This window comes from Podarcis tiliguerta (genome assembly GCF_965153285.1).
Source record: "Podarcis tiliguerta genome assembly, chromosome: 5".
Classification (NCBI taxonomy): Eukaryota; Metazoa; Chordata; class Lepidosauria; order Squamata; family Lacertidae; genus Podarcis; species Podarcis tiliguerta.
The window spans coordinates 37,422,697-37,541,428 of record NC_139538.1 but is presented as its reverse complement, the minus strand read 5'-3'; the positions used below and the strand labels follow the sequence as shown (position 1 = coordinate 37,541,428).

Sequence of the window (118,732 nt, the reverse complement as noted above, 5' to 3'; positions counted from 1 at the left end):
AAAAGAGAGAGAGAGAGAGTGTGTGTGTGTGTGTGTGTGTGTGTGTGTGTGATAGGTGCCAACTCCCTGGGGCCCTGGGTGCCTGAGCACCCACAAAATTCCCCACGAAGGGGCTGGGCACCCACACATTTTGGTGCCAGGGCCATACACCCATGGTCCCGGGCACCCACGGTCGTGGGGCCAAGATGGCACTCCTGGTGTATATACACATATAAACACTGACAAACACATATTTGTGCATACAAATGTAATTAAATTTTATTTCCTTACTGTCAAGCAGAGCATGAACTGCACACTGGTGCTCCCCAGCAACTGGCATTCAGAGGCATGCTGCCTCTTGAGCCTGGAAATACTGCATAGCCACCCCCATTGAAGGCCTTCTCCTCCATTATGATTCCCACCCAGCAAAGCTGACAGAGATTGACTATAAGACAAATACTGTACAGTGGTACCTCAGGTTACGGACGCTTCAGGTTACAGACACTTCAGGTTATAGACTCCGCTAACCCAGAAATAGTACCTCAGGTTAAGAACTTTGCTTCAGGATGAAAACAGAAATTGCGTGGTGGCAGTGCAATGGTAGTGGGAGGCCCCATTAGCTAAAGTGGTACCTCAGGTTAAGAACAGTTTCAGGTTAAGAACGGACCTCCAGAATGAATTAAGTTCTTAACCCGAGGTACCACTGTATAGGTCAAACAGTTCTAAGGAATTGAAATATTCTTGTCACAGGAGGGGATGAATAAAACCTTCCAGAACAAGAGCTTTCAGGATGGCTATTGTTTAATGGGGGGGGGGTTGCGGGGACATTCATGGGGAAATAGTGGAGGTGTGCAAGTATTCAGAGGAAACAGTTCAAACTGGAATCAGCTGTGGAATGATGCCAAAAGTGAATTCGCCCCCTAAACCTGACTGTGTGCTATTTCCCCTGCATTTGTTAAACTAGCAATTAATACCTGGGAACACCCTGTGAGTGTTCTATATATGGGAGACATATGGCAGTAATCCTTGGTAAAAACCTGTAGAGAGCTAGAAGGTAAATGCCCATAATTGTTGCGCTGATGGATATGACATTGTAACAATCTGGAAGCAGAGAGACCTGGTGTTTAGACACGCATAATATGAAGTATCAACAAAGTTTTTTTACAGGCTATTTACCTGTCAAAACACAGTTTATTGCTGGTGACAGGAGCCTTTTCAGATTGTCTTATCGAAACAATGGCAGGTCCCAGCCAGCATTCCCCAGGGAGGGACAGCGTTAGTTTCTTCTGGGTGAAGCCTGTCCTCCTGCATTTGGACATGACAAGCCAGCGGGAATTGCCAAACTCCATGCCAATGTGCTTGATGGAAGAAGAAGCTCCAAAAGCAAGATTCTGGGAGATGAGCAATCCCTTATCTGATAAGGCTTTATCTTGAACCACAGGGAAAGATTGAGCTCAGAGGCAGACCACATGCTTTGCATGTCGACAGTTCCAGTTTCTGGACTCAGCATTTGGTAATGAAAACCCTGGAAAGTTGATTCTTCAACAATGATTCTTCAACATCAACTTCGTTGGACTGGTCATGTTGTGCGGATGCCTGATGATCATCTTCCAAAGCAACTACTCTATTCTGAAATTTAAAAATGGAAAGCGTAATGCTGGTGGCCAACAAACAAGCTTTAAAGACTGTCTCAAGGCAAATCTAAAAAAAATGTAGTATAAACACTGACAACTGGGAAACACTGGCCTGCGAGCGCTCTAGTTGGAGAACAGCCTTTACCAAAGGTGTCATGGGCTTTGAAGACACTCAAACTCAGGACGCAAGGGAGAAGCATGCTAAGAGGAAGGCACACTTGGCAAACCCTCACCGTGATCAACTCCCACCCAGAAATCAATGTCCCCACTGTGGAAGGACGTGTGGATCCAGAATTGGCCTCCACAGTCACTTATGGACTCATTGGTAAAACCGTGTTTATGGAAGACAATCTTACTCAGCTACGAGTGATCACCAAAGAAAGAGAAAAAGAAGAATGAAAACCCTGGAAAGTTGCTGTCTGTCAGTGTAGACAGCCCTGAGCTAGATGCACCAGTAGTCTGACTCAGTACTCCCTGTGTTCTTATACAAAACTCATAGACCTGTCTGTGGGCGCAGCCACCAATGGTGCTGCTTCTTCGAACGAGACCACATCATTGTCCCATCTTGCATTATCTCTCTCTTTCAAACACTGCCAGCATGGCTGAGGACCTGACCTGCACAGGTGACATCAAAACCAATATGCCAGTGAATACAGAGGAATGGTGGTGTGGAAAATGTCCAAATGATCCAGGTGAAACAAATGTTCCTATAGCAACAGTGCCACGAGGGAACCATAGATAAGGCAGCAGCTTTGCAGCGGCCACCACACTACAAAGAAATCCATGAAAATATGGAAGAATCCTAGCATAGCAAGACACCATAGTATGTGTGCCAAATACCAATTCACATGGCAAAATATATATATTATTTTACCAGAGTTAAAGTATTTTTTTGGATAAGTAGCTTAATTCATTTTTTAAATGGAACCCGAGCACTGGAAAATGTCAGGGACCACACACCGATGGCTCTCATAATTAGAATTTGGGTAATCAAAAGCATTTAACACCCCTCACCAGGCTCCTCCTGCTGTTTTCAATAAACTTGCTGTGTCATTAATTACATCTTAAAATACATTAAGAGTGTGTGTGTGTGTGTGTGTGTGTGTGTGTGTGTGTGTATGTGTGTGTCACAGATTCTGGGCACTGCAGACCAGTAAGGAACAGGCTATCCAGACACTGCATAATAGTAAGATAGAGTGTTTGGCTTTGGAAGAGACTTCCGAGGAAGTACCAATAAATTAATGAAAATGGCATTTTTGCAAATTATGCACACTTTGTCATTTGACACGATTGTAACAGAAATGAAAAACCTAGTTTGCCTGCTATGTGCATTCAACTGGCTTTCTCCCCATGAGATCTATATGGGTACCTTAATAAAATCTGCAAGGGCACGGCCCTGGTGATGAAGAAGGGCCATGTAGCTCAGTGGCATCTGGGTTGCATGCAGAGAGGTCGTCATTTCAAATCCCTGGCATCTCCAAGCAGGGCACTCCAGTTATTGTTGGACTCAAAGTCCTGTGAACCCCAAGCAGTATCAGACAGGGATGATAGGAGTTGTAGTCCAAGAACGTCTGGAGAGCCACAGGCTCCCCATCCCTGGTGTAGCCAAGATTGAGCTACACCATTGTTTCCCAAACTTGGGTCTCCAGCTGTTTTTGGACTACAACTCCCATCATCCCTGGCTAGCATGGCCAGTGGTCAGGGCTGATGGGAACTGTAGTCCAAAAAACGGCTGGAGGCCCAAGTTTGGGAAACACTGAAATGGACTGATGATGTCATTCAGTATAAGGTCCTATGTTCTTGTGATCCTTATACTGGAGTTTAGTGGGGCTTCTTAGTAGGCACATATACACTATACTAAAAGCACAATTTGGTGTGTGTTTATTTCCTAGTAAGTCCCTCTGTGTTCCTTCCATTGTGTTGCTGGGTCAATGTGCCTAGGTTTGCAGCCTTTGTTGGGAGTAGGCCTGAGTAAACACAGAGTATTAGGGTCCCTTTTGAAAAGATCCACACAATATTCTTTCCTGCCTTGCCCAGAACATTCAGTCAAAAACAAAAGACTCTTCTCTTGTCAGACCCCTCCCTTTCTCCCAGAGTCCAAGTAAACAGCTGGGTCATTTGCTGCCATACCCCTAAAGTCAATAAATAACGTTTGTGGTAAACTACTTTTAATTAAAAGAAATGAGGCTAGAGGATTGCTTTGGATGCAAGAAGGGAAAGAAGGCCAAGTCATTGGTTGAGTAACAGGGTGGGGGTGCCACTTCCCCTATTTGAACAGAACTTCAGGATCAACGTGTTTGGGAAGGAAAATGCCTAGTGGAGCCACATGACTGCATCTCATCTGGCAACAAATGTTTGTCAAAGGGAGAAGAGTAGTTCTCAATACACAGTCTGGCTTTCCCACATTAATACATAAAACAACAATCATGTGATGCAATCAAACACAAGCAAAAAAAAAAATCTAGTTCAGCACATTTTCACTATACCCTTTCCAGTCTCCACCATTTTGAAAAATAAATAATCTTTCAACTTGCACTTTTTTGTCAATTAAAAAAAATCTTAAACTACATTTGCAATTGCAGTTTAATGAAACTGTTTTAGTGTATTTTTTAAAAAAGTATTTTTAAATTAATGGTATATTTGAGGCCTTTTCAATTGATTCCATTTATAATCAGGCTTATTCCCTCCCCCGTTTAATGTTATATTTTACTTCTAATGTTAAACCTTTTTGAGTTAGTCATTCAATAGCTCCAATTTTTTTTAAAGCACTGTACTGAAGATTTAAAAAATATTTTTTAAAAAAAGATCCAAAAAGTTTTGTTTCAAACATCAGGCTCAGGTGACTCAACCTTTCCCCACCCACAGCAACAATACATCGCCTAGTCCAGGTGGAACATAGCAGAATGAACACACACAAAAAGCCCTAGAACATCCAAAGTGTGGGAAATGAATTGCAATTCCACATGAAGCTTACAGCGGAAAAGTGGTGGGAGCTGCCCATCTGGACATAATCCTGAGCATGTCTACTTAGAAGCAAGTCTCGCTGGGCTCAATGGTGTTTACCACCAGTTAAGCATGAATAGGATTGCAGCCTTAAGGGTCATTCCAGATGTCTGATCAGCAGTGGCAGGCTTGGCAGAGCAACCTTTGCTTCCACAGCCCCACTGTTCATATCAGCCAGAAAAAAGTTCCCTTTTGCTACAGCAGCTACTACCAACAGGCAATACTGTGCTGGAGGTGCAGCTCAGCCTCCTTACCTCCCTTGACACTAGGACTGGATGTATCTGCTAATTTCTATTTTTCATTTTTTCCAGTCTTAAGTTCAGTTCTCTACATTTCTGCATCAGTTTTTTAAGCCCTCATGAAAATTCAACAGGATTGTAGTGAAAATTTCTTATAAGTTAAAGGTAAAGGGACCCCTGACCATTAGGTCCAGTCATGGCCGACTCTGGGGTTGCGGTGCTCATCTCGCTTTATTGGCTGAGGGAGCTGGCATACAGCTTCCGGGTCATGTGCCCAGCATGACTAAGCTGCTTCTGGCGAGCCAGAGCAGCACACAGAAATGCCGTTTACCTTCCCACCGGAGTGGTACCTATTTATCTACTTCCACTTTGATGTTCTTTCAAAGTTGGCAGGAGCAGGGACCGAGCAACGGGAGCTCACCCCATCGCGGGGATTGGAACCGCCGACCTTCTAATCGGCAAGCCCTAGGCTCTGTGGTTTAACCCACAGCACCATCCCTTCTTATAAGGTATGCAATGATAAAAACTTTTTTTGAAAGCAGGTTCCCTAATATAATGCATTTTATATGCCATTTTCACTAACAGACATTTTAAGCACACTTTCCCCTTATATACACATTTTTGTATGCATTATTTTGTTTGTAGAACTGCATTGCAAAATTCAGAGAAATGCCGTTTCAAAAGATAGCTGTTCTCATCTCCACACCATACATTTAAAGGCCCCCACCCCAATGTTGGGAACTGTAGTTTTTTAAAAGGGTGCTGGGGCTTGATATGGCATGTGGGATAAAGCACAGTTCCCATGAAATTTTTGGAGGGAGCCACGTGTGACCTGTAATTTCAGTTTGCAGATATTTTTAGAAGGAGGGAATTAGGTAGACATGCATTAAAATGTGAAGCAAGCTGAGTTTCCCCAGGCCTATCTTACACACCATCTTTTGGGGATTTCTGCTTGCTACTGCTGGCAGGGATGCTACAGGCAGGAGCTCCCACCCACGATTTGGGTGGCTGCATTGGGGTGCTCCTTGCAGGTGGGACTTCCCCACTGGCAGAGGCAAGCAGAACTGGGCAAGGCAGGGCAGAAGGACTTCTCCACTCCCTCCAGCACAGCAGATTGAGGGACCAGACCTGCAACTAAGGTTAGCGCAACAAAACTCATTTCCTTAACATGCATCTTTAGGATGGTGCATGGTAACCGAATCCAAACAGAACAGTAGGCTTCAGTTCTGGAGTGGTGGTGCTGGGGGAAAACGAATTGTAATTATGGGAGGGAGCCCTGGATCGAGCCCCCACCTTCTCCCTTCTGCCAAACACACTGCAATTAAGAGTGCAAAATTCCTGAGCGTCCTCCACATAATTTCTGAAAGCACCGACTTCAAAGACTTGAAAAGTGGGAAAGAGGTACTGCGGCTCACTGACGAAGGGATATAATTATAGCTGAAAGAGGGGGAAAGGGAGAGAGAGAAACACACACCAGAGCTCAGAGTGCGATCAAGGGGTTGCTCATCATCGTCATCACACACAGCTTCCCTTTTCTATTTATCTTCTGCTTTTTGTAAGCAGAGGCCTCTATTTACAGACGCACAACCCTATTAGGAACAAAGGCGCATTCTGTTTGATGTGAATCAAATGTAGCCTATAAAAGGGAAGTCTGTGCCAGGTTCTTCTCTGATAACATGTTGTTTTCTTCTTAGCTCTTTGATACTTTGGCTGTGTTTAACTTCCCTCCCTGCTCCCCATTTCTGGTGACGAGGCAGGCAGAGATACATTACTGACCCCACCCCACCCCACCCCACCTGCCTCCATGTGCAACAAACCCAATCCAGCACCCCATGTAAATAAGCCTTCTGTGGCTTGTGCCACAAACCCAGTGGGTTAACTGAGGTCAGATGGGGTTCCATCCAAATGAAAGTCCGGGAAACCAATGTGACCATCATGGGCAACGAGTCCTCATGAATAAATGCATTGCCAAACAACTGTTGTGTGGGTCACCCAGCCTCCCTGTGTAGCACTTTTTGCCTATTTTTGAGACTTCTTTTCTCCCCAAATGAACATGCGAACAAATGAAGCTGTGTTATACAACATTGGACCACTCGTCCATCAAGCTTCCAGCAACAGTTTGTGGGCTGGGGTGGAGTGTGGTGGCGCTGCTTAACTGCCTTTCCAACATGGAGGTCACCACCACTAACCAAGGGGGGGGGGAGGCCAGCACAGTTAAGGTGCAGCACCAGGAGTGTCAGGTTGGCACTGTGCCAACTGCCCCATGCCCAGGTCACCCTCCCTCTCTTGGTTACCAGCAGCGACCTCCTCACTGGAAAAGCAGACAAGCAACCCCCCCTCCCCACCCACCACTACTGCTAGCTTGATATTGTCTATTCTGACTGGCAGTAACTTTCCCAGCTCTATAATATCCTTTGAGGTGAGGCAGTACTTCAAGTTTGGTTGCACCAGATAGATAGTTCTATAAATGCATTATTCCATTGGCAGTTTGATTTTCAGTTCCTTCCCTAGAGCATGGAATTCACCTTTCCAGAGCTGCCAGCCACAAACTGGGGTGACATCTTCATTGAGCTCTATCCCCTAAGGTCTCGTTCCTAGGCAGTCACCTCCGTTTCAGACCCCATGAGCATATATGTGAAATTAAGTAATGTTTATGCTTACACTCATTTACATTGAACTGCATTTGCCGTTTTCCTACCCATTCACTCAATTGGGAGAAATCTTTATGAAGCTCTTCACAATCTCTTTTTGTCTTAACCACCATGAACACTCGGGTTTCCTCAGGAAACCTGTCTGCCTCACTGCTCACCCCTAACTCTTTAATAATATCTCCTTTAGATTATTGATCTCCTCTCTCTCTTTCCCAGAAAAATAAGTTAGTTTATCCCAGGAGGCAATTGCAGAGTGGAGTTTTATTCTGTTTGGTGCGTTCTTTTATCTATTATTTTATATTTATTATTAGTCACTTCATAACAGAAGCCTCATGTACAGGTATACTGCTAAATGTGGATTCAAAGCTCCTTGTACCTCCATTAATTCTCTGCTATCCACAGGACATTCTCCTTGAGATCACTGCCTTCCTGCACTTTTCCTTTCCTCGGTTGGGATTTTCTTATACCCTCTCCTTCTCAGCGTATCCCTGGTTTGATAAAATCCAGACTGAGGGATGGGAGAAGGCAGTGATTTAGAGGAGAATGCCATATGGAAAATTAGAAAAGTGGAAAATTAATGGAAGAGCAGGAAGTTGACCATCCACATTGAACCAAAGTATGGATATGAGCCTGTAGTTCTCTGGGTGTCATACAGCTTTTATTTAATTCAAAATTTAAATTAACCAAACAAATTATGCAAATCAAAAATGCCAACACCAGGAATCAGCACGAGCAAGCAAATGCAGTAATGCAAATGTTTTTTTAAAAAAACCAACCAACTGCCATCTACAGCAGAGACTTAGAAAACCAATCCTTAAGAAATAAGAGCATTATCTTTACAAAGTAGTGAGGTTAAAACAGTATAAAAAGGCAATGTTTCTTCAGACTTCAAACAATCCATTTTCTACCACCATCAAAGCTAAAGTAAGAATACAGCACATACTTTATTAACCCAATCCATTTCAGATTAATATTGAACTTTCCAACCACAAAGTTAGCCCGAACTTTTCATCTTGCATTTGAGGATTAATTACGCTTCAGTTTCTGACTTGGGAGTTTGTAATACTTTCCACTCTCACAGAACGGATTACACCATATCCTTCATAAAACCTCTCTCTTTGTTTTCCTGTATAAATCATTATAAAGTCAGCTGTGATGGGGGGAAGGGTGCACTGGCAGTTGTGACTCCTCTGTGCAAACAAGAGCAAGACAGGAAAGCAAGCTTTTATAGTCTTGCGTTTGGCCTCAGGAGCTATTATTTGTTGCTCTTCAAGACTGGTTCCAAGTGAGGTCAAAGGGAAATATTACGCATTGCAATTGCTCCCAGAAAGCTGCCAAAATGACAGGAGGAACTACAAATTGTCAGCTACAAATTGTCAAGCAGCAGGAACAAGCCAGCCTGCCTGCTTGCCTGCCTATAACATCAGATGTAGGAAGTGACTGGCAGGTGTGAAGGGTGGACAATCTCTGTTTATTGCATTTATATTCCACCTTTTTCTCCATGGAGCTCAAGGTGGAGTACATGATTCTCCCCTTCCTCATTTAATCCCCATGACAACCTTGTGAGGTAGGCTAGCCGAGAGGCAGTGACTAGCCCAAGCACACCTAGGGAGAGCTTCATGGCCGAGTGAGAATTCAAACTCTGGTCTCCCAAGTCTTAGTGCAACAAGTGTAAATGGGGCCAAGTATTTCCCATCTGAATTCCTTCCCCCATATTTCACAAATGCTGATTTTCCTAGTGTGATTTGCATGAATGCACAGCTGAGCCTTGCATTTCTCATGTTAAGATTGCTGGATTCATATTAATGCCACATACACAAGATGACACCAGGGTATTCTTTGCCAATTGAGCAGAATTAGGCACCTCCAGTTCTATCTTTTTCACAATCAGACTAGAGTGGGTTAGAATCTTACTTCATCCTCAAACATTAATTGAAAAGGTAGAATAAATCTGACCATTATTTTCTACTCTTTAACCTTTCCGACTGTGTGTGCAACAGGATGACTAAAAGATGATAAGGAAACATTCTCTACTCTACCTTAAGAGATCTTAAGTATTCATCTGCCCCCAAGGCCTGAGGTTCACTGCTCTAGACCTTGGAATTTGCAAGATAGGGAAGTATGTGTCTCATCTGTGTCACAAATGCTCTCAACATCTATTAAGTCAAAGGGTTCTCTAGTTCCCTGGGGTATTTCCTATACACAAGCTGCAGAAACAAGCAGGGTGTGGCAACGACTGGTGTCAATGGGTGGGAGTAACACCACCATAAGGAGGATTCCAGGAGCAGCAGGCCCCAGTGCTCATGACAGAGTTCAGAGGCCCCAGAGCCTGTGTGAACAAAAGAGTTATACCTCCAGTGTCCAAAGTGTGGGATAGCCAGCCTCATATAACCAACATACTTAAATCTAATTAATGCATGAAGGGGTTAATACCATAGAGTAAGCTGTCCTGCCAGGTTTAGTGAGAGGTCACTTCCGCTTACCCTAGGAGGCAATGGGTAATCAAGCCTATTGTTCTATTGTCTACCTGATGTCCTGAACCCCTGGTCTACCTGGCAGCAAGTCGGTATGCCAAGTCCAAAGTCTGGGGGTCAAGCCACACAAGCAAAGTCCAAAGGTCAGGAAACACATTCTGTCGTCAATCCAAGTAGCCACACCTGAAGTCCCACAGTCAGGATACATACCAGAGTCAAACCTGAAGCACAGTCCCATAAAGGCCCAGGAACATCCAAGCCAAGGGCCATCAACATGGGCAGTTGAGCAGACCCAGCACCTCAGATCTGTTTCCTTTTTGTACTTTGCATGCTGATTTCAGCATCTGGGCTTGATGAGGCATATGACCCTCACCTGTTCTAAGCCTACTTCAGATGAGGAATCACACCCCTCCCCCCAGAGCTGGTGAGCTCCACCTGGCCAGCTAGGGAGCTGGACTGTGGGCCCTTGCCTGCCTCAGCTTCCTAGAGTGCCACTCCTGCTGCTCCCTATGCCACAGAGCCTGCCACATTTGTGGGGACAAGGACCCCTCTGGCTCTGGCTCCTGCTTCTCCTGTACATTGACCTCCATTCCCTCGTCATTGCCCATCACTCTGTGAGTACTTTTTTCTCCACCCCACCCCTCATTTGCCCCTGTGTATTCCAGTCCAGCTACAACACTTACTGGGATCCTCTTCCTCTTCTTCCTCCTCCTGTCATCCTGCCAATTCATGACACCTCTCACAAGCCACTCGAGTTCCTATACCAATAATTTAGGAAGTTTTACCGCTGTAACCAAGCCACATTTTATTTCCTGTGCAACATTTTCTGAATGCTGTATGGAAAAGCCCATGAACCAGACCCTTGAAGAGTTTGTAACTAACCCAGTTTTTAACTTGCCAAACATGTGGTCTTCTCCTATACTGGGGGAATAGGGAAGTTTTGGAACTCACCAGGACATATTTTAAAGGTCTAACAGACTATATTTCCACATTCAGGTAGGTAGCCTTGTTGGTCTGACGCAGTCGAAATAAAAAATTAAAGAATAGTCAAGTAGCAACTTAGAGACCAACTAAGTTTGTTCTAGGTATAAGTTTTCATGTGCATGCACACAAAAGCTTATACCTAGAACAAACTTAGTTGGTCTCTAAGGTGCTGCTGGACTATTTTTTAATTTTTAATTTTTCCACACTTTACTTTGCTGCATATTTTGTGATTTTACCAAAGAGTTCTTCCCCCAAATTTGTATCTTGGCACCCAGGAATTCTTCCCTTCTGTATCTATATATTTTTTTCCTTGAACCAACACAAAGGGCATAGCAAAGCTGAAATTAGATGAAAGGGACAGGAAACAGTGTCTAAAGGATAAAAATGCTCATTTGTGCGTTGTTCTGCATACCTGCCATACTATGATGTATGGCTGTAAATATTTATTAGGCATCCAGAAACAGGAGCTCAAACAAAAGGAACTAAATGAAACTACAGGACACCAATCTGTACTCCAATTTTCCAAGATACGCAAGGGGTTGTGCTTCAGGAGTTGGAAGTTGTACAGATAGAATGATGTTTGGGCACACTGCGATGGCAATCTTGTTGGCCATATTTCTTGTTGGCGTGAATGCTGGCAAAATGTTAATACTTTTATATCCTTTTTTAAAAAATTAGAAGTTCCTCAAACCCCACCCTCACAAACGCATTGAAAAATAATGAGGCGCTTAGTTCAGAAAGACAGGCTGTATTTTTACTTTATTGGGATTTTATGAGGAACAGTTCATTAAACCATGTGCTACTTGTAGCTAATGAGCTTGCATCTGAGGCTTCTTTGGGCAACAGGGACGAGAAAGGCTGAACTTGGCATTTTAATTAGTTCAAAATGTCTGCTATGCTCATACAGTCAGAAAAGTCAAGCAGAGTCTTGTTTAATATGGACAATTATTATGATGCCATGGGTGAACCTTGACAACATTTAAGTTTGGACGCCTCAACTTTCAGAAACATACATATGCCACATGAAAAAAAAAATACAAAGCAGAGAGCCCACTTTAAGTATGGCAGGAGACAAGACTTGACAGCTGAGTCAGCCGTTAAGTTACAGGTACACTTAAGGGCGATCTACTTTCACACCTATCCATCCTGAAGGAAATCAGCCCTGAGTGCTCACTGGAAGGACAGATAGTGAAGCTGAGTCTCCAATGCTTTGGCCACCTCATGAGAAGAGAAGACTCCCTGGAAAAGACCCTGATGTTGGGAAAGATGGAGGGCACAAGGACAAGGGGACGACAGAGGATGAGATGGTTAGAGTTTGACCAAACTGCGGGAGGCAGTGGAAGACTTTCACACAGCTGTGTATACGCACAGCACTGGGAAATAAATAGATTCAAACCAGGAAATGGCAGAGTCCTCATGACTCGCAAGGAGACCCTCCCTGGAGCCCAAAGAGGACTTCAGTGAGAGCAGAGGAAACTCCAGATAGACCTGAGTGGGGCTTTTTGTAGGCTGCTAACCTTCCCTGCTGCTTTCCCACATGTCCTCAAGCCTCCAGTTGGCCGCAGATCTTCAACTCTAATCAAAGAGAGAGTTGTGTGGTGAGAGATGGGGAGAGAGAGCTGGAGAGCTGAGGAAAATAGGTATTTAGAGGTTTTTTAGAGAGTGCTCCCTACTTATGCAATTTTCGCTTATGGGCACGGGGCCTCGGAATGTAACCCCTGTGCAAGTGGGGGGGAGATGCTTGTATTCGTGCCTGTTTATCATATGTTGGAGATCTGATCATGCTGCAGCGAAGAATTTGCTATCAATCTTCCCTTTATGTCAAGTGTGAAGTGTGTTTGATCCTTTGGATACAACTTCCACCAGCCCCAGCAAGCATGGCCAATGGCAAGGGATGATGGGAGTTGTAGTTCAGCATAATCTGGAGGGCAAAAGGTTCTCCATGCCTATTTTATGTCTTTCAACACACATAACAAACTTAAAGGAGGATAACTCATATATAGATGTATCTATATAGATGTTCCTCCTCGTTGTTTTGCCACAAAGCAGCTTACAAAAAATAAAGCGAAAAACAAGCAGATCAACACAGTAATGAAAATGGTAAAAGCAGCAGTAAAACCACCTGGACCACCAACAGGGCAAAATGCAATTTAAAAGTACTGAAAATGGATATACCCACTAAAAGCATGTGTGAAGAGGACAAATTTAAGTGATACCAAAAGGAAAATTAAAAAGGTTTTTTTTCCCTTCGTACGTTGGGGGAAGGGGTTATTCAGTTTGGGGGGACCACACTGCCTCATTTCCAATTGGTGCATATTCTATGGCTTCCTGCTAAAATCCCATAACTTTTCATAGCACAGATGTATTTGGGGGGGAGGTCCCACGCTTGCTGCACTAGGGCCCCTCCAGATGCATCCGCAGAATTTGTGACTCACAGGTTTCTGTGAGTGATCTATAGTTCCCAGCGCTGCCTTCATGCTGTGACTATATTCCTGCTGGCCCACCCTCTCCCTCGCCCTGGGGCAGTCCAGTGTGGGAAGGCCTCCATTCAATGGTAGGAAAGCCGCAGCGGCATCTGACGCCTTGAGGTCCAGACATACACCAATCTGTACCTAATTTGGAATTTGGATCATTGTTATTTTTTATGTCCAGAGGATGTCTGGGAAATCTGAATGAATAGCAGATCATACTCTTGGTGGTTGTCGTCTTTGCTCATCTCTGTTATTGGAACTGAGATTTCCAACGTTGCTGGAATTTTAACAAAAGAGCAGCATCTTCAAGGCTTATCCTCAGACAATTCAGTTGCTCTTGCAAAATTTCCAATGTTAGATGGGCAATGTGTTAACACTTGGGACCACCTATAGGTGAGCTGAGGGAGAGAAAAAAGCAAATTGGGCTAGTCACACTTCTCTGAAGTCTCTCAGCCCCACTCACCTCACAGAGTGTTTGTTGTGGGGGAGGAAGGGAAAGGAGAACGTTACCCGCTTTGAGACTCCTTAGGGTAGTGATAAAGCGGGATATCAAACCCAAACTCTTCTTCTTATTCTTCTTCAAATAAATCAGGCCCTCGAGGTCTTTTTTGGTGGCCCTTCACAACATTTCACATGCTCCCCCCCCACTGCCTTCCAAAACCAGGTAAGCATGGCGCGGGGCTTTGGGAAGGAGGAATGATGGCTCTGACAGGGTCCTAGAGCCCTCTTCCTCCTTCTCAAAGCCTGGTTAGTGTTTTCCCAGATTTTGGAAGGATATGAAAGGGCTCTAGGACCCTGTCAGAGCCTCATGGCTTCTCAAAGCCCAGCACCTCACTTAGCTGGCTTTGGGAAGGCTGCACGAGAACTTGGGGGGGGGGGGTACGCGTCGGTTTTTCACCTCACTCCCCACCACCACGTGAAAAAGTAGTGTGTGGCCTACAGGCTCTGTGTCAAAGTATTTTTGCAGCCCTTTGGTATGAAAAGTTGGGCTGCCTTGGTCTAAATCTATGCTTTCATATCCCGGCTTCTTGTTCCCCACACTTTTGCCCCCAGCTGAGCTCAACACACTCCTGCAAAGCCCTCCCATGGGCTTTGTTCTTCCCCAGCAAAGCCACCATCCGTCACAACTTGAAGACTGTACTGTAGCAATCCAAACCACAACTGAAAATTGAAATACATATTACAGCCACATCCAGAGATGACGACAATTTCTTCCAGATAGCTGCCTTGCGCTGTCGTGCTCTGAACACCCAAAGTATGGACGATTGCCATTTGCGGCTTCATTGCAAATCTTTAGCTGGAATTCATTTGCAACATTTGCCTGTGAATACTAACCCAGCTTGCTAGAAGATATTCATATGATCAGGATTCCGACATGCATTGCAGAGTAATGGGAGGATTTGGGGTTAGGAATAATTAACGGCACAGAGGAGGTCCACATCCTGAAATGGTCTGTTTTCTTTTCCCATTGTCTTGTTGTTGGTTTGCTCCTAAGTCTGCTCTCTTTTCCCACCAGGGTTCCTATAATTTTAAAAGCTGAGCAAAAGGCAAATATATTACCAGCTGCACCCTTTTCACAATGTGGAGCCTACCGTGGTTGGAAACTTTGTACCTGGTCCATTGTTCTGCTCATGCGGCATCTTAAGAGCTGAAAAGCCCAGTCAGAGTAGGGAGGGAGTAAGGCAACAACCATAAAATGAGTAAGAAAAAATGCTTCCCTTACTTTGGTGGATGCTTTTCTTTAACAATAAATAGAGCACCTCAGGGGGGAGGAATCCCAAGCCTCCCTCCCTCCTGGATCATCCTTCTTTGCAGTCAATTAGCCTACATCACTTCCCCTCACCTTGGGAGGAAATGGGCAGCCAAGCCTTTTGTTGTACTCAGTCTAAATGCGAATTCGATGTGTGAGGAGCCCCAAGCTGCTCCTTCCAGCCGCATGGCTTTAACCAGCCTCTTTTGTTTCAGACAATAATGGAGTTTGAATCCAATGTTTTCCTATACCGATTGTATAGGAATGTTTACCATTTTGTATCCAAGCAACATCTTACTGCCTGTGCAACGTTTTCTGACCGTTGTATGGGAAAGCACAAGAACCTGACCTTTAAATGGTTTGTAAGTAAACCATTTTATAACTGTGGTCTATCTGTGTGCTAGGGGAAGTGGGAAACTATGGAAGGAGCTCTTAAAAGGGACATTTTGGAATTCACTGAAAAGGGCACATTTTAAGGTTTTGCAGCCTATATTTCCATGCTGTATGTTTTGCCATATTAAATCTCTGCAAGGGTTCTCTCACTTGCCCCAAACTTGGATCTTGGCCGCCAGAATTTCCAACAGACTTTGCATTCAAAAAGTGCCTGGTTCAATTCCTGGCATCTCCAGGTAAGATTGGGAAGGACTCCCACCTGCCTATAAGGAGAGCCAGTCAGTGACAATTCTGAGCTAGATGGACCAATTGTACAAGGCAGCTTCCTATATTCAACACTGGCTCTGGCCTGGTGGAACGCTCTGTCTCATGAGACCAGGGCCCTGCAGGATCTGATGTCTTTCCTCAGGGCCTGTAAGACAGAGTTGTTCCGCCTGGCCTTCGACTTGGAATCTGTTTGATTCCCACCCCCCTCTTCTTTTTCCTTTCCCCTTCTGTGATGGAAATCCTATTTGGGGACTTCCCTGACTTTTTTCTGGCCCATGTAGGACCAGTCTGGAAAGTTAGCCTTGGTGAAGACTTGACGTTTTCATCCCCCAAAAAGTTTTTGATTTGCGTTTCCATTGAAATGAGGCTGTATTTTAATATTTTAATGTTGTATTTTAATCTTGTTTTTAAGTTTTATTTCAATCAATTTGTTTTTATATCTGCCCTGAGTCCGGTCTTGCCTGGGGAGGGTGGGGTATAAATAAAATTTATTATTATTATTAGTATATTGCTTTCCTGGAACAGGTAGTTGTGTCAGTCTTGTCATGGTCAGACTATGGTCAGACCATTGTCTTGTAGAAGCTCAGGTGTCTGTGGCACAAAGCCTTCCATTTCTTGGTCTGATTGGAATGTTCTGCTCTGGAGATTGAGGAATCCCCTATGGTTTCCAGGACAGCATGTATGCAGGTGGAGAGGGAAGGATCTAGTCATAGACTTTTTTGTCGAGACTCAAGAGGCTAATCAGGGCTGTTCCCTATCAAGAACAGCCTGGAAGAAGTATTTGAACTGGTCCAAATTCACCACGAGGGTGCAAAACGAATTGGCACAGAATGGCGCCCATGTTCTTCCTAGGCATTCCTTTATTATCTTCCAAGGAAACAGTCCCCATTGTTAAAGAACTGCATTCTCATTTTTGTGGCCACAGTAATTGGATGTTTGCTATTATCTAGAGACCTTGCAGCTCTGTCTCTAATTCTACTGTTTTAATTTTAATGAGCTTCTCAAGCTGTATGTTTTCTCGCACTTTTCTCATGCCACCCCATCCGTCTCACAGCCACTGCCTCATCTCAGGGAAATCCACAGCTTCACCAACCTCAAAGTGAATATCTCTGTGTGTACATATCACACATTTAAAATACATTTAAAGCACATGATTTATCCCAAATAATCATGTGAGCTGGAGCTTACCTTTCACAAAGCTGCAATTCAAAATATCCTTATACTACAGTTCCCATGACTCTTTGGAGGAAGCTATGTGCTCTACATGTGGTTTTTAATGCCTGGTTTGTACGCAGCTTAAACCCAGCAGCATCAGTTTCCTTTGTTTTCTGCGCATAGATTCCAAATTGAGTTTTGGCAGCATTTAGACAGGCAGCTAACCCCCTTCAATTGCAGTAATATTGGTGGTGTGAAGCACTGCCTAGTTATTTCAGAATCCCTTTTTTTCTGCAAAACTCTGGTGGGTGGGAATAATTACAGAGCCGGGAAGACAAGGCACATAACACACGCACATGGCTCTATCTTAATCTAGGCTTGCAGCATCACGGTAGATGAGATGATGATGATTTCAGGTGCACACAAAAGCTGAGCTCCTCCTCCTGCTCTTTATCTGCCATGCCCTCTGAACACTGGCTCTGCTGGAGAGGGAAATTCCTTTGCTTAAACATTAAAACCCAACCTCAAGAGGGCTGGGCAAAAGATGAAAAGCTCCCCAAGGCAGTACTTCTCCTCCTCTTTTTCAGGCTAGTTTCCATTTAAATGTCTGCAAAGGCAGCCTCCTGCTGTTGCTTATTTTGTGGCTGGTGGCTGGTCTCTTTCTCCCTGCTTCTTCAGGATGGAGCATTTCAGCAACTAGACACCAGAAAGCCACTTTCTGGCTTTCCTCTGCTGATTATATTTGTGCTTCCATTTGGGAAGAATGCCTCTTACCTTGCAGCCTAATAATAGCAGCTGGCTAAGCCTGGACGAGTGGTTTTAGGTGGCACTGGGAGGAAAGCCTGATGAGGAGAAGCAGAGAGAGGGAGAACTCAGACTGTGGTCACCAGCCTGATACAACCCCTTCTTCTAGGAGGGCCAGGAACCTTGGAGGGCTGGGTCACTCCTTGTAGGTGCCCCCCAACAAGATGTTCCTGTAAGGTCTCTGAATGACCCAAGAGCAGAGGTTTAGGATATGAGGAGATTAGATGATGACCAGGAGTGACAAAGTTCTCCGATGTCTGCTCTGCTAATGGTTTGGGCTGTGCTTCTGCACTGGGGGATTGAGCAGACCCTGGCCAGAGGAGGAAAGTCATGGGAGCACTGCACAGGTAAGAAGGGCTGGGGTGTCAGTATTGGGGTGGTTGGCTACACTTCATCCTCTGAGCTTCAGCTCCTCAAATGAACTTGCCTTCTAAATATGCAATCATGATTATATTTCAGAGCTCAAATACATGGGCTCCCAAGTCCTTACCCCCCCCCCCTGAAATAAACCATGATGTGTGGAATTAAAAGATGGGAGGGACAGCAAAGATATCATGTAGGGTTGAAGTAGATTTTTTTTAGGTTCCATTTCAGCTGTGCAGAACCCTTGTGTGGAGGAGCATCTCTTGGCAAGACAAGAACTGTGTTACTGTGTTAGTTAACCTGGAAGTTAGTTTTCTTTCAGTTCTGTCATGTTATCTAGTTGTGAGTGAAAGCAGTGGCGTAGCATGGGGGGTGCAGGGGGGGCTGGCCGCACCAGGCGCAACGTCTGGGGGTTAGGGTTAGGGGGCGCAAATCCACGGGTTAGGGGGCGCAAATTACTTGCCTTGCCCCGGGTGCTGACAACCCACGCTACGCCACTGAGTGAAAGTGAGTTATGTTGATGAGCCTTTTGAGAGCAATGCTTCGAGAAATCTCAGTTGATTAAAGCAAAAGTGCCACGCTGCCCGATCCTGAGCGTGTTTGATCAGAGGTCCTCCTGTGGTTGATGGGGTTTTCTCCCTAGTCTATGCGTTTGGGATGGTAGCCGTAGTAAATTTACTAAAATTTCATTTTATGGAAACTTTCACGGCATTCAGGAAGGAGAAGATTTTGACACCCACCCCCTAAGCTCCCTCTTCCAATTAGCCATGTATTCAAAGACGCATTCTTGGAAGTAGCAAATTCTTGGGGCTGTTAACCGTGATAGGGTTGCCATATTTCAAAAAGTAAAAACACCCCGAAAGTTGTTGACTTTTTTAAAGGAAAAGTTTTTGAGCTGTTTTTTTAGACAAATTCCAACATTGTCAAGCTTTTTTTTTTCCTTTTTTTCTTTTTTTCTTTTTTACAAATTGGCTTCAGTTTCATCCCTTTGATCCCTACAGTTATGGGAACCACAGCTGTGGAGACATATATGCTGGGTCTGCTGAAATAACTTTTAGAAGCACATTTTTCATACAGAAAACCTGTGCACAATTGTTGCCCCTAATGAAGGCACTTGCTGAAATGTTTAGTCGCATTAATAAACTCTCCTGGCACCTGTCTGAAGCTCACCTTATTCTGCATTTCTGGGCAGATTTGGTGCTGTTATTATTATTTTTTAAATCCCTTCCACTTTTCTTTCTTTTTCTGTTTCAGTCTCACATATTAACATATTTTTGTGTGGTAAGTGCGGCTCCACATGTTACAACACTGCTGCATTGAGGACACATCTGTCTAGCTATTGACGTGCAACCCACATCACAAATGACCATGCAAGGGACATATGCCAACAAGCTGTGGCATTTGGTGCTTCCCAAGTATGGGCACAGAGCAAAATAAACCCCACGTGTGCAACCATTGCACATTACTATCTTCATCTGAGATTTACATTCATTCCTAAAATGCATTTCTTCTGCATAGGAATTTTGTTCTACATCTAACAAAACAGCTCTAGCTTTGAGACTCGGTTCAAATGTTCATGCTGTGCTGGAGCTACTGATCCTTGTTAAAAGCACCAGAGAAATTGTTTCTCTCTTTGCAAGTGTCTACATGAATATAGAAAATGAATGAGTTTGCCATCTTGAGCTGATGACTAGTTATATGCATTGCCTTCGTTTGCTTCTACTAAACAGTTATTTTGTGGTGGGTGGAGAGAATCTACCCCAGTTAACTCACTAGGTTTTCAGGATTTGTCAATGTAATTTTAACTTTGCATAGAAATTAAACCATTTATATTTTGATTTGTTGTTAACAGCGTTTAATATACTACTTGTTTGCAAATAGAACTTCTAAGCACTTTACTAATGGCAGGGATGATGCAAATCATAAACCTGACAGAAAGAATAAAGCAAGTATAAACACAAAATGCTAAATTCCCCTTGGAATCACAAGAATTAAATCTAAAATATTCATATAACATGATAGTTTATGTGCCCATGGGCTTATCTGTAAGTGTAATTACATCTAGGCATGCCTGGTCAACATTTTTTTGATGCCTTCTCTTGGCAAGCGGGAATATTGTAACAGGCAGCGGTGTGCTTTCTGGATTGTCCCAAGACACATTGCAGTGAACGAGCTCAACAGGGTGGTCTGGAAATGTCCATTTGCAAGTCCAAATCTATTCTGACATGTTTTATTTTTTGCACACCGTTTGAATTTTGGTGAGTTCAGCATTTCCCTGCACATATCTGAGGGTGTCCAGTGTTTGGAACTGGCCCGTAAGATACGTAACTAACAAGGAACCAATTGAATACACTTTTTAAAATATATCTGCACATATTTTCTCCCCTCACCAATACAAAATCAAAGCAGTTTCAGTCATTAGTAATCTGTCTTGCTTTGAACCCGAGAATAAAAACTCAATTCCAGTAAGAAGGAGGACTAGTGTCAATATCAGCAGGGTCATTTCAAGGAAAAAATCCTCCCGAGTACAGAACATTTCTGAATTACCCCTCCATGGAAAAAGGAGAGCAAAATGTTCGAACAGACTGCATAAGTTCTTCAAAGCTCTTTATAGTTACATATTGCTAAGTGCTTTTAGTCTTTGAAACTAAGGGATGAGTGATGGGTGATTATTTCTATTCCACTTGTGGTTCTTTTCCATTCATATCAGCAGTGGGAAACATGTGGCCCTCCAGATGTTGTTGGAGTCCCTACTCCTAGTCTAGCAACATCTGGAGGGTTCCTCACCCAACTGACCAAGCATGGCGAATCTCTCTCTCTCTCTCTCTCTCTCTCTCTCTGTGTGTGTGTGTGTTGTGTGTGTGTGTGTGTGTAAGAGAGAGGGGGGGAAGTGTAAACTGAGTATATGTTACTTAAACTATTCTTCCATATGTGTCTGAAATAAGCAAGATTCTTCGATTCCTGAGGTTAGTAATCTAGGACAATGAACTGATTTCTGGACAGCACAGCAATACACAATTTTATGCTTGTGTATTGTACCTCTCTGGGTGCTTTCAGAAAGGGATTGAATGTGGTGGTGGTGGTGTTGCAAATGGGTCGTTGAGAACAGCTTTGGTTTTCCTCACCAAGGGTAAATTTGGGGGAGGGGAATACAGACTAGTGCTTTGATTTCGATGTTTTGTGGATGCTTCAAAAACCTTGTGCGTGCGAGGAGCACACCGATCCCAGAACCTGGCTTGCTCCTGGTGTCTCTCCACATAGTTGGGTTCTTCTTCTGGGGCTGCTGAGCAATCTCTAGGAATGCAAGTTTGATTTCAGCCCATTTCCTAGGTTTTCTTTATTTTAAATTACTGAAACAATTGCACAGTTATACTCTCCTGGAAGTGACATTGCTTTCCCACTGTTAAAAAAACCATATTGCCTTATGTCAACTGTTGGAAGTTATTTAAAATGTAGTCAAGGGAAATAACGGGGGAATCCCCATTCCATGGTAAATTTTACCTTTTGAACCCCGGATGAGATTTCTTTTGCCAGGTTCAGGAGATTTTTTTTGTCTGCGTTTATTTTTACGGTGCGCTGAAGCAGGGAAATCCCCTCTGAATCCTGAGCCTTAATGTTCGGTATTGTAATACTGTATTGCAAGACATTATTTTCCATATGTTATTCTTTCAGATGAAGGATTTGTGTATTGCATGGGGTATTTCAAATATCTAGAATTGCCGTAAGATCAGGATCTTCTATGGTTCTGTTACATAATCTAGACACAAGACAACAACAGCCCCCTCTTAGACTACTTATATTGAATTTATCGGTGGCAGAAAATGTTGTATTTGTCAGGCAGTGGAAACAGCTTTCTGCACCACCTGATAAATATTAACTCATTAAAATAACAGGGACCATGGAGATGGATAAATTAATGGATTGTATCTGAAGAAGAAACAATATTCAGTCTTAAGTTTTTTACTTGAAAAATGAGGAAAAGGCACAGAAACTATATCATGCTAGGCGGAGATTTCTTTTGTCTGTGAGTTTTTAAATCTGTTTCAACCTTAGTCTTTACCAAGGAAAAATAATTGTAACCCTTTGATGGTGGGTCTGGTGCACATTTCAGTACAAACTGAACATATTAGGTGTACCAACACCTTGACTGAGCAGTGGCTCAAGGCAACCAACTAGTACATATATTATTTATTATTATTTATTAAATTTGTGAAGGAATTCCAGTGCAATCTAACTGCACAACCTTTGATTCTTTTCTTAGGATCTATTTACACAGTAGTTGTTAACCAGTCTGGTGCTACAGCACACAACTGGGAGCGTGGGAAATGCCAGCGGCACAGGAAAGCACATCTCTCATGAGCTGCGCCAGTTCTCAAAGTGGAAAGTTTGCTTCGAGATTTTGCAGGAGCAGTGTGGGCTGTAAAGCAAATTCCATTTGCCCACATGAATGCATCAAATCTTCAGCGTGAAGATGGATCCAGAAGCATGAAAGAATGGACAAGTGGGGGGACGTTCCCAAGAACTCGGCCCTAGAGAAATATAAAAAGCAAGACAACAATTTGCATAGGAGTGTATAAAAGCAATGGAAATACAGGGTTGTAGTCAACTAAGCCCTACTCTGATCCACTGAAATAAATGAACCTACGTTAGTTATGTCCATTAACCTGAATGGGTCTACTCCGAGTAGGAATAGTATTGGACGTTGCGCACATACAACACTGTACTATTTCAGTTGTTCCATCTGCATAAGCATTGCAACTTGCCCAATGAAACACTCCCTAGTCCCCCCTGTGCTGCTCTTTTGGTTCTCTCAACCCCCTTGAGCCAATTTTTGGGGGGTGAAGGGGATGGGGGAAAGCCCTGCTGCACAAGAAACAATTAGTATCAATTGCATATGCATTTCAGCTGTAGACTAAAACATCTAAGGCAGTATTTGACTAAATAGTTCCCCTAGCGTGAGGAGTTTTCAGTTCACAGTGAAAATTCCCTGTGCAACTGCTAAATGTGTTCTAGTGGTGCCCCCAACCCTCCAGAACAAATTATGGGGTGCGAGCAGGGAGAAGAGAGGGTGGGGAGTTCCATTCTGCAGCTAAAATTCCTTGAGCTTGGACAGTGCTTTTCTTCTAGAAAAAAGGGTGCCAGTACTGCGTACTCTTGAGTGTCCCCAGGAAAAAACCCTGCACTTGGGGAACTCTTTAGTAACAAGGCACCCAGAAGGCTGATCTAGAAAGCCCTCAAACGCAGCCTTTGTTTTGAGACAGGAATTCTTAAATTGAGACATGATGGGCATGCAGAGGCCCTGGTCCACACCCCTTTCTAGAGTTCACCCACATAGGCCTCTGAGTTTCAATTTAAAATAATTAACTGGAACATATTCAACAGGAGATCTCAGCCAACTAGCCTTAAGTCTGAGAGCTGTGCTGAATTCCTGCTACAGGAATGGAGAATGCCCTCCATCTCTTAGGGCCTGGCACACATCTGCCATCCGACGAACAACCAGACTGATGGATAACTGGCAAATTTGGAGGCATTGCATGTACTGACAATACCAAAGGCTGATTCTCTCCAGTGTGGTTCAGAGACCTGAGGAACCACGCCCAGTACACCTGGCAGGTGCTTCCATCACAATCTTTTAGAGCTGCCAGATCAAACCCACTGAACTGATGGTTGCACGTGGCCGATATTAAGATGTCATGTAGTTTTTAGAACACTTGTATATTATGCAACCTGATGCTTTTTTGAGTGTTTTCACACAGAAGATATGAGGGGCATATTCCTCACTCCCAACCCCAGTTGTATAACTTCAAGTGAACATGTTAATATGAATGTTTGCTGTGGAGATTTTGCAGGAATAGCATTACGCTTGCAAGTTCAAACACCTTATACAAATGAAAAACTGACGTTTAAATCATATGCAGCATAAATATCTCAAGGAGGCTGCTGGGCTTGTGAGGTTCTGAGGGACTTTGTGCATCCAGAGTGCTATGCCAGTTTGGTTATTTTAGAAGCCGCGCTGCAGTCAGGCTGCTTTCCCTCCCTGCTCTCTGCTTTCGTCTCTTTCGGGCCCAGAGTGGAGCTCCATCTCTTTGCCAGCCAAGGGAGATTTAGGCTCCTGTGTAACTTAAGAGCTTTTGAAAAAGCTGCCCCAGGCATTCCCTTGATCTCTCGGATGATGTGGCCCTCCTCGAGTCTCTGTTAAAAGTGAAAGAAGGATCTAGTCAGAGTCTTCGCAACATAATTTGCCTCACTTCTCTCAAGTATCCGCAGCTGCTGTTCTGTAATCATTAATAAGATTCTGCATAATCCCTCGCTGCACTTTAATCATTAAGAGCGTCTGTATAATGTGGGAGGTGAACTGAAAATAACTGCTTTGGCTTTCATTTTACGTCAGTTTGAGACCGGGGTGCTCCACCATCTCTGAGGAATCTGTCTGCAAGCCACAGACAGCTGAGCTGCTCAAAGTGCCTGTGGTAACCTACCACAGTCAGTCTTCCCATTGAGAAAAGAAACGCGGAGCAGCTTTGTCTACTTGAGGAGGAGCATCACACCTAGGGATCTAGGAGAAGGGATCTGATTTTTTAAAATGGGTAGTTCATTTACATCAGGGGGTGTCAACATTTCTGGACTCACATGGGCCAGCGGTGGAGTGTGCTTTAATGGCGCCCAGGACGGGCGCACACATGTGCCGGCAGAGCTGCATAAAAGGAGCCTACTGCATGCCAGCCTAGCCCTTGCTGGAGCAACACCAGCCCTGAGCCTCTTTGCAAGGCTGGAATGATCCCAGCCTCATGAAGCGGCACAAAGCTGGCTTGGGGAGGGCAGTGTGAGTAGCACCCCCACCCAAGAAATGTGCCCCCCCATGCCCCTGCCATGGGCACATTTACAAACTAGAGAAACTGTTGTGGGCATCTGGCATGCAGCACACTCCCCCTCCCCCACATGCACACAGGGTTCCGGCAGACACCCCTTTTTTCACATCCATGATCCTTTGTGCTTATGACGCTATTGGGTGCTCAAACATGATCCCACTTTCAACACGGTTTGCATCTGCAAAAGTTTGGGGGCAGTCGCACTGCTTCATTTCCAATCAGTGCATATCCCATAACTTCCTGCTTCCTCTTTATTTTTGTCCCAGTCTTGTTGCTCCGTACCAGGGGTCAGCAAGGTTTATCTTGCCTGGGCTGGATTGGTCCCATGGAGATCCCTCCATGGGCCGGATCGCGTGCGCATGAGTGTGCACTCCCGCAATTTCCGGTGTCTGCGGATGTGCAGACGCAATTTCCAGCACCGCAGAAGTGAGTCCCTGTGCCGCACTGGTTTAGCGCAGCGCATGAGTGGGCAACTCAGTTCGAGGGTGGCTCATGGGCCAGTCAAACAACCTCCGCAAGCCACTTCTGGCCCCTGGGCCTTAGGTTGCTGACCCCTGCTCTGTAGCCTCCCTGGGCAGCAGTCATGTGGTAGCATTGAGGAAACGTCACACAACAAATGAAGGCAGAATAAATCCGCCACTAATATAGCACCTGTGTGGAGGGGCACTCACTTGTCCCTCTCCTGTAACCCCAGTCATTAGGCTTGGGAGAGACAAAAGGAAATAAGAAGCCAAACCTATTTTAGATGTTATATATGCATGCGTGGAGGTGCAGAAGTTTGTTGTATATGTCCTACCTCCATGCATCCATCTGAAGATACATCAAAACATGTAGGGTCTTTCAGATCTCAAAACTAATATATATAGATGTGCACATGCCTCTCACCATTCTTGCATTCATAAAACATCTGCAAGGGGGTAAACTTGAGGGGCAGGGAAAAGCCCAGTAGCTTTGATGTGACTAACGGCATGCTGACTGATACAGGAAATGAAAACAAAATTAATGACAGCATCCAACCAAATCTGGTGAATCAGTTGCAGGCACAGGATAATTTACTTTGCCAATCTTTAGTTGGGATAGATGAATGCAATTTTTTTGAGTTGCACAACTCTTCAAGGTAGCTTATTCAAGCTAGATCAAGGGAAAAGCTGGCTGCCTGTGTGCTGTGGCTGCCCAACTGGATTTATTGGCTCTTAATCCCAAACGAGGAAGGTTAGAACCGCAACTCAAGGCTGTCTACATTTACCATACTTTTAAAGCACATGACTCCCCCCAAATAATTCAAGGAACTGTGTTGGTTAACAACAGGCGCTGGAAATGGTACCTCTGTGAGGGGTAAACTGCAGTTCCCAGAATTTTTGGAGGGGAGTCGTGTGTGTATGGAGCCTTCCTTACTTCCAACTATTAATGACAGAAGTACAAAATAGCTATCACTTCCATACAATTATCAGGCAATATTCTTGCAGTGGCTCAAGACCACCATTTCCTTTTGCTCCTTAGGCAAAGAACAGCAGTTAATTTAAAATGAGGGTTTCTTTTTTTTTTCCTTTTTAAGGAAAGAAATTATATAGGTGCTGCATAAGCATGTGGAGCCTCCAGGTAAGGTTTAATCCCTTCCTATTTGCCCCCCCCCCCAGCACAATATTTGGGAAGACATCAAACGGTGGGTGTTTTCCCTGCTGCTAAATGGACCTAATTTGGTGTTGCTGGTGTTTGTTTGAAACACCGCAGACAATCTTCACGCGGCTCAGCTGGTCCTGCAAGGCTGGTGTCTGTGCTTACCAGATGTTTTCTGTCATAGAGGCTTATCCTCTTTCCCTCAGTCCATGTGATTCCCTAGGGCCACACATGTGTCTTGCTTTCTTCTGTGAATAATTTGAGTTATTTGGAAACTGCCTATCTTTTTGTGGAGACGTATGTAGATTTGAGTGAGTTTGTTGCGTAACAAAGATAGCTAGGCTTGAGGCCAAATCCCTGGAACCTCATATCTAGTAATGCTGCGGTTGTCGGATTCTGGGCTGCTGAAATCACCTGTTTGTTGAGCATTCATCCTGATTCGATTGCACAAAACTCACATGGAGGTTAGACGATGTCTGGTCTTTATTAAACGGCTCAGGACTACAATGCCTCAAGGACTTGCCTCTCCCCATATAAATTCATCCTGGCTGTGTTCATCATCTGAGGCCCTTCTTTGTGTGCCTCTCCAGTGGCTCTCAGTTTGTGAAATTCTCTCCCCAGTGAGGTTCACCTGGCACCTTCATTATATAGTCCATACCTTGTGTTACGTTTGCTTCACGTTGTGGCTTTGCAGGTTACAAACGTGGCAAACCTGGAAGTGTTTGCTTCTGGGTTCGCCGCGTGCGCATGCGCAGAAGCGGCACTCTACTTATGGACTTTTCGGGATGCAAACGGCACCCCAGAACAGATCGCGATCGTAAGAAGAGGTACCACTGTTTATGTATTTAGGTGACAGGTGAAAATGTTCCTCTTCAACCAGATCTTTGAATCATAGAATCATAGAGTCATAGAGTTGGAAGAGACCACAAGGGCCATCGAGTCCAACCCCCTGCCAAGCAGGAAACACCATCAGAGCACTCCTGACATATGGTTGTCAAGCCTCTGCTTAAAGACCTCCAAAGAAGGAGACTCCACCACACTCCTTGGCAGCAAATTCCACTGTCAAACAGCTCTTACTGTCAGGAAGTTCTTCCTAATGTTTAGGTGGAATCTTCTTTCTTGTAGTTTGGATCCATTGCTCCGTGTCCGCTTCTCCGGAGCAGCAGAAAACAACCTTCCTCCCTCCTCTATGTGACATCCTTTTATATATTTGAACATGGCTATCATATCACCCCTTTGGCTGATTTATATTTTACCACCTTTTAAATGTGTTTGTGGGAGGGTGGAGCTGTTGTTTTATTATTTTGGTTTTAACTACTTATTTGTGTTTTCATCTTGCATTTCTGTCTTGTGGACTGCCCTGAGATGGAATAAGTGTTTAGTTTCAAAAAATACAAGACGCCTGCTTAGAATAAGGGATATCTGGCAACCATAGGACTTGATGGTCCCCTTTCAATTCTATGTCAGCGTCCTTATCTCTGTTTGGTTAAAAGAACCCAGAGGGATTTAAAAAAAAAATCTTCTGCATGCAGCCAGCTAATCAGTTCTTCCCATTATTTTGATTAATCTGGAAGCCGTTTTCCTGGCATAGGAGCAGCCTTTGCAGCCCTTTGCTGTGTTTCCCCAGTTTTAGTAATGCGTTTTGGTGCTGTCTCTGGTTTAGATCTGCGTCCTTTGGATATTCTCTCCGAAGTGGTTCCTGTGAATGGGGTGAAGAGTGGGATACGGATGATCCAGATCCAAGGAGCACGTGGCTTCCAGTTCTCTGCAATGCGCCCTCGCTTTCTCAGTTTTCCAGCATCACGGATTTTCATATACTGTGACATCTTCCCAGAGGAATTCTCCATTGTGGTCACCCTAAAAGCTTTCCCCATGCAGTCCAAGGTAAGCAATGTGGTAGGCCTTTTTTTTTTTACACTAGAGCAGAATCACGTATCCAGAATCACGTATCCACCGATAAAATCGTGGTTGGTGAATTCAGTTTTCTAAACCTGAGTTTAATTAATACTGTAATCAATTTGGCAAACTTCGCAATATCACGTGATTCCATATAAACTGGAACTGGAACAGTTGTTGGCAAATTTACTTGGATGTAAATGCACTCGGATGCCTGATAGAATCACTATGCATAATTTATGCTGTAGGTGATGAAATAAAACTGTCACAGGTGACAAGAGATAATTCTTAATTGGTCATGGTGTACTTTATGAATTATATCCTTAAAAAAAGAACTTGGAAAAACATCCTGGGGTTTGCTTTTTTCTGGATTGTGATAGCACAGGAAACAAAATGAAACTGGAGCTTGATTCTATCTTTATTTGGAAGTTAGGCTGTGTACACTGCATCCAGTGCGTTCCCACCACAGGTTTGGGAATTGGTATACACACAATGTTTGCCTCTATCCTGTCATTTCTTATGAAATACAGTGGTACCTTGGTTCTCAAACTCAATCCGTTCTGGAAGTCCGTTCAGCTTCCAAAACGTTCGAAAACCAAGGCGCGGCTTCCGATTGGCTGATTGGCCCCGGAAACAATGCCGACAGCTGAAATGGATGTTCGGCTTCCGAAAAAGGTTCACAAACCAGAACACTTACTTCCGGGTTTGTGGCATTCGGGAGCCAATTTGTTTGTCAACTAAGCCGTTCTGGAACCAAGGTTCCACTATACTGTGTTTTGAAGTGTTCCCTGCCATACCAGTTTCAATCTGAAGTTAGCAAAAGAACCCCCTAGATGAGTTTTAAGGTGGTGTACACAGGGAACTGGGAATTGTAGTTCTCTGAGGTAAATAGGGTCGTCCTAATAACACTCAGCACTCTTAACAAACCACACTTCCCAGGATTCTTTGGAAGGAAGCCATGACAGTTAAAAGTGGTGTGATACTGCTTTAAATGTATTGTGAAGCTGGGGCCAGAGTGCTCAAAAAATTAAATTAGTGATTCATATGCTGGTAGAAGAAAATAATGTATTTCAGGCTGACAAGCTTAACTGTGTTTTCAAAAAAATGAGTTTTGGAGGACATTTATTCTATGAACCTTATTGTTCCTCCGATGCTTGGGATTAAAGGTTTTCTTTTCTTTTTTACAAAATATTTTGACAAGTCAGGTTGATAAATGGGAGGAGCCAGGGGAAGCTTTCCGACTAACAGCCTTTAACTGTCCTTTCAGAGAAACGAGTACATCTTTACGGTTTTGGAGGAAAACAGTGACACTCTGCTGCTTGGACTCCGATATTCGAGGAATAAAATTCACTTCATCTTCTGGAGCAGAGAGCTTTCCAATGGCTGGCAGACACGGGTCACCTTCCGGGACGTATTTTTGGCAGACAATCAGTGGCACACACTGGTACTGGCAGTAACTAAAGGCTCCTTCTCTCTCACTGTGGACTGCAGCATCCCCACAGATGTGTACGTGAAGCACGTACAATTCAGGGGTAATTTTGCCACCACCACCATCCCTGGGTTGGGGCTGCATGGAAAATGGCACTGCCCAGAACTGGGAAGTCTGAAGGCTTTGTGCAAAACGTGGGAGCTCTTTTCATCAGGTCTTGGCCAAAATCTGCCTCTGGTGTTCTACAGGCACACATGCACCTCCGTCCACCTTCCAGAAAAGCAAGAGAGAAGCATGATCACAGGAGGGAGCGGCCTATGCAGTGGCATAGCGTGGGGGGTGCAGGGGGGGGCCGGCCGCACTGGGCGCAACATCTGGGGGGTGCGCGCTCGCACTCGCAGCTCTCTGCCCCTACCTGGCTCACTCACTCTCTCACTGCAGTGCTGGCTGTGCGAATCCGATCCGAGCCGCCGGGTCGCCGCCCACTGTGGAGGGGAGGGTGCCAGGCGTGCGGTGTGGTGCGGAGAGAGAGCGAGGGACTATCTGGGGGAGGGACAGTGCAGCGGGGGGGGGCGCAAATTACTTGCCTTGCCCCGGGTTAGGGGGCGCAAATTACTTGCCTTGCCCCGGGTGCTGACAACCCACGCTATGCCACTGGGCCTATGGGAGGGTGTGTGTGAATGTAAGAAAAGCCTGCTGGATCAGGCCAATGGCCCATCTAGTCCAGCATCCTGCAGAGAACCCCAGGGGCTAAAGGGCTACATTTGGGGCCCCCACCCGCTGCCTAATGGTGCTCTGTACTCCAGTCTGGCCTCCAGACTATGAAAGTGGGATTGTAGATAGGGTGGGTAACCAACTAGGTCAACAAGATGCAATGTCATGTGAGCAATTAGCCTGTCATAGCCGCCCGGAAGGATTGAAGGCACAAATGGATTGTAGAAACAGCAGATTAACTGTGACCCTATTTTGCACAACGTTATAAACAAAAATATAGTACAGGCGACTCCCCATTTACATGCTCTCAATAGGTGCACATCTCTGCCTACACACAGGCTTTTCCAATGGTCTTTCAAATACAGTGGTACCTCGGGTTACATACGCTTCAGGTTACAGACTCCGCTAACCCAGAAATAGTACCTCAGGTTAAGAACTTTGCTTCAGGATGAAAACAGAAATCGTGCTCTGGCGGCGCGGCGGCAGCAGGAGGCCCCATTAGCTAAAGTGGTGCTTCAAGTTAAGAACAGTTTCAGGTTAAGAACGGACCTCCAGAACGAATTAAGTACTTAACCTGAGGTACCACTGTATATGCAATTTCACTTAAGGTGCCTTGGAACGAAACCCCTGTGTGAATTGGGAGTTGCTTGTAAAAGGTTTACTCCCTGACTCCCAGAGGAAGAAGAAGAGAAGAAGAGTTTGGATTTGATATCCCGCCTTTCACTCCCTTTAAGGAGTCTCAAAGCGGCTAACATTCTCCTTTCCCTTCCTCCCCCACAACAAACACTCTGTGAGGTGAGTGAGGCTGAGAGATTTCAAAGAAGTGTGACTAGCCCAAGGTCACCCAGCAGCTGCATGTGGAGGAGCGGAGACGCGAACCCGGTTCTCCAGATTACGAGACTACCGCTCTTAACCACTACACCACACCGGCTCACATAACCGTCTGAGCCAGACACCATGTATTGTCCAAGATTGATAAGCTAAGAACAAATCTTTGTGTCCCATCATGGCTTCTTTGAAGTGAAACAAACCACAACCCCTGACTTGGACATAATGCCAAGCTGGGGAACCATGGTTTGCTGCTCCTATTCAAACTAGGAAAGGTGGTGAAGCAGAAACTTCCTGTGTCTTCATGGTAAACCTTACTGCAAGGGTAGAGGGCATTTTCCAGCCTGCATTCCCTTCTAGGCAACATTTGGGGAGTGTGTGTGACACATTCCAGGGGTGGGCGGAGCCTAGAGTAAAAGTGGGCGGAGCAATGAATGTGCATTTTATAGTAATGTACACAAACACCTCTCTAGCCTTCATCCAGGGAAGCAAGAGGCAACAGCAGAGAGTTCAAAGACATTCCAGCCAGGCAAAAGAACTCAAGGAGATTGTGAAGTAGGGCCATTAGAAGGTGTGGCTGGGAAGGATTCTGGCCTGGGGAGAGTCTCAGGGGCCAGAGAGAAAGGCTTGAGGGGCCACAATAGGCCCATGGACTTCAGGTTCCCCAGCCCTTAATGTGTGAATGCACACATCAAGAGCCCAGATGAAAGGTGTAAGTCTATTTACCTCTGCTGTTACCAGTGATGATGACTTAACTATCTGGATACATATGTGCTTTCCTTTTTATTCACCTTAGGATTACAGATGCTGTTTTCCCCACATCTTTGACTGTGACAGGATCCCGATTTTATGTAGGGAGCAGAAGGAGAAGAAAAGGTTTCTTCACTGTGAGTACACTATTTGTGTTGAAGAGATTATCATAGCCATTCAGCATGCAATGGGCTGACTCTGCCATACATGGGGATGGAGATGTGCATTATCAATGCATGCCCGTTTAATATCACTTTAACTTTCATTGGTGCCCCCAAACGATTTTGAGAATTATAGCTTGGCAAGATACTGAGAATTCCTTGTTTGTGATTCCTGGCTCCCCCCTTGTGGAAATACATTCCCTGGATTCTCTGAGGAAACTGACCTTTCTTTTTTAAAAATAATATTTATTAAATGTTTAATAGTTACAAAAAGAAAAAGAATAAAAAAGAAAAGAAGAAACAATAAAAAATTTAACAAACAATACATCAAAAATAAAAAGAAAAAACAACGCCACAGAACAATAACAAAAACTAAAACATTTAAAAACACATCCAAATTTCATTTCTTTATCTTTCATATGCTTGTTTCCTCGACTTCCTCGCACCTCCCTTTTTTGTATTCTAGTTCAAATTAGCTGTTTCAACAAATCCTTTCCCTCTTTCTCAATTTTTGTTCTATTATTTACCCTAACACAGTTTAACTTTAAATTTTCCACTTTAATGCATTAACAATTAATTTTTGTATAATTCTTAATAACACTTCTGCTAAAACCATGTAACTTCATTCCAATATTCTTCTAACATTCATTAATTTTGCAATATTTCTGTAAATATACTTTAAATTTTTTCCAATCTTCTTCCATCTTCTCTTCTCCCTGGTCTCGGATTCTGCCAGTCATTTCTGCCATTTCCACATAGACCATCAGCTTCATCTGCCATTCTTCCCGGGTGGGTAGCTCTTGTGTCTTCTAATACTTTGCGATGAGTATTCTTGCTGCTGTTGTGGCGTACATAAAAAAAAGTTCTATCCTTCTTTAGCACCAATTGGTCGACCATGCCCAGGAGAAAGGCCTCTGGTTTCTTCAGGAAGGTATATTTAAATACCTTTTTCATTTCATTATATATCATTTCCCAGAAATGCTCTAGACTATTTGTAAGTAAGAAGGCAGACAGGTGGGGTGGCTGAAGGCAGACTGAGGTTGGTGGGTCAGTGCCCCATTTGCCCTAGAGGGTCAGCCTTCACTGCTTTTCAAGCCAGCACAGGTACCCTGAGGCAGGGGACGTGACAATTTTATGTAGGCTGTGAGGTGAGATATTGATAAAAAGTGGTCTGCGTTAAGAGTTTCTGTGACATTCATCAGCCATGTTCTGTGCAGGCCTCATAAAACTCTGGAGTATGCAAAGCTCTGCATAAAGATCAAACCAACTTCAGAACAGACCCTGAGGGAATCACACTGATGGAAACCGTGGTACTAATCTGCTAGGAATGCTTTGGCTTTCCCTCTCTCTTGTAGCATTTCCAGATAAACAGCAGATGCAAACACGGAACAGCTTCTGTTCATTTCTGGGTTGCTGGCGATAATTTTTAGCCATTTTCTCAGATAGATCAGCAGGCTTTCATGAGCAGACATTGCAACAGATACATAATACCGTGTGTGGCTGGGACAGGGAGACACGATTGAGTGAGAGATAAAATTCTATTTTCCCTTCCTTTAAAACTAACTTGTGAAAAGAAGCCGACCGGAGCAGAGAAGCATCTGGTTCAAGATAACTCAGCCTTTGGGGAGGAGGATCTGAGTGTTCCATGCCCACAAATTATGGACAAGATAAAAGCTGATAATAAGCCTACAAAGCCAAAGCCAATCTGATAGCCAGAGATTTCCATAGCAAAAATCACAGAGAGAAAGACACAGAAACTTCTAAGGCAAGAAAGATGAGTCAAGAGTAGGGATGGGGCAGAAATTGGATTCAGTTACCATTTCAAGGCAAACTTGCAGAAATTTCCCGAAACAAAATGTGAAAATTCACCTTTGAAATTCACACTTCACCAGTTTGTGCATTACAGTTCTCTAGCCAAGTAATGTGCACAAAATGCTTATACTAAGTTAAAGTGTGCATATAAATACATGTATTGGTGAGAAGGTTATATGAAAGTGCATTATATTACAGAAATTGCTTTGAAAAAAATGTGTATACGAGGAAAAATTGCATAAAACAATGTGCCTATTAGGAGAAATGTGCAGTAAAATGTTACCGAATTTTCATTAGGACTTTTTAAAAAAATTCAAATGTGTGCTATATGTGGAGAACTGAAAACTGGAAAAACAAGAAATGGAGAGAAGCCAGAACCAACACTTTCATTCATCTCTGGTCCATGTGATATCTGAAGAGAACACAGATATACCGAAACAATGAGAAACCCGGTGGAACACTAATAATCCAGCCATCTGTGGGGATTTCCCCCCCCCCCAAAAAAATGTCTATGCCACTTGCAGTTTAACAAAACTTCCAGGGTGGCTCATAATAGTCGTTAAAACAATTTCAGATAGCTATAGATATCACTTAACAAGGATGGAACTGTAAAAAACCTAAAGAGAGTAATAAAAACTAGCAGCAACCAATAAAATTTATTGGATTAAAACCAGCTGCCATGTTGGAAAGGCTGACTAAATAAAAATATCTGGTGTGGGAAGGACATCTAATTCAGTACTAGGCAAGGCTCTCTGGGGAGAACATACGATGTGTGGGCTGCCAGAAGGACCAGGGAAGGGGGTGGGACCCCTTTCTTCTGTCATCACTAATCTCATTTCAGAAGGCAGAGGGATTTTTAAGTAGGGATTTTTAAGTAGGGATGGGAGAGAAAATTGATTCAGCTTGCATTTAAATGTAGACTTACCTAATTCACACTTCTCCAGATTTTGCAGCGCAGTTCTCCAGCCAAGTAATGTGAACAAAATGCACATACTAGGGTAAATTGTGCATATAAATTCATATGAATCATAGAATCATAGAGTTGGAAGAGACCACAAGGGCCATCAAGTCCAACCCCCTGCCAAGCAGGAAACACCATCAGAGCACTCCTGACATATGGTTGTCAAGCCTCTGCTTAAAGACCCCCAAAGAAGGAGACTCCACCACACTCCTTGGCAGCAAATTCCAGTGTCGAACAGCTCTTACTGTCAGGAAGTTCTTCCTAATGTTTAGGTGGAATCTTCTTTCTTGTAGTTTGGATCCATAGCATACAAAGTAGCTTTGTATGAAAGTAGCATACAAAAATGCATAGGTGAAAATGCTTTGCAAAAATGTGTATATTAGGCAAAACTGCATACAAAATGTGTATTTAGGAGATATTTGGACTAAAATCCTGCTATGTTTTCAGGACGACTTTAGAAAGTAATAATCACAAGCTGATGTAGAAATATGGAGAACTGAACTTAAAATTGGACAGATGAGATAATGAAATTGATGTATTTGGCCAGCCCTAATTTTAAGCAGGGGCCTCCAATTATCACCTTAGCAATCACACAGGTTCATATAAAAGAAAACCACTCTCCAGATATCTGGGCCCCAGACTATTTAGGGGTTTAAAAGGGAAGCATCACCACTTTGAATTGTGCCTGAAAATGGCCTAGCAGCCAAATTAGTTTAAAAACTGGAGAGATACCTAGAGGGGTGGTGAACTATCCCTGAAAGTTTTCAAGCAGGGACTGTTGGGAATGTTCTGGTTTTCCTGCATTAAGGAGGGTTTTTTGGCTATGAGATGTGTTCCAGTTGGTTGGTTCAAGTTACAAAACCTACAGTATGGACACAGTATATCGAAACAAGGCTCAGAGCACTGTGAATCCACACACACAAATGTAACAAATCATGGTGAGTGTGCCTTCTCTAGGAATTTACAGCTCTGTGGTCCTTAACCCCTTCATTTACTAACTAGCATAGATACTAACATTGTTAGGTTTGACTGCCAAAACTCCCACACTTTAGCATCCCCGAAAACGTGATTTGTTTCTGAGTACATCTTTGTGACAAAACCACCTATCCCTTTCTTAATGTTTTGCGATGGTTAAAGGTCAACAATCGTTCATTTTTTTAAAAAAAAATAATGTTTTCTTGAAATGCTTTCCATTGTAGTAAAAAGAGTCTTTGCAAGATCAGGTAGAACAAACAGGAAATGAAGAAGACATTAGCTGAAGTGATTTATGCTGATCTTCATCTCGCGCTTACAAATGATTTATTAAATTCAGATTATGACAAAACAGCCTGAAGCGTACATCTCAAACTTAAAGAGAGTGAAAAGCCAAACTATTTGCACCGAGGGTGTGGGTGTGTGCTCAGGATGGGTGGCTGAAAGAGGTGTATTGGGGGAGTGCTAGAACTAGCTCTAAGGGGATAATTGGAAGATGGGGGGTCTGGCAAATTGTTTCTGAGATGCTGAGAGTAAATTTAGAGAGAGAAACTAGTGCAGGAAAGCCATAAAAAGGATCCAGTTACTGTCCCAAAAGACTTATAGATGAATGAGAGGCAATAGGGGAAGCAGTATATTATACTCCATGGACTGGTTGAATAGTCATTCCCTTAAGTGAAGCCTATTGGAAGTGAAGGAAAATACTCTCCACACTCTTACAACTACTGCACATGCGTGCTTTTTCCCTAATCTCCCTCCTCGGACAAGCAGCCAGCCCAGCAGGTTTTTGTTACATACCTATGTTAAATAATGTATAGCTAGATCCTTAGTTCAAGAAAATATGGAATACTAAGTTTTCTTAGATTACAGGGTGTGGGTTTTCCTCCACCAGTAGAAGTTTATTTCCACATTAGCTTCAGTAACAGTTTAATCCGTCTCAAAGTGGCAGGGTAACCATTGCAGAAGTGTTTTATAACAAACCAATGTTAACATGGGGTAGTATACTGTTGTTTGAAAGGCATATGCTCCTTAATATCCGGCATTCCATGAAGACCTAGTATGTTTGTGCATGAAATGTTGCTTTGATCTGCATCTACACTGTGGTGTATAATTCAGCCATACACTTTCAACAGGGTCAACATAACATGAAAGTGTCATACTTTCTCTCGTGTTCCCTATCACCCTCAATGTTAATGTGGATAGTAAAAGGACAGATTAGTCAAAGAATTATTGCTCATATACCATACTTGTTCACCCATCATGTACACATTGGTGAGAAGCTGCTCTTGTGAATAAAGAATAGAGGCCAGCAGCACAGAACTTATTTTGAGCAGAGACTCTTTGGAACCTCTGAGCTCAGCCCTGGAATCAATGTTCAACGGCAGATTCAATAGCCCACATAGAGCAATATGAAGAGGGTGCCCCTGAGCACCTGAAAGGTAGTTTTCCCCTGTCACTGATGAGTCACAGTTGCTCCCCACACATATGAAAATTGGGGCCCATGATTTTTCAAATGGGCTTAAGCCCCGTCATCAACTGAACAAAGAAAGAAAATCAATGTTGTAAACATACCAACCACGGTCTTCCAACAACCCTGATTGATTTCATTCCCTAGTCTGTCTTCCTCTCTTTTCAGGGCTTGCTAAGGCAGCTGGTCCTGTTGCCAGGATCTGATGCTACCTCAAGGATGTGCACTGGCATGAACTTTAATCTAGCAGTGCTCTCCATCCCTAAAATTCTGCAGGATCTCCCCGTGAAACCAGCGGGCAATGGGCTGCTGAAATACCCTTACGGTCAGTAAAACAAACAAAATAGGTTTTGAGGTGCTTCCAACAACTTGCATTAGGAAACTATAGAGGAGAACAAGCTGGTAACCCTTCCAAGTGCAGAGAGAGAGCCTGGAGTTAGAGCAGATCTGGGCTGATTGACTTGCAGCAGTAGAAGGGTATGTTTGAATTTTGTCATATAATACTATTCTGTTTCATTTCCCCCTTCGATAAAATAGTGAGATTGATTCCTTGTAGTTAATGAACCTTTCTTCCTTGCGGACCTTTTCACTGATATACATAATATATTGCTTAAGCTACCCAGAAAACTTCGTATCTTAGGACAAATGCCATTAATAAACAAAAACATTGTACAGTGTTTCTGTTATCAAATGCAAAACAATATTTCTTGCCTATACTTTGATGACAGCAACATATGTCTGCTTTGCCGTTTACTAGTGGAAAGGTGTCACCACAGAGAAGGCCCCGCTCCTTATCCCTACCTGCCTGACTTCAGAGGCTGGCAAGACTCAGAGCAGAGCCTCTCCTGCAAATCTTACCATCCAGTAGTGTGTTTATATGGGAGAAGAAATTGTATACATTGTAGAAGATTATGATTCCCATCTGCCTCAGCCACCATGGCCAGTGGTCAAGGTTGCCGAAGAGATATAATTGAGTGTTATCAGCCCACTGGTGACATTTAATTCTGAATCCTCAGATGAACTTTCCAAGTGGTTTTATGTAAAGATCTTAAAGAGCTACGAGGGACAAAATGGGACTGTGGGATTTCATAGGAAAATTCCCAAGGGGAATTTTCAACAACAGTTCCACAGTGCAAGCTCCTAATTAAGCCAACTGTCATTGCTTAGTTTATGGCGTAATAAAACATCATACCCAGAGTGCTTCTGGATGAACTGTTCCTTTGCAGAAGATTTGGTTGTTATCACACACCACCATGGCTTGTTTATTGCGAACAAAACCACAATCTGAAGTGATGGTTTGTTGTTTTGCTTATGAATCTTGGTTTGTTTTAACTATAGCTTGGTGTTATGTGTGAACCCAGCAGCCTGCCTTTACCATGACTTATTTGGTGACTTCATCTGCTAGACCAGTGGTTCCCAACCTTTTTTTGGCCATGCCCCACCTAAGCATCTCTAAAATCCTGACGCCACCCCACCCCCCATAACATATAATTTTTATTATTCAAAAAGTGAACTATTCACATGGAGGAAGCCTAAAAGGCCATTCACTGTTTATAACTCATTCTCGAATTGCCCCCCCCCCCCCAAATCAAAGACCATACTTGTCCAGTGGCAAATGAACACAGAGAAAAACATGTTTGTAGCCAAGCATTATCTCTCATAATCCAGTGCAGTTGCATATTGATATCTATAATTGCATTTCTCGTGGTGCCAGAGCAAGTATTTATTTGCTGCTAATTTGCTTGTGTTTTTTTTTTTAACTGTTATCATTCAGAAGCAGACATGAAGGTGACTTTGGGGTCTCGCCCTCCCTGTACCAAAAGTGAAAGTGGTCAGTTCTGGTTTAATGCTGCTCAGAAAGGGCTATTTATATGCAGCGGGGATAAATGGATTTCCTTGCTAGAAGGTAAGCCTTTCTGGGTACGGATTGATTGGTTGTATTTCTGTTCCGCTTTCCATTCAAATGAATCTCAAATCGGCTTACAAACAATAAACAACAAATTGGTTGGCCTCCGTCTGTCTTGGGAGACAATGCAGGAGTGTCTCTTTGGGGGTAAAGTCAAACCTTTGGGGAATTACAGCACCTGCTGTGGCAGTAGAGACCAAAATGGGAGAGACATGTTTTGTTGCAGCTGGGGCAGATGAGGGTGTTTGGTTGTGCTGGTGCAGGTAAAGCATGGCATTTCTTCTTTCTGCGCTCCTCCAAGCAGTCATTCCTCTTCTGGTCCCTTCTGTGGTTGCACAACCTGACTGCCTGTCTCCAGGTGCTGTGGTCATCTGTGAGGGATTCTTTCACGGCGGAGTTAATGTTGCCAGCCTTCATGTCATGTTTTCAGACATCTTTGTAATGCAGGGTTGGTCTGCCAGCAGAACTGGTGCCTGAAGCCAGCCCCTTGGGGAGCCTGCCATCTTCTATTGTGTGTATATGACAAGGCAGTATAGACGTCAATGAGACAGAAGTGCAAACATGCCGAGAGGGGCTCAGGCACCATGTTTAAACTGGCTTATAGGCATCTGAGCAGAGAAGCTAGATCTAAATGTGAAAGGTAAGTTTGAATAGGATCAGGGGTAGGGAAACCAGAAGGAATGAGAGGGAAATTCAGGGCAGATAGAAGGCCCAAGGAAGAGGGTCACAGAAGCGGAGGGGAGGAGAAGATAAATCATTTCAGGAATGCTAATTCTGCTGGATCATTCTGCCTACAGAATCCCCTTATTAATGCCATTTGATTTCATAGTTGAAGAAAGACTGGACTATCTGGAAGAATACCAGAGTTTAGCTACAAATTCTGAAACCATGGGCATAGAGGTCTTTGTCATCCCTGACGTGGGACTCTTTGCAGCTACTGCTAATCGGTACACTCCTCCAGGGTCAGCCATCTACAAATGGACGGATGAGAAATTTGTGGCATACCAAAATATCCCCACTTACCAAGCCCAGTCCTGGAAATTCTTTACTATCGGAAAAAAGGTAAATTGTAAGTTAATTTTCAGTATTACGGGATACTCCACTATTCCCATCAGCTTTTCTCTCTGGCCTTTTTCTCACACCTCCCTTACCAGTTCCTTAACTGGCAATTAACCCCCATCTGACAGTCAACTCCCAAGTGAATTGGAACCTTAAGCCAATAAGAATCTACTGTCATCCAGACCGATCGGATTAAATTTAGCTGATCCAGGCCCCATCTAATACATTTGTAAGGTGATAACTCTCTCTCTCTCTCTCTCTCTCTCTCTCTCCTCTGTCATAACCTGTCCCCAAGAACTACTACTATGTAGGCTTACAACACCATGACAAATCAAGGCACTTTGATAAAGGTCACAACACATTTCCCCCTTCAAACACAAATAAATATACAGATATAGATTGAAATGGATATAGATATAATTCCTCCACACCTCCATACTGGTATTCTTATTTATCTAGAACAGGGATGGGGGAAACTCCTTACCATTTGGCCAGCAAGGGTAGGAATTCCTTTGATTGAGAAAGGTGTATTCCTATCCACCCATCAATTTCAACTCCCCCTTGTGCTTTTCCTTCAGAACTCTGCAGTTTGAAGCATGGAGGGGGCTGTGTTTGAAAGTGCACTCCTACCCGCCCATCAGCTGATAAATGGTCAGCATGTGCCTTGATCAAGGCTTTCAAATGCCCCCCCCCCCCCGTGCTTCTTCAAACCTTCACGATACTCAAAGGGAAACATCACATGACATCAGTATGTGATGTCATGTGATGGGCTGCCCACCTGTCAACTTTGGCCTGCCAGGGTGGGGAAGAGATCCAGCCCTCTGGCCAGAAAAAGTTCCCCACATTTGCTCTAGAAGAAGAGATTTGGAGATTTGGAGCAGGCTGTGCTAGAAGACTTTAGCAGACCAAGAATCTCATACCAGAGATGTTTGGTGGCAAAGTGCAAGAGCTTTTCAAAGCTGGCTTTCATTGCACTGCTGTGTCTTGCTCTATTGCTATTTATGAAATATGGCTTCTGTAGCGGTTTCACTATTTTATTGTAGGAAATTCTGAGAGCATTTCATGGAGTGTGCCCAATAAATATTCCAAATAAAGTATGTGTGGTCTGGGGTGGGGTGGGGGGAAGGATAGCATATTTTCGCATTTTGAGAGTTTTTCCTCTCTGGAAAAGAACCTGTTGTGCTTACAGGCCTTCAAAGTAGGCCCCCTCTGATACAATGCACCATTGACAACGTTTGTAGAACTTCTGGAAAAGTCCTCTTTTCGTACTGCTTTCAGTTCCACCGTCACAGCAGCTTGGATGAGTGAAATGTTGGAAAATCTGTGCCCTTTCAGTGCAGATTTCAGTTTTGGAAAAAGAAAGACATCCGATGGGGCCAGACTGGGAAAATATGGAGGGTGGGACAACTCAGTAACCTCAGTAACGATTTCACGCAGAATATATGGATAGTTCTGTGTAAGAAGAGAGACTGAGCTGTTGTAGCTTCTTGTTTTTCAGATTTTCCTTGCAGTGGCAAATTTTGAAGCAAATGAAAGGGGTCAAGAGTTTTCTGTGATTTACAAGTGGAACTACAGAAAGGAGAAATTCACTGTGTACCAGAGGATCAACACATACAGTGCTCGAGACTGGGAGGCATTCGTCATTGATGGAGAGGCCTTCCTCGCAGTGGCTAATCATAGAAAAGGTCTCTGGTTGCCAATGTACAGTGACACCAATTGGCATGTGCAAAATCCCTTCCCTTTGCCATTGGACAGCCAGAACCACCTGGCTTGCACCTGCTTTCCTTACATATGTTCTGTTCCTCTTAACAGCTGTGTGGCATGCATCAAGTCAACAGGTGTCATTTTTGGCATGGAAATGCCGTGATGAGCTCCCCTTAATTAATTTAATCTTTCTATCTATCTATTTATCTAGTCTATGCCCTGCTTGCAAAACACAGAGGGCAAGTATCTTAGATGACTTTCAAAGGGGATTAAATGAATGTGTATAGGGATAGGTCTGCCAGTCTCCACTAAACCACTGTTGCTCGAGGGAGAGCTACTGCATGGAGGCATCTGGTTGGCCACTGTGGAAAGCAGGATATTGGATTAGGTGCATCCTTGGTCTCATCCATCTAGGTTTGTGTTCTTAGGAGACTCTTCCACCAGAAGTGACTCTTCAGCCAAGAGAGATACTGCAAGGGATCAATGAAGCTGCTGTCACTGTAGCTATTGCGATCAGCAGTCCAACTGACTGCAGCCTTCCCTTGTAGGGTCTATAACAGGGAAATAACGAATTGCACTCCTCTTTCGCCCCCACCTGCCAGGGTTCAGATGCTGCTCAGCAATTCACTTCCAAGAGCTCTGTGTCCTCTTTAAATTAATAATTTGTATTGGCTAAAACCATTTTTAAACCGTGGGTGTCTGCTTCATTTTCCACCAGCTTTTTCATATTTGCATCTGTACTGTGTTTAGTATGTGGTTATACATATTTAGACCCCAGCAACAAACGGATGCTTTCTTTGTGTCTCAGGGCCTATGCAGTGTTAAGAGAGACATTTTAAAAACCTGGATTTATGAAAGCAACCCTGGGGGTCCTCAATCCAGAGTGAGATTGCAACATGGCAGGATGTCGTTGTCGTCATTTATTTATTTTTAACCATTTGCCCCTATGTTGTTTTCCTGCTGAAAATCATCCCCTGGTGGTTTTTGTCCCCCCTGCCTAAAATTGCACAGTAACGAATAGCAACTTTGTGAGGTATTTTGAGCTGGGAAATGGGTCCCCTGCTAGAGTGTTTGTCCTCAGCCCAGCCCCTGAGGAAAAACAACTGATTCTTAGTTTCCCACAAACAGTATGCCAAACCTTGGTTGAAAACATGGCTGGTAGTTTAGATTTCAGGCATCTAGGTTAAAATTCTGCAACATTCCTCCAAACCATCAGAATGGTTTGTCACTTGGTATGGTTTGCACTTCACAAACTATGAGCCAAAAAGCCAAAGCCTGAACATAGCTAAAACCACAGGCTTGGGTTTTTTCAACGAATCAAGGCAACTAGAGCTTCATTTAGCTCAGTGCAGCAGCAGAACAATTGGGAAGGAGCACAGAAACCAAAACCACCTCTCTCAGAGGCTGCGCACTCACATGATTTCCCTGGGCTTAGCATGGCTTGCAAGCCTGGCCTCCCAACTAAAGTGGAACCTCCTGGAAGCTTTTGGGGATCCAAAATCATTTGGAGTGCCCATGAAATGGCCATATGCTGCCACCCAGTGGAGTCTGTTAACATAGTCCATTGAAAGAACTGTTTTACTAGAATGTGTTGTGTGGGAAGAAAAATTAACATGTATGGTAGTTTCAGCCTTAGTATGAAGTAAACAGGGACAATATGGAAGTAAATGCTATTAAATCAGTCCTATTTGTACTGGGCCCCTCAATTGCTTTTGCAAAAAGAAAAAGGGTGGTAGTGGTTATGATTAAAATCTAAAGCTTAGCTGATCAAATTCTTTATTTCTCATTCATGTAATGCCTTACTCTCTTCCAAGTCCAGCCTTGCCACTAGGCAGGCCTCAGGCAGCTTATTTGGGGTGTCATTACTATATTTTTTATTATGGAGGAGGGAGAAGCTCACATTTAATTTTAATTAATTTTTATAAAGAAATGTTTTTAGAATGTTGGATTATTTGATTGTTTGATTATTTGATTGTTGTTAGCCGCCCTGAGCCCGGCTTCGGCTGGGGAGGGCGGGATATAAATAAAATTTATTATTATTATTATTATTATTATCAGAGGGGATGTGGAGCATATGACCCCCAGCCCCATGTAGGCTTATTTATGGGATGCTATACATTCCATCCCATGCAAAAATGCCATTGTCTTTTGAAATCTTTTCAGGGGAATTGAATTATTAGCTCCCTTTTTGGTTCTTTATCTGGTCAAAAACTAGACAGTCATTTCCTTCAGCTTGTCAACAACAACCCTCTCACATGACTCTCCTTTTCAGATAAAAACCTTGAGGTCAGTCCTTCACGTCTGACATTTTTTTCTTCCTTAGGGAATAACCACAATATAGACAGTGTCATATACAGGTGGAATGCCAGGACAGGCCTTTTTGAAACCAACCAGACCATTCCTACCTCGGGAGCCTACGACTGGGAATTTTTCAGCATTGGGCCTTATTCCTTCCTCGTGGTGGCCAACACATTTAATGGAACATCCACCACAATCAACTCTCACATCTACATTTGGCTCAGTGGAGCCTTCCAGCTCTTCCAGTCAATATTGGTAAGATATTGAGTAGGGAAAACCAATATAATTCTTTGATTGCTTGGGCAATGTATTTTGCTCTGAACACCTCAGTGGATATACCCTATATAGGCAAAGGGAGGGTGGGTGTGCTGGTTTTTATACATAGTTCTGTATGCATGAAGCTGCATTGAATGCTGCCACTGCCACCAAAATGGCATAGCCAAAGATTTCCCTTCCATTCATATATGTCACTACTGAAGTCCGTTGCACACAGGTAATGAAAACCATAATGCAGATGTGACTGCAGATTAGGGGGATATAAGTATAGATGTGCATTGTGCAATCTATTGACTGTAGCCCCATCATAGTACAGGTTGTCTTGAGTCACCATATACCAACTTTTGTGTTATTTGTTTTAATGGGACTGCAAAATAAAAGTGTAGGTTCACCCTTCCTTGATTTATTTTTCCCTTAGTGCTGATCAGCAGCATCACTGAGTATGCTAACTGGTGATATAAAGTTATACAGCTGTTGTTGTTTTTTAAGTTCTGTTGGAATCTGTAACATTAGAGATCAGGTTCATTGGGGAACGGGTAAATGGCAAATAAAATCATGCTTGAATTCAGCTCCCCTCCCCCTCCCCCGCAACCTGATGCCCTCCAGATGTTTTGGACTGTAACTACCATAATGGCTGGAGCTGATAGGAATTGAAGTCTCCAACATTGAAAAGTTGGCATTTTTTACTTCTTCGAATGTAATGGGTTTTTCTCTGTCCCACCCTGAGCTTAGCTAGCCATCTGCTGGGACTTATGAGCCACTCCAGTCAGCAGCTGTTGCCTGAATGAGTTCGCTAAAGTGTTTGAAGGCAAAAAAGGGCAGGTTGTCTAAAGCAGCCAATAAAGTAGCGAGACAGGGCATGCTGCCCATCCTGATGTCAGGGTGAGCTCACCCTCTGGCCACTTCAGTTCAAATGAAGGGAGTTGCTGCTTCCCTGTTCCCCACCTGCTGCCCGGGGTCTCAGGAGTCACATGGCTCTCCTGCTCCCTTTGGGCCTCCATGCTTCGCCATGCGCAATTCCTTCCCACAAGTCCCCCTGCTCCTGTGTTACTACTGAGGCACATCTCAGTCACCGTGGCAACCAGGCCAGCTTCCCAGCTGGAGATGGCAGCTGTGGTGGAGAGCATTCCGGTTGCCATGGCGATGTCACAGCTGTTCTTGGTCTTGCCATTCTGCAGTGCTCATCCCGCTGGCCCAGAGAGAGACACTTTTGGCCTCACCTTCCTCTTCCCATGAGGCAATTGAGGTCACCACTGATGAGCCTCACAAAAATGGCGGCGCTTGGGCCAGAGGCTCAGGGAAGTGGGGAGCAGCAAGATACAGGAGGGGCTGGTACAGTTCCTTGCCTGGAGCTCCAAAAATCTGGAGCTGGCCCTTGTTTTCCTTCATGGAATAATGCTTTAGGAATGATTCCTTATGATGGAAAGCTATTGGAAAATGCTTCACTGGGATAAAAAATGCACATGGATTTTTCTGGCAAGCAAGCTGCCTATGGGACTCTTAAATCTGCATCCATACAGCAGTTTGTTCCATTTCCCCATTACCCTAATTGTTAATTTCTGCATTATATTTGAACTTCCACACAATGAAAAAACCACTTCCAGGAATATAGAGCAAGTTCATAGATTGTTTCCATGTTGTTTGCAAGCAGGTCCCCCCCCCCCCCCGGAAGCAAATTACATGGAGATGGGTGCTATACTTGCACTGTAGATTTCCAGAAGGGCTTGCTTTTAATGCCACGTGAAAGCTCAAATTAACAGTTAGGGAAATGGAATAAACTGCTGTGTGAATGCAGTCAAGTTCCAGTCTCAAGGAACTTTGAAGAACCTACATGGATTTTCAGCTTTGGCACAATATTTTCTGGCTACGTTCCTTCATAAATACCTAGAAAACTGCTCTATACTGAGCCAGACCTTTGGTCCATTTAGCTCAATGCTTTTAGCAGCAGCATTCCAGGATTTCAGAGAGGAAGTTTTTCCCATTCTTACCTGAATCTGCCAGGGGTTGAGCCAGACACTTTCTTCAGGCAGAGCAAATGCTCTACCACTGAGCTACAGCCTACTAAAGACCATTGCCTCATTGAGACCACCCATAGATCAGTGTAGCTGTTCAGCAAAGGCAACTCTATTTCGTGTGAGCTATGTTAGAAAATGGGTGGGTTTGCATGCATCATTTAACACAGCTCTGGAAATTGTGCTACTAGTTGAGAGCAGAGGACTGAGATACATTTGTCCCTAGTAGGGCTGCTACTAAGATAATGTCCCAGTGCAAGGGAATGTCATGCATGAAATAAGAGAGCAGGAAGAAGCATTGCCAGACATTCTGCTAGTAATATTTCCAATGGAACCCAGCTGTGCAGGAAGTAGAATGGAATGTGGTTTTGCATTCTTCATAATTGTGAGCACCAGGGGGTTTCCGAGTAAAAACCAAGTGAGTGAACAGGCTGACACATCTGGGCAGCTTTCTAAAATTGGGACCCACACCAGACCTTCCTTCTTATTGCTAACTAGCTGCTAGGTCTGCTTCTGCAAGAGTTACGTGGCTACTCAAACCCTCTTGTACACCAGGCTGCAGGGGAGAAACGAAATGGTTTTTGAATGAGAGTGGCAGGGGAGGAGGGTAGCCCATCTTAATTTTGGTAGAATTTTCCTTTTTAAAAGGCTATATGAGCACTAATATGGAAAAGAAGAAAAGCATTCCCCTTTAAAAAAAAAAACCCCAAAAATGAAAAAACAAGCAAAAAATGCTTCCAAAATGGCTTGGGCATTTGGTGGATGGATTGGCGGTTGGAGTTTTCTTTTATTTTCATGAGCAGAGGTCACAGGAACTGGGCAATGAGTGCCTGTGGCAGTATTGCAATCACCTTACACCAGGGATGAGTAGCCTTTGGCTCTTCATAGCTTCATGGCTGGGGCTGGTACAGTGGCGTAGCGTGGGGGGTGCAGGGGGGGCCGGCCGCACCGGGCGCAACATCGGGGGGGGAGGGGCGCTCGCACTCGCAGCTCTCTGCCCCTACCTGGCTCACTCACTCTCTCTCACTGCAGTGCTGGCTGTGCGAATCCGATCCGAGCCGCCGGGTCACTGCCCACTGTGGAGGGGAGGGTGCCAGGCGTGCGGTGCGGAGAGAGAGCGAGGGACTATCTGGGGGAGGGACAGTGCAGCAGGGGGGGGGGCGCAAATTACTTGCCTTGCCCCGGGTTAGGGGGCGCAAATTACTTGCCTTGCCCCGGGTGCTGACAACCCACGCTATGCCACTGGGCTGACAGGAGTCCAGTTGGAGTCCAGTTGGAAAGCAGCAAGTTCCCCATCCCAGGCTTACACACACTACCCTCAGCCTTTATTAAGAGAGAGAAGAATCAGGTATGCAAGCAATTGTGGTTTGTCATTCAGTTACTGGCAAAATCAGTGTTCAAAGTCCAGCCTGAAAGGATGATGTCTGCACTGCTTGCCCCTAAAAGAAGAAGAAGAAGAGTTTGGATTTGATATCCCGCCTTTCACTCCCTTTAAGGAGTCTCAAAGCGGCTAACATTCTCCTTTCCCTTCCTCCCCCACAACAAACACTCTGTGAGGTGAGTGGGGCTGAGAGACTTCAGAGAAGTGTGACTGGCCCAAGGTCACCCAGCAGCTGCATGTGGAGGAGCGGAGACACGAACCCGGTTCCCCAGATTACAAGACTACTGCTCTCAACCACTACACCACACTGGCTCTCTAAAAGGTTATGACAGTGGTGATAATAAAATTCTTACTGTATATAGAAGCCCTTAATGCAGGAATGGGGAACCTTTTTCAGCCTAAGGGCTACATTCACTCACGGGTCAGCTTTTGGGGGCCACATACCAGTGGTGGGTGTGGCCACAGGCAAAAAGTAGGTGGGACAACAGTGTGGTTCTTGCCTTTGTGCAGTAGGCTACATTCAATCCATGTACATGAGATGTTCTACATACATCTCTCCATCCAGACACAATTCAAGGACATATTCTAGCAAGGCAAAAACTCTCAAGGATGGGATGGAGCAAGGCCAGAGTGGGGCATGGCCTGGGGAGGATGAACAGCCTAGATAGCACCTTGAGGCCTAGACAGAGTGGCCTACAGGGCTGAATTTGGCCCCCAAGCCTGAGGTTCCCCACCCCTGCTTTAATGGCAACTGGTGTGCATATGCTGAATGGCTCCCCGGAGGGGAACTTGAGGTCTGGATTATTCTCCTCCATGTATTGTGTTGGATGCATTCTTCTGCAGTTGCTGCTCATTTTCTGCAAAGCTTTTCTTCACGCCTTCTCTTTTGGTCTAGACTTTTGGTGCTGCTGATTGGGAAGTCTTCCAGATCCAAGACAGGGTCTTCCTCGCTCTGGCGAACAGCTATGACAGTACAATTGTTGCCCCAAACAACAGCTTTGCCATCAATTCTTCCATCTACGAGCTTAACATCACTGCACAAATGTTTGTCAAGTTCCAAGACATTCTTACCTACAGGTGCCTCCTTTATGTATTACTGAAAACACCAGCTTTGTGTCAATTTGATAATAGAATGTGTTTCGGTCTGCCAGAATGTTTTGATTCTTTTTTTAAAAAAATTGTAAGACTGCAGTCCAAAATGTGTTCTTAAATTGATCTAGGTGGTCAAAATGTATAATAGAAAGATGAAAACGCTCACTTCTCTTAAAATAGTCTGATTTGGGGAAATGATTTAAAAAATGTATTCTAAATAGTAAATGGAAAGAGGATGTTTTCCCAAGCAGTTATCCCGTTGTTGTAATCTCTTCTTGTTTGGTTGGTTTCTGCTGCAGTGCTGTGGATTGGGAGTTCTTTTCAGTTGGAGAAGATAACTTTTTGGTGGTAGCAAATTCATTTGATGGTGTGACCTTTGCTGTAAACAGCATTATTTATAGGTAAGTAGGTGCACAACCCCCTCAGTGTCATAGCTTGAGTCATACTTGATTATTTTCATAGTGAATGAAAGCGGAACTAGTAAAAGCACTAGTAAAAAAGGTAGGTAAAGGACTCCTGTACGGTTAAGTCCAGTCAAAGGCGACTATGGAGTTGCAGCGCTCATCTTGCTTTCAGGCCGAGGGAGCCGGTGTTTGTCCACAGACAGTTTTCCAGGTCATGTGGCCAGCATGACTAAACTACTACTGGCGCACAGAGGACCTTGACAAGTGCCAGAGCACACGGAAAGGCCATTTACCTTCCTGCCGCAGCGGTACCTATTTATCTACTTGCACTGGTATGCTTTTGAACTGCTAGGTTGGCAGGAGCTGGGGCAGAGCAATGGGCGCTTACCATTGTTTTTTGTAATTAAACCTTGTTTAAGTTATTTTTGAGTCCCTTTTTAATGCATGGTCTCCCCAGCAAGCTCTCTGCAGCGCTACTACACTGCAAATAGCCAACAAAAACTGTCAAGCAATAGCAGCCATCCAGTATTGGATTGAGGGACGCGGGTGGCGCTGTGTGTAAAATCTCAGTGCCTAGGGCTTGCCGATTGCATGGTCGGCGGTTCAAATCCCCGCGGTGGGGTGAGCTCCCGTCTTTCGGTCCCAGCTCCTGCCCACCTAGCAGTTCGAAAGCACCCCTAAGTGCAAGTAGATAAATAGGGACCGCTTACTAGCGGGAAGGTAAACGGCGTTTCCGTGTGCTGTGCTGGCTCGCCAGATGCAGCTTGTCACGCTGGCCACGTGACCCGGAAGTGTCTGCGGACAGCGCTGGCCCCCAGCCTCTTAAGTGAGATGGGCGCACAACCCTAGAGTCGGACACGACTGGCCCGTACGGGCAGGGGTACCCTTACCTTACCTTAGTATTGGATTCTGGACTTGATTGTGCAGTCCTGGAGAGGAGGGATATACAGTCAGGAGTGGGTGTGCACAGAGGGTGCTGCACATGCAATTCATTCCCTAATACAACTGTTAGGACTGTTTTTCTTCCCTTCTGCCCCTTCCCCTTCCTCTCAGGAACCGGCAGTGAATCATGGTGCAGGAAAGTCAAAAGGCAATGCAGCCCCACCTGTGTAGCCCTGCTGGCTACCACGGCTCAGTCTATTACCCCCAATTTGTACCCACAGTACATTTCCCTTCCTAAGTCAATAGCACTACCATGTGAGTCTCTGAAAGCCACATAACTTTGTACAATAGGCTACATGCAGAAGTCACCTCTGAAAGCCAGAGGTGAGGAGCTTTAGGCTTAGGGGCCAAAAATGGCCCTCTGGGCCTCTTTGCTTAACTCTTGGGGCCAGCTCACCCCTTCATCCCAGCCTATGCCTCCTCTCACGAAGCCACACCAGCTCACTGACTGTGCTCCACACACTTCTCAAGTGCTTTTTCCTGGCCAGGACGTGTCATTGAATTGTGGCAATACCTCTTGCTTACCTGAATGGTGGCTGGGGAGATGTGCTTTCTTTGTAAATCTACATATGACCCACTGTACGAAGGAAGAGACACACATCTGCTAGACCACTCGCATGCGTCCCCCAGAAGGGACTGTGGCCCCTGGGCGGAAAATTGTTTCCCACACTTGCTTTCAAGTGCTGCCTTGCGGCACAATGCCAGTGGCCCCTTCAAGTATGATACAGTTATACTGGGTGTTAGGAGCGTGTCCGCTATCTATAAGGTAGGCTCTTTGAACTGGTGTTAAAGGAGCACATTTCCTCACAACCTCTTTCTGAATGGGAAAGCTGTTTGAAGGCAGTGGGGTAAAACAGGTCCTGTGAGGTTGGTGATCATGAGCCATTGAGTAACTCTTTTCTCTCTCTACTGTAGATGGCAAGGATATGAAGGCTTTGTAGCTGTTCACCATCTTCCAACGTTTGGCTGTAGGGACTGGGAAGCTTTCACCACTGCAGCTGGCTCTTACCTCATGTATTCAAGTGCAAAAGAACCACTATCCAGGGTGCTGAAGCTGAAAACCTTTTGATCTGGACAGGGGTGCTTTGATTTGCTGCAAACAAATGGGCAAGTCCGGACTTGTGAGGAACTACTTTGGCTACTCAGGGATCAGGAATGCTGTACCGAAGAGTCACTGCCATGAATGCCAGAGATGCCCAGGTTGCCTCTCTGGATTAGGCTGAGTATGAGGCTGCTCAAGATTAGATTTCTAACCTGTTTTCCAATACCTGGAATGAGCTGGGAATATACATAACTTGGAGCTGGCCAGTGATATTAGTGAGTACAGTAACCTTGATTTCTCTCTCTCTCAGACATACCACACTATCCATGCAAGACAAACACATGCCCACTTCCGAACACCTTCCAGACCTAAGGAGCTGCTAATATAATCCACAATCCTGTGGGCAACAGAAACTAGAAGATGCCTTCAGCACATTATGGGCTACTGACCCCCAGTTTAGCAATATGGAACAAATATAAGCATTTTGATTCACTCCTTCCAGATTTCAGATGAATGCTTCCACTGCCATGTCACTTTATGGGAAGAGCTTCAGTGTGTGCACCATTTTGGCATATTCCAACCCACTGTGAGCCCCTGTGGATATTGCTGGATCCCTGAGAAAGATCCCAGAAGAACGGAAAGAAGATTCCTTAGGATATGGATACGCTGTCTGTAGCTTGAGAGCTTTGTGCTACAGCAAAGACCCAGCTGTTGTTTTTTCAAAGCTATTAAACCAGTTCAGGCAATTATTTATGGCTCTGGATTTTAGGAGTTCAAGGGGAAATATCTGGGCCTTGCTGAGAAAATCTGAAGCCCAATTACTCCCTTAATACAAAGTACTGCATTCACACCAGAGAAGATGCACAACCCATATTGGCTTGGGACGTTGTCATGCCAACAGTTGCACAGACCAGTGGGCTATGGTGAAAGCCCTGGCCTTAAAAAGTGATCTGTACATTAGTCTTCCACATTTTCAGCATAACTACAAGGAACGGAAAGTCAGATGTATTCTTGTTATGTTTAGGCTTCATGAACAGCTGTTGTGGATTTCACAAAATGGTGCTTATTGACATTTGGAAAGCCATTAGTACCTTGTCATGTGGATCTGTGGCACTTCTCTAGTAAGCTCTACCCCATTTTCATTGGTGCTTTCTCAGTCTTTGCTTACATGTTAGCCTGTGAATAATCCCCCAAAATATAACTAATTCTTGTTACTGCAAAGGATTTCAAATCATTCTCTATAAATGATATGTTTATATTGTATGAATTGCTACTATTGACAATAGCAGTTCTTATAGGGAGGTGGAATTATTATTTATTATCCAAAGAATATTTGCAATTTTGAAAGTAGCACCCAATAAAATTGACAGAGTGACTTTGATAACCTCAGGGGTTCTGCTTCAGGGGTTATTTTTTGTTAGCACTGTAGACAAACACCCATCTTAGCTGAAATAAGTGAACAAATGCAGTTCCAGTTGCCATAACTCTCTAGGTCCACATTACCTGGCGACCAGACTTACCTAAGTTAGGTTCAGCTTTGTTTGCAAAAACACACTGAAGCAACGAAACATAAAAGATGACGGCTGATTTTTACTACTACTTTGCATAATGCACGATTAATTTATGGGATTCACTGCCTCAGATTGTGGCTTTGGCCACTAGCATAGGTAAGTCTCAAAGGGGATTAGAGAGGAGAACATTTTACAGGGTCTGGAATGTGCTTATAATGCAGCCTACAAGGTGCAGGAATGAGTGAAGGAATCCCATTCCCAAGCATCCTATGCAATCACAACTCCTAGTGAGACATTCTCGACCACTTATGTCAATGTGACATCACTCTCCTGTGCAAAGGTCCCCCTCCCCTCCATCACTTTCACCATCTATATATTCCCTTCTACTACATATTGCTTGCTTCTTGGAATTAATGCAGTTTTTAATTTGTTCATCCTAAATAAGAATATACCGGTGTGTGTGTGTGTGTGTGTGTGTGTGTGTGTGTGTGTGTGTGTGTTGATCTATGATTTTATAGATAGGTTTAACTAATCTGGTATGTTCAACCCAGGCTAAAACTAAAAAATAAAATGGTTGTGTTCCTTACCAAGCCCAGGAGGGGGCAATGAAGGAGAATGTTCCAAAGGATGCTGTTAACAGTATGAAGGGGACTAAGCCAGTTAGAGGTGGTTTTAGTAATAGCATTTCTAGGTAGGTCTTTTGGGCAATATAACCCTCATGTAGGAAATATGTGGTGTGTGTGAAGCAGTCTGAGGAAATGTTTGCCCTGCTCCTCCCATACCAGGCACAACAAACAGCAGCAAGCGTGACTTTACCGTACTAGTAAGCATACACTTAACCAGCAACAATGTAAGACCACCGGTATTTTATCTGTCTAAAACAGGGAGCCTACATGCTGCCCTCCAGATGTTGCTATGTTCCAGCTTCCCTAACCCTCAGCCGTCATGGCCAGGGATGATGGCAGCTGTAGTCCAACACATCTGGATGGCACACCACTGGCTACTCTGGACATACACCAATATTCCAGCTGGGAGTGGCTGTCCAGGGTCTCGTGGAAGTTTTTCTCACCATCAGCTGTTACCTGATTATTTTAACTGGAGGTGGCAGAGATTTAATCTTGGACCTTCTGCATTCAGAGCAGGGGCTGTTATCAGTGAGTTGTGATCTCTGAAGTCAACCAGAAAGCTGCTCCTGGTTCTCTGACCTAGATGATGTCACCTGTTTGTTACTTTCATATTCTGACAGTTCCTTTGAGGTGAGGGAATCTTAAGACAGTGCCAAGCTTTTTTGAAAAGGCAACGTGTGAAGAAGGCCAAACATTTCGGCTAAACAGTGCTGTGGGTAGCTGTTGCCTAGGTAACACACACACACACACACACACACACACACACCAGGCACAAATAAAGAGCAAAACCCTCCCAGCAAAACTTGCTAATTATTCCTTTTCGGTTATAACCAAGTCCTACATTCATCTGCTTGAAATAAGATGAATGGTATCTTTCTAGGCTGGCTTCCTGCCCCTGGACCCACAGAGTGGAATTGTTGCTGAAAGGATACTTGATTTAGGCTTGACAACACCTGATTTAAGCTTCAGCATAATGTGTACAACTGTTTTCCAGACAATAAAGACACACACAACATACCAGATTTTATCCATTGTGCTTGCATTAGCTCTGATCCAGCATCAACAGCATAATATGTCATCCTTAGGTATAATGGATGCAGGTAATCATCTTGTCAGGGAAAGGATATCACTTTTTTAAAGGATATACAACTTCTTTAAAAATGTGCAGTAGGAGTGCTCCAGCACTGTAACTGTGGGGTGGGGAGTGGGGGAAGGCTGGTCAAACTCAGCAAGAAAATTACCGTATTTTTTCGTGTATAAGACTAGGGTGTTTTTTTTTTACCACAAAATTAGGCTTAAAATTGGGGCTTATCTTTTACATGGGTAGTGCTGAGGGGTGTTTTCTTAATTTGGAGTCCCCCAAAATAGGGGGCGTCTTATACACAGAAAAATACAGTAAATACAGTCATACCTCGGATTGCGAACGCGATCTGTGCGGGAGGCACGTTCGCAACCCGCAGCGCCGTGTCTGTGCACACGCGTGACGCAATTCGGCACTTCTGTGCATGCGTGTGATGTCATTTTGTGCTTCTGTGCATGTGCGAGCGCTGAAACCTGGAAGTAACCCGTTTCAGTACTTCCGGGTTCGGCGCGGTCCATAACCCGAAAACACACAACCCACAGCGTTCGAAATCCGAGGTATAACTGTAGACAAATAAAATCCAGTAAAATATATCCACGCCATTCTTCAGCTTGGCTATGGCAAACTCTCAACTGGCTTCTCCATTTCCAGAACACTCTCTTAATAGCCACTCTACTTGGTCATGAAACATTAGTGTAAATTCTGAAAGAATTGGTGCCTCAAAGTGCTTAATTTGCTGTTTCATGCCCATCCCCTTTTTCAAATGTACCCTATAGGCAGGGACTGTATTGTTTTTTAATCTTTCTGAAGTGTCTAAAAATCTTTATAGGCAGCAGCAGTAGCAGTGCTCCTGAAACTGAAGAGCAAATGGTCAGGTGAGGGAATGCCAACCTTTTTTGAAAAAGCAATGTGTGAAGAAGTCCAAACATTCCTTTTTAAAGTAGCACAGGATGAGCACTCCACCATGGTGGCAACGCAACCTGAAGAGCACACAGCCACCCAATATAAAGTTCACAAAACAGGCATTTGTGTAATGCATCATGAGTGATGTCACAGGCACATGTTGTCTGTGATACACAACTGCATACTACAAGGACATCCCAGTAGCAATGTGTGTGCTAACAGAAGGATGATTTGTTTTCCGCCAGTAATGTAACATAGCAGTTCTGAGTGTTGGGCTGAGAGATATCCCTGCAACCCAACCTTGAGGAAGTTATGGGCACAATAGCTGAATAGCAAATGTGCATAAAGGGATCATCAGAAAAAGGCCCTAAGATCCTGTTCTTTTGGCACTGCGTTATCCCTCTTTTTTATTTTGGCTGTTAATTGCCAGAGTACTATTAAATTGGATCGTGTGTACTGTAGAAACAGAGTCTCAACAAACATGCATGTAGCTATACCCATTTTTCTAAAAAGGCTACTGGAGCTTTGAATACTGCAGCAGCTGAGATTATTTTAACAGTTTGAGGAACCACTTGAAATTTTATTTCCTTACTGTTTATTGTTTCAGCAAATGAGCTGCGTTGCCTAGGAATTTTTGTCAGCTGGAAAGACATGTTGAGTGTAGCAACTTGCCACTGCCATGTGCCCCCTAATTTTTGTTTAGTTTACATATAATCCATACCCTACTTTTCCGCCTTACTACACCAGCTACATCTTAGGACCATCCTTGAGGAAGGGGGGTGGGTTTGCGATATGAGAAAGAGGCATATTTAGAAATAAGCATTTTCGGTCACATGCTTCCTTCCTCCCTTTCTGTGGAAGAAGCCTGCTCCGGCTCGTTCGTTACATAATATATGCTTAAAATTGTCCTCTCTGATTATTTTCAATGCTCACCTTAATAGTGGTCACCATGAAAATAGGTTAGTAACCTAACAGAGAGCGAAGAGGTGCAGACTCCAAATGCCATGTAATACGTAAGCCCAAAGGAAGCACATACCCTCTTCAGCTTTGCAACACAAGCACACTTACATCAAACATAATTCCTGCTCACGTACATGAATCTATGCGTGTGCATGCTTGCACAATTTACCGATTTGAGAGAAAGGACTTTGTGTGGTTCCAAAAACTCCTGAGAGTGTGTGTTTGCAGTGTCCCAAAGAATCAAGTAAAGGTCAACCATGTACATACTTCCCATTGAAATCAAAAGCATTTTCGGAGCCACCAACTTCTAGACACTGCAGGGCTTTGGGGTCTCTCCCACAGAATCAAATCCTGATTGTAAACATCTCACATCAACCGTCCATTGTCCTAAAGTTCTCCTAGAAAGCAGAGCTCCTTATCTCTAGTTTCTGCTGGAATCCTTCTGCTGGTAATATGGCACAGAACATGGGAACCTTGGCTTGGACACTCTTCCTATATTTATATAACAACAAGTTTTCATTTTCTATTAAACTGTTGGTTTGTTTTTGTTAAAAAAAAAGTTGTTGCAGAACTAGTTGGACATAAATGTCCCAAGTCCCTCCCAACGTTCTTTCCTACATAGAAAACTGGAAGTCCAGCCAAGGATCAACATTCCTGGCTACAGGATAGTGCTGATGGTCTCTTTAGGGACCCTTGTGCTAGGCAGGGATTTCAGATATTCCAGGTGCTTCTTTGTGTCCTCTTGGTTGTGCCGAACATAGTACACCACATAGCTGATGACTAAAGTAAACCAGCTGAACATGGTAACAAACATGGCGACATCCGTGGTTTTCTGGTGCATGTTGCAAAAGTTGATGCCGGAATCGAGGATATGGAGCAGGGGTTTCCCAGCGTACTCCTCTTGCACAGATGTCTGGCAGGTGATCTCGTTGACTGAATCAGGGTCTAGTTTCACTTCCCACAAGACTTCCTGCAGAGTACATTCACAGTGCCAGGGGTTATTGGACAGGCGGATCATGGCATTTAAGTTGACCAGGGCTTCCTTTGGGATCCTCTGGATGTGGTTGCCAGAGAGGTCAAGCAGCCGCAGGCCATCGGCAACCCCTTTGAACGCTGCAGAATCAATCTTCTCAATGGCATTTTTGGAGAGGTCTATCTCCTGCAAGTGGGCGAGGTGCCTGAATGTGCTGTTAGGGACAGAGGTGATCTTATTGGCATCCAGTTTCAAAAACATGGTGTCCTTGGGAATATCTTTTGGAATTTCATCTAGGTTGCTAGCACTGCACAGAACAGCTGTGGCTCCCGAGTAGTTGGTGCACTGGCACTGGTCGGGGCAGGAGGTACAACAACCGGAAGGGGCGCAGAAGAGGAGGCAGAAGAGGGCTTGAGACCAGAACAACAGCGCAGGCCGAGATGCTTCAGCTGCTAGAAACATGCTGGTCATCCAATCAGGAGTGTGCAGTCCTGCATGGCTGCAAAGGCAAAGGCAAGGCTCTCTCAAAATCTTTTAAACTAAGAATTCCTACCATCACACAGCTATCTGCAGAGACACAGGTCCAGCCCAGCCATCTGCTCCTCATTCATTCCTCTTGTCTTCCAGAGGTGGGTAAGCAACCCAAATGAGTGCTGGATTAAACCCTGTGGAGGCCCCTAGGCAGTGGAAATCTCGGGGGGCGGGGGGAGGCCCTCACTTTGAACTAAGAAAGCTTGATTGTAATTTTCTTTCAACATCAAATCAATATTATTTTGACCCATTGTTTTAGGGCCCATAAGATGGTGCTTACTCTGCCTATTTGGTAATCTGGCATTGATCACCATGGGGAAGACAATATGAAGAGGTTTTTCTAGGATTCGTGATTCTCCGGTTCAGTCTAAGACAGCCGACCAAGCACCTGCTGTCCTACAAAGTTTGAGGACATGTTACAAATGCATGTTACGAAGGCCTGACAGCCAGCCAGCCTTCCTTCCTTTGCTGGAACCATGGACATGGGTGGGGGACACACAAACAAATGATGGCAGAAGTTAGCCCATATGGCCTTGGCAAATACATGCTCCCAAAGCCACATTGGCTGAGATGAGTACAAACACAGGTCTGGCACCAACAGTGGAAGCAGGAGGCAGGGGTGCTTAACTGGTTTTGGATCATAGCTGAAGAGGACTTTAAAGATAATCTAGATATTGGTGTTCTTCCATTTAGAAAGGGCAGGAGACACGTGAATAAATCCTGTTTTACATTTGAATTACATTTTACTGGCTGCAATGCAATGTGTTCTGACATCTGTATTGTATTGTCCATTGTAATGTTTTTTTATGTGAGGAATTTTCTGTGTGGCAGTTAGTTTAACTGTCGCTCGGGGCCTTAACTGACACCTATGAAGAAAGATTGGTATTAGAATTCCCAGTATGCAAATAAAGGGTTGAATATATGCACATTTTGATTGGTGGGTGCAGGTTTAGAACTTTCAGTTAAACAGTGTGATTGGCTGGGACTGGAATGGAAAGGCCAGAAGAAGCGCATATAAGGTCGGCTGCTGGTCAGTGGTTAGTTAGTTGGCCGGAGACGGCTGGAGGTGCATGGTGTCTGTGGAGTCAGCCAAAAGGAAGAGACAAAACCAGAGGAAGAGGATGGATAAGAGGAAGGAAGACCTGAGAGGCAGGTAGAGCGGCTTGGTGGCTGAAGGACAGCGGAAGCATTTGGCTTAGGGTGAATAGAAAAGGGGAGAACCTGCCGGCAGCACTGAAGGGAGAAGGAAGAAGCAGTTTGAAATGCTGGACTCTGGTGACTGGCAGGAGTAGTGAGGGAAGATTCTGACGGCAGGACAGCAAGACAAACCAGTACTTACACAGGTCAGAAAAAAGGATTGGAAAAAGTCCTCCACTACAGTGTTGGTGGGGATTAACTTGGGTGGAGAGAACAGAAGGGCAATTTGGCAAAAGATTTTTATAGGGAAGCAGTTACTTCCTTAAAGCTGTCTTCCCTTAACATTATAGTTGGATATAAGCTGTTGATATTTAAACTGACAGTAACAACAAAGCGTATACTACAGCACTATTTTAAAGTAACCAGCTAAACTTGTGCACCTTATAATCTTGTAGGTCATTAAGGTAAAGTACCTTCGTTAAATGTAATATCTGTCTATTACTAGCTTTGTACCATGCCTATCCCCCAACCTTACTGGGTTACTGGTAAGTTAAGGGTTCAGACAAAGTAAGCGAGACTGAATGAGCAACAATGGAATGAGAGATGGGTTTTGTTATTATAGATTGAGTAAGGAAATGCCCTGCCCTCCTTTCCTCCACAGGTGGCAAGAAGGAAATGGGCCTTCTCCCCTGTTATCAGAGAGGTATTAACAACAGCATGCTTCTGTCACATCCATTTAATCAAAGGTTTTCCCAATAATTAATGCTAGATTCTGCAATCATATATTTTTCTGATATTTGTATTTTTCAAAATCGTTTTAATGTATGCAGGAGCAACCAGTGCTGTGGTGCCAGTCACCCTCTGAGCAGCAGCAACACTGCCAAGTGTGGCGGCAAGGGGGCAGTGTTTCAACCTTACCACTGTCTTGTCCCATTCAGGTAAGTGACAGCATCACCCCACCCATTCCTGAACATATTTTACATTGTGAACTGCTTTGAGATTTTCTTAATAATAGTAAGCAATATAAAAGTACTTTAAAATACATTAAAATAAATAAAATGTGTACCCTCTGCAGAGGGAAAAGCAGCTGTGGAGGGCAATGTGGAGTGGAGAAGTGATGAGTCTTAAAGGGGTTAGGCACTCCCTTAAGCCCTACCACACCTCTGCTTTAAAAAGCGTACCCTTCAGAAGTATTTTTTCCTCAATGAAACCAGGTCTATCAGGTTCGTCACATGCATTTGTGCATAACACTCAAATATTTATTTGAATCATGTTCAGAATATATTACCAACTTCGTATGGCTGTTGATAAAATGACCCCAATTTTTTAAAAAATCAAGACACTGAAAACTGCATAACTGATGGCCATTATTGTTGCTGTTGCATTTATCAATCCATGCCTCAACCTACGCCACTCATAGCCCATTCTACACCACAAATTTGTATCAGTTTTATACAAGCTTAACTATGATGGATGGGAACCATAGTCTGGGGAAGGGTACTTACAATTCTATGACATCTCTAAACCTTCACTCATAGAACTACAATCCCCAGAGTTCCCTGAGGAAAGGAAATGACTAGGACTGCTACACTACAGCTTAAGTCTGTAGTATAAATATGCCCTGCTAGTGGCCAGCTGGGAGCTAGAAAATTGAAGTTATTTTGCATTTGAACATCAGGGCATTATAGGGTGTTGATGACCAGCTGTATGTATCCTGTTATGGGTCTCAGTCTTTGACTGTAGTGATGATGACGATGGTGATGATGATAGAGGAGAAATCCCCTCTATCTCCGGGAGAATCCCGCTGCTTCCCCCCTCCCTTGTCCTACCTAGGACCGTTTTCAGCGGCGGCGTTCCTTTCCCTTTAATAGATGCGTCGTCGAGGGAATTCTGACAGGCGCAGCTTTTCCAAGCTGGGCAAGCGCCGTGACATGACAAGAGGCATCTGCTGCTTTCCCCACAACTATTAAAGGTACATGAGTCATAACGCCCAGAGGTTTGGCCATCCCTGCTGTAAGCCCAGCAGGGAAAGAGGCTGATCTCGCCTTTCCCTCCAGGCGATGTGAATATGACACTAAAGATCTCGCTGCAGCATCCGCCCACACGGCGCTTCTCAGACTTCCGAGCACGATGCCCGCAGTGCAAAAGCAGCTCGGATCTCGGAATCCCGCTTTGCAGGGCTCCGAGAGCCTCGCCAACAGTGCTTTAACTTAGATCGCTATGGATCCCATCCATCCTGCAGTTCCGTCCCCGTTAAAATTACAGGCTGGCCCTCCCCGGCGCACCCCTCCCTCCCTTCCCCAACCTGAGGATGGCGTGCAGGCGCGTTACCTGAGCTGAGGTCACTGGAGCCCACCGGACGCGACTGTGCCAAGTTTCTCCCGCGCCACCAGCGCAGCGCCGCTCTCCTGGCCACGCCCTTAGTCGAGGGGGCGGGCGCAGCCCGAGGCGGCGGCGGCGGCGGCACCGCGGCGAGGACTTGCAGCCCGCTTGCGCGCAGGACTTGTTGCTGCCATCCTCTCGCCTTCCTCCCAGTCGCACACAAAGCCGTTCATGGGGGCTGCCGGCTGTAATTGGATAGCGCCTGCTTGTCACCGACAGCCTGGAGGGGGGCATCCTTGGATTTTTTAAAGGGGCAGCTGCCGCTCAGGCAGAAGGAAGGCTCGCCTTGCCTCGCGCTCACAGCCATATTGCGCTTTTACGCATTTGGAAAGCAGATCCGGGGAGGCCAGAGAAAGCCGCCAGTCCTGGTTGCGTCTGCTGTCGAGCCGCCGGCTTGGGTCTCGCTCCGAACGCCGCTTTTATTAGCTACTAAAATGCCATCTGTGAAGTTGCATTTCAGTCCTTGTGTTGAGAAACAGTGGCATGGGATGGGGATCTCGCGTCTGCGCGCACGTGGCACATGCATACCCGGCATGTGTTTGCAGGCGCGCCTCCCGACACCAGGGAAAGGTCGACGACAAACGCCGTAGGGCGCGAGCCCCGTTTGCCTGGCCCAAAGACTTAAAAGGCCGTACAGTAATTTATAGGCACTTACTACCATTCTACGTAATAGAATTTTGGTTGCAAGTCCGCGGCGGGAAGGGATCCACACACGTGTGTTCGGATGTGTAGGGAATTTTGAGAGGGAAAAGCCTTTATGGAAACTGTCTGGCGCCTGAGGCCTGGAAGGACTTCTCATTCTGTATACTGCAGTTAAGCCTTTTTAGATGGGCTGAGAGGTCAGTATGGTCAGTAGGCTCCTGTTCAGAGGCCCTTTGCTGTATAGCTGCCACATCACACAATATTTCTGGATCTCACTTAAAAATATGCAGTGTGCAGTATACCAGACCAGTTGTCATTTTCAAAACTGCACTATTTGAAAGCTGTAGATTTGATTTGAAAGCTGTAGATTTGATTCAGTATCAAAATTGTATTTGTATACTGCTTTTGTTTGTCCATTTTCAACATTGCAACACTACCGAACTATTCACTGGTCACAGGTGTTAAAATGTTGTTGCCTAAAATCTACAAGGGAGGAGAGCCCTTTGGCACTCTGGTCATACTTTTGAGCTTCCCATAGGCAACTTGTTGGCTTTCGTGAGGCCAGGATGTTGTATTAGATAGGCCTTCAGAGTGCTTTTTGCAAGAGTCTTCGTATGTTCACACACTTAAACCCATCTTATGGCATAGGTGTAACCAGGATTTGGGGGGGGGGGGGCAGAACACAGACATGTCTTGTTCCAGAACTGAGCTACCTGCAACACAATTGGTCAGTTCATAAAAGCCATGTGTATCACTTATCACTAGAATGCACCACATCATCATCCAAGTCACCTCAGCAAGCATTTCAATTTCAAATATTCTGATTAAAATACAGTGGTACCTCAGGTTAAGTACTTAATTAGTTCTGGAGGTCCATTCTTAACCTGAAACTGTTCTTAACCTGAAGCACCACTTTAGCCAATTGGGCCACCGCGCCGCTGGAGCACGATTTCTGTTCTTATCCTGAAGCAAAGTTCTTAACCTGAAGCACTATTTCTGGGTTAGTGGAGTCTGTAACCTGAAGCGTATGCAACCTGAAGCGTATGTAACCCGAGGTACCACTGTAACTAAAAGTAGAAATAAATAATTTACTTGATTTTAGGGGGGCAGCTGCACCCCTCCCCCAGCTACGCACATGTCTCATGGACTCAATTTTAAATTGGGCCTTTGAAGCCTGGAAAAAAAATTCTAAGAAAAAAAATGAGTGCAATCAAAGGTGTAATTTTAGGCTGAATGCACTTACCCATTCCTGTGCACAAGTGTTTCTGCTGTAGAGTGACCTCTTCTCCCAACTGCCACCTTAAAGGACATGCATACATAGCTCCAAACTGAATGCTGATGGTTTTTCAAGCACCTGTTTGTCTTGTAGTTTTCAACCACTTGGTTTATTTCAAATTTGTTTAAAACTTTAAAGTTGGTAAGCACTTTACTATTAAAAAAGCACTTTAAGATGGGAGGAATGGCTTTGTTATTTGCGTGAGCCAGTCAGTAGTAATAAATCAGCCTGTGCAAATAAGGCTTTTATTGAAAACCAAAACAGGATTACTCTGAGCTTGATGTGGGGTATACTATGGAGGGGGACATGCACAGTAGGTTATCTGAATCCTCCAGATGTGTGTCCATAGTGGTCTCACTGCTAAAATTATATCATTTGGTCACAACATATTCACGTTTCATATTCTCTGGGACCAGCCCATCAATACAATTCTATTAAAAACATGTCTTCAAGTTCTGTCTCTTTCATGAACCTTCCCAGATTTGTCTCAGGCTTTTAGAATATTTCTACATAAAACAAGAAATCTGCAAATGAATGGGAGATCAAACTACTTTGCAACAGATTAACAGAGAGAGTAAAGCTATTGAGGAAAAACTAGCTGCAGTCTTGACAGTGTATTATACAATCTTCCCACCTATAAATAAAAAGCAGCAGCATTAATGGAATCTCTGGCATGGATATATCAACACTTGGCGAAAGCACAGCTTTTTATTAAGCAGCAGCAGACCAATGTGAGGCATAAGCATAGAATCCATTAACATTAGCACCATTGGACTAACATGAAATATCAAGATGCCCCAATATTAAGGTGAGTATGAGGAAGAATGTGGAGTAGGAGCACTACAGTCCAGAGAAAATTCAGAAGCAAAAACATTTCAGTAATGGCATTTGAAGCAGTTTCTTCTAATTAATTTTACACATAATGGATTAGTGGTATCTTACAAAGAAGGATTAGACCAGCACCATTTGGAATTGTGAAAATGCTCATGGGAATACTCTTTGTAAAATGTTGTTTCTGTGTAATGAGTACTTGTGAGCAGGGACCATCTAGTCACTTATGCATTGCCAAAAGAGAGGGCAAACAAAAAGGATTTGTCTGTGCAAATTACCTCCATTGAAACAAATGAGGTTTGTAGTGTTGTTGAAGAAGAATTCAGAGTGTATCAGAACACTAATAGAACAGATTACTGGGAATTAGTATCTCTGGCCATAGTTCACTGTGTAGTAATGTTTCAAGTAACTTTTACATGATTTAAATTACACAAATGGAAATTTATTGAATGCGTAACACAAGCTAAGCTTATGATATGTGGGGAACATTTTCCTTTTTTTACCTGAGGCTAAATCCAGAGTTTACTATTACAGCAAGAAATTGTTACTAATATTAATTACCATGCTGTGGCATAGATTGTGGCCACATTCTTTCAGTAACTCTTCAAGCTAAGGTTGCCATATTTCAAAATGTGAAAATCCAAACACAAAAGATACATTGTTAGCCAATGGAAGAGCTGAAAAGGAAATCCAGTGCCCCAGCAGCCCTGCTCCAGGAAGAACAACAAAAGAATGCTCTGCCCCTTTTCCTTCTATGGGCAAATACTAACTGTTATTCAAGGGCCAAGATTACATTGCTTTCTACAGTCGTTTTGTGAGGGTCAGCTGAAGTGTTATTCTGCACACAGGAAAAAGAAAATGCACAAAGAAAATCACCAGAGGGAAAGATGTCAGCCAGGTTTGGCTGCATTTTTAAAGAGCTGAGAGAGAAATGGGAGGAAGACTAAGGGTGATGGTCCTGTGTCCTCAGTAGTATGCCCCCAGGAGGACACATGCTTTCTGCAGGAGTTCTTTGTGGTTCACATAAAGCGGGATTCTCTTATCCACAACCTGCCACCGGACGGTCGCCTCCAGATCACAGCCCTGGAGAAACTGCAGAAAGAAACCCCAAAAGGAATATAGGTTACTGTCAGCTTCCTATCAGCCTCTCGCAAGCCACAGTCACAGTCCAAGTGATATGGATAGATTCTCGCAGAACCATCAATACATCTACTAACAGGGGTCTACCGAGTATTAAAAGAACCTGTGGGAAATAGTCAAAACAGGCACTCTTGGGGCCTGCTCCACTTCTTTCTACTTTCTACTTTGTGCTATATATAGCACTGTGCCTGCATCTGATTACACCAAGGTGTGCTGAATATTCCTGATTACAGCCCTCAGGAACTGCAATGCAATATTTTAATTACAGAGTAGTATTAGGTAATTATCTCTCACACACACTCAGACGCATACATGCACACACAGAGAACCACCTCTCCAATATCTGCCCATTCATTTCTTTTTCTATGCCCTCAGCATCGTCTTTCTTAAGCTTCCCAAATATTTTCACTTGGCACCATGCCCATTCTGATGCTTAAGATTCAAGGAGCTGCCCTTTCTCCCTCTTCTTACACAGCAAGATTTCATGCCATGGTTTCTGCAAAACCTGTGGCCTTCATCCCACTACCTCTAGAGGAGAATTTTGTGGCATAAGGGTAATAAGCTGCATTATGGCATGTACCGAATTCATACGCTTCATCTCCACATCATTATGCTCTTCAAAGTGCACACTAATGGCCACCGTTTCTATCCAGGCATTGTCTGTGTTCCTGGGGTCATCCACGTATCCTTTGTATACCTAGAAGTAGGTGAATGAAGGGTAGATGGAAAAAGAGAATACATAATGTATGGACTCTTCCTAAAACTGGTGATCGTTATGTTCTAAAGATCTCTCCAAATGATTGAGGTGAAGAGTAGATATTAAAGTAGCTTTTCCAAGGGCATGGTGGCTTTGCTCCTTTATTAAAGAAAATACTAGCCAACCAAAGTGCCCAAGGATGGAAGGTTAGTACCAGACAGCAATTAGATTTCATCAGACTCCTACAGCTACAACTACCAATTCAAGCTTACCACTTGTTTCCTCCATCTTTCTCTTCCGCACTATGTCTCTGTGTCAGCTTTCCATACTGGGCCTTGTAGGGAGGAATCACTGTGTGGATCTCGGGTTAAGGGCTCATGGGAAAGCATGACAGAGTCTACTCTGCTTCAGCACCCCAGCCCACAGATGTGATCTAAGGCAGCAGTTGAGGATTGTATGACCAGAGGATTGTCCACAGGAAATTACAAAGTACTGGTGAATTGTCTGGAGCCTGAAACCTCCTCTGCATTTTTAAAACACTATTGATTTAAGACTATGTCATGTGCCCATTTGGTGCATCATGCCCCAAAGCCTAATGGAATGTGGTTCCCCACCATCTTCTCATACATTATTTTGGGAGTGGGGCGAAGGGGTTCACTGATAGTGCCCTTGTTTCTGTCAAGCCCCACTGGTGCTCAAAGTACCTCTGTACCCTGATTCAGCAATTTCTGAAATTGTGGCCAGAATTCCCGTCTTAGGATCCGCTTCAACTTCTGTGGCAAAGCTTCCCCTGGCTCTAAAGATCCCTGGAAGAAAAATCAAAACATTACTTGATGTAAGAAGCAGCTAAAGCTTTCCACAAAGTATGTTCCAAGATACTAGGCCAAGAAAGCAGGAGTTTCTATCTGGTTTCCAGCTGGCAAACGTTTCTTGGAATTGCAGCAAAGTATGCCTTTCAAGTGAACGAGTATTACAGTCAAATCTTGGAAACTCAAACAAGAAAGCTAGAACGTCTGGCTTGAACTTTTAAGAACCAATCAGACAAAAGATACACCTAACACAACAATCAGTGGGAGCTCACTGGCACAAGGCTAAGAAAGAAGGTCAGCTTAACATACTTTTAGTGCCCTATTGTTTTATGAAAGGCTTTTTAGGTTTGGCATTTTCTCTGGAAGAACCCCTGGAATGCAGGGGTTTAACAGCTCATGTAATTTATCACTCTGACTTTATTAAAACCTTGGCATACACCTCCCTTCTTCAGATATGGGCTAGATGTGAAGAAATATAACTACTTACCCCAGGCAAAGCCCAATGATCCGAAAAGGGGAATTTTACTATTAAGACTTCCAGCATTTTCTTTAAGCTTTTTCTATAAATGGATCCATCCACATTCCTCCTCCAGCTACAAACACCATAGAGAAAGATGTTACAGAGTATTATCCCATGGTTTTGAAGATACTTGATACAATGACTTTGAGGCAGCTATGCAGATCTGGGACTGGACACTGTCTGGATGGAAGACCACATGGGAACCCAACATATGCTGCCTTGAATTGTGTAATGGAAAAAAGACAGGATATAGCTATCATTCTTTGTATACATGCATCTTGAAAAATGATAGTGAGAAGTCTCTGCACCACAGCTACTGTGATGGACTTCTCTGGTGCCTGTGAAGTGTTCTCAGCTTCAAATACAATTTCTTTGACATAGTTCCCGGACACAAGGACAAAACGCTGCTTTCTGGAAGCAAGAAAGTGTCTTCTGAAGCAAGGAAGCTATCTGCAGCCCACATGACCTGCATCAGTCAGTTTTCAGGCTAGGGACATCCATGTTTCTTTTCCTGGCCTGTTGTTGTCATGGATACAGCACTTACTCCTGCAAAGGCGCTGTATTTATCAGCTAAGGCTCAAAAGTGCTCTGAAAATAGGCAGGGCACTTTACAGTATTAACTTGTGAAAAGCAGACTGCTTGTGGATGAGTACAAGTCTGAAGTGGGGGGGGGGATGCATCTTGCTGCTCTCAAAATGAACCTGGTGAAATTGCCCTTGATTGGAACCAAGAACTGAGGAGTAAGAATAGGCTCCTGCCCTTTATTGGAAATCAAAGTAGAAATCATGGTAACATTTCATTTATAGCTTATTTTGTGGTTTCTCACACAGTCCTGAGCACAGACATACCAACTTAGAGTAGAAGACTACACTTACAGGGATGAGAAATGGCACCCTATCTACTCACCGTGTCACAACAGGGTGAAGACCGTGATTTGGTCCAAAGAACCGAAGAATACCTTGGCCCTTCAGGCCTGTCCTTCCCATGGGATTCCTATAAAAATATTAAAAGAACTATGTTGCTCCTGGTGTGATGTGGGCACCATAATGAAGATTCCCACTCTTGTTACCAGACTCACTCACAGTGGCAGGCCGTCCTCAATAAGATAGGTGCCATGGAAGCTCTGTCTGTTGATATCTCCATCCATACTGTTGAAATTTATCCTTGAAAGATTCTCTAAAGAGCTGAAAGACAGGGACAAAGCTTTCATCTCCACAACATGTCGAGTCAATGAAAATCAAACCCAAAGTACTTTACCAGTACAATGAAATACAATCACTAGAAGATGGGTGGCATAAACAGAGGAAGAAAGAGCAAAAACAGTACAGATACAGTGTGTGTATGTTTCTGACTCTCTGAGGACATACATACTCTTTCAGGAAGTCAGGTGAAGCATTCTCCTGCCTTTCTGCACTGTAGAAGGGAGGGTTGTAGATCTCAAACTCTACCTGTCAGGGGGAAAGGATGTTTTAGACATATCTCACGAGTCTTCCAGAGCAGCACAAATTCACATTTCAAGCATGATCTATTAATAAGAACCCAGAAGCAAGAACTCAGAGTTCTTCATTTATGACTTTCCCTGTATCTAAATTCCGGAGTGTGTTTTTCTTTGTTTGGCAGCTCTGACAATACTCCCAGAGCTAATGTGCCACATGTTTTTGCTTGTTTTTTCCTGTGTTACTGTATGTTATATATGATTGTTATTCATACTTTTATCTTGTTATGATCTTGTGAGCCACCATGAAAGCTTGTTAGCTTAGGGCAGCGTATATAATCTTAACAAACAAGTAAGTATGTTTTCTCATGCATGAGCAATGCACCCGTGGCAAAAACTGCACATGGGCTCTCTTCAGACCCCTCTTATTGTGCCAAGGGAAGCTGACAATATTGCTACCATCAACTTTCAGTGAAGGTTGAGCCCAAAGCCAATTCTGGGGAGGGGGGGCGCATGCACACACACATTCTAATTGAAGTCTATAGGCATCATACACACACACACACACACACACACACACACACACACATACATATATAGGCATCAAAAAAACGAAGATCATGGCCACTGGGCCAATCACCTCCTGGCAAATAGAAGGGGAAGAAATGGAGGCAGTGAGAGATTTTACTTTCTTGGGCTCCATGATCATTGCAGATGGTGACAGCAGCCACGAAATTAAAAGACGCCTGCTCCTTGGGAGAAAGGCGATGGCAAACCTAGACAGCGTCTTAAAAAGCAGAGACATCACCTTGCCAACAAAGGTCCGTATAGTTAAAGCCATGGTTTTCCCGGTAGTGATGTATGGAAGTGAGAGCTGGACCATAAAGAAGGCTGATTGCTGAAGAATTAATGCTTTTGAATTATGGTGCTGGAGGAGACTCTTGAGAGTCTCATGGACTGCAAGAAGATCAAATGCATCCATTCTTAAGGAAATTAGCCCTGAGTGCTCACTGGAAGGACAGATCGTGAAGCTGAGGCTCCAATACTTTGGCCACCTCATGAGAAGAGAAGACTCCCTGGAAAAGACCCTGATGTTGGGAAAGATGGAGGGCACAAGGAGAAGGGGACGACAGAGGACGAGATGGTTGAACAGTGTTCTCGAAGCCACAAACATGAGTCTGACCAAACTGCGGGAGGCAGTGGAAGACAGGAGTGCCTGGCGTGCTCTGGTCCATGGGGTCACGAAGAGTCGGACACGACTAAACGACTAAACAACAAAGGCATCATATATACACTACAAATATCTGTATCACCTCTCCATATACATTTTTTGCCAGTTTAATTGACATGGCTTCTCCTGTGTCAGAACTATAGAATGTGAGAATATGGCAAATTCTTGCTAGAAATTTCTAATGCCCCTGTCCCCACAGAAGGTCAGTTTGCAGGGTTTACTGGGGAGAGGTAATGGCTATTAAACCATCTTAAGATTGTAATATAGCTCTGCTCTCAGTCATGCACAACCGTGGTCACATATAATGACTTATGGCATCGTTCCTTCTTTTTTATATGAAACCATATCTTGCTCCCTAAGATATAAAGCTCCTACCTCCCAAGGCACCTTCTCATCTGGTACAGGAAAGCAGAGAGCAGTGGAGCTGGGATACATGAGGTTCCTGGCGCTCACATGATACATGGTGTCAAAAGATTCTGGGACATCCTCTTCATGGCATTCCTTCATCTCAGGGGCTCTGCTAGGAACTAGGTCAAACAAGATGACTTCTTCACACTCCACATATTCAAACTGTGGATCTTGTCATGCCATGCTTTTGTGTCTCTATATTTTTTGAATTTATTTTATTTCTAGCCAACCAACCACTGCTGGAAGACAGTATTCTGATATAGTCTTTTATTCAAAACTGGTTAGACTAAGGCAAATTCTATCACACTCATTGTCTACAATTCTGTTTGTGTAGTCTTTCCTCCTAATGAAACAAGTTTTCCTCGTACAGGTATAATTCAATTAGCAAAAAAAGTTACATTTCAGCATGTTATGTTAAGGGTTTTCCATGCTTTCTCAAGCTCCAAAAAGCAAGGAAATTACAGCAGTTAAGGGCCATACCTAACACATGCGTTGTTTAGGTAATATAGTATGGTATCCTATTGAGCATCACCACTACCTTGGATCTGGATGGCTGTCAGTGGTAGACCTCAGTCCCAGATTTGTCTGTTTACTTAGGGTTACCATATGTCTGGAATTTCCTGGACATATCCGGAATACTGGACATATGGCAGCCCATGCCAGCAGTGCCGCTTTTGCCGATTAGCTCAAAAATGACAATTTTGTTTGCTATTTTGCTAAAATGCTCAACAACTTTTCTGTCCAGATCTTCCCTGTTTGAAATATGACAGCGCTAGTTTACTAGAACGGACACATGGATAAATAATCATAATTGCCATGTCCAGAGAAAGTACTGCTCAGTATAGCTCAAACCAAGTTGGGCAATTGGCCCATCTCAGGTCCACTTCTTGTGACACGTTTTGCACCCAGGTTCCAAAAACCAAGTAGAAAATACAGTACACACATTTCACTTCCGTTATGAACAACAGCATTTGTGTGTGCATGTATAATTCAGAATGTTTCTCTTATAAAATACCTGCAGGGGAAGCAGAAGGACAAATATGGTATGTCTGGGAAACCTGAAAACAATTCATGCTGTTCCCTCATAGAACTGTCGAGTTGGAAGGGACCACAAGGTTAATCAAGTCCAACCTGCTGCAATGTGGGAATCTTTTGCCCAACGTGGGGCTCCAGACCACAACCCTGAAATTAAGAGGCTCATGCTCTACTGACTGAGCTATCCCAGCAGTCGTAAGTGATGAGTACAAAGTAGTTATATACCACAAGTATCGGAATCAAAATTATATATATATAGAGAGAGAGAGAGAGAGGAAACAGTCCTCAGACTCATATTTGTAGCCAGACATACCTATGGTGGGGACATCTTCTTCTGATCCAAACCCACTGCTTGACAGTGAGTGAACCACCCACCGCAGCGCCTTTGAAAACTGGAACATCTAAAAAGAAGTAGCACATCAAACTTGTTAAGGCCTGCACTCATCAACCAGCACCTCTGTCCAGAAAGGGGGGTAGGGAGGGAGAAGATTAGTCTGTTGAGTGAGTCTAGGTCCCAAAAAGGAACCTGGGAATGATCTTTTCTCCAATTTTGGTCCAGTAAACACATTGTTCTTACTGGTGAAGCATTCATGGATCTCCCTTCTTCCCTAGAGAACATCCTCTCCACTTAGATAAGGTTAATCATGTAGGTGAGCAGACAATTGGCCACATTTCCTCTGGCTAGTTACTGGCAGAAAGAAGCTGGCACTTAAGAGACTCCTCTGTATGGAAACCTCTGTAATGCAGTGAAGTAATGTGGCTGACACAAGATAGGGCACCTGATCTTATTTTCTTCCCACCCTTTCCAGTTTCCTGACATTGACTGACAAGCTTCAGTTCACCCCATCCTCCTCATGAGCCTTCAGCATTCTCCACGTGGGGAAGCCTTAAAAGTCACCCCTCACCTGCTCTTCCAGATATGCCAACTTCTGCTCCACCAGGCCTGTCCTTTTCACCCGATCGAGGTCCAGCATTTCTACCAGCATATCCATTCTTGGGGGAACAAAATCAGTGTTAAGTGAGAGGTGCAGGCAGTATCCTATGGATAGCCACTGAGTCCTCAAAACTTGCCATTTGGGTGTATCATTTATAGCTCCAATGAATGAGTAAGGGTGTTTTTCTATGACTGTCCATGGGGATCACCTCAAAAATGGAGTCTGGGCTTATGACACTAATTTCCACAGTTAAGTGGTATTCTAAGTCATGATGAACAAATAGCAGTAGGATAGGGTAGGGCAGTGGTGAGGACTTCTGGCAGCTGCAAGGCCTTAAGAGCAGTATACATGAGTGAAGTGCTAGCTGCACCAGGTTCTTTTGAGTTGTACCCATAAGCAGCATACCCAGTTGGTCTGGCATTGGTGACTACTTAGCATGGCAAGGGTACCTCACCTTTCTGCAGTGTCACTGATCTTCTGTTCAGTGTTCTGCTTCTGTTGAGACTGTTGAAGCTGCAGGTAGTTTTCCTTCATGTACATCTCCCAGGATAAGAGAGCTGCCTCTTCATTCTTCTCAAGCTTCTCTTCTGCAGATCAATCAAACAGAAGAAGCAATGTAATGTACACAGTTCCCAGTTATGGAAGAGGAGAGGAAGATTGGCCATCCCTTGAATCCAATGTAAAAAACAATATTCCTTTCTCTAATAAGATTAAAGCTGTTAATGTAGACATTCCCGTTGTTGCCTTTAAACATTCTGTGTCACCCTCACATGTTGTGCATACCATAATGTCATAGGAGTAGGAATTACATGAAGAAAGGCACAGAGGAGACTGAGGTACCAGCCAGCCAAGCAACATTGCTGTTGTTTTCCAGGGTCCACTAAGAGAACCAATGGCTCTGGTGTCCCATGTTATAGCACATGCTTCAATCTCCTCCCTTCCAGTATTGATGAATGTCACAGATCATCATAAAAATGGTCAGCAGTGATGGAGGGGGTATCATCATATCATAACTCCAGTCAAGCTGACCCTGCAACACCCACTCTGCAAGGCCCTACCCAGCAGAGCTTCTTACTGAGTTGCTTATGCCGTGTGGCTGGCTTCCGGAGAATGACCCGCTTGATGAAGAGCTGAAGGTGGTTGAGAAGAATGAAGGGTGGTGGAGCAGGGGGCCTGCCATGGTACTCCTCAATCAGGTCATGGCGCTGAAACTTCCAGATTTGATCAGTGTGCTCCTGCACCTGCTGGAATGTGTAGCTGGGAGAAAAGAATACAAGAGTTAGCTCTGCCACTCTGTGGTTGTAATTTAAATACATCTAGAGTGTGGTGGTCCTCTCCTAAACATCCCATAAGTAGTGGTGGAGGGGCAAAGTTTTGCAGAAGCACATCTCCATTCTGAATTGTGGAGGCATCTTGCAGAACTGCCTGCTACTATCCATTAATACTACCTCTGCTTAGCTGCTCAAGTGATGTCCTGAACTGGCCCATGCAACCTCTAGTTGGGTTCTGTGCATGTTGCAATTTGGCAACCTGGGCTTGATGTAAATCACAAGAAGCTTAGTTGATCAAAGGGCAGTGACCATGACAGGTTTTCTAGGCCTGTCAGTCTCATTGTTGTTAGAAATGAACTAAGGGGAAAGAAATGATAGAAGTTGGTGCTGAATGTAGAACTCACTTGAACATTGCAATGAGGAGATTGAGGAGAAGGATGTTGGTGAATAGCAGGTACAGGCAGAGCAAGATGACTGTCAGCCACTCAGGGAAGATGGGCTGTTGATTTGTCTCATTGTTTTCCGGGCACTTGGGCTTGTATGGGTCAGTACCATTTGGGCTGCACTGATCCGGGTTGAAGTTCACTCCTGCCATAAAACACAATGAACCTCAAAAGTGCTGAGCTGTTCCTGGAACAGGAAGTCCTCATCCTATTTTCTTGCCTGCTGAGAGTAATCTGAAATGCCATATCTATAACACAGAATGACAGACGTCAAGCTCTGTTTAGAGTTTAGAAAACAAAGTTTTTCGAAGGTATGGAATGAATGACTCAGTCCTTTACTGACTGATATGAAAGCAGGAGCTAATCTGAGAGGAGATTCACATAATCACACACTTTTCTTCCTCCCTCTGAGAAATGTTATTAAAGATGTGCTGCCAGTGAATTGCTGCCAGAGACATGTCACAGGAGCTCATCTCCTGGGGACCCTGTATTTGCTTGAAGTGCTATTTATAGCAGCAGCCTAAGAACAAGGGCTGAGAAACCCAGTGATGTAGCTGCCTTGGGACTAAGAAGCAAATATTGGTGCACATACTTCAGATGATACTTAATCAAACCAGAACTTACATAACACAAGAGGCACCATTGGGATAATTTTATCACACGTACAAGGTCAGCAACACATGATAACAGCATGATGGTTGCTTATGCCAGAGCAGTCTCAATCAAAAACATATTAGGTAGCCATATTTTTCTAAAAAGCTTGATCATCACATGCTTACTTAGTTAACGATTGCTTGCACCATTGCTTCATATTTACTGTTTTTTATACAGTGCCCCCATGTGAGGTCAGGTCTGGGCCTATTTGGAATACAGTCAGCCCACAACTTACACGTTCCTGGGATTATGCCTAAAGCCAAATTTTGTATAGTCAAAACACATTGGGTTTGATTGCAGGTGGGGTTGCCAAAGTCTTTTTCCCCAGATGCTCACCCCCTTTCAATTTTGGGGGGATTATTTTTTGCCAAACATATAAGTTATGAGCTTACTGTATACAGGCATCCTCCTACTTACATGGGGGTTACATTCTAGGCCCCCACATGCATAAGCAAAAATTGTGTAAGTGGGGAGCATCCTCCAAAAAGCCTCTAAACTCGTTTTTTCCTGCTCTTCTGCTCTCTCTCCACACAACTCTTCAACCAGAGTTGAAGCTCCGAGGGTGGCTGGAGGCTGCACAGAAAAGCAGCAGCTGCTGCTGCTGCTGCTGCCCTACCCTGTGTTTCAGCTGTTAAGTGGGGACTCTGAGCAGTCTAGACAAAGCCTCGCTGCATCTCAGATCTCTTTGGGACTTCCTATGCCCTCACTGAAGTCCTCTTCAGGCTCCAAAGAGAGTCCCCTTGTGAGCCAAGGGGACTCTCCAGCTGTCTACTGCCATTTCCTGGTTTGAATCTATTTCCCAGCACCACGCAAATATTGGGCCGCATGCAAGTGGGGGTGGGCTGTCTGTACTCTTAGTGGTGAAGTGAGGCATTCAAGCAAATTGTCCCTTGCTAGTCCACAGTATGCAATGATTCTGTATTCTGTACCATCGATATAGGAAGGGATCTGTCCAAATATTGTCAAATAAGAATGGTAAACAACGCCTCGGAAGATCCAGTCCACACGCTTCTCATTGTGGATCAAGATGGCTTGCTTGGCGACTCCAAAGGACACAACCCAAACAGCCAAGAGGAAGAGGAAGAAAAAGACATCCTTCATCTGTAAGCCCACAAAACAAAGCAGAAATTTATTTCTTTTCTCTTTTTTAACATGGAAACAATTTTGCCCCAGGGCGTATTTGATTCTGGCACCCTCATCATAAAAGGAATGCCAGAGACTATGCAGTTACCATGGTGCTTATCAGTAGAAACAACTTACCATCCTCTTCACTATGATGATCTTGGGACCTAGAGTTTTACTGACTGTGAATATGTGCATCAAACGCAGGCAAAAAATAATAAAAGCCAGTGACAGAATGATCCTTCCAGGATATAAAGTGGCTGGAATCCATCTTAGCACAGGGGAAAGAAACAAAAACACACTTATTGAGATAGCAAGAGGAAATATCAGAAAGACATTCCCAAATATCACTATACCCAGACACAAGGAAGCAAGGAGGCTTAATTACCAAAGGACCCATATATCTCTGCACTAGTGTCCAACCTGCTGCAGCAAACAACTGTCATTCAAATAAACAAAGGGGATTGCGCATATGCTCCTGCTACAACTATTTCCTAAGGCAAACCAAGCACAGCAGCCAAAAGATGAAAAATACCCATAGAAATAGAAGAGGCTTAGAGGGAACTGGGTTGGGAGTTTCAGGAGTGAGATTAGATCTCCAACCAGGAAAAGAGCAGCAAGTGATGCCAAATGCTCAACAATTCCAGTCCTGCCAATTCATGAAAGAGACAGTTAAAGGGAACTGTGGCATAGCAGGCAGCAGCTTTGCATACATAAATGTACTTATTTTTCTAGACCATTCTTCTGAGAGATGTCAGAGCTGCTTCCTAAAAATGATCAGTGAGGATGACTGTCATATCTTCCACAACCAGGGCGCTGCCACTAGGGTGGCCCTATTCTGCATCATAGCAAGATGGATAAAGCCATCAGGATGATCAGAAGAAGGGTCTTCCCTGAATAACACAGGGCCTGATTTGAGAGGTAAGGGGAGAGATTGTCTTTCAAGAGTTTGGGCCCTTAGTCATTTAGGGTGTTATATGCTAATATCAACATGTTGAATTGGGCCTGGTAGCAAATGGGCAGCTTATAAGCTTCCTCATACATTGATCTAAAGGGGACTGAACTGAGGGATAAAAATACAACATAAACACAAGCCTCCTCCAATCATACGTTGGCAAAGTGATCCAGTTTGATGAAAAAATTAAGCATAAATCAGCATTTAGATTTTAAAAACCCCCACTCATTTTCCAAACATGCCTTGTTCTCTTCCCTTTCCAGCTAGCTGGAGTCATTGCATATTAACTCACCTGCAGCTTAGCCCAGCTATAAAGATTAGGATGGCACACACATCTAATTTATTCCAGAAATCGTTGAGGTACAAGGAAGCCATTTTCACTAAGCCAAACCCATCTGGGTCATAAAAAAGCTGAAGGAAGAGAAATGATTTTACTAACCATAGTTTATTGGATCAAAAAAGCATTGTGCCAAGGCACTATTCCCTTCTCTTTTGCATATGAACCAGAAAATTGGGACTTGCTCTCTAATTACAAACCAGGATATCAAATGCAACTTCCCCACTGTAGTTTTCTTGGAGGTTGATTCCCAAAGCTGAGTAACATTTTCTCATTTCTCACACATAAAACAATAATCTCAAAAGGACCAGAAGACTAGGGAGGGAGGGAGGAATCTCAGGCCCACAGAACAAATATGGCCATCAAGGTTTCTATAATTGGCCACTGAGATTCTCCATGCCATGCCTCGTCCCCAGGCTACATCCCTGTCTCTGCCTAGCACTCTTCATGAGTGCTTTGCATAGCTGAAATGTATTCTTGAACTGTGATGATGATGATGCTTCTCTTGCTATCCTGGATGAAGAGAGTTGTGGTGTGTTTGTCTGTAGAAATCCCTGACTTTTGCAATGCTAGAGTATAATATAGTCAAATATAATATAGGCTATATAGACTATAATATAGTCAAATATAATATAGGCAAAGTGTACAAAGGTAGCATCTATTGCTCTATCCAATTTGGTCCCCAGTCATGCCCTGGCCTCACTCACTATTCGGCACTGTCTTGTGGCCACCAGAAGGTTGCCTATGAGGGTATGTGACCCTTTGGGCTGGAAAAAGTTCCCCACACATAGCCTATGGGAACAGGCACTTGAGAGCACTGTTTCTGAACTGCATTGTCACAGCCGCCTTTGCACAGCCAATACCTGCCGTGTCTCCTCGCACACCAAGGAGAAGAGCCAGAAATAGATGACATACTCGCGCCAGGATGGAGTTGGCTGGAAATCTATCATCAACACATAGGCAAAGAGCCAAAGGAAGGTGAAGTAGGAAAGGATATTGAGGTGGAAGATGACAACAGGAGCTGTAAAGAAGGCTCGGAAGCGGTTCAGGCAAGTCATAGGCTGCAGCCTCTTCTCTCTGTGAAAAGAAAGAATGATATAGTTTTACATCTTTGGAGGAGATACCAGAGAATTGTTAAGAGTGGACTGGTCATAGCTGCCACTATGCAGTACAAAAATGTGAGAACTGAATCTCCATGCCAGAGAGTGGTGCAGTCAAGCCCTGACAAGTACCTGAATGTGATGAGGCCAGTGTAGAGAAGGGGGAAGAACAACATACACATGATGACCCGACATATCCCATTATCGACACTCAGCTTGCCCCACCAAACTTTGGTTAAGAAAGCCTAGAAAAAGGAACACAGTGCAATGAAGGTTGAGGCCTGTTTCCCATGTCCTGGGTAAGGTCAAGAACAGAAGGCAAAAGATGGGACATACTTGGGGATCAATTTGCAGGGAGGACAGCAGGCAACATTCTCTGCTGAAAGTCTGTGGGCTTTATGCCAAAGAATAGAGGACAAATGCTAAATAGCATGACTGTGCCTGTGGTAAAAAGAATGCCAGAAATTCGTGTGGTTTGAACTTGGCAAAGGTAACAAAGGAGGGTGATAGGGCTTGTCACTTGCTCTGGCAAAATGAAAGTGGCCATCATGTGTGGATCTCAGGACCCAGAAGGATGCACACAAGCATGAGCTGTGTTGTTAGCTGAGTCAGAATCACTGGCAGTACAAGGACACCCACCTATCGGGAAAATTTAGACCACACAGTAACTGTAGGCCTTGACTTAACTGCTGTGCCCCCAAATCACACACTGATTCCACATCTGCAACCTAGAATGAATGGTGTTTCCACAATAGCTCCCCCCCCCCTCTACATTCAACACCATTCTTCCTGGTGCATTTGGTTACCCACTCTGAAAACAGAATGCAGGACTAGTAGGCGTTTGGTCTCATATAGTGGGGCTTTTCTAATGTTCACTCACTCACTCATTTGTTTCTGAAAACCTAGATGATATTTCTCTTATTTTTTTAGATATGAACTAATGTAGTCCTGGTAGTATTGCTTTATAATTTTCCACCATTACTTGTTCTAAAAGGCCTGCTCTTTGCTGTAGAGTTTCTGCAGTATTTCTGCAGTTCAAACCCTGAGTGTTCACCCTCAATGGAGAAGCAGGAACTACAACACAGGAATTCTTAAAGGGGCAGCCAAAGTTTCCCAGTAGCCAAATGGAACTGTACTTAGAGAATGGTGACCTTTTCTGTCAATGGAGCATCAGCAGCAATGGCCATGCATAGTGAGGTCTGAAGTTCCTCAGGCAGTAGTAGCAACAGAGATGGTTACTTTAATTAAAGGGTGAAAATTGGGTAATGTTTCCCCAACAGTGGTCTCTCTTTTAAGTATTTCAGTTAATCCATTCTGTTGGGGCTACATATTGCACAGTTAGCTGTAAATCAGATTAACATTACTATTTAAGCAACAAAGTTTTGTCAGTAAGCACTCCAACCTGGATGCCCCCATAAGACACAAATTTCATATTTTTGGCCTCCAGGGCTAGTTGTAAGCAGGTGGTCTTCCCCCAAGCATCAGATATGCGGATCAACAGTTTTTGGGCTCTTTCTTCATCCTTCCGGTAACATTCAGTGAAGACACCTAGAAGAGTAACCGGGATTAGAGATTCTTATTATTTCTTTTGTATTTCTCTCCCACAGGTTCTCTGAAAAGCACTTCCACCTCAAACAAGCCTGTGAGGTAGCTTAGCCTGAGGATTAGTGAGCTGCTACGTAACAAACTTAACAGCCAAGACTGAGAAAGCCACAGGACTGGAGAGCCTGGTTTGCAATCCCTACTCAGGCATGAAGCTCTCTGGGTGACCTTGGCCAGCCACTGTGGTCCTAGAAAGCACAGGACTGAGGGGTTTTCCATCAGCCATGCCACTATCTCTGCTTTTACCACTGAATGAAAGCAAACGTTAGTCCACAGAAAACCCCAACTGACATTTGCTCTGATTCAGCAGTAAAAACAGGTTTCCCTGAGGGAAAAGCGGTGGGGTGAGAGGAAGTGTGGACAAGCCCTGTGCCTCTCAGCCTTATCACAGGTCACAGGTGAGCATCATGTGCATTGCAGGGACATAATAAGCAATAGTACCAGTATGACACTGCATTTCTAGTCATAGAAACAGAGACTACAACTATGGGTGTGGCTTACCAGAGTCAAAGAGCTCAGGAAGTAGGATATGTGTTGGGGGGGGGGGGAGCTCTAAAAGCAACTTAGGGAACAGGCATAGTTGTAGTGTAGCTTCTTGATCCCAGTGTTCACCTGTTGTTGGGATCATTGCTTACAGAGCATTTACATACAAAACGCCCATGTTTCAGAATGAACTGAATCTATAGGATCTGTGTAGTTGTACTGAGGGATCTAGCCTTTCATGAGATAATGCTATGGTGGTCTGTAGTATGAGCAGGGGAGACAGAGTAGGTATCACAGGAAAGCATCCAGTAAGTTGGAGGACTTAACGTGCCCTGATCAGATGCCTACCAGCCCAGACTCACCAATGGCTCGGTACTCATACTCCTCTGCCAGGCTCAGCATTTCCTCTGTGCTGTCAGTGTCATCTTCCTCCTTGGACAGCTCCTTCAGTATCTTGCTGCAAGCCAAAGCTGCTGCAGTGCAGTCCTGGCTCTGAAGCAAAAGGACTCAGGTTAGCAAGAACATGATACTTCTGGGTCCCAGGTTGACCGTGTAACCTTCAGGAGTCCTCTCTTTTGGAAGTGAGCTTGCTGCTCTTTCAGCCCTTCCCACTCCTAGTCTGTGGACGTCTTTGTCATTCCCAGCTTCTCATTGACTAGCAAACCTGTGACTGGCCTGGCCTGCTTCAAACTCCAAGCAGAGACTCACAGGAGTAACAGCATCTTTGCAAAAAAATAAAAAATCCCTGTACATTAGAAATCCAGGATAATCTTCTATGTGGAGAATATCTTTCATTTTTTTTTTTAATGGAACAGCATTCTGCCATATGCAGCCTCAACTGGTGCAACCCAGATTCAAATTTATCACCTGTGAGAACTAGGCCCAAGGCCTCGTCATGTTAAAGGAGTGCCAAAGGAAACCCATGTCTCATGCAAGGGGGGCTGCTGCTAGCAGAGGCGGTGAAGGTTGTGAAGGCTCGGGACTGTAAGGAAGACAACTATGAAGATATCTTACCAGCTTTTCTTGAGCTGGGTACGGTATTATCTGGAGATTGTTGAAAAAAGGAAAACTTTACCTGGGTCCAGATGATGTCAGCCAGTTCCTTGCGGTTTTGGACAATTGCCCAAATGAGCAAGTCCCTAATGGGATCCATTGTGAATGTGACTCGGCCAGCAGAACGCTTGTACAGGGATCGGAGACTAACCCCTTGTACCTTTAAAAGAGGGGTGGGGGGAGAACATGATTATAAAGCTGGAATCAGATAACAATTGCTAAGTGGTGGTGTGAGCGAAAGGAGGACTATTGTTCTTAATTTTCATGTTCATTTTCTGTCCTATTATCGAGCATACACACCATGGTCAGTGATGCCTTCTTCATAGAAACGTCAATACTGGATCGGGTGTCTTCAGCCTCAAATTAATTTCCCTCATGGAGGCTGTGTACACATAACTTTAAAGCTCATTCAAAGCACATTCTTTCCCTCAAAGAATCTGGGGCATTGTAGCTTGCTCCTCAGATTTACAATTCCCAGCAACCTGTAACAAACTAGTGCCCAGCATTGTTTGGGGGGGGGGAATGTGCTTCAAAGGTCTAGTGTGTACACAGCCATAGACTCACCATTCAGCTTTTGCCACCAACAGAGGGCACAAGGAAGGAGGCATCTAACCTTGGTACAGTCTCTTTTTCTCCCACAGCTTGCTTAACTAATTCTAAGGCCATTTCCTTGAGTCTAGGAAGATACAGCACATCAGGCCTTTTCCTGGTTTGAAGTTATGGAACAAAATCTTGGAACTAAATTTAAGAGGAGAGAGGCTGGGATACAGAGAGCCACAATCATATTGAAAGGAAGTCAAAATCAAAGATTTGCACCAGTGAGTGGAGAAAGGGCACTAGACATAGTAAATGGAACCGGCAACAAAATGTTTCAGTGTGACGTGCAGGATTCCAGCTGCACTATTCTACTCCCAGTTTTGTCTCCATACCCCCAAACATTGAGTCAGCATTCTGTGGCAGTAGGTTGACAGGGTTTCCCTCCTTACAGTTGTATTTTTTTACTTCTGCAAACTGGAAGGTTTTTTCAAACCTGCTGATACCTCTCTATTGCAATTGGGCAGTGCTGTTTTGGTTACATAACTGATGGCACTTGCAACTTGAACATTGGAAATAGGGGGAATCACTGCATGAATGTCCTGGATGCCAGTAAAAGAATTCTCCAGTATCAATTCTTCATTCAGCTTCTGCTGCTACAGCAAACTGCCTGCAGGACACAGTATAATATTAAAATGTATACATATAACTAGCTTACCAAAGGTGATGTTCTCCTGGCATTGGTGCAGGGACCACTCTTAGAAGTGGCAAGGGGATGTATGGACTGCCCTGTACTAAAAAGGGGTGCCATGAAAGGTTGTAAGGGATTAGTAACATGCGGAGATACATTACATTGAGCTTGATATGGGGCACGGCGATAGAGAGCCGGTGTCTCTCAGTGTTCTTCGGCTTAGGGTACAGCTGCTGAGTGAAATCTCCCAACAGCTCCCTCAGCACCTGGGACACATGGTGCATTTGGACTCTTGGCACTTTGGAGAAAGCTGAGCGCTCCTTCTCTTCCATTAACACCTTCTGTAGCTTTGTGTGGAAGACGCTGGGGTTTGCCATGTTTTCATAGAGGTAGATCAGGGTGTCCCAGGTAACAAACTCCTTCAGGCGCACACCTTGCTCAAGAAACAGCTTGACAAAATCTGGCTTGTTGGCTATGAGGGCAGCAGCCATCATTGGGTGCAGATCAGAGGGCTGTTGGCCAAGAAGACAACCAGAAAGAGACAACATCAACCAAAGGTAATGCCGGTTGTCCTCCCCATGGGGGGGGCATGCGGAGAGAGAGAGAGAGAGAGAGAGAGAGAGAGAGAGACAGACAGACAGACAGACAGACAGAGACATGGACATACACACAGTGCAAGCTCAAAGGTAATGAGGAAGCATACAGGAGTTGCAGCAGTCTCTAGAAAGGCAGAAGCTGATAGCTAAAGCAAAGTCCCTGAAGCAGATGAAGCAGGCAGTAGAAAGCTAAGAGATAGAAGCTGGCCTGCTTATGTTCAAGTGTTCTATCTCCCGTTTAGTCCACATTTACACCTCAGCAAAGCACAGAAAGCAGCAGGCAAATTGAAGCAAGCAGGTCTCACTGATGCTGATGGGGCACAGCCGCTTCCTCTCTAGCATGGAGTGATGGATGCATGAGAAGCCAATAGCAAGAGTCTTTCCACAGCATGCTACCCTAAGGGACAACAGGACAATAGTGGGTGAGCCATGCCCACGGGGTCAGTCAGCAACACACACCACCCCCTCATGGTTAGTACTGCGTCCCATTCCAAGAAGTAGCTGGAAGTTGCCATGTTGGCTCTGACACAAAATATGTATGACACAGGTATTATTAACATGCGATTTTTCAAGGGATGCAGGTAGTGCCGTGGTGTAAACCACTGAGCCTTGGGCTTGCCGATTGGAAGGTCAGCGGTTCGAATCCCCGCAATGGGGTGAGCTCCCATTGTTTGGTCCCAGCTCCTGCCAACCTAGCAGTTCAAAAGCACGTCAAAGTGCAAGTAGATAAATAGGTACCCTTCCAGCGGGAAGGTAAACAGTGTTTCCGTGCACTGCTCTGGTTTCACCAGATGTGGCTTAGTCATGCTGGCCACATGACCTGGAAAAACTGTCTGTGGACAAACATTGGCTCCCTCAGCCAGTAAAGTGAGATGAGCACTGCAACCCCAGAGTCATTCATGACTGGACTTAACTGTCAGGGGTCCTTTACCTTTTTAAAAAGATTTTTCAGTGAGGGCAGAACCCAGCTCTTTAGCATGTCACAGCAACAGGGCAGCCACTCAACCACACTGCCAGTGCAGCAACAACAGGGTTTAAATAACTTGGTTTACCTATTTGTAAAAACCCTAAAAATGTGAAAGTATTCGCTATTTCATGAAATGTTACTTGGAGCCCATGGGATAATTCCACCTTACTCTGCTATTGTCTTCTGGTGCCAATTGACCAGGGAGAGTGTTTTCGGCACAGACAATAAAAAATGGCATTTTCCCTGCTTTTTGTGGACACCTCTAAGAAACATGACGCGATCCCATAAGGCAGTTTAGATAAAAGTGGGTGTCTTAAAGATTCCTCAAAGTAGCAAGCTGTAAAGGTTGAGTTTTTAAGCGTTCACATCCAAACGGAAAAACCTCTGGCAATGTAAGAGTTGTTTTGCACCTTCTGACACCACGAGTTCTCTGAATAAACTGTTCTTTGATCATCCCAAGTATGCCTGCCATTGCCAGACAAGCATTACGGCTATTCTGTCCTCCGTATGAACAACAGCAAACAAGGAATGCGTTACATAAGACCATGCATACTGCTGCACTGATCTATTATTCCCTTACACAAAGTTCTCTGGGCAGCTTACAATGCAACTGAGTGAAATATACAAAGGCGAGCCAGGAATTACTGCTGAGATACAACAGGCACCCACAACTTTGCAGAGACTACTGAATACATTTTTATATTAACAATGCATCTAGATGAGAAGCTCTCTGCCTTAAGTGTTCATTCTGTATTGTTTTTAAACCTAGCTTTAGTTGTTTCCATACTGTTTTAAAAACTATTTTATATGTTTTTATGGCATGTTTGCAAATATTAGTCACTTTTTTGCCATGGCAATGCAAAGCTACTTACAAAATGACCGTAAAGAACTGGAAGAGCTGCCATTCCATTACTCTTGACCCTCTCTTCCTCATAATGTGTCTACAACACAACACAACATCATTGTGCATTGTGTCTCCTCATCCCTGCCTGCCAATTGTGTGAAGGTGGGGAGACACACCTCATGATAACATGTCACGGGTGTTACACAGTGTATTGCAGCACATATTAGGGGGAAGGAAGAGCAAAGAGACACAGATTGGCAGCTGTGCAAGGCAACTCTTATAACATCTGGTTTCACCCTCAAGACACCCCATCCCTTCCCAAGAGACATGCATGCAGTCAAGCCAAGCCTAGTGCTTTTAGACCCTGCTCTAATTATGCAGCCAGAAAGCAAATATGCTCATTGCCAGTGTGTGTCACCAAAAGCTTCCCTACCTTCCACTCATGATCATCGGTGAAAATCTCACTCCGGGCAATGTCCACCCTGTTCCATGCCACTGCAAGCTTCAGCTGGTGGTCCCAGTTTTCATGGCCTAAGTGATCTCTGTATCGAGAGGCTGCAATAGAGGAATAAACAAAAACATGGCTGAAACTAGGTTGCAAAGGGCTGACCTTTACTGGCTGTCTCTTACTCATGCACATTGAGAACTTGAAGGGGAATGAATGGCAAGAGAAACATACAGTGGTACCTCAAGTTAAGTACTTAATTCGTTCTGGAGGTCCATACTTAACCTGAAACTGTTCTTAACCTGAAGCACCACTTTAGCTAATGGGGCCTCCTGCTGCCGCCGCGCCGCCAGAGCATGATTTCTGTTCTCATCCTGAAGCAAAGTTCTTAACCTGAAGCACTATTTCTGGGTTAGCGGAGTCTGTAACCTGAAGCGTATGTAACCTGAGGTACCACTGCATTGGGAGGCCTAGGTACCTTGCAACATAAACGTATCACTAGCATACCCTTTTGGCCCCCAACTGCTTCTTTAAATATCCTGTGGATTTAAGCACATGTAACATACCCAACATTACTGCCTAGAGCTTGGTTACTCTGAGCATTTTCCAAAGAGACTTTCTTGTTTATGTTGACATTTAATGGCTGGAGCAAAGCAAGTATGGAGTCATTTTAATGTTTCCATTATGTGGCTTGCATGTTTTATTAAGTATTTGAGCTGGGTTTTTTTCAATTGCTGTTACCTCCTATGAGCTGTAAGGTTAACAATCAAACTCAACACATCAAATAAAATGTGTTTGTGTCAAATGACTTTGTATCTCCTAGGTATTGCTCAACATCCCACTTCATGCAATGTCACAGTTTCGGGTTATGATACCAGGTAGTATTTGTTGTACTGTACAGTTACTGACTCACACTTCCATGTGTGAAAGGGTTAACCTGAGCTCAGGTTGCCAGTGAATGTGGCTTAGCAGGCTGGCAGCAGCCTCTGCCCCCCCCCTCCTTTCCCCCCTTAATGCTTCCTAGAACAAGCAAAAAAGGAGCCATGTAGCTTTGGCTCCCCACTCAGCTGATCCTGTAAGTGAACTGAATCGCTTTAAAGGTGAGTTTTTAAAACCTGCAACTTTGCAAACCCACAGACTGCATGATTCCTTTTGTAAGGAAACAAAGTATGGTACTTTTCTTTTTAAAGTTGTTTGGAACCTTTTCATCTTTGTTTTATTGCCAGATGATGGAGATTTGTTTGCTGTAACTTCTGGGAATTTCTTAAGTAAAAAAAAATCACTTATTTCCAAGCTAAGTGTCTGTGATTTTTTTCCTAGCCTAAGTATTTTAATGGGGAACATTCTTTAAAGGTGGACGAGGGTAGATGCAAACCTAACCAAGTTTTAAAGTTCTTCGAGCAATCACCATTGTGCTTAACTCTGCTACTGGAGAATAGGAATCTCTCTTCCAAGCCTCTCTCTCCAACAGTATTTTCCTCACTGCATATGGTGATCAGGTGTCCTTGCTGTGCCTCCACTTCCATGGAAACAAATCCCTCAAGGTAAGTGAAGTCTAAATTATGACACACAAAAGGTTCTACAGTACAGTACTGTCTTGTGCTGCATTCTGAAGCAATACCACATTCCAACACAAGGGAACGTCCTAAAAGAAACAGTTTCACTTACTGATCTCTGTACCTCATCTGCAACACCCACTGCACTTCTCACCTTTGAGCATTGCTTGAAGAATGGCTACATCAACATCCTGTTGTCCATCTTTGCCTTCCCTGAAGATGGTCAAGAGCTGCCTGTTGCGTACAATATCCTGGATCTGCAAATGCCAAAGAAAAGGTAAGACTGAAGGTCCTAGCTCATGACTGCAACTTCACCAACAAAACCCAGTAAAAGCTGCACAGAGACCATTTGCCTTACCTTTTTGGTCCATTCCACAATCTTACTCTCAGTAAACTGCTCATAGCTCTCTTTGAAGAATATGCTCAGTTTTTTCTGAATGAGGGAGATGCTTATTTGGGAGATGGGCAGATTAGCCACTTGAGCAATGACATCAGCCACCCGTCCTGAGCCTTCCACAACCACACAGGGGGTGCCATTGGTAATTGCATTGTAGATGGTCTGTAGAACAGAATACAGGAGCATGACTGCATTTGAGCTGGTGCTGTCTTATGGACATCACTTTGATATTGCCACTAAGTTCAGAATCAATTTATGAATTGAGCTTGTAGAATGACATCTTGGAATTCTGAACTGTATCATATCACACAGCACAGGTGGGAGATCATGTTTCGGAATATATATGCTCCTTGTATGCTGTAGTAATCTATGGAGCATATCTGGGATTAAGGAGTAGTATAGAGAATTTATGTGAAGGAAAGTTTAAAAACATGATTCTCCCATCTGCTGTCTTAAGTGATGTAGTTCAGAATTCCACCTTGCTCTGCCACTTCATTCTGCCGATCAGCATGTTGAGCAGGTTTCAACTGTTTTAGAGCGATTCTCATTGTTTACAGCTAAGGCATACTCTTATATCTTCTGCTATGCAGAATCTCTTTGCTATGTGTGAGTTAAAAGGGCTTGAAATGTACAAGTCAGAACTCTCTGTGCCCATACAGCCAGTCCCTGCTTTGTAGTTACAACTAGATGTGTTTCTGCAATGTTACAAAGACACCACAAAAGTAGTTACTGTGTGATTGAGGCACACTGTGCTCTGAGAGAGAAATATCCAGGTGTTAACAATTACTGAATTCTCCTACACTTTGCTTCTTTTCCCATAATTAGTTGCCCTGATGCCTGTAGAGTACTTACATCAAGAGTCCCAGGGCCACCCTCGAGTACTACACAAACAATTGGTATTTTAATGGCAACTCCTGTAAGGAAATAAAGGCTCAGTCAGTCCCATGTGCAGAAAGCTAGTCATTTCTTTCCCTTCTTGCTGATGCCCATTGGCAGTTACCTTTGAATGCAGTTAAAATGAACAATATTTATCTCAAATAACATTAAGAGCAATCAATTAATAGCAGCTACATAATTAACATTTCTAATGATGATGAACAAACACAACCATCCCATCATCACACAAATAAGCCAGTGTTAAGCCACCATTAGTTACTTACTCACTATGGTATCAGTTGTTTGTCGCTTGCAGTCAGTCCCTTTGCTTATTTTGTTTAAATGATTTTTAGGGGAAAGTATCAGGGCAACATACAATAGGAGTGATAAAAGGCCAATATACAATCCTATAAAAAGTACCGTATTTTTCGCCCTATAGGACGCACCGTCCCATAAGGCGCACCTAGTTTTTTTGGGGGGGAAATAAAGGAAAAAAATTATTTCCCCCCCAGGCGCGGGGTTGGGGAAGCCCGAGCTTCCCCCGACCCCAACCCCCAAACAGGCAGCTCTCTGCAAGCCGTGGGAGCCCAGTGCTGGCTCCCGCTGCTAGCGGAGAGGTCCGCGAAGCCTGGACATGCTGAGCTCAGCGCGCGCAGGCTTCAGCATGCAGGCAACTCTCCGCCAGCAGCGGGAGCGCTCCCGCTGCTGGCGGAGAGGTCCGCGAAGCCTGGACGCGCTGAGCTCAGCGCGCGCAGGCTTCAGCATGCAGGCACCTCTCCGCCAGCAGCGGGAGCGCTCCCGCTGCTAGCGGAGAGGTCCGCGAAGCCTGGACGCGCTGAGCTCAGCGCGCGCAGGCTTCAGCATGCAGGCACCTCTCCGCCAGCAGCGGGAGCGCTCCCGCTGCTAGCGGAGAGGTCCGCGAAGCCTGGACGCGCTGAGCTCAGCGCGCGCAGGCTTCAGCATGCAGGCACCTCTCCGCCAGCAGCGGGAGCGCTCCCGCTGCTAGCGGAGAGGTCCGCGAAGCCTGGACGCGCTGAGCTCAGCGCGCGCAGGCTTCAGCATGCAGGCACCTCTCCGCCAGCAGCGGGAGCGCTCCCGCTGCTAGCGGAGAGGTCCGCGAAGCCTGGACGCGCTGAGCTCAGCGCGCGCAGGCTTCAGCATGCAGGCACCTCTCCGCCAGCAGCGGGAGCGCTCCCGCTGCTAGCGGAGAGGTCCGCGAAGCCTGGACGCGCTGAGCTCAGCGCGCGCAGGCTTCAGCATGCAGGCACCTCTCCGCCAGCAGCGGGAGCGCTCCCGCTGCTAGCGGAGAGGTCCGCGAAGCCTGGACGCGCTGAGCTCAGCGCGCGCAGGTTTCAGCATGCAGGCACCCCTCCGCCAGCAGCGGGAGCGCTCCCGCTGCTAGCGGAGAGGTCCGCGAAGCCTGGACGCGCTGAGCTCAGCGCGCGCAGGTTTCAGCATGCAGGCACCCCTCCGCCAGCAGCGGGAGCGCTCCCGCTGCTAGCGGAGAGGTCCGCGAAGCCTGGACGCGCTGAGCTCAGCGCGCGCAGGCTTCAGCATGCAGGCACCTCTCCGCCAGCAGCGGGAGCGCTCCCGCTGCTAGCGGAGAGGTCCGCGAAGCCTGGACGCGCTGAGCTCAGCGCGCGCAGGCTTCAGCATGCAGGCACCCCTCCGCCAGCAGCGGGAGCGCTCCCGCTGCTAGCGGAGAGGTCCGCGAAGCCTGGACGCGCTGAGCTCAGCGCGCGCAGGCTTCAGCATGCAGGCACCTCTCCGCCAGCAGCGGGAGCGCTCCCGCTGCTAGCGGAGAGGTCCGCGAAGCCTGGACGCGCTGAGCTCAGTGCGCAGGCTTCAGCATGCAGGCACCTCTCCGCCAGCAGCGGGAGCGCTCCTGCTGTTTGCGGAGAGGTCTGCGAAGCCTGCATTCGCCCCATAGGACGCACCCAGATTTCCCCTTCATTTTTGGAGGGGAAAAAGTGCGTCCTATAGGGCGAAAAATACGGTAATAACAGGATACAGCAACAGCAGAAAACTTGTGCAAAAACATATTTGTAGTTTTTTGTTTGTTATGAAATCCTCCACCTCCTCTTATACTTTGCAGCTCTTGTTTTATTGCTCATATAGAAAATAAAACCATGTCAAATTGTAAAGTCAGATTCTGGTTGGGATTCACCCCCATAACATGAATATGATGAGTTAACATGGCTGCCGCAAACCACAACTTTGCCTACTACCCTTCCAAGGCAACACCCTTAGCATTTTTCCATTTCTGCCTAATGGTCAGCAACTAGCATAAAGCCATTCTTTGGAGTTTTTTCCCCTACAATCGGCCAGTATATAAATTTTAATAAAATAAATAAATTCAATATTTGAATTTATACTCACAAACATAATTTGGCTCACTTAACAACCTGCTCCCTGGAGGGCAGTTCATCACAACTGCCAGTATGTACACTTATGCCAGCAGCTTCTCCAGTGCAAAGCCGTTGTCTCACCCTGTTACCTTAGCTAATCAGACTTTGATATAAAACCATCTGTGTAGGAATTCCATTTGGGTTTTCATGGATATCAGCTGAGGTAGACCTGAGAGGCATACATTGCCACAGGGAATCCCATTGTTTTACTCAAGTTCTTCATGGAGGTCATTTTCTCATTGATTTTTGAGACCTGAAAATCCCTTAGAATTGATATAACTCAATAACACATGTATTTCTTAGACCAGGTCTTTATAATTCCTCAATTTCTGGTGGCTATTCATTTTCTTCCACCTTCCTCAGTTCTCTCTTCAGGTCCAACTGTCACCAACTTCTTTTTCCCACTTGCCCTTTCCCATCATTCTGTGCCCCTCCCTTCACTTGCCCTGCATTCCACCATGTCACAAGACTAGCCATTTATGCGGTCACAACTAGGAACATAGGAGCTGCCTTAGACAAAGTCAGACCATCAAGCTCACAACTGTACACTGACCAACAACAGCACTCAGACTTTCTTCAGAAAACAATCATTCCCACTTTTATCTGGAGATGTCAAGGGTTGAACAAGGGACCTTTAGAACGCAAAGCATGTGCTGAGCAATATCACTTGACAACATCTTGGCATCAAAAACACTGAACTAGACTGCAGTACCAAATGGAAGAAACTGCATACCACTGGAAGCAACATCCAAATCTAAAGAAACTGTTCTTCCCTCCCATCTCTAACAACAGTGCCCCTATTATATGGATGTTGATCCCAGGATTCAAGTCTTTTGGCACTTTACCTTATCAAATAATGTCCTGATATTTCAATGTCCTGATATTTCATGGTCTCTCCACTCTCCATCTGACATCATCAAGGCCTAATGCAGAAGCCTACAAAGAGGGAACCTTTGGTCCTCCAGGTGTTGATGGGCTTAAAACTTATATTGAACCTATTCCTGGAAATGTAATATGTTTCAACTGTTTTTAATTCTGAATTTTAAATAACTGAAACCCACCCAGGGACCTATGATGAAGGGTGGGTAATCAATTTAACAACAACCAACCTGGCTATTGACCATGCTGAATGGAGCTGATGGGAGCTGAAGTCCAACAGAATCTGAAACAAGTTCTTCATCATTGGCCTGGCTGACATAAATGAATTCCAAGCTAAACAAGCCTTAGAGGAGGGAAGGGCTCAGATTGCACATCAGACTTCTATCAGTAATGAGATACCCTGTATACTGCATCACAATTACCTTCTTTCACCTTCGTCTGCTCCGAAATGAACTTCTCAAGTCTGGTCCTCAAGGGAATCTCCACTCCATATTTCCCATGTGTCCCATCATCCACTAGGATGAAGTGTGAGTGATTACTGTCCAGGCAAGAAAGGTTCCCTTGAGTCTCCTCATCCAGGACATATTCAGCTGGGAAGCTACCCTGTAAACATCCAGGGGTTGGGGGGGGGGAGTGGTCAGAAACCAACAAAGGACTCAATTATTGGGGCTCTAACTCATGCTTGGGTTTGCATAACATGCTTCACAAAAATATTCCTGTAGAGGAATGCCTTATCTTTAGAAAATGTGGCATGTTTTTTGAAAGTGGACATGTTGAGGTCTTTTTCTAGTACCAAAACAAACGCTACAAATGGTGCTTACTTTTCTTAGAGTTTGGTGAGGTAGCAGTGGGATCTCCAGGGTGTTAGAACACAAAACTTTCCACTCCACAAGAAATGGTACTTGTATATGATTGGTCTATATTTATAATGCAGTACCATTATAATGAATTGTACTTGTATATGATTGGTTCGCATTTATAACTTATCTTTTTGGCCATTGCTCATCCTTCTTCATCTGTCATCAGAGTCTTAACAAAACAAAAAACAAAAACTTCTTTTTGCAGTACACATGTGATCCTATACACCTGTTAATTTCACCTGCTTTCTTTCTTTTCTTTTTCTAGCAGAAGCTTAAATGCAAATTGGATTAAGTATATTGGGGGGAGGGGGGAGAGAGAAATTATATGGATATACTTGCATGCTATTTTAGGAACAGTAAGCATGTATGTATATGAAATATAGCCATATTTCCACCAGGATAGAACAGCAAAAATGACATTAAATATGACATGTATGGGATTGCGCTGTAAGCATCCTATTCTTCTAGTAACACAGCCTGAAAATGGCTCACCATAGGGCAAATGAGGCTACTCCGGTTGTGTACTGTCCCCCATGTTGCAATGCCAATAGTGATAATCTCTCCTTTATAGTTGCTGCTCATGCTGAAGTCCCGTACTGCTTCTCCAACTTGCTTCATCACGCCAGCATGAGAACCACCAGTGATGATCCAGGCACCTGGGAAACAAAAAACATGACTGGATTAAGGCCAGCTACATCGTTTCTGAATCTTTGTTCAGGATTAGGGAGCAATACTTCATTTATTTTTTAATAATAATAATAATAATAATAATAATAACCCTTTAGTCTGGTGGAGTTGAGTGTTTGTTCCCCACTGCTATGAAGTCTTTTTACTGGCTCTCATTTTAGCTTTCTGATCTACTTTTGTTGGGAATTTTATTTTAGGTTTTATTACTTCTTAATGATTGAAAACCACCTCAGGGGTCCATCTGATTCTTAATAATTGAAAGAAGAGGTCAAAATATTGTTATCAGATTAGGGATTGGGCTGGGTGGTCTCTTTGTGTCCCTTCCATCTTTAGGTTTCTATAGTTGTTAGAAGAGGCTGCTAAAATGGTCACACTGGTTAAGATACATTTTGCACAGCAAAACCCCCATTTTAAAAAATGGAGATTAGCTTAGGGATGCCAGACATCTGGCATTTGTCCGTCGAAAATGGTGTGGTGTCCAGGCGGAATTTTTAGAAAGCAGCTGAAAAGTCTGGAAAATCCCAGGTGTATGGCAGAAGTGCTGGGTTTTTTGGGTGATCTTCCTAAAAACTTCAATTTATTTATTTACAAAAACAGCTCAACAACTTTTGTGTCTAGATTTTCACTTTTTGAAATATGACAGTCCTAGCTATTGGCTCTTAATGGCAAACTTTATCAATGGCTAGCAAAAATCTGAATGATATGTCCATAGTACACAACCCTACACATAGCAGCTTGAAGCAGATAGAATCAGACAAAAAGGACAGATTTTGGACTTCTGGACCTCTAAAGGTGCTGCAAGACTTGATGTAGATGCGGTGAACTTTGGTGGGGGTGTCAGTTGGAGTACTTGATGCTGTATCTCCACCAAAGTGCAACTTGTATATTTGTGAATAAATACAAATATTACAAAACACCAGTAAGCTTCCAGTGATTTGTTTCCATTTGAAACGAAACCTGAGTACGTGCTGCTTCCTTGTAACCCTCTTACCATCTGGAGAAGTGAGGGAGCAGGTAACAATATTACATAAAGAAACAGAGAAACAATACAGGAATATGTCCTTTATTGGTGGCTTTGGAGCAGGATTCTGCCTTACCTGTTGTCTGTGCTACTTTAACAAGCCCCCTCCGGAATATGTTTTTCAGTCTCAGCTTCATGTTGAAGTTTTTAGCTCCTCCTGTCACAGATATTAAGAGGTTGGGTATATCAAGTCCCCATTGCTGCGTCATCAGCTGGTAAATTACGCTTGGGGGGGTATTAGAGGAGACACGCACAAACTGCAACAGGAGAATAAAGCAAATAAAGCACAGATGGTATGAGAAAGCTATTCTCTGATTCTAGCAACTATGGCCAATATCGTAAGAGTTCCAGGATCTCCACAGACCCTCCCATTTAATTCAAGCATCCAAGGAGTCTTGTGAATCAGCAACATATTCTCAAAGCTTTGTGTCTGAGTGGAATAGGAAGTCACAAAGACAACGTAGAGAATATCTTCTGTGACTTTTTTGGGGGGGCAGAAATCTATTTCAAGCTACAAAGGGTTCTTTTTCACTCAGAGACAACTCTTCTTATTGTTCCACTTATTATTTATTAGAGAATATAAACCACTTGATAAAAAATCTCCAAGCAATGCACGTAAAAATTATCAGTGTAGCACTGATAAATTCAGCAAATATTAAAAACAAGTGTACATGAATAAATTATGTGTCTGGCTAGGCTTGCTAAAATAAAATAAAGAAGTTTTTATCAGACATCTAAAATAGTACAGTAAGGGTACCTGCCTAATGTTAATAATTCCCAGTATCTATGCTATGCAAGCTCTATTTCTGGACATTTTGGGAGCTGGGAAAAACAACACATAATGGCGGGCTGTGGAAACAGGTGCACTAACTGTGTTCCCCTCCCCACCCCACTCTGTAAGTTGAAGGATGACAGGAAATAAATGTTCTGCCTCACGTAGGGAGCCTCCACATGCAGAAGCAGGCTCCCCACTCTTGACAGTTGCTCCCCATCACAAAAAACACTATTCAGCTGAAATGCTCCATGATGAATCTACATGAACAGGGCTGTACCTACTGGTACCTCCACCCAATGTCTCACACAACAGCTTGCCCCAGCCTGAGGTTCATGCACTCAGAACAAACATCTGCAGTGAGGGAACATTTGCCTGCACAGCTTCCTCTCTGCAGACATTCAAGCTATATATGCAGACATCAGGCACAGATAATGAATGGGGGTGGGACTAGCTTGGGGGGGCTGCTTCAGATATTGATTCAGTGCATAAGCATCTCAACTGAATGGGACTAAATTGTCACCTTCAATACTATCAAGATTATAATTTTGTAATGAGACACATGCAATTGGTCTTGCCTGCATGGCTGTGGGATTATTAACAAAAACATTAATACCCTGCTCATCTGGCTGGGTTGCCCCAGCCATGAAGAGTTATAGCAACAAAGTAGGATATACTCATTGCATAGGGGCTAGCTTGGAGCCCCCATAACATTTAAAGGATACCTAGTAGGTTAGAATCCCAGAGTATGAGTACAGTGTCTTACTTTTCATTCTTGCCCTTGCAGCCTGAACACTTAATCAAAAATTTAATTGGCAGGTGTTTTTTTAACCCACTTCCCTTACAAGCTTTATAAACAATGCTCTCTTCTTAGCTTCCAAATCTTGCTAGAAATCCTTGTGGCCTACACAACTTTCCACTGCTATGAATGCTAACCACTCATGTTGAAGTAGTAGGCTCCAGTCCCTTGCATGTGCTAACTCACCTTCCCTGTTTTCTGCCCCACGGTTGTGAAGCTGAGATCCCCAAAAGCATCTGTTGGCACTTCCTGGACGTGTCTTCTGGGATCCCATTCTTTCCCCTGAAACATGGCAGGCTTTATGGCCTCCTCCAAGTGCTGCTCCCTGAGATAGCCACACTCACACACTACTTTCCTGGGGGGAAATAAAACACCACCATTGAATCTGAGAAGCTACTTGGTAGCCCTTTCAGAGCAGCCTGCTGGATCCACAATAAAACAGAGGGTTATACTTATAGCAATTCATGAAATGACTATTAATTGGCTTTGCTAGAGTTGTCAAATTTCTTACAGGACAGAGCTTCTATGGCTTTAATCATTGTGCAATGGAGTAAATTTTAGTGCACTCAAGCTGTACTGTTCTTCATAAGCAACACTAAGTTCAGATACGAGATGGTGGCCTCTGGATAGTTTCGTTATGTAGTTCGTACTGGACTTACTTGAATCTGAGACCTGCGTGGAGTAATAGGTTTTCCATTGGTCTTGTATTCTTGTTGGAGACAAATAAATAATAATAATAATAATTATAGCTTCCTGACTGGTATATCTTCTAAGCCAGGCATAGGCAAACTTTGGCCCTCCAGATGTTTTGGCCCTCAACTCCCATGATCCCTAGGTAACAGGACCATTGGTCAGGGATGATTGGAATTGTAGTCCAAAACATCTGGAGGGCCAAAGGTTCTAAGCCTTCCATGACAGTGGAGCATAGGGTCTCCAGGTCTCACCATTCCATAATTCACAATTCACTGCATTTCCTTTGTCAAAATTTTGGATTCCTCCTGTGGCACCTTAAAGACTAGCACATGCACTGATGCATAAGCTTTCATTAGATCCATCTGTTTTGTGTACTGAGCATATGATGATAACTGCTCAAAAATCTTGTTCATGCTGGATTTCAGTCCACCCGTTAGTAGACAAAGTATTGATCTCTTGGCAAGCTACTACAAACATCACTGTTTTGGAGCGTTTGCTAGCACATGCTAGCAGCTGAATTTCATCCATACTAGCAAATGCACATGATCAGTTTTGCCAGGGGCTGTGGGGTATGAATCATAGCATTTCCAAGTGACTTTTGCCTCAGCTACTCCCCACAACCTGGCCAGGTGACATGAATAGGTCCACAGGTGTTAACAGGATGACAATTCCATCCTCTAAATACAACTCAAGATAGCTTTTGTGCATGAAGATTAACAGTGCAATCCTATACATGCCTACTCAGAAGTAAGTCCCACTGAGTTCAATAGAGCTTATCCTTAGGTAAATGCATATAGGATTACAGCCCTAATTGGTTTTGTTTTAAATTAGCTCCTAGGACAAACATAATATATATCTGTTTTTCTTCTGAATTTCTGTCATAACAGCATTCATAGCAAGACACACATGAAGCATGAGAGAAGCTCAAATGCTCTTAAGCTCAACTGAACACCATTTACACAGCCTAGTTCTTTTACTGAGTTTGAATTTTAAAATTTTGGGTTTTATTTTAAATGTAAATTTTATTTAATTTTTCTATAAATCTATCAATGTGATCTATCATAAGCAAAGAAAATTACAATGAATCAAATTCTGAGTAATTATCTTCTATACAGAGCAAATTTTGATATATCAAACAATTTCAACAGGAAACTGAGGCCCTTCCTGACCATTGATAGGAACAATGGTTGAAGCCAAAGTTAGAAGTGTATGAAGTAAGAAGTGAAAACAAGGCACTTACCCAGAATCTGACATTTGGGAACCTTCAATAAAATAGACACATTCTTTTTTCCGTATGTTTTCAGGGATCCATGTGCTGAGATTTTCCTGTGATATTGGGAACAGAGCAGTCAACAAAAAGTAGCAGATAAAAAATAAAATGCAACAAAAAAAGTGCTAATTTGCATCATTTGTAAAAAATTCATTTTTGCACAATGCGGAATTTGGGGTCTTTTAAGGGACACAGTTCAACTTGTAGCCAAGCTATCCCTTTAAAATGGGGTTATTTTTTTCGCTTCAATTTGCACTCATGATTTCCACCCCATGTTGGTTTACTCCTCCAATGTATGACTTCTCTTTATTTAACTTACCTTTTCATTGGCACCAGAGTTAAAGTGAGCCCTCTTCTTGTTCTTACTAAAGGCGCTGTTACTTCGTCTGAGATTAGGGACCACATCAAGGTCATAGTAGCTCCTAGGATACACAGGATAGCCATCTCCTTCATCAGGGCAGACCTTATTCAGATCCGTAGGGAGTGTTCTGATTCGCCTGCCTGGCCCAGCCATGGCTATATTTCTCAGGTCACTCACTTTTGCTGTTCAGACTTCAAACACAATTGGAAAAGGATCCCTCAAAACCATCACCTCAGAGATAGTGGAATTCAACAGGAGTGTACAACCTGCATTTTGGAAACACCAAAATGGATCTGCTGACTGAAGCACTTCCATCATTTTCTCATATTTCAATTTAAGTATTATGGTGAATTTGCTAGATTCCCCTATGTTCAGATAGTTCCACAACACTGAGGTTATGACTAGTATTCAAGGTACGCAAATATATTTTAAGTACTAACATGCTGAAAAATCACTGAGCTACAGGGATAAATGTTGTCCAGTTAATTGAGCAACAGCAGGAGAAAGTCTTAAAAACACAAAAAGAGCCTTGCTGGATCAGGTCAAAGGCCCATCTAGTCTAGCATCCTGTTCTCACCGTGGTCAACCAGGTGCTTATTTCTAGTTAGACTAGATCCCCCTGACTGATGCTGCTTATTTGTAGACAAGACAAATGTAAAAGTAAAATATAGAATAATTTTATTACTTTCTGCATCTTCCACTATATCATAACGCCCTAACCATAGCTGTCAACTTTCCCGTTTTTTAAAGGGAAATTCCCTTATTCCGAATAGGATTCCTCGCAAGAAAAGGGAAAAGTTGACAGCCTAACACAGGGGTAGGGAATCTGTGGCCCTCCAGCAGTGGCTAGACTATAGCTCCCATCATCCCAGACCATTGGCTATGTTGGCTGGGGTGGATGAGAGTTAGAGTCCAACAACATCTGGAAGGCCACACAGGCTTCCCATGTCTGTCCTAACGTTTTATGGGAATCATGGCAAAATCTGTTTGGTCAATAACTCTTTCTCACATACTTTCCAGTATCCAATCCAGTTTTCTGCTGTTGTCTGCACTGAAAGAAATTTCTGCTATGCAGCAGAGAAACCCACCTTTATTGGATACATTATTAGTCTTCTACCCAGGCATCTTAGGTACCAATGTTTAAGGAGTGACTGGTACACAAGGTGGTATAAGGTGACATGGAGACCCGAAGTCTTTAATAATGGCAAATCCTTATATCTGTTACTAGATGTAATGTCCTTTCCACAAGAAAAGGCACAGCAGTTGTTCTCGCATTTAGGCTGCAATTCTGAGCATACTTTCAAGGCAGCAAGCCCATTTGAATTCAGTGAGACTTCCAACATGCTTAGAATTGTGCTGTATGCCTACTGTAAACAGTGCCTCTCTACACACCACCCTGATCTCTCTTTAGTTGGGAAATATTTGAGAAATTTTAGACAAAAACATACAAATGGGCAAACTATGGTAAGTCTCTTCATTTATATGAGTTATCTACATTTTCTGGCTCCAATACTGCATCTTAAACTGTTTTCTTAAGATTAGTAATTCAATTATCTCTCCCCCCCCCCTCTTTTTAATTCACTTAAGGAAACATCTGAAACAACACGTATTATGCCACTAGAGACTAAAGACCTCAGGTGGTTTTTATGATGCTTCAAATATTTCTAGCAAAGGGAAGGTGGAGATATAATTGGGAATGGTGTAACCAGCAAAGTTCACATCAGCTGAGAGCCCAATAAAAAGTATCAGCATGTGCTCTAGTACTGATTGCACTTCTGTCACAGCAGCTTCCTAAAAATGTCATTCTAACTCCAAAAATCAAAAAGACATTTTTCTAGCTCTGGATAGTCTCATAAATAGTCTCGCTGTAAGCACTTTGCCAAGGTTTTCCTATAGGCATAAACTACAATCCCATGCACACTTATTTAGGAGTAAGAAACATTGAATCCACATACTTCTGAATAAATACACATTAGCTAATGAGGTACAGCTTGAAAGAAGAAAATACAAAACATCAACTCATCCACGCATGCACATACAGTTAATATCTCTACGCACATAAGCATCCAGTTCCGTGTGCATTGCACAAAGCGATCTCAGACTGTTTAAAATGCATCAAGGATTTCTCCTGACCTTGCAGTGCAGAGTATTTCAGTCCAGTCAGTAGAATTACTAAGCAATTTCTGCAGAGACTGTTTTATCCATCTCTAAATGTGCAAAGCATCACTTAGGTGCAAATTCCCAGCCTTTGCTACTTCAGCCCCCCTCCCCCCATTTTAAAGGTTCTTAGAATTTGCAACGAAAAGCCACACACACAAACAGCTTGTCTCTACCTTTCCTGCAGCATCCTCCCGATCCCACTCTTACTCATGTACTTCCTGCCAGACACGAGGGACATACCTCTGTCTCATGCTGCAAGCTGGTCACTTTATGGCTGGAGAAGAGGAAGCCTTTCTGAAGTGACTGCAGTTAAGAGGAGGAGACAGATCAAGGGTTGGCAGCTTGCCAACAAATCACACTGCAGAAAGAAACTGTCCCCAGCCCCGCTCAAGAGCTTGGGACAGGAAGACAAATCCAGAGCGTGCTAGATTGTGTGGTGGAGTCACACATCTGTCTTGAACAATTGTAGAGAAAGCAGTCTAGTTTTTGAACAGTCCCACTGAGGAGCTTCCCCAAATGAGAAATACAAATGATGGGGCGAAAGTCAAATTGCTTTTTGATGCATGTTCCAATGTGGCTACTAGTCCACATGTATCAGAAACAAATAATGCCCCAATAACTTAAGATGCCTTTGGGGTCTGATCTGCATACAGTATGGATGCAGTATACTCGACTGCAATTAGCCGACTCTCCTTCCTGCTAGTGTTATGGTGACATTCTTGTAAAAATAGGCTAACAATTCCCCAGAGTGAATAACTGCATTTAGCTCACAATATTCCATATAATCAGGATAAAATACACTAAATTGTTTGGGGAGAAAGCCAAGAAATGGCCCAAGGTAGTAGGCCTGCATGAAAATCTTAGAGACTGTGACTACATGCAACCACAGCAGTCCAGCCTTATAGATACTACTGCATGTACTGCGCTAGCAGTACATGCTTCCAGCTGCCATAATATCTGTTGGATCCTTTGTGGTAAAAGCAAGGGTCAAAATTCACTTACTACTTCATGGGTCTTCCCTTTACGTATTGATAAATAGCTGTCCCCAAAATAATGTTGTGGATGGAGAAAATCATTTCTAGTGGAGATTGTTTATTTATAAAAATATCCGTGAACAAAGCAATTAAAAGCAGAAGTCCTTATTTTAGCTTTCCATGTACACATGCAAAACCATTTTAAATAAATTATTTAAAGGTGGGAATAAGAGCCAAAATGGGAAAAGTTCTAAAAAGATAAGACTCCCTTCCTACACACACACACTATCATCATTGCTATAATGATAACTGAAAATGGCATTGCATTGCATAAAGCATTATTGTATTTTAATGGAGATAAAGTCACCTATCTCACAAAGTACTAGTTACCAAAGCAGCAAAATAAGTGACAGGCTGAGCCAGAATGTTGTCCCCAATATGATAGTTTTCTACTTAAAATGATTTTTTAACATGGGAAAGCATTCCACTCACCTTTAATCTCATCTAGTACTGACTATTAAACCACCTCTTTATTATATTACCTTATTAATACATCTGCTGCACATGAGACTCATGATGCTTAGGCCAGTGATCCTTAAAGTATTTCCTTTGACCATTACTTCTCCAAGCTCTCAGGCAAAGGTCTTTAACTATCTTGCTATCTCAGATGCAGGTATTATAACTGGAGATTCTAGTTAATAAACCAGTAATTTAATACATATGTAGCATAAGCTCTAGCACAGGGTTAGCTCATGTGATCCCCTCCATTTCTAAGTTTTATACTACAACTCTCATCACCATACTATTCTCATATGCTATTTTAGGCTGCATCAGAAGTGCAGTGTCCAGATGAACGGAAGTAATAGTACCACTCTATTCTGCCTTGGTCAGACCCCACCTGGAATACTGTGTTTACTTCTGGGCACCACAATTGAAGAAGGTATTGACAAGGTGGAACATGTGCAGAGGAGGGAAACCAAGATGATCAAGGATCTGGAAGCCAAGCCTTATGATAAATGGTTGAAGGAGTTGGGTATGTTTAGCATGGTAAAGAGGAGTCAGGGAGGAAATATGATGGCTACCTTCAAATATCTAAAGGACTGTCACATGGAATATGGAGCAAGCTTGTTTTGCTTTGGAGGGTAGGACACAAACCAATGGCTTCAAGTTACAGCTAAACTTCAGGAAGAACTTTCTGACATTAAGAGCTGTTTGACAGTGGAATGGACTCCCTCAGGAGGTGGTAGACTCTCCTTCCTTGGAGGTTTTTAAGCAGAGGTTGGATGGCCATCTGTCATGGATGCATTAGTTGAGATTCCTGCATTGCAGGGGGTTGGTCAAGATGAGGTGGTCATGCTGGCTCAGTCAGATGGGAGCTATGGTCCACAACAGGCACCACATTGGCTATTCCTGATTTAGCTGCTTCTTTTCACAGCCAACTTTGATGCCCTCCACCCCACCATCTGGCTGGCATCGTGCTGTCTACAATATAACCACTGAGGTCCTGATCCAAGTCTATTTAGGCAAGTATGTCTAAAGCTCTAATGAGCTTAGAAGGTGCCCCTGAGTGCCCATGAATAGGAGTGCTTTTCAAGTTTTTACAGCTCTGTGAAAGGAAAAACCAAAAGGCAATTATGTAAAAAATTACTTTAGAAAAGATGGAAAGTACATTAATCTCAGACATCAAGGTCACCAAACAGCTTCTAGGATATATGCTGAAGAAATATGAAAGGTGCTCTGGTGACTGAGATAAAGGGCGGTCAAAGACAAGCATCTTTTCCCATCCACACTGTAGTATAAATGCCAAGTTGTCACTTATTTGTTGCACAAGCTCTACACATCTTTCCTCAAGGAAGTGTATCCTTTTATGCATTTTTGTTAACCTACATACAGTACCACCATATCATAACAGCCCTCAAGGTGGTTGCCAACAGTTAATATATAAGAAGTGAGATAAAACAGTAAATACACCAATAAATAAAACACAGTAAAGTTTACAAATCAGTGCAAATGATACAAGCAACAAGAAGACCACAAGAATGGAAGTCCAGCTGCATTCAGGTACTACATAATTAAGCACCATAAAAAAAGCATAATTAGGCATTTCATGGTAATGGATAGTTTAGTTGCCTCCCTTAAAGTCCATAGAAAGGACACCAAGGGCCATATGACCAGATCACAACAGGGGACAAAGTTCACAAACACAAAAGTTGTTTCTCAAGTATGCCAAGTCCTGACAATTTCTGACTTTACGGGGGTTAAAAAAAAAAATCAGAACTTTGATTTGTGTGCCCAGAAGTTTAATTGTAGCCAGTACAAGTGTACTTGTGTAATATTGTATTAGTCAACAACAAATAGAAAACTCTTGCGATGAGGCTACAGATGACAGCAAATAATAAAAATAAATAAACTCAGCAGCTGCAAATTGTCCAAAGTAAAACTTCTAAGCAGTGGCAACTCCAGTAAGAGTGAAATTTGTTGTGGTAATTAATCTAGAGATTACCAGATCATGGCTAATTCTGGCCAAATCCCAATTCTTTAGGAGAGAGTACAAAAGACTAGGAACAGTTACAAGCTGCAGCTATGGTTTTCAGTAAAGTATGATCCCATCTACAATATTTAAGTCTTGTTAGTTACCAAGTTATAATAATCTCCATCTTGTTTTAAATTTGTCCATCCTCACTCAGCTACTGCATTTCCCCCAAACTCATTTGTTCCATTCTTGTGATTTTTACCTTGCATTATATATATATATATATATATATATATGCCATTTATCAATTGCTAATGAGTGGTGTGGTTAGGTAATCATGGGCATCTGCGGCCCATGTTATTAAGACACACAGATACAATGAAAAACAAGGTGTTGTTGTTGTTTAAATTTATATACCACCCTTCACCCGAAGATCACAAGGCAGTTTACAACATGAAAACACAAAATACATAATAAACTAGCAAAAACAAAACAAAGCTCCCAGACACACAATGTTGTAACTCAAAAGTTTGTTTTTATTTATTTAGAAACTTTTTAAATTTGCATAGTTCTTTCTGAAGACTGGATGTTGCACTAGCACCAATGGAGCCAATTGCAAAGTAAATTTATTTTACCAGGATTAATATACAGAGGTGCCTTGGTTTTCAAGCATCTCTGCTGACAAACGTTTCGGAACTTGAAGGCCGAAAACCCAGAAGTAAATGCTTCCATTTTCAAATGTGCCTCAGAAGTCGAATGGCTTCCACTGAGTGTTTCTCAATTAAATTTGCACCCTTTGTGCCTTGGTTTCAGAACTTGAATGGATTACTGGTACTTTTGAAAACCGAGGTGTCACTGTACTGCTTAATCATCAAAACCTCTAAGTAAATGGGTACAGGATAGGCATGTAATGGCTAGATTTTTTGTGTGCCTGATGGATCTACAAACTGAGCCAGAACAGTATATTTCAAACAGTTTTAGTGCAATGTTCCTCACTCAAGTATAACTGCTTATAAAGTTTAGCTTTATTTGTTGGATATTATTGTTCCTGCCCAGATTATCTGAGGTATAGACTCAGACTGACAAGCCTTGCCCTGGGCAGGTTGCAATCTATCAGCGTGGTCTACTTTACAGGGTCGCTGTGAGGATAAAATTGGAGTGGAAGAAACCGCCTGTGCTACTTTTAGTTCCTTAGAGGAAAGACAAGATAGAAGCAAAACTCATAAAAAATAGTTTCAATATACATACATACCACCTTAACCCACACCGGGGTCAAACATACAAACCGCACAGGGTCGCTTTAGCATTTCAAAAAAGGGGGGCCTAAGCTCCATGTATGCTACTTTTGAGGTTCTTGGCTGGAAAAAAATGTAGGAGCGATAATAACAATTAATTTGAGGAACAGGCGAGCGCGGCATTCCTATTTCAGTTGACGCGCACGCGCAGAGCACAACGCCTCCAAAAGGTACTAACGGTCTCCCCGGCGACTCCGCCCACTCATCTGACTCCACCCCTCGAGGTCCAGAGCCGCGACTAACTCCGCCCCCTGCAAGTCGTTTGGTTCAGGCTCGCGCAGCTGGGTGAAGCGGGCGAGGGGCGGGGCAGGCAGTTTAAGCCCCGCCCCAGCGTGCCGGCTCTGCCGTGAGCGGGATGGAGGCGAAGGCGTCTGCGCCTGCGCCCGGGCCCGCCCTTGGAAACGCGTCGGAAGCTGGCGAGCGGGCCTTGGCGACCCGGCCCGGGAAGGCTGGCGACCCCGCCGCGGCCATGAAACTGACCCGTAAGGTGGTCCTGTCCCGGGCAAAGGCCACCGACCTCAGCGGCGTCCGCAAGCTGAACTGCTGGTACGGGGAGAGAGGCCAGCGCTCACCTGGCGGCGGAGCTGGGAGGGAAGAGCCGCATTGCAAACCGGGATGGAAGAGGGGTCCGCGGCTGACCGGCTGGGGAACGGAAGATCCGGGAGTTAGAATAATGGCACCACAATTCTATGGAGTTAGGAGGGACCCCAGGATCATCTAGTCCAGCCCCTGCAATGCAGGAATCTCACCACGCGGTCGAAACACAAAATAAAGATGCTAAAACCCGGTCCATTCTCCCTCCCCTCGCCTGTTGTGCTGCTGCAGAGGGTTGCTGCTGCTGCTGCTGATAGGGTTGCTACAGTTTCCTGCTGGCCAGTGTCTCTTTTGGCAGCATGCCTGGCACAAATCAACAGGTGCTTTGCCCCCAGCAGATGCAGCCTTGGGGGAAGCTTCGCCAGCAAATTGACTTCTTGGAAGTTGGAGGCCAACAGCAACATCTGGAGGACGCATACCTGATTGCTTGCACTGTTTTCAGTCATCTGGCTGGCTCCAGTGTCTGGCTCCTCCAGTGTCTGGCTCCTCTTCCATTGGGACGTTTGCAACATCCCTGCATACTCGTATGTGCATAGCAAATTCTCCATTGGTTTCGGATTGTGTGGAGAGGTGCTCATGCACATATAATTGTAGATGCACTGCAGAGGTGCAGAAAGACGTGTACAGATATATTTGTGCACAGGGGCTGAGGAAGAGCTTGTCATTGCAGTGCGACTCGACACACTTCCATTGAATGCAGAGGAGAGCCAGAATGCTTGTAAAGGCCTTTAATTGTGTCTCTTTCACAAGTGGCTTTCCTTTGCTTGCTATAAATACTGTTTCAGCATTTTAAGTGCATGATCTGTTTCACCTATTAAAAAGATTGTTTTTCTCTTTTAGGGGCAGTCGCATCTCAGATGTAAGTGTTGTTCCTAACTTTCTAAAAAAGCAGTGAATTGGCATGGTGTTTGCCATTGTTGTTTTAAAGGATAGAAGCAGAGAATTTGGATGCCCCCCTTGTATACCTTACTTGTTGGTGTATCTCAAAAAATTTGCTTTCTGCTTGTCTTCAGTAGCTAATTATAGTGAGAGGATGCATAGAATCCAGTTTTCTCCTGCCTGTTTTAGTTATTGGAAAAGGGAAATGCTCCAGTCCTCCTATGATTAGTAGATATGGCAAGGTCTTCATATCAATTACAGCACTTGCATTTTCCCAGCAGAGGAAGGAATGAGGTCAAGAGTGGTTCTTAGCCGTTGCTTGTTGAAATCAAACTGAGAGAGAGAGAGAGACCAGCTCCAAGGAGGAAGCAAAAGTTAATAACTTGATCCTTTTTGCTTCTTTCTAGAACTATACTTCTGTACTAGAAGTATACTAGAAATAAGGAGGTGATGAGGTGGCTTCACAGTAGCACAAGTATAAGCAGCCACTATTTCATGCAGAAATTGCCAGTAAGTATGAAACAAAGAGCTGTCTGGCTTCCTTGAGATGCCGCCTTTCTGTGCTTTGTCTTGGCCTAGCTTTCACGGCCAACTGGGAATTACGGTATTGACATGATGGCTGTAATGGACCCAGAGCCTTCACTGCCTGTACTGATCTCCATTAAGGAGTATAGCTCATTGGTAGAGTACATGCTTTTGCATTCAGAAGGTCCCAGGCTTGATCCTTGGCACTTCAACTTAAAATGATTACTGGTAGGAAAAGATCAGAGCAATCACAGTCTTAAGAACCTAGGAAGCTGCTGTTGTCAGAAAAGAGATACTAATCTTTTGTAAGTAATTTGGAAGCAGAGCACCCTGCCTTGACACAGGTGACCTTTCCAGCCCTGTAGTCCTGGGATTTATTTATTTTTTAAAATATTGGTTGATTCAGAGTTCTTTGGCCCTAAGTTAAATAAATGGTTGCAAAACAAAACTTCCAATATGAGTGCCTAAAATTTCTAACAGGCTTACTGGGTCAGTTAGCAAGCTACATGCTTCCTCCCTGCCCCACCAACAAGAGACTACTAAAGTTTGCTAAAGCTTCTCTTCTGCTTGATTCTCTTTTTCTAGATTTCTATCTGCCGTGAGCTTCCCAACATTGAGGTGATCACGTTCAGGTATGTGTTGGAGTCTGTTAAAAGATAATTGTTGGCTTAACAAATAAAGCCAGGGGAAATAAAAATCTCCCTTCTGACGATGAATAGGACTCTCCCTTGAAAACCTAACCAGTCCAGACTATTTACCTGCTACCATGTTGAGAATGAGATGTGGGTGGCGCTGTGGGTTAAACCACAGAGCCTAGGACTTGCCGATCAGAAGGTCGGCGGTTCGAATCCCTGCGACAGGGTGAGCTCCCATTGCTCAGTCCCTGCTCCTGCCAACCTAGCAGTTCGAAAGCACTTCCGGCGGGAAGGTAAACGGCGTTTCCGTGTGCTGCTCTGGTTCGCCAGAAGCGGCTTCGTCATGCTGGCCACATGTCCCGGAAACTGTACGCTGGCTCCCTTGGCCAATAAAGCGAGATGAGTACCGCAACCCCAGAGTCAGTCACGACTGGACCTAATGGTCAGGGGGCCCTTTACCTTTACCTTTATGTTTTGACTCTCTTTCTTCATCTTCTTACCTCGATTGGTTGTTGGGTTGCCTGCCTTCTGCCACACGCTCTTTGTATCTCTTTCATACTTGCCATCAATTCTGCTTGGAACAGATGTTATGAAACTAAATAATGCCCGCCTGCCTTCTGTATAATAGAATATTTTGCTGGTACCACTGTGAATATGAGCACCAGCTTAGAAATAAACTTAGGTATATAGGATTTTAGATGTGCAGTACTGTACTAGCTAACAGTAAATAATTGTTGATGACCACTCTACGTACTTTAATTGTGGGTTTCCTACATGTGCAGGTAAAAAGAGGAGATAGGATTCCATACAATACTCTTAACTCTATTATTATTATTATTTTATTTATTGAATTTATATACCTGCAGGACTCAAAGCAGGTTACAGAATAAAATCAAAATATAAAACCACAAAATACATAATCAAAATAAAGCAAAAACCCAATAACATCCCCCTAAAAAAACCCCCACATTTTATGAGAGCATAGGATTTCAATCAAATCAGACAAAGGCCTGGTTAACAAGAAATGTTTTTGCCTGGTGCCTAAAGGTATATAATGAAAGTGCTAGGCAAACTTCCCTGGGGAGAGCATTCCACAGACAGGGAGCCACAGCAGAGAAGGCCTGTTTTTGTGTTGCCACCCTCCGAAACTCTCTAGGAGAAGGCACACAAAGAAGGGCCTTGGAAGATGATCTCAGGGCCCAAATAGGTTTATATGAAAAGAGGCAGTCCTTGAGGTATTGCAGTCTTGAGCTGATCAAAACCAGCACTTTGAATTGGGCCCTGAAACTAATTGGTAGCCAGTGCAGTCGGACCAGGATCGGTGTAATACTCATACTTTATATTTCATAAGTGGCCTGGTCACCTATGGCTACCAAGAATTCCACACAGGCGAGGTGGAGGATGTATGCAGTGATCTGTTCTTCCTGTGCACTCAGCATAGAAATGCAGCTCCCAGTTCTTCATCTGACAGCCCCTAGCTGGATAATATTTTTTTCCATACTAGTCAACTGGGGTAAAAAGCACTATACAGTTTATCTCTAATCTGAATCTGTGCCTTATATGTGGAGATAGTAAATTAAGATCTATTCTGATCATCTCTTGGATGTGAACAGTTACACATGTCCCTGCTGAACATCGGCACTTCGTCTTCACCTGATGGTAATAAACAGCTTTAGCCTTCCCAGTTACAATCAGCCCTTCTTTGCCCTGTCAGTGATGGACATTCAAGTTTTGTTTGCTTCCTTTTCTGTGAGGATGGAGCTATGTCAGGTGAAACCAAAAGGAGCAATACCAGAAAGAAAAATGTAAGGCTAAATTGTGCAGTGTGCATGTTCCTATATTCCTTTTTCCCACTTACTTGGGAGAAAGCCTCCTTGAACACAAGGGGGACTTAACCCTGCAAACTGTTGCGGATGCTGACCATAAGAAAGGCCCTATGTGGGAATATTTAAAAGATATTTGAAAGAGAGGATGTGGTGTTTTTTAAAAAAGGAAACCATGCAAAATATAGACAGAGATGCAAGACTTGGTTGTAAGAAAGTTGTGGACAGCCCTGAGATCTATGGATGAAGAGTGGTATACAAATTTAATAAATGAAAAAAAACTAAATAAAACAGTAATATAAACAATACTGTCTGTAGTTGTAAATTAGCATGATCTCCAAACCCCTTGTCTATTCTGCTGGAGGGGGTTTGGATGTAGCAGAGGTGTCCCTCCAGCCAGCTCTGCCTGGCTACACCATCTTCTGTCACTGAGGGAGCTCTTGGCATTGGTGGGGAAGCCCCACTGTCAAGGAGCTGCTACCTAATGTGACTGCCCAGCTGGTGGGTTATACCAGCAGGACCTAAGCCAGTGGTAACCAGCAGAAAGGGCGGTGGGAGGGTAGACTTTGAACCAGCACTTGATCTGCTGCACCCTGTGCCAACCCTACTGCTGTCATGAGGCTTCCTACGTCCCCCTGCAGAGGGACAGGGCAGTGCTGCAGATAATGTGTATTTCTCCCGGGGAATCGCAGTCAGATCATGAGCTTTATGTCATGCAAGCCTGATACAGATAACAACATTTGCATCTGGTTTCCAACTTTCCTTTGCTTTCTCCAATAGTGCAAATCACATCTCCAGCCTGGAGCCAATGAACCAGTGCCAGAACTTAACGGAGCTTTATCTCAGGAGGAACAATATTGCAAGCCTCCTTGAGCTGTTCCACCTGAAGAAGCTGCCCCGCCTGAGAATCCTCTGGCTCTCTGAGAACCCTTGCTGTGGTCCTGATCCTCATCGCTATCGGATGACGGTGCTGCGCAACCTTCCGAATCTCCAGAAGCTTGACAATCGGAGTGTGTATTACGGCAAATTGCCCTGCCTTTGTTGGTGTTTTGCATTTGCTGATTTAAACTTCTCTTAGGTCTACATGCCGTAAAATGTGGTGGTGGTAGAATCCTACCATTGGGGATCCCATTTTCTTAATACTACCCATGTGGGAAACCCCTTGCAAGTAAAGAACTAGCCCACAAGGGCTCCCTGTGCCAGCCCTAGAGCACTGAGCTCGTCTAACAAAAATGCTCTCTCTGCTTTTTCCCTGATATTTGCAGTGGTGACAGAGGAAGAACTGTCCCATTCCCTGCTGGAAGGGGAAGAGATAACGTCACCCCCGGCCAAATTGGACGTGGAAAACTTCTGCCAAAACTCCACCACTGAATCCAGTGTAACGGAGTCTACAGCAGAGAATGAAAATGAAGTCATGAACTTCACCTTGGAGGAGACAAAGTGAGAAGGGCTCTGTTTCTTGCTGGTGGTATTTCTTTATTGCGACTTTATTAATACACAACGGGGGGTGGGGGGGTGGAGACCTGTGCCTCTCCTGCTACGATATCTTTATTGTCATTGTCCCATACAGAACAATGAAATTGAAAAATCTACACAAGACATTCAAAAACCCCTAAAAACTCTGAAACCCCATTTTAAAATACAATATACTCCTATAGAGACTCCTTATACTGTACTGCGTTTAAAACCAGAATTGCATTTGGGTAGAAACTGTTTCCCAGGCAGCTAGTCCTGGTCTTTATGACCCTATACTTTCTTCCAGAAGGCAGAAGTTGAAAGAGATCATTTCCGGGATGCGTATTATCCTGCGCTATCTCTGCAGCTTTCTTATGGCACCTGACAGCATAGATTTGATCTAAGGTGGGAAGAGTGCACCCAATTATTCTCTCTGCAGTCTTTACAACCCTGGAGAGCATTGTTTTCTCCCTGGCCGTGCAGCTCCCCAAACCACACACACAGACCATAAGTTAATACACTCTCCACAGTACAGTGGTATATTGTTGAATTCCATTTCCCATCAGCCCCAGCTAGCATGGTCAGTCATCAGGGATGATGAGAGATGAAACCCAACAACATATCAAGGCCACAGATTTCCCATCCCTGCTATAGAATGTCCGACTCAACACAGAGCTTCTCCCTCTTCCTGTATAAATTCACATAGTGTGTTATTGTGTGGGACGCCAAGAGCTCATGTCTTGAAATGCTCTTGTGATTTGATCTCTTGTGTCCAGCAGGAGCAGCTATCCTCTGCCATTTCTGATAGCGCTGGTGGGTGCTTCCATATGGCTGCTTTACATATTTCCTTTTTCTCTTCCTTTTATCCTGCCCAGTAAAATCCGTGAGCAGCTTGGGATGAAGCCTGTTGCTCCGAGGGAGAAGTTTGTCTCCTTGTGCCCTAGGCAGATGGAGGGGAACCGAAAGAAACGGGTGCGTGTGAGAACCTTTCTGCACTCTCAGTAGTTCTCTCTGTGTTTTGTGCGTGATGCGCTATGCCACTGCTTTGAGCTAAGCCCTGCTGTGGCGCTCAAGTCAGGAATAGCTTGGTCCTGCTTCTTTGAAATGCTGCAGGATCCTATAGGTAGGGTAAACTGCATATGTGTGAATAATTTGCTGTCCCTGTGCAGCAGCATGTGGCATGAGGGAGAGCTACCCTCACAACACTGGGGCCATTGCTGAAAACCTGGATGGGGATGGGGCATGGTGGTGGTGAAGTCAGAACTGTGCAGTTGCAGGAGCTCCGGTTGGATGGCAATGCTCCCATACAACCCTGATCTTGTTGCCACCCCATAAAGCGAAGCCGCAGCAGTGCCAGTGTCCGGAGGTCAGCTCCACCTCACCATGCTGCTGCTGCTGAGTAGTAGGAAGGAGTTGGTATCTCGCTCTCCCTTGGTAAAGCAGATCTTGGCTACAGGGAAGAAGCTGCTGGCCGACCTTGCTTCCTCACCCCATGGTTAATTCTAAGTAACTGACCTGCCCTTGCAGTCTGGGAGAGGAAGGTCAGATTTATATCATAACATAACTGGCAGACTCTCAAAAGGTAGCCTGTTCTGACTCATGCATTAATTGACCTCATCCTGAGATATTTTGCCATAAGCAGCAGGAAACCAAGTGCCCCTGTTCAGAGATGCCTGGTCTTGTGGTATTGCCCTGCAGATGGGACAGCGTTGTTTTCAAGAGCAGTAGTTGCTGCAGATTATAAGCAAGGGAGTTCTCCCGCGTGTTTGGGCTTCTCAGAGGCATCTTGCTGGCCACTGTGAGAACAGTTTGTTGATCAAGACGAGCCTTTGCTCTGATCCAGAAACATATGTTTGTGTAAGAAAAGTGAGAGGGCAAAGTATGTTTAATAATAATAATAATAATAATAATAATAATAATAATAATAATTTATTATTTATACCCTGCCCATCTGACAGGGTTTCCCCAGCCACTCTGGGCAGCTCCCAACCGAATATTAAAAACACAATACAGCATTAAACATTAAAAACTTCCCTAAGCAGGTGAAGTACTAGTAGAGACTAGAATTCAGCAAGTAGTGAATTTCCTGATCCATTTTTGATCCCTTTGTCTTGTGTGTCCTGGGTTAACAGAACAACATCCTCAATGCCATCATGATGCTCCTAGAAGAGCTTGATTCAGATGGACTAGAAGTTGTCCATCAAACAACTGGGAACAAGCTCCAAGCCTTGCAGAAGAAGGAACTCCATGAGGACCGATAGCAAATCCAAGGCAGCTGTTTTGTGGATCAGCGGAACTAGCATCACCAGCCCCGGTTGCTCCATCCCTGTGCTGTTGGGCTTACTGTGGGGATGTGCTACTGAACACAGGAAGAAACGTCATGCATTCCTTGTGCATCATGCACTCGGACCATGCTCTAAGGCACACTTTCCTCTGCGATCACAACGTGTGTGCCTGCATCTATGCAACTGCTACCCAGCAACCTGCAAAAGCCTTTGGCAGTGGGGGCAAACAAGTGTACACCGAATTACAGCAAGTAGTTGTCACATGGAAAAAGGGGTCAGCATTTGTGGCCCTGCCTTCTCCTTAGTGCCTCCCCAGTAGAATAAGAAAATCACTCCTCGTCTTGCTTCAGTTGTGAATCTGTCAGCCGAAGCCGCTGATCTGTTAGCATAGTCTTAATACTGGAACACAAATCCCTATGATGCCGCCATCCTCCTGCAGTCAGGAGCTTCTGACCCTTGATCTCAAGGCCTGATTTACACAAAAACTGAGACTTTTTTTAAAAAAATAATCATTGAACTTCAAATTTAGTGGCAAACATCTAGGCTTTCTCTTCTCCTTTCCTTCTCTTCTAAATAGTGATTTGGACTTAAAAAGAATGTCACCTGTAGTCAGAATTCTGGATTTGTATAATGGAGCATCTTGTTTCTTACTTGATTAGAATGTGGTCTTGCACCTTTTGGATATTGCCTTGACTTTCTTCTGCCACTTGCTTGCTTAATCTACACAGTAACCTAAAAAAAGAGAAAAAGTAAGTTTACTTAGTTGTTGTGACGGAAGGACCAGGGGAAGTGTGGCTGATGGTATATGGTTCAGGAAGTGTATTAAAGTCTGAATCCAACAACAATACAAACTTTGTCTCTGCTCAATATAGTATCGGCTCCGTTGTGTTTAGTCTGTCAAGCTGCATCTGGTACACAGCAGCACACTTTTAAGTGGATCCTTCTAAGTAACTTATAGGTAGTGTGTTCTTAGTTGTAATAGGAAGCTCAACTACAGTATCTAAAAGAATAATATTTTTTCCTAATAATTCTGGTTACAAATATGTCTCAACCAAGGGATCTGTTTTCTCTGATTACATATAAAACACAGGTCTGATATTTCTGCACTCCACCTCTGGATAGATGGCACCAATTGAGAATTGCTTACTTTGTAGTGCTGGTTTTCTCTCCTGCCTTTTTTTCCTGTTTCTGTGTCCCTTGGAGTGGATGGATGTTACACAGGTACAAGCAAGCTCTGAGTTCTGAGCCTCAGAGGTAGGCCCAAACTGCTACTTTTGGCAAGTCACGGCCACTTTTTCCTACACAAGATGTTATATGTGACATCAGGTGCAGGAAAGTTCAAGCTGTAGTTCCCGAATCTTCCTTTGCAGGCAAAATTCGGCACTTTTTGTTTTTGACACCTTTTTCTCTTCCGCACACCAAATTCAAAAAGCTGTGGCTTTAGAAAGTGCTCCCCGTTCTTCCTCTGCAGTCCTAGGTTGAAGTTACACTCACCTGATACCATATGACAAGTGGGTGTCCACACCCATCTGTCAAACTGAGCTGTGAAGAGCTGACCCCTTTGGTTCTCCACCCCTGTCCTAAGCAATAAGACTTGTTTGAAGAAGCAGCAGCAATGACTCTCAGGGCATGGAGAGGGCAGTGTTCACAAGGTTTTAAGCCACGGGTGCCAGCCTCTGAATGGCTCGCAGTTTGATAACGACACAACTAGTAAGGAGCTACTTGTGGGAAAACTGAGCTGAAGGGAAATGTGCCAACCAGCAAAGCCTGAGTAATATTTACCAGCGGAATATTCTCTGACGAATCCGATTTCTCTTTTGATATCTGTGTTGCAGTAGAAATCCAACATCTTGTAAAGGATGTAGGTTCATCACAGGAGAGACCATTTGTGAAGTAATACTGGTTTACCCTAGTGCAAGTATTTCACTGTATTCAAAGGCATGCTTAGCATAATTACATAATACAATTAACTGTTAGAAAGCCACTACCAAAAAACAACTACCAAAATCATAATGCCCGTGTCATAAACATAACAAATCTATTCCATAGTTGGAATACGGTGTCCAGTTCTGGAGAAATAATATTATAGAGCTGGAAAAAGATGCAGAAAGGGGCTACCAAAATGACCAAGGGACTAGAGTAACTCCCCTATGAGAAAAGGTTCAAAAGTGGGACCTTTTTTTAAAAAAGGCAAGTAGGTAGGGACATGATAAGTGGGGTACCAGCCCAAGCTGGTATAAGATGGTGCTAGCCGCTATAGCCACTTGACTTACAGTGACAAGGATGGATCAAGGAGCACCTCAGATCTATGCATTTACAAGTGCAACCCTGCCCAGAACATGCATTATTGCCCAGTCCCTGGGTCCACAAGATTTGTCTTGTAAGGATATGGCTTTTTGGTCTTCAGCCAAGAAGTTGGTGCTTCAACATGCTGGTCCAGACCTTGCATGGCACCTCCTTATTTGGGTACAACAGAGAAACAGCTGAGTATCATCAGTGTACTGGTGACAGCATGCTCCGAACCTCCTATATGCCAAATAATATTGGCATGTATGGACTTATAAGTCTGTCATCCTTTGGCACTTACTTAGGAATATACAACTCTGAAGGAACTAGATCAGTGTTTCCCAAACACGGGTCTCCAGCTGTTTTTAGACTACAATTCCCATCATCGCTGACCCCTGGTCCTGCTATAGCTAGGAATGATGGGAGTTGTAGTCCAAAAACTTACCTGGAGACCCACGTTTGGGAAACACTGAACTAGATTTCTTAGTAGACGTGCCTAGGATTGGGCTGCAAGATAAGACATTCTCTTGGACTGCATGGACTAAAATTTGCTCCTGCAGGCTGACTCATCTGTATTCCAGTATAACCATAATCAGCATAAAACGGTTTTATACTGAACTCCTGTCACCCTGAAAAATATCTCATTCTTCTTTAGAAGTGGGCTGTAAAATGAACCTCGATATGTCCCAGGGTAGCCTCTTGTAGGGTGCCAGGAATCTGAAATCGGTTACAACCAGACTAATGAGCCATAAAAGGGGACTTGCATGCTATTTTGTAATTCTCCACACTGGCAAAGATGTATTTGTTCACTTATTTTAATTGCTCCTACTCATGAATCTCTAATTGACTCTTCTTTTGAGGTTTGTACTAATAACTGTAGAGAGAAAAAATGCAGTTTTAGGTCTGCAATAAAAGAAGAGAGAAAAAACATCAAAGACTCCAGTTGAGTTTGTGTTGAAGTACCAGCAACTGAAGGCACTTTCAAAAGGGACAGCAGGGACAGTTCTTAGTGCAGGATGTGTCAATTGTGAATGCCATTAATGTGTTCTGGAAAATAGAATAGGGCCCCTTAAAAATCAAGAGCTATGTTCCAATCAGTGTAGGTTTTACTAATGTAGAAAATATAGGTTACGGGAAAAGTTTATTTCATTATAGCTTTCTCTGAATTTTGGGGGTGTTGTCTCATTCTCTGTGTTTGCCAAATAACTGAGAAGCATAGAGAAGATCCTTGCTCCCCTCCCTGGACACGAAGCCAGGCTTACCTTCTTTCTGTTTACAGCATGTAGTTCAACATAAAGTGTGTTTATAGAACGTATGTGAATGTTATCTTTGTACAGCAGGCGAGTTTTACACATGCTCACAGACACCCCTCTATCTTCCTCCATTCAGGAAAGCAGGAGGCACTATCAGAGCTCAAGGCCACAATCCAGCTATGTGAAAACACAAAAAGAGGGTAGAGAGTAGGGCTGGAGAGGGTGTGTGGCTGAGGTACAGTTGTACTCTAGGGGGAGCTGCCATATTTGCCCTTAGGACCCCCCCCCCCACTGCTTTAAGCAACTGCAAAGCAGCCCTGTGAGCAGTGCATATTAAGTTTATACCAGATGCTAACGTGAGTGTAGACTAGTGCTGAAAGAGGGAGGAGCAGGTGCACCTGAACTGATCTAGTTGTCTCCAAAGCGACAGCAGAGATGTTTCATGTTGTCGCTCTTTTCCCTGCGAAGCAATTGTTCCACCAATTGCTTTTATGCTTTGGCCCTGGTTGTGAGAGGAAAGACGTAGCAACCTGCCCATCATTTTCTCTGCACAGTAGTTAACTTCACATAGACACAAGATCATGTTTTGCAAACCAGAGCAGTGAGCTGATGACTCTGAGGATCAGCCTGTTCCCACTTGGGAGGATGAGGCTATCCACCACTGACCTCATTTAGAGAATTCTGGTATATCCTTGGGTGCTGTGCTGGGCTTATCATTGTACATTCCTTTTGATGAACTTCTTGTTCCTATGTGGGCCCAGCATAGAACACTACCTTGAGTCCTATGGACCCCCCCCCCCAAAAAAAAACAACCTGTACAAAATAATTAGGAATGACTAACAATTTCCCTCTTGCATAGTCCAGGGCCTAGTCATCTCAGTAGTTTTTGACATCCACCAGAAGTTCTAGGGAAAGTGCAACTGAGTTGGCTGGTTAATTGTCCCAACATGGTGTGCTGTGAGTACACTGCATTGTAATCTCACTGGGATTTATGTCCAGAACCTGTCATGCTCTTCCTGAAGATGTGGGTGTTAAAACAGCCAGGCACTCTGAGCCAGGCACCGAGAAAGGTATAAGATTCTACCACTGTGTAATGTAAGACACAACCCATCTATTGATATTTGATCCTAAATGTCTTGTAATTCTGGAAGTGGTGGAAGAAAGCATTCCAAGAGTGGCGTGGAGTAAGGAAAAGGTTTAGAAAATAACAGGTTTCTTGGTCTAGGGGTATGATTCTCATTTCAAAGAAACACAGAACTGAAGCGTTGGAAGGGATCTCCAGGGTCATCTAGCCCAACCCCATGCAATGCAGGAATCCTGTCCACAGCCATCCCTGGGTCGGCTCAAACCACCAACCTTCTGGTTAACAGCCAGACACACTGACCCATGGCGCCACATTCCTGATAAGCTATTCTTATCAGGGATGGGCCATGGCTTAGTGGAAGAGTACATAGCTGAGGGCACAGGTTTAGCAGGTCCCAGGTTCAGTTCTTGACATCTGACTGGATCTGTCTGAGACCCTAGAAAGCTGTTGCCAGCCAGAGCAGACAATGTTTGAGGCACAAACTGTGATCTAGTATAAGGAAGTTTTCCATG

General features: G+C 44.1%; 4 protein-coding genes and 3 long non-coding RNA genes across 12 annotated transcripts; 3 read left to right on the top strand and 4 right to left on the bottom strand.

Moving 5' to 3' along the window:
• Window positions 1-17,585: 17,585 nt before the first annotated feature.
• Window positions 17,586-53,149, top strand: TSPEAR (thrombospondin type laminin G domain and EAR repeats). 2 transcript variants are annotated; one of them, XM_083443276.1, is made up of 13 exons: window positions 17,587-18,151; window positions 26,592-26,635; window positions 28,317-28,537; window positions 29,817-30,055; window positions 32,317-32,407; window positions 37,813-37,969; window positions 39,419-39,550; window positions 40,380-40,612; window positions 42,108-42,294; window positions 44,637-44,866; window positions 49,176-49,357; window positions 49,672-49,773; window positions 51,634-53,149. In XM_083443276.1, exons 3-13 carry the CDS (start codon window positions 28,382-28,384, stop codon window positions 51,785-51,787), a joined length of 1,863 nt encoding a protein of 620 aa, XP_083299402.1. In that variant the 5' UTR covers window positions 17,587-18,151; window positions 26,592-26,635; window positions 28,317-28,381; the 3' UTR covers window positions 51,788-53,149. The 2 variants fall into 2 exon arrangements, with proteins under 2 accessions (XP_083299401.1, XP_083299402.1); XM_083443275.1 differs by lacking the exon at window positions 26,592-26,635 and having other exon boundaries at window positions 17,586-18,151.
• On the bottom strand, window positions 23,867-41,245 carry LOC310678913. The gene is made up of 2 exons (XR_014512028.1): window positions 41,094-41,245; window positions 23,867-24,359 (listed from the first exon to the last, which is right to left on the bottom strand). It is a non-coding gene; the product is annotated as an uncharacterized lncRNA (long non-coding RNA).
• Window positions 45,275-49,267, bottom strand: LOC310678905. The gene is made up of 2 exons (XR_014512020.1): window positions 49,157-49,267; window positions 45,275-46,167 (listed from the first exon to the last, which is right to left on the bottom strand). It is a non-coding gene; the product is annotated as an uncharacterized lncRNA (long non-coding RNA).
• A 1,758-nt stretch (window positions 53,150-54,907) lies between the features above and the next one.
• Window positions 54,908-62,845, bottom strand: LRRC3 (leucine rich repeat containing 3). 3 transcript variants are annotated; one of them, XM_083443393.1, is made up of 2 exons: window positions 61,814-62,845; window positions 54,908-58,313 (listed from the first exon to the last, which is right to left on the bottom strand). In XM_083443393.1, the coding sequence occupies exon 2, from the start codon at window positions 58,283-58,285 to the stop codon at window positions 57,500-57,502; it is 786 nt and encodes a 261-aa protein (XP_083299519.1). In that variant the 5' UTR covers window positions 58,286-58,313; window positions 61,814-62,845; the 3' UTR covers window positions 54,908-57,499. The 3 variants fall into 3 exon arrangements, with proteins under 3 accessions (XP_083299519.1, XP_083299520.1, XP_083299521.1); XM_083443394.1 differs by lacking the exon at window positions 61,814-62,845 and adding an exon at window positions 61,312-61,407; XM_083443395.1 differs by lacking the exon at window positions 61,814-62,845 and adding an exon at window positions 59,086-59,200.
• On the top strand, window positions 59,304-64,447 carry LOC310678894. Of its 2 annotated transcripts, XR_014512005.1 has the most exons (3): window positions 59,304-60,420; window positions 61,354-61,454; window positions 64,263-64,447. It is a non-coding gene; the product is annotated as an uncharacterized lncRNA (long non-coding RNA). The 2 variants fall into 2 exon arrangements; XR_014512006.1 differs by lacking the exon at window positions 64,263-64,447 and having other exon boundaries at window positions 61,354-61,469.
• A 1,054-nt stretch (window positions 64,448-65,501) lies between these two features.
• On the bottom strand, window positions 65,502-105,636 carry TRPM2 (transient receptor potential cation channel subfamily M member 2). Its single transcript, XM_083443175.1, has 34 exons — window positions 105,359-105,636; window positions 100,900-100,962; window positions 98,458-98,765; window positions 98,109-98,194; window positions 96,362-96,530; window positions 94,681-94,861; window positions 93,389-93,552; window positions 92,459-92,639; window positions 88,726-88,787; window positions 87,835-88,035; window positions 87,631-87,733; window positions 85,909-86,030; window positions 83,230-83,580; window positions 81,866-82,003; window positions 81,153-81,282; window positions 80,108-80,253; window positions 78,838-78,950; window positions 78,469-78,682; window positions 77,561-77,679; window positions 76,452-76,584; window positions 76,121-76,292; window positions 74,499-74,682; window positions 73,899-74,080; window positions 73,278-73,410; window positions 72,794-72,881; window positions 72,202-72,289; window positions 70,821-70,972; window positions 69,151-69,227; window positions 68,862-68,963; window positions 68,686-68,772; window positions 67,747-67,852; window positions 67,155-67,256; window positions 66,334-66,450; window positions 65,502-65,705 (listed from the first exon to the last, which is right to left on the bottom strand). Exons 3-34 carry the CDS (start codon window positions 98,650-98,652, stop codon window positions 65,580-65,582), a joined length of 4,524 nt encoding a protein of 1,507 aa, XP_083299301.1. The 5' UTR covers window positions 98,653-98,765; window positions 100,900-100,962; window positions 105,359-105,636; the 3' UTR covers window positions 65,502-65,579.
• A 90-nt stretch (window positions 105,637-105,726) lies between these two features.
• Window positions 105,727-114,448, top strand: CFAP410 (cilia and flagella associated protein 410). 2 transcript variants are annotated; one of them, XM_083443389.1, is made up of 7 exons: window positions 105,727-105,947; window positions 106,836-106,854; window positions 107,985-108,031; window positions 110,638-110,867; window positions 111,123-111,297; window positions 112,188-112,284; window positions 113,445-114,448. In XM_083443389.1, the coding sequence occupies exons 1-7, from the start codon at window positions 105,757-105,759 to the stop codon at window positions 113,571-113,573; spliced, it is 888 nt and encodes a 295-aa protein (XP_083299515.1). In that variant the 5' UTR covers window positions 105,727-105,756; the 3' UTR covers window positions 113,574-114,448. The 2 variants fall into 2 exon arrangements, with proteins under 2 accessions (XP_083299515.1, XP_083299516.1); XM_083443390.1 differs by lacking the exons at window positions 105,727-105,947; window positions 106,836-106,854 and adding an exon at window positions 106,917-107,384.
• The last annotated feature ends 4,284 nt before the right edge of the window (window positions 114,449-118,732 follow it).

Excerpts from the sequence above, each read along its gene's own strand:
- TRPM2 (XM_083443175.1), bottom strand. The coding sequence starts at position 98,652 with ATGGCTGGGCCAGGCAGGCGAATCAGAACACTCCCTACGGATCTGAAT. Across the intron at positions 74,683-76,120 it reads GATCCCTTCCTATATCGATG|GAGTGAACTTCAACCCGGAT; the intron begins GTACAGAATACA and ends GTTTTATGGCAG. Across the intron at positions 74,081-74,498 it reads CTCCTCATTGCAATGTTCAA|CTACACATTCCAGCAGGTGC; the intron begins GTGAGTTCTACA and ends CTTTTCTCCCAG.
- LRRC3 (XM_083443393.1), bottom strand. The coding sequence starts at position 58,285 with ATGACCAGCATGTTTCTAGCAGCTGAAGCATCTCGGCCTGCGCTGTTG.
- TSPEAR (XM_083443275.1), top strand. The coding sequence starts at position 18,058 with ATGTCTGCTCTGCTAATGGTTTGGGCTGTGCTTCTGCACTGGGGGATT. Across the intron at positions 30,056-32,316 it reads TGCAGCATCCCCACAGATGT|GATTACAGATGCTGTTTTCC; the intron begins GTACGTGAAGCA and ends TATTCACCTTAG. Across the intron at positions 37,970-39,418 it reads GCTGCTGAAATACCCTTACG|AAGCAGACATGAAGGTGACT; the intron begins GTCAGTAAAACA and ends GTTATCATTCAG.
- CFAP410 (XM_083443389.1), top strand. The coding sequence starts at position 105,757 with ATGGAGGCGAAGGCGTCTGCGCCTGCGCCCGGGCCCGCCCTTGGAAAC. Across the intron at positions 108,032-110,637 it reads ATTGAGGTGATCACGTTCAG|TGCAAATCACATCTCCAGCC; the intron begins GTATGTGTTGGA and ends TTTCTCCAATAG. Across the intron at positions 112,285-113,444 it reads AGGGGAACCGAAAGAAACGG|AACAACATCCTCAATGCCAT; the intron begins GTGCGTGTGAGA and ends CTGGGTTAACAG.